General features: G+C 47.2%; 5 protein-coding genes and 1 pseudogene across 8 annotated transcripts; 3 read left to right on the forward strand and 3 right to left on the reverse strand.

Annotated features, from left to right (window-relative positions):
• Positions 1–8,928: 8,928 nt before the first annotated feature.
• Positions 8,929–44,210, reverse strand: LOC144115561 (coiled-coil domain-containing protein 6-like). Its single transcript, XM_077649986.1, has 7 exons — positions 43,901–44,210; positions 43,467–43,616; positions 37,578–37,721; positions 33,337–33,737; positions 23,933–24,033; positions 11,364–11,563; positions 8,929–11,270 (listed from the first exon to the last, which is right to left on the reverse strand). Exons 1-7 carry the CDS (start codon positions 44,132–44,134, stop codon positions 11,091–11,093), a joined length of 1,410 nt encoding a protein of 469 aa, XP_077506112.1. The 5' UTR covers positions 44,135–44,210; the 3' UTR covers positions 8,929–11,090.
• Positions 44,211–44,413: 203 nt separating this feature from the next.
• Positions 44,414–46,168, forward strand: LOC144115562 (mitochondrial import receptor subunit TOM40 homolog 1-like). The gene has a single exon (XM_077649987.1). The coding sequence runs from the start codon at positions 44,593–44,595 to the stop codon at positions 45,577–45,579; it is 987 nt and encodes a 328-aa protein (XP_077506113.1). The 5' UTR covers positions 44,414–44,592; the 3' UTR covers positions 45,580–46,168.
• Positions 45,984–49,918, reverse strand: LOC144115565 (uncharacterized). 4 transcript variants are annotated; one of them, XM_077649993.1, is made up of 8 exons: positions 49,679–49,918; positions 49,521–49,598; positions 48,976–49,059; positions 48,859–48,892; positions 48,523–48,736; positions 48,065–48,130; positions 47,604–47,673; positions 45,984–46,063 (listed from the first exon to the last, which is right to left on the reverse strand). In XM_077649993.1, exons 1-5 carry the CDS (start codon positions 49,770–49,772, stop codon positions 48,646–48,648), a joined length of 381 nt encoding a protein of 126 aa, XP_077506119.1. In that variant the 5' UTR covers positions 49,773–49,918; the 3' UTR covers positions 45,984–46,063; positions 47,604–47,673; positions 48,065–48,130; positions 48,523–48,645. The 4 variants fall into 4 exon arrangements, with proteins under 4 accessions (XP_077506119.1, XP_077506117.1, XP_077506118.1 ...); XM_077649991.1 differs by having other exon boundaries at positions 45,984–46,868; XM_077649992.1 differs by having other exon boundaries at positions 46,752–47,673.
• Positions 49,919–50,376: 458 nt separating this feature from the next.
• Positions 50,377–92,937, reverse strand: mts (protein phosphatase 2 catalytic subunit mts). Its single transcript, XM_077649989.1, has 6 exons — positions 92,683–92,937; positions 86,707–86,916; positions 86,262–86,525; positions 80,787–80,948; positions 53,058–53,176; positions 50,377–52,042 (listed from the first exon to the last, which is right to left on the reverse strand). The coding sequence occupies exons 1-6, from the start codon at positions 92,788–92,790 to the stop codon at positions 51,970–51,972; spliced, it is 936 nt and encodes a 311-aa protein (XP_077506115.1). The 5' UTR covers positions 92,791–92,937; the 3' UTR covers positions 50,377–51,969.
• On the forward strand, positions 76,964–80,776 carry LOC144115560 (zinc finger BED domain-containing protein 4-like; annotated as a pseudogene).
• Positions 92,938–93,069: 132 nt separating the features above from the next.
• Positions 93,070–116,351, forward strand: Rack1 (Receptor of activated protein kinase C 1). The gene is made up of 6 exons (XM_077649988.1): positions 93,070–93,294; positions 93,512–93,683; positions 95,610–95,754; positions 100,182–100,391; positions 101,204–101,344; positions 116,133–116,351. Exons 1-6 carry the CDS (start codon positions 93,186–93,188, stop codon positions 116,310–116,312), a joined length of 957 nt encoding a protein of 318 aa, XP_077506114.1. The 5' UTR covers positions 93,070–93,185; the 3' UTR covers positions 116,313–116,351.
• Positions 116,352–143,620: the final 27,269 nt, after the last annotated feature.

Below are 143,620 nucleotides of genomic sequence, written 5' to 3' on the forward strand. Positions count from 1 at the left end.
GAAATAAACCAGAAATTAAAAAATAAAAATAAAATCATGAAAGTGAAAATAAATAAAAATAAACCAAAACAAAAAGTTAAAAATGAAAACAAAAAAAAAAGGAAACGCTTAAGCTTAGGGTGGGACGCGACAGCGTGTTGCAGCGTTGCCAAGGGGTCCACGGAACACCATTGCCCGTTCAGCGCGACCCGTTGCCCGTTGGACAATTTAAGGAAACAAACGCCTGTCTGAGGCTGTCTCACGCATCTCGATGGAAACACGGACCGCGCCGTTAGGGAAGGAAAATGAAAATTGGTTTTAAGGAAAGGAAGTGATGCCTGCCTCATATCTCGGTGGACACCAGAACCGCGCCGTAAGGCAAGGAATATTTCCGACGCGCGGTGCCGCCAACTACTACTACGACGCCGAAGGCTTTTCGACCGAAAGAGCTGTGTACGCTGTCGCGTAATAAAAAAATACAGAAAATAACAGAAAATTAAAAATGAATATAGAATGAGGACAGGGAAAGGCTCTCGCATTTGCGCTCTTAAGCAGACCTATAAAGTGCAATCCTGTATTTTTTTTTTGCTTGCCGGTTACAGATGAACTTGCCTGCTGCCATTTCTTATATATCGAATTATTTCACGATTCCCTTCTAGTTCAATATATCCAGGTTTGTCTGTACTGCGCATCAGACATGGCATACAGTAATTAAACTACTTTCCTTGGCAATTTGTAATGTAGTTCATTACTTTCTTGGTCTGGTAATTTAGGAATGTAATGAACTACTTCGGAGCAGTAATTTCACGGCAAAAGTAATTAATTACTAGCGAAATTACTTTAGCTGAGTAATGAGTCTGTGTTTCTTGTATTTGCCATGCATTGACCTTGCATTTGTGGGGTTGAGCGTTTATACAAAGCAAGAATAAATTACAGACAGCTATTAAGACCACTTCCATGCTTTGAAGACAAAAACATTAATTTTGAACTTAAATTTTTTCATAATTTCAAATGACACACCCACTCATTAGCATACAGTCCTAAGGCAACGCATACATTAAATTAACCATCGCATGCTCATACAACAATCTTTGTTCAATTCTCTGCCCCTTCGAAAGAAACCTTTCTCTTTGCTGATGACGTCGTCGTTGGTTGTGGACCACAAAGCCGGGTATCATTGCTAATGGGCCATATAAGGCTTTCGCCTTAAAAACTCGCAACCAGCAATAGCCAGCACTCCAGGGAAGCGGCGCACGCAGACGAGAGGCGATGTGCGTGCGGGCGTCAGCACTGCCTTGATGTAGAGTCTGCATAGCAGTCAGAGAGCTGCTACGCATCTTCCTGCACTGCATTGAGTCTCGCACACAAACGCGGCACACGGCCACCAGGAGAGCTCTATGAACATGGCATGCTGCATTGCACCTATGCATAGACGCACTGTGAGCGCTTGAGCAAGTACTTCCCTCTGGACTGCTCTGTAATATACTGCCACGTCAGCGCACTGACAAGAAGTCTCAGCTGACGTCGTCTAAGGAAGTTAGTTGAGAGTTTTCGGGAAAACTAGCTGTTGTGGCCGGATTTGAAGCCCTATTTTTAACTCGGGGACAACATAGGATACAGTGTCACCGCGACATGAAATTTATTTCCATCAACTTGCCCCCAGAGCGAATCAACTGAACAGCAGAACTGGCAGCTTCTCTGCGCCCCGGTGCACTTCCGGGACGATGAGCGTGAACAAGCAGCCGATGCACTCCCGCTGTTTACGTGTACAACAAGTGCTTCAAAATTAAGATGGTTGGACCATATTACGCATGGAACGATGCACTTCTGATTGAAGAGTGATGCGAGAAACATCTCGTATACGTCACCAAAGCGGCTGTTCAATGGAATACGGCTACACCTTTCTTCAAAGAGGGTCAAAATTTCTGAAGCCCACTTTCAAGCTCACTGGCGTTGCTAACAAAACCATCTGACATATTTGTAGGAACTATTATCAATACGCAACTTTTTTGGCGTCAAATGAAATGAAATCAAAGTTTATTTTCCTTTGTACAAAGCAGCCACAAAAAGCTGTTTCTGCCAGCAGCTTGACGAGGCGACTGTCCCAATCATAACAGCAGCATTGGCCCATCGCACATTGTCTCATTCACAGAATTAACATGAAGGGCACAAAAAATCAACGGCTACACATGAGTAAACTAAAAGAAAAAGAGAAAAGATCACACAGATCGCAAAGAACTGGCATGCTGCAGACAGAGTCAAAAGCTTTTTAAGTAAATTACATCACAAAAACAATTGTTTCAGTAATTTTCTGGGCAGCTTCGTAACATCAATAGACTGACAAGCAGATTTATGAGGAGAACTGGAAGCGTGTAGGTTACTGACTGAAGGGAATAGGTTTTGCTCGGAGTTGATAAGTGCCACACATCTGGATGACGTGTGTAATACATGATAACATTTTCCTTTAGCATGGGAATATTCACTAAAAAGCAGTTATTATTCCTTACTGCGTTGCAATACGATACGGTCAGTCGGTGGTTGTAACATTCCCAAACAGTAATGATTGCCAGATATTTAGTTCTTTTGTGTGATAATCATACAATATGTTCGCTATTATTCTTTTTTTTGTAAAAGCAACAATATGTTTGTTTTTTGTACCCCATACCAACTGGGCATATGTGAGGTGAGGAAGAATTAGGGAGTTGTATAAGAGTAGCTTCATCTGTCGGGTAGGATATGCCTACATTTGTTCATTACACCGATTGCTTGGCACATTTTCTTGCAGGTTTCATTAATGTAGTGATACCAGCTAAAGTGACTAGAAAAATGAACCACGTACAAGACCTCGATCAGGCACTTATCGAGTACAACTCCAAGTGAAGAAACATACTTGTTTTTAAGTCTAAAGTTACACTAAACTAAAAAGTAACCTAAAAGTAATTTTCATTACTTAAGGCAAGTAATTGCAATGTAATGTCATTACTTTTAAAAGTAGTAATTTGTAATGAAATTTAATTAGTTCTGAGATTTCTATGAAAGTAATTAGTAATGTAATTTAATTACTTTTAACAAGTAATTTCGCCATGCATGCTATGCATATGCCCCGGTCTGTTGACGCCGAACAAAATGTGTTGAAAACTTTTCTCGCCTTCAACGTGGCCTGCATGGTGCGTTTCGCCGGACAATGTGTCGTCTTTGGCACAACAATTATTTGACCCATAGTCACGTACGCGGCCCGCTGAATGATGTTGTGCATAGCGATACGGGCGGTACGCTGCGCTATCCTCCCTTCACATATGCCCCACTGCCACTTCGGAGGAGGCTGAAGAGGCCGCCATTGCCCTTGCCGTCACGTGCACGGAGGCCCGGTATATACTATCTGACTCTAAAACTGCCATACTAAATTTTGCTCGCGGAAGAGTTCACATCCCTGCATTTTGCATACTGAACTCCCTCACCGCACACCCACCTTGCCCCATGGAGCTCATACAGGTGCCTGCCCACTCCGGGAATCCTGGAAACGAGGCTGCCATCGCTTTAGCCCGAGGTTCTCTCAACCGGGCACGGGCGGCCTCCGATCTAAGGTTCTCACGAGAGCGCATGCATTCATTCAGTGAACTGACGCAGGCCTGCAAAGCCGAGCGTCGGCTCTACCCCCCACCCCATCCCTCCCTCGACAATTATCACCAGACACTTTGGAGGCGGCTCCAAGCATGCACCTTACCCTCCCCTTATATACGCTCGAGTTATCACCAAGTCCACACAAACCCCTGCTGTACCCTCTGCCACCACCCCAAAGCAACTCTCGATCATATCCTTTTCCTCCGCCCGGCGGATCCTCCCCCGCGGGGCCTGGAGCACCTTACCACTTGGGAGGCTTGGGAGACCCTACTGCGCTCCGAGGACCAGGAAGCTATCGCCACAGGCCGGGCTGCCAGCATCATAAGCCTCCGGGACATGAACGTTTGAGTGCAGTGGGGCCGTGCGGGGGCCCAAGGACCTGCGTGTCCTAAACTCCCCGGTGTCTATTAAATAAAGTTTTCACCACCACCACTGCGCCTCGATAGTTGCCAAGGCTTTTAAGCTCCCCAGTTTGCATGCGCAGGGCCCGCAGTGAGCCTGCTCTGCCTCTCAGGTGACATGTGCAGCATAAATAGTTTCCGTTTTGTCAGTTTGGTTTGGTTTATGGGGGTTTAATGTCCCAAAGCGCCTCGGCTATGAGAGACTCCCGTTTTGTCGGTGCATTTGGTGCCCTTGACAGTACCAACGTCCCGATGCATTCATGAGAGAATGATTAGCGATAGCAGTGAAAGGCAAAAGCGCAAGACAATAAGATAATATCCAGTGACAGAAAGCGGCCAGTCAAAGCTGTTGCATCGGATGCGAAGAAATGTTTTTTTTTTTACGAACCGAGTCAAATCTAGAAACCTAAACTAAGTCAAATCTTGCTGCACTAGAAAGCTCATCCATAAACCTCACTTTTTCAAAAGCTGTGAAAACAGAAGGTGCCTAGTAACGTTTAGAAAATCTGCGCACAAATCCTATGTCGAATCAAAAATGATCCAAATTTACTCTTGAGAGCCTTTTTTGTCAGCTTGAGCCTCATAGGTCGCACTGTTTGGAGCGTGGTTTCATTTACTCCTTCCCCAGCGCTACTTTCTCATCGACTGCGAAGGATATGAAGGGATCTGTGAAGATCTGAGCCCAGAGGATGATGATAACTATCAGATTTGCCCCATCGCCGATGAAGCAAGGATGCACCTTTGTTGCAGTGAATGCTAAGCGAAGCGCAATATATTTCTGGATCATGCATTCTAGCTAGCTTACTTTTCACCTGTCGAAGTGCGAAACAGAACAGAAGGCTGTCACATCAGTGCTTGCAACAGAAGCCAGCATTCAGCACTTGCTTGTGTTGAAGCACAGCAGTGCCCGATTGCGCACAATGAATTTTCTAATTGTTTTTCTACTGTATACACAGCATAATCATTTTCAAGCATTACTTTCATAAACAGAACTTGAAAACAATTCTAGAAACAAAGCGTTGCGGGCAAAACTGGGCCAAATATAGAAAAAAAGCAAATCCAAAGTTTCGGTTTGGTTTTTGAGGGTTTAACATCCCAAAGCGACTCACGCTATGAGGGACGCCGTAGTGGAAGGCTCCAGATAATTTCGACCACCCGGGGTTCTTTAACGTGCACTGACATCGCACAGCACACGGGGTTTTAGGATTTCGCCTCCATCGTAATTCGACCGCCGCGGCCGAGACCCAACCTGCGTCTTTCGGGTCAGCAGCCGAGCGCCATGACCACTGAGTTACTGCGGCGGTGCCAAAAATCCAGTTTCATTACATCGTGGTGCTCAACACATAAAGCATATAATGTAACAGATGGATATATAGCGCTAAGGTTCGTGCGGGTAACAAACTTTCGCATTTTTCTTGGTCTGCGTTTTGATGAGAAATTTGGCACATTTCGAAAAAAAAAGTGTCAGACAGCGAAGGGCTATGACGTAGCTCCGAGCAAAGGTCTACAGTGTTCTGCAACAAGGAAGCAATCACTAATGCAGCCACCCTCGACGCGAAAGGAACTTAAGCCGAGATCCCTCATCTTCAAAGATAAGCATGTGTTTGAAGGGCTTCAAAAGTTAAAATTTAGAATTTGTGTGAACAACAAGCCTGGCTCCACTGCAACTTTCCAAATTCCGTGCATCACTCATAGGCTATGTAGCAAAAAAAAAAAAAACGACCTCTTCTGCCATGCCCAGGCTGCGTTGCCCCCCGTGCTCTCGCATGTACTTTACTCTCCCTGCACCAAGGACCTCACCGAGCGATTACTGCGGGTGCGGGATTTGCGAATTGTGCCAGAAATGGTACAAGTTACTGAGCCACTGAACAGTCCGAAATAGAGTTTCTTGAATTCTAAAAACTGGTATGGCTATTAGTATTATTAGCACCCCTCTACAAGTCTGATTACAACGAGGTGACTAAGGCCCGTTTCACATGCATGCGATTCTAACCGACGCCACTGCGAATTCGGTCGGTCTGCGATTGGGTTGGACCATCGGTCTTAAGGCGGGTTCACACTGGTGAGTCGCCGAGGTGGCGACAGGTTCAAATCGATCTGTTACGCTCCCTCCCTGCTTTCCTATGGCTTCAGAAACCGCAGCTAAATTACAGATTTCGGTCACAATTTGCCAAAACAGTTCTTGCAATCCCATTGTATTGAGTAGCACCAAACATATACTACTTATACCTTTAGTCTCAGACAAGCCGGTGGTAGCATCATACGATACGCATGCATAAGTGGGTAATGGGTGCATAAATAAAGTAACCAGCGGATAGCAAACTAAACCAAACCTTTCAAAGTCCAATCTCGCCTTAAGACCACATCGAAATTTACGATGTTGCAGTTATAAATTGTGTATAGACGAGAAGGCACTCTTTTAACCGTGTTGCAGGCGTTACAGAAAAAAGTAACTAAATACGTTACTTGTTACGCTAAGAAAAAAGGAACGCGTTATCGCCCTACGTTACCTACAAAAAAAAAGTAACGCGTTACTGTTACCGAAAAAAGTACTACATGTTACTTCATGGCCATAAATTTTAACTAGTGCGTTCTCGCCTTAAGAACTCAAGATATCAATTTCATAAAGCTCATATTTCATGTGAAACTTCTAGCCCACACAACCATTTTACGCAAAATCCTGATTTAACGAGAATACTTTGTACAAACGTGCAGAAGCTTAGCAATTTTATAGTGGCCCAACGTTGCCTGTAGAGTTACATGTGATGGATTCTAACTCTGTGGCACATGGTGAAACCATTTTATGAATGTGAAATTAAACACGAAATGACACTTCATCATCAGTTCTAACTTCACAAAGAAAACATCGCTGAACTCTCAACAAATTTACAGTAATTCTGAAAAATGCGATGTTCCAAAATGCTCGGCATGCTTCCACTCTCTAGAGAGTTGTGTGTGTGAGTGGTTCGGGAAGAGGTGGTAGGTAGGTGAAGGCAAGTGTGTGAATGCATGTTCGTGCACGTGTTCTATGGCTATTTTTTTTTTTTAGTTGGGTACGTCGTCAAGAGCAGGTGTTTTCTGGCATGCATGCGAGCCGCAACAAAGGTCGCCGAGAGCACCTATTGGTTTATTTGCAACACGACTAGGTGCTCTGCGCTTTTTTTCCAAAAGAAAGGGGCGGAGTGGGGGACAACTGGAACAAAAAGTAGCTACAGTAGCCGACGGGTAATTCAGACTTGTAGGATATTTCGGACCTCGATGAGGCGCCGTCAGTCACCCCATAGAAGCACATACATATTTGCGACGGATATTTCGGACATCAAAAGTCCGAAAGTTCGATTTTTCGGCCTAATTTCGGTCGCCTGCGAGCCAAAATCGGCCATCTTATCGGCTTTTCGCCGGCGCAAAACGTACCATCTTGGATTGAGGTGGATTTATGCTGCAGTTGGATTGGCTTGACATACTTTCGGTACCTCATTGTTGCCAGTAGAGGTCCCTGCGATCTCCGACACTTGGAGGTGGCAATCTGATTGTCATCGCCGTCAACTTGTTTTTGTCGCTAACGTTGTTGCGGCCAGTTGTTGCTTGCCCCATACGTTGAAAATTGGTTGTTGGGGGAAAGAAATTGTGCAGGAGCTATCTCGCATCTCGGCCGGAAGGAATAAAGGATGGACCGAGAGAAGGAAGAAAGCGATGCCGTAATCGAGGGCTCCGGAATATTTTTGACCGCCTGGGGATCTTTAACATTGCACAGCACACAGACGCCTTAGCGTTTCACCTCCATCAAAACACGGCCACCGCGGTCGGGATCCAACCCGGGTACTCCGGATCAGTAGCCGAGCGCCCTAACCACTGAGCCACCGCGGTGGGTTTCATATGTTTGCCATTCGTCGTTTTGTCACTTGGGTTCCTCTACCGCGTCGACCAAGTGGCGCTCAGTCTTCACTAAGTTACATCCGTTCGCCATTTTGTGATTGCGTCCGGTGGTTCCGCAGCTTTGAATGAAAAGTGCCTTATCTTTGCGTGTTTAAGGAGCGGTGTGGTGCACACTCAGGTTGTGGACATGGCCCCGCCGGGTCCGTCAAAGAAGCATGGGAAGTATTCCAACTAAATGCGGTGACCTTGCTGTCTAGCGTGTACAGTGAAAGCACAGCTTTGGCACAAATACAGGGGCAAATCATCGCAAGAGAAATTTGTCGCGAGGTAAAATCAGTGACATTTTCAAGCCGATGTCATCTCAATAAAGTGTTTTTTGTACTTCACGGATTTTTCAGACTGTTCGATTTTTTGGACCATTTTCCGGGTCCCTTCGAGTCCGAAAAATCGGTCGGTGACTCTAGTAACACGACACCTCACGTTACCGAAAATTGTTACCGTATGTTACCCGGTACAGTTCCAAAATGGTAGCGAGTACGTTACTAAGTTACTGAAAAAAGTGACGCGTTACCGGCAACGCCAGTACTTGTAACGCATTACCGCCAACACTGTTCTTTAATGATCACTGAAATTGTGGTGGGAAGGTACTTTCTTTCACAGAGGAGGGAACGACTTCTCTCCTTTTACTCTGCTGAGAAGGAAAATGAGCTCCCAACTCTAAGCCAATGGCATGACTTCTGCACCTAGTTGATAAACATGAAACAAAGGATAGTCTTTCTCTGTGATGGCGTTTATTGGATATCCCTGCAACCTTCCAAGGGGTGCTGTCTAGGAACGGTCAGAGCCGAACCTTCACAATTTTCTTTTGGGTTGTGGTGAACACGAATGCCTGAGCTAATGATATCAGCTGACAAGTTGAGATCTTAACTATACCTGTACCTTTCACAAAAAGCTAGGACTGTTATTACCCAATAGAATCCACCTAAACGCAGTTATACGTAACAGAAAAAAACTGACTGCAGCTCACAACCATAGAAGAAATGACCACATGTGAAAGGCACAACATTGTTTTTATTATAATGAAATGCTTCCAAAACCAAACCAATAAACAAACCTAAAGTCCTGTGTGCAAAGATGGTTAGAAAACTGACAACGGACACCAGTTACAACCTATAAACGCACGCACTTGCGCGCACACACACACACACTCACGTACACAATGCACACTTGAATATGCAATATCAGTGCTATTAGTTGATCAGTTTGGCTATTTTTTATTTTATTTTAGAGCACCCAAATACCTCTTTGAGCCCATGGAAAATGGGTGCATTCAACTGATATCACAGTCAGAAGCTACAGCAACATCTTCCCGAGATGAAAACCAGAACACAAAGGGGAAACACTCATGAACTGCAAATTTGCTTGGGACCTTCGGCACACTGTCACTCCTTAGTGACTTTGAACACTGAAGCTCCTGTGCACAACAGCAACATTAAAAACAAAGCAAAAAAGAAAAACAGCAGCTTTCAGCAGTTATATAATGGAAGCCTCAATGTATAGAACCCACAGGGTACGAGTCAACAGCGCCAAAATACACTTAAAGAACAGGTGGTGCAAGAACAGCGAGGCAGACAGACTGGAAACAGAGGTCTGTTAACACTAAACATCAGCCGGACCACACCATGAAACAAGTTTGGCAGCCTGTAGAAGCAGCTCTCATACCAGCTGCTCAACAAGTAGCCTGTTTGCCTCTTTGCTGTGGGCTAGGTCATCAGTTTATAGACAGCACTGGATGCACTAGCTTACGTCGCATTTCCAGCCTCTCACAGAGCCTTCAGGGTCAACAAGAGAACAAAATTGACCATTAGTCAAACTGCAGTAGATAACCACACACACACACATAACCCGTGCATGCGTCCTCTTCAATACATGGTCATACAATGTGCATTGCTCACAAAACTAAACAAACCTGGAAGGAATGACGAAGTTAGGAAGTCCATAAACTATTTACAAAATGTTGCCAAAACAACATTTCTAGTGGGCCAGACAGATTGTCGCATGAAAAGCACAGCATAGCTCACATGCACGCACATGCATGTAATCTGGCAAAAAGCATATACCCCATTAAAAATACAGCCACGTTTCCAATGCAAACCTACTATACTTGCGTTAGTGCGGCAATACCTCCTCAGTGGGCACTTTTAATGCTTGCTAGCCAAATTACACCACTGAATTTTTGAGCAGTCAGCAGCTTAACAAGTTATACGCTTATAACCAAATCAGTGACGCAAATGAACCTTTCGGAAGTGACTAGAACTGTTGGGGAGTCATTGCTTGCCTCTCCCTCCATATAAACCCTTAGATATTCCACACCCTTCCAGTACACTTAAGCTCGCTTGATGGCACAGATATGCAGACAGTGTTAATTCTGGCCATGCATAACAAGTCCACTCAATAGAATGCCTGGCCACCTGCACTGCACTGCAATTGTTGCACAGTACAGGATAACGCCAAGGCAAGCTGCCTCAACAAGTGCATGCATGCACATGAAAAGAAAGGCAACAAAAAGGTAAACGCAGCACAGTGCTGCACTTGTTAATAAGGGCGAGCTCTCACATTGAATAAATAAAGACCACTCCCACCCCCTCTGTCAGCTAGTTTGGCCACGTGCTTTGGGCCATGTCACAAGGCTGTTCCAGCAAGGAATACCAAAGATGAGCGAAAAGGAAGATAAAATTGTGAAAAAAAAAAGGAGAGGGAGTGGGGGGGCGGAAGTGTGCACCGCTTTTCCTTTAAAACAGAGCTCATTATAACTCTTGAAACAATAGTACATTTAAAACTTGTTTAAAAAGAGGATGACAGTGAAGACAAGGCAGCACTTCAATTTTACCATGCAAATGCTTGAAAATCGGAGGGCACATGCTGTGTGGCACTGCCCTTGAGTGTGGCAAAGTAATGATAGTGAATGAGCCCACTGCGGCCATACCGCGAGCCTAAAAGCATGCAGACTATTTGTAGCTACATGCACCACAACTGGAGAGCACATTGCCTTCCCTGGCTTCAGTCAAATGCCCCGGAAAGAGCCTTACGAAACACAGCTCATTTGGGACACTGCTTCACAAGCTGTAGTTATGACAGAAAAGTGACTGTTACGTCCATAAGAGTAGGAAAACACCCAAGTTCTGTCATGGCGATCTGCTGAGAAGGCATCAGTCAATCCATCATGGGGGACGCTGGAGCTGGCATAGTTGCAGGGGCTGGGTTCACCGGGTTCAGGTGGCTGGGTGCTACTGGTGACGCTGCAGGTGCTGCTGCTGAAGAGGGTACTCCACTCTTAGAAAACCGCTCTTGAGATGATGTGCGGACACGGGCCTGATTTGATGAAGGGAAGCTCTGCATAATGCGAACAAAACTTAATTTCAGCATCGATGTCAGTTTTCCAACAATTTAAGAAATGCATTTAAACCATGAGGGAACTTTACTCACAGCAGGGTGTGGGGGCAGCATGTTGACAGTGGGCGGAGACGGGGAGGGCAGCAGGAATGCTGGTGGAGGCACTGTAGCTCCACTCGGGTGAAAAAGAGGCTGTCCACATGTCTGGCAGCGATTTAGAGAACCAGATGGGCTTAAAGCCTCCCGTGGAAGGCTGCCTGGGATGCCACCAGGGCCTCCACTAACAGGAACACCTGCATAAGGTTTCACCATCTTTAAGCATTGAAATCGGCTAAGCTGGCATGGCTTCATGCCAAAGCATTTTTTTTTTAACCCCCAAAAGGCACCCCTATCTACCCTACGCTAGCAGCAGTCCTCACAACTGGGAGCTCATTTGGAGCTTGGATCATGTGTAATAGCCCACTAAATGTAAAGATACTACAAAATGGCTACAGCGACTGAGCATGTCCCCTTTTTGTGGACACAATGCTTTTGTTGTCTTTCAGAACACAATTCCATAACTGAAGTTTCTTGAAGTTTACCAGAACTAAACACTGATCAGGCAACATCTTTAGTACTCTTGGGCCCTTTGTCCTTCAAAAGTGCCGCCTTGGAGTGTGCTCCAACAAAATGTCTCTGTAGGACCATAGGCACTAAGGATGGCGACATTAAGGGGGGAGACGGCTTCTGGAGGCAAAAAAATCATTTTTCAGGAATAGAATTTTTGAAATCCAAAGCTGTTTTTCTACTAGTCTGTGAATTTCCATAACTCCAGAGTCAATATCTCGACTGTAATACGATTAAAAAACGTAAATCCGCGCACACTCTGGGCAGATTTTGATGCGAAAACAGCGCTGTTTCAGTGACACGCAACCATCATTCTCCGGCAGTGATCGCCGCCATCTTGGTCTCAATCGAAAGAGCAGCTTTTCGTGTTCAATATCGTGCCATTGCTGCGCTTTTACACTTATTGGTTGCAGAAAAAAAAAAGCGCCAAAAAAGAATCGCAATGTGTACTGCTATTCGCCAGTTGGTGCACGCAAACTGAAGCGTGTCATCCGATTGGCTGACACGCTTCCCGTCGTCTGCTTGATGCGTCTGCGGCCGGCCGCAAGCGGAGCCATCGTGTCTGAGTACTGTCGTCGGTGCGCCTTCGGAAAGAATTTCGGAACGAAGAGGAAAAAGTCACTCATTGACAACTTTAAGAAGAGCCCTGCGGAAACCGCAAGCATCACGCCTGAATCACATTGCAAAGCGGGGACCGGGTTAGGCCTAGGCGCAACGGCGGCCGCGGAAACTTGGGACAGCGGTCGCGTTCGGCGAGACACCCCGATGCTGCAACCTTCAGAGGTGGAAGCAATTACAAGGAAAGCGCACGGAAAACTGCAGCAGATGGTATAGGCTCCTGCAACGGAGCGCAAGGCAGCTTTCTTGGGTGGAACCAAAGACGCCGTGGCTACCACTGCCGAACCGCTCAAGGACGCGACCTTCACGATTGTTAGTTTGAAATCTGCACAAGGCAGCACAAAACGTGCAGCGCACGCTGGAAAAGTGCCATTTCAATGCTAGTGAGCAAACCTACTACACTCCGGGAGGCTATTAGCGATTTCCCAAGGCCACTGGATGGATAACTGAATTTTACTTCAATAAACAGCGCTCTGTTTTTATAATTTTCCTCAGAAGGCAAATTTTGGACTCTGGAATTGGACTTCGAAATTTCGAATACCCCTGCCACATGGCAAATTCAATGTCTTTCTCATCGAATGACATTAGCGCCTAATGCCATTAATCGGCTGCTACACGGGATATTTAATGTCATTAGGTTGGAATGACATTCACCACCGAATGAGTTTGGGGAACTCATTCGCATTCGATCTCAAACCAAATGTGCACTCTGGACACCAGATACGCAGCAGAAACAAGCAACGTGAAAAAATAGTGTACGCACTGCCAAAGTTAGAAATTGTATTTATTTAGTTCTTCTAAAAAATGTTAATTTTGGTGTGAACCTTTTGACACTAGAAGCTATCGTGGATAGCTGTTACTCTCAGTCCCAGCAGCAGCCAACGGCAGCGCTGACAACGAAGCAGGGCCTTTCCCGCGACCGTCCATCATTTTGTGTTGCGTGTTTCTTGTTGGTTGGCGGTCCACGTTCGTTTAGCTCGGAAGTACTCAAAGGTGTAACTGAGCACTTCAACACTTGGAAGTCATTTCCACGCTCGAGGCGTCTCTGCGCGCCACCGTGTCAGCCATTTTGTTTGTTTACATTTATCAGATTTGTGGTTGACTTTGTACTTGGCTTGGCTTTTGATGGCTAAAGTGCTGCAGAATGGCCTGAAATATAATGTTACGCTTATAATACGTTCTGCTTATAATATGCAGAATTGTTCTCACCCGCCTTTGAAAGACTACATATTTTCAAACATCTTTTATTTGCTGATGTCTTTCAATTGTACTATTTTTTTCACTGATCATTACTGCCATCATTTTCGAATGACATTTTTTACCCTGTAGCACCGAAAGAGATGGAATAACATTAAAATTGTCGTGTGGCAGGGGTATTAGCATCTTTAGCCGAGAGAACTCCAATTCTTTTTTTTTTTTGGCATGCAGCTAGGTGACTTGAGCATGCAATGTTGGGAGCAGATTTTTCAATTAAGGCCCAGAAATGTTTTCAATGATCTAGTTCTTAATTGCAAGTTAATCACAGTTTGTTGCATGAATTTCATTGTGCTATGAAATCACTAATGATGGTAAAATTAGAAAACTGTCTCCAACATTGCATTTCATTTTCTTTCTGGAGTCTAACAATGCACCATTTTTCAGCTTTTGATGTTTTACTTTTCTCTCTATTGTTCTGGTGAACAATGGGGGCTAATTAATTGTATCTTAAGAACCAATTAACCTATAAAAAAAGTAATCACATTTTTTAAATAAGCACGAGGAGCTCATGAAGAGTACGCCATTTCATTCAGTTTGGTAGAGAAATAAAACATTTTTTTCTCCAGAAGCAGTCTTGCCCCTTAAAGGGCCTATGCAACGAATAAAAAGTCATTTGTAAATGTTTTCAATGCTTAGAAATGATGCTAAGAAGCATTCACACCAAGTATGAGTCTTCAGAACTGAGCCGGCAATTTATTATGAACTTTTAAAAACCGTGTTTTTCAAAATTCGCGGGCCGATTGGTGTGCTCGTAGTGACCGATTTTGGAACTAAAATCGTGGAATAAAGACGTCACTGTACCATGACGTCGCCAGGCCACCACACGCTCTCATTCGCTGGAGCCACGGCAGCCACGACGTCACGGGCACACTTCCGGTAGCCGTGAAAATCGTCTGCTCGTGCCGCCGCGCGACCCTCTCGGGCAAGCGGGAGCCAGGGCATTGCCTTCGCGCATATGGTTTCAATTTTCCTCTGCCACCTCCTTCTGTCGGGAGTTCCGGAGCCACTCGCACGGCTCTTCGCGTGCATGCATAGGGCTCGATGCCCATCGCGGCCGTAAAAGCGAGTAGTCGCACCTCGAGGTCCGGGTTTATTACTGGTAATTACCACAGATGACAAGCAAAGAAACCCGACGCGCGCCGCAATCGAGGAAGGAGAGGAGACCGGAGAGATGCCGCCACGCCACCGACGCTGCTGCTGGGGGGCTAGGAGCGACAACCGTAAGTTGCAAAATAAACGTCAGCGGATAACGTATTCATAGGCGGGGCCCAGTCGCAGAGCTGTTTTCTTTATTTTTTTTTCTGGTGCTCCTCGTGTACGAGTTGAGGGGGGATAGGAGGAGCGTAATTTTTAATCGTCTATATCTTCAGTGTTATTGATGCTAGCTCAAAAATTCTTGCACTGGGGTGACGAGTGATCGAATGCCTATCTCTCGTCTGCTTAACGTAATCTCAATTTATTGCATAGTCCCTTTAAAAGGGCTCTGAAACACCTCCCGAGGAGAGAACATCAACTCGCTCAATCACTGCACTGTGCTGTTATGAGCGCCCGAGACAAATAATACACTCCTATATGCAGCAGAGAACCCACAATCATGCGTGAAAGTTCGCGAGCCCTTTCAGGCGACTTTTTCATGCGCGTACCCTCCTCCGTCACACTGCTCTTGCATATACCGGTTCAGAGATGGCTATTGGTTAGATTCTTTCAGACGTCGGCAGCTATCATGGCCGTGACCAATAAGCGGCGTAGCTCTGGCAGGCCAGGAAGCTCCGCTCCCGGTGGTGGGGCTAGCGGAGTGCCGACCTTTCAGCGTGCAAAAAGTGACGAGAGGAAAGGGAAAGGTGCAGATGCTGAAATTCAAATTTTGACTCCGCTTCTACAAAGCACATCAAAAGATTTCTTGCTGGAGAATATTCGTGAAGTAGCGTCTTTTAACGTCCCAGGCATTCCACAACTTTATAACAGCCCCTTTCAGAGCCCCCTTTAAATGCTTTCCTGCCATTCAAAGAGAGCAACATAGCAAGAGCCAAGGTTCTAGAGGCCTGTGGGTCAACTCTAGGCTATAAAACTGTCCGCTGGTTGGCAGAACTAGACTACTTTGCTCACTAAGCTACAGGGCAGGTTACAGAACATGCCTGCGAAAATAAACGACTGGCAGAGAAATGCAAAGCTCAGTTGCACAACGACTACACGGCTGGTGCCTGCTGAACAAACGGCTCGGCAAATGTTGGTGCAAAGAAAAACTTTGATACCATTATCTTTCAAAGGCGGTAAGATAAAAAGTCAATTGCACTTTGCACAGTCAGGTGGAAATATAAACCAAAATTAGGCATGTGCACTGCACGGTTTTCAATTTTACAAATACAGTAGCCGACTGATTTTTTGGACTCAAATAATTTGGACTTGCACAGTATTTCAGACCATGCTGAGGAACCGTTACACACCTCATAAGAACGTGTATGTTTTCATTACCAATATTTTGGACTCTGCGGAGTCCATAACTTCCGATTTTTCGGACTAAAATAGTCGCCAGCAATACTACGGAGATCGTTTTTTAACTAGAAAATCTTTTTTCAGTTTAATTAGATGCGAGCAGGCATCACTGTCACAACCAACTGGTGCTCCGTCGCTGTGAAAGGCACCATCTGTGATGTAAATGAAGCCAATCGAACGGACAGGCCCGTATAGGCTTGGCTATTTGTTCATGGCTGCCAATGGCTTCCACTTGAGATAATAGCATGCGCATCGTTGCCACCGAGATGGCCTACAAAGCGCGCGCTCGCATTGAAAATGGGGCGCCTGCTGTGGCTTGGACGGCGAAGTGGGGGGGGGGAGGGGGGTGTGTGCATTTGGAGGCGCTCTCTTCCGCTTGCGACTTCCCTTGGATTACCTCTCTTGGTCTTTGTGAGCATTGTTCCCCATGGAAACGCTGTTCTTGCTTTGCACGGTGCGTGCATTCGTTTGCGGCATGACCTATGGCAGCGTCGCACTGTCTGGTATCGTGATGTAGAGTGACTAGCGCGACGCAAAGTGGTGCGGACATGACGAAACCATGACTGCAGCTCAGGTAAAGTCTAACATTACCCTCTGCAAGCGGGGAGCGACGAGGGCCACGTTTTATCACCAGTCACCTCCTCTGCCACCCACTGCTGGCTTCGAGATTACAGTAGAACCCCGCTGTTACGTTCCTCACTGCTGCGTTTTCCCGGCTGTTACGTCGTTTTCGTCCGGTCCCGGCATAGCTCCCATAGGATCCAATGTATTGGATACGCCGCTGTTACGTTGTAGCTGTAAAAACGTTCCCGCATGATACGTCGCAACCTGGCACCCCGAACCCGACCGGGCAATGCGCGCCAACCGCCATTTTGACGAGTCTTGGCCAGGCTTGGCTACGGAATTGGCTACAAGACCATGGCCTCCGAGATCACCCCCTTGCACACGCGTGGGTAATCTCGGAGGCCATAAAAAGCCGCACGCGAGTTGGAGAGATTGCCACTAGATGGCCACTGCCTCGTCAGCCGAAGCGAGTAAAACCCGCGGGCCCGCAGCAATCCAGTCTTTCTTGTTTGTGCGGTTCAACCCGTCCGAGTCATCCGTGTTCTTCCGTCAACAGCTACGCTGCCTACACCTCGTCAGGCCTCGCTAATCCAGTCTTTCTTGTTTGTGCGGTTCAACCCATCCGAGTCGTCTGTGTCCTCCCGTCAACACCCACGCTGCCTACGCCTCGTCGGGCCTCGCTAACACTGCGAGTGATTTGTCGTCCTTTGATGGCGTCGCGCAAGCGCAAGGCGCTTTCCCTCGAGGAAAAGCTGGATGTTCTCAACGCAGTCGACAGGCAGCCAGCGCGGAAAAGAGTCGACATCGCCAAGGATCTTGGTCTGCCACCCTCGACGCCTAACTGCATCGTCTCGAAGCGTGCCGATACAAGGGAATGCCGCGCTCTTCGGCCCGAAAGCTAAGCAGGCTCGTGGCGCCAAGTATGAAAACCTCGACGAGTCTCTTCTTACTTGGTTTAAACAAGCTCGCGCTGCCGGTGTTAACTTCGACGGCAGCATTTTGCGCGAGAAGGCGATGGAAATAGCCGACCGACTGGGCATCAGTGACTTTGCCGCGTCAAATGGCTGGATCAACCGTTTCCGGAAGAGGCACGGCATCGCGTATAAGACGGTATCCGGGGAAGCAGCAAGTGTAAACTTGGAAACAGTTGATGATTGTAAGGCCACACTATCTGCCATAATTGAGGGGTATGAGCCTCGTGACATTTACAATGCCGACGAAACGGGTCTTTTCTTTCGAGTGCAGCCATCCAAGTCGTTAAGCCTGAAGGGCGAAGCATGCCACGGAGGCAAATGCAGCAAAGAACGATTGACGGTGCTCCTTTGCTGCAACATGGATGGCTCGGACAAGCTGAAGCCATGGGTAATCGGAAAATACCGAAACCCACGGTGCTTAAAGAACATTCGCCTGCTGCCATGTCACTATAGAATCAACAGTCGTGCATGGATGACGGGTTCTTTGTTCGAAGAATTTCTTCGTTACTTCGACAACAAGATGGGCTCCCAGTGCAGGAGTGTTGTCCTTTTTCTGGACAATTGTGCTGCCCACCCGAGAGACCTGTCGTTTCTTCGGAACGTTAAGCATGTTTTTTTTCCTGCAAACACTACAAGCCACTTGCAGCCGTTGGATGCCGGCGTCATAAAGAACTTAAAGCACTCGTACAGGAAGTCCACCGTAAAGCGCTGTCTGGCGCGTATTGATCGCGGACCGCAGCCTACGATCGTTTCAATACTGGACGCTATGCACTACGTCGCTTCAGCGTGGACTGCAGTGAGCGCGTCAACTGCACAGCACTGCTTCGCGCGGTGTGGCTTTCGCATGGACGGCGGAGAGGAAACTGCCACGGAAGCTGAAGAGACGGAAGCAGCCTCTCATGATCAAGAGCTGAGTGAAGCTTTGAATGCGCTGGGTGCCACGGGAGTCACGTATGACGACTATGTCGCCGTGGATGCTGCTGTCGTGACGTCCGAGTGTCAGAGTATCGCCGAGATCGTTGCAGACTCGGTCGCGAGTGAAGCCTCAGACTGTGATGACGACGAGGAGCACGAGCCGCATGATTCCGGGGAGTTGGCGGACCCGAGCTTTGGAGAAGCCGTCGCGGCTCTGGACCTCCTCCGCAGGTACGTCGCACCTCAAAGTGACGCTGAGAGCAATGCGGCTTTGCAGGCCATCGAGAAACGCGTGGTGTTTTCCAGCGAGCGGAAAAAACGGCAATCGACCATTCTTGATTTTTTAAAGACCTAAGCTCACTTGATGTCGAAATAAATTGTTTCAAGGCAAAGCTGCACTGTTTTCATTAATTTTCGGACCTTTCCTCACTGTTGCGTTTTCCCGGCTGTTACGTTTTTTTTCCGCGGTCCGGTGAAAAACATATGAACGGGGTTCCACTGTATATCGTTCGAGCATTTATTGCTTTGAGCTGCGCACGCGCCATCATGCCATGCCATAAACAACTACATAGCGTAGGGTGGGGCGGGAGTGGGTATGCATCTTTTATTTGAAGTAAACTTTTTCGAAGCGAAAAGCTTCACTACGCTAGTCAACACCGCGCTTCGCGCGAGCCGGCGTATGTCGGAGCACGAGTGACGTCACGCACGGCGCAGGTGGCCGCTGCCGACTACGTTGCCTGACTTTTCGCCGCTGCCGCGCGCTATGCGTCATCGTTTGATGTTGCCGCAAGCGCGTTTATCGCGGAGGCCGCCTATATAACTGCTTGCCAGAGAATAGGCGTGCGCATTCAACGTGGAACGAGAAGAGAGTGATACTACCGATACAGAAGTGCGACCACGGGAGTTGGCTGAAAAGGAGCGAAGAAATGAAAGGCTGAAAGCTCAATGAGTGTCCGAGACACCCGAACAACGAGAAGAACGTCTCACTAAACGACACAGCAAAGCATAACCATAAGCATCACCGAACCTTTTCGCTTCGAGATATGCAGGCTTAACCTTAGCTAAGCCCCAGCCAATTTTTTGTTGGCCAGTGGGCGGTGCAAGATGCGGGGTCTGCGTATAGGCAGCAATATACCATATATAGGACATGTTCAAAAAATGTTTGCGTAATTTGCGCACCCTCTTTTTGGAGCCTTACTTTAAAGAAAAAAAGTGTGCAATTATGCGAGCAAATTCAGTAACCACAACGTCATGAGAACCAGCTGACACCATTGCCTGGAGGACCTCTTTAAGGAAGGACACGGCTTTGAGACAGCTCACATCCCTGTGAGCTGAATTCTACGCAAAAACGACACTTTTTGTCGCGGCACGACGCTCTTTTTCCACGCGTGCGATTGCAGCCATCTTGGTCTCGCTGGAAACAGCGGCTTTTCTTCAATTTCCAGCCACAAATGGCTCCGACCGTTCACTGGTGATGTCGAAATCCGCGCACAAAGAAAAGTCCCAAAGCGCGACCCAATTTGTAGAGCTAGTGTGCGTGACCAAAAAGCACGCTGTGATTGGCTGCGCGAGGCTCCCGTCGTCTGGTCCACTCCGCAGGCAACGCGACAACACGTATCTTCGTTCTTTGTGACAAATGTGCAATGATGTCCGATCCAATGGGAAAGTTCATCACGAGGCACAAGTTCGGCAGAAGAAAGACGCGATCTCTTTATAACTTCCAGAAGCGTGCCATTCCTTCGGAGGACATCGAGACCAGTCCGCCGCCACCGGCAAGCGATGCCAAAGCCACAGACAGTGCTGAAGTAGGTCTAGCCAGCTCGTCGACGAGTCCAACTGTTGCGGACAGCGGCCGCATTCGGCATGACACTGCAATGTTGGAGCGTGTGGATTTGGTGCAGAGAGAGGTAGAAACGCACGGAAAACTTTCAACGCCGGCAACGACGCGAAAGCTGGATTTTCTCATTCGCGCCGACGACAATGCGGACGCACCAGTCGACATTGAGCCGGGCTTCATTATTGTCAACTTGAACTCCGTGAACCCGATGATGTCGTGCGTGAGGTGCAAAGTGTGCGGCGGTAGCATCACTGTAGGCAGAGGTGAACGAGAATATGGCCTCGCCATAAAGACTGTTATCAGGTGTGCTTGCTGCGGTGATGTTGCGTCGGCGTGGAGTTCACCCCGCGTGAACGGCAACCAGAAGGCCAACCCTTTCGTTGTGAACATTCTTGCTGCGTGCGCGAATCAAGTCACTGGGAATCGGCAAACGGCGCCAAACGACATTTTTGCCGCGATGAACATTTCCCACCGCGGCCTTCACACCAAAACATGGCACAGGTACGTGAAGACGAAGTTGGCGCCCGTGGTGGCTCTTGCTGCCGAGAAGCAGACGACTCAGTGTGCGCAATTAGTTCGGAAGCTGTAAGGCGACTTGAAGCTTGGGAATCCCGGAAACATTGCCGTGACATACGATGGTTCCTGGATGACGCGCAGCTGCTTGTCGCAAATTGGCATAGGCACGGTCATCGAGCTCTTCACGGGGCTAGTTCTAGATTTTGTTGTGCTCAGCAACTTCTGTGCTGGTTTGTGAGAGTGGGCCAAAGGATGATGATCCGACGTACAAGGCTTGGAAGGAGAGACCCGCCTGCCAGAAAAACACCACTAAGAAGGCCGGTGAAATGGAAGTTAAAGCCGCCCTCATCCTTTTCCAGAGGTCACTACAACGACATAACCTGAGGTACACCACCCTACTCTCAGATGGTGACAGCCGTGCTTTCCTTGAGCTGCAGGAAGCCAAAGTGTATTGGTACATTTCGGTAGAAAAAGACTGTCCCAACCACGTACAGAAACGGATGGACACAAGCTTGCGAAACCTCATCACAAAACATAAAGGACCTGGAGCCTTGGCGGTAAAGGCAAACTGACCGCTGACCTAGTTGCAAAGCTAACGCGGTACAATGGCTGCGCCCTGAAGACTCACAAGGGTGGTGTGCAGGGAAAGAAGAAAGCAGTGATGGCCACTTATCATCACACAACGTCAAATGACCTGGTGTCAGACCACAGCCGTTGCCCACCAGGACCGAGATCATGGTGCCGCCAAAATGCAGCAAGCGCTAAGGGCAAGACAGCGCCTAAGCACCGCTACAATCTGCCTCCATACGTCTTTGAGGCCCTGTTGCCCATTTATGAGCGCCTTTCCGATGAGAAACTTCTTGAGCGGTGCCAAAGGGGCAGTACTCTGAACAGCAATGAGTCCCTTCATTCCTTGATATGGGCATTGGCTATGAAGGAAAAGCATGCCTCACTGCTCACTGTGCAAGCTGCAGTGGCTGAGGCTGTGATGAGATTCAATGCTGGCTTTGAGAGGACATCCGCAGCAATACTGAAAGAGCTGCACCTCAACCCTGGAGCACTGAGCACGAAGCGCATGGCGGAGAAAGACCACTGCCAAGCAGTGGCATCTGCAAAGAAGCGCAAGAGCACCTTGGACATGCAGCATGCTTTCAAAAAGCACCATTTGGGTGGCCGTAGTCAGACTAACTACATTCCTGGTGGCTTTTAGTTACATAGAATGTAAAATATGGCACTATTTTTCCTGCATTTTTGATTAAAAGTGAATTTATTACTTTTTATCATTTTCTCAAAATGCCCATTTTTGACTTTCTACTTTGTGGACACGATATCTCGCCTTGAAAGCAGGTAGGAACCATATTTTTGTTGTGGAATGTAGCTAAGAGTGCAGAGCACACAATGTTAGGAGCAGATTTTGGAATTTGGGTTTTAAAATTTAGTAGTTCTGCTCTATATCAGACAAAAGGGTACCCACGTTTTGAACAGTGAACTTTGGATTGCTCTAGCATTGCTAATATTTGTTACATCAAAAAAGCATCCCTAACATTGTATTCCCTATGCTTTCTAGTACCTAGCCATATGTTAATATCAATTTCTGCAAATTATGAACCATTAATTTCATCAATCTTTCGTAAGTAATTGACCGATTGAAAAACAAATTAGATATCTGAAATGAGAGAAACTGATTAAGACCGGCAAATTTAATCAAATTTGGCCAGAAAATAAAAAAAAGTTTTAAGAGCCATGTCCCTCTTAAAGGGCATTTGCCACTGCATTCTTGTGTTGTATCCAACTACAATCTTAGCCTTCTTGCAAGAGGCTCACCAGACGGTGGACATAAGACAGTTCACGCTGCAAAGCACTCCCTTCTCTCTTTCTTATCTATACTTGGTACCAACTTGTGCACTTGTTTGCGGCATGATGGCACTGAATGCCAAGCTAATCAAAAGCTGACGATAGGCACCCAGACCCAAAATGGTGGGTTTGTGCAGATGGCTATCAAGCACTTCTTCCAGACGCTTGGCAATTTAGGATCTTAAATACTGTATGTGCTCGCGTTACTTGTGCACCGCTAATTATCACATTTTTTAAAACTTTTACTTGCATATTTTACACTCCCTGCTGCACCAGACCACCAGCTTGCACACAGGTGCGCGCAAGGCAGGCTTGGGAAGATCGGCGCGGCAGCTTTGCCTTGTGTGGCTATGCAAGGTGCGAGTGGCTGTGGAAAGAACTGCATGCAGTTTACACAGCTTGCTCATGCAGGTGGTTGCTTTCCCAGAAGGACATTTGCGAGAGCAAACTTCCGGTAACCGCTGGCACGTGGCAGAATCTGAAACTACCGAACAGTTTGCTATTCGGCTTACCGCTAATTGGCCAGGCCGCATGTGAGGGTGCCGGTTTATTGCCTATTATCAACACTTGCATTCGACTGCTGGATTTGCGATTGTATCGTTGCATATTGATTGCTTTGAGATGTGCATGCACTGCCATGCCATCCCGCGGGGTACTACATAATGTGGGGCAAGGTGGACGGAGGTATGCTACCTATATTTGGAGTCAACTTTTTTTTTTTTCTGGCCAGCGAGGGGTGAGAGTTGGGGGTACATTTACACAGGGTATATATTGCGAAGTACAACCGTGTAGCGCATTTTTAGTACCTGCTCACGAAACTTTTGCGTAATTTGTGCACCCCCTTTTTGAAACACTAATTTACAGAAGTGTGCAAACTATGCGAGTAAATACAATAGTGTTTTTGCGCCCGAATCTGATTCATCAGACTGCCCAATTTTATTTCACATTTGAAGAGCCACATCAAGTTCGAAAAGTACAAATTATGAAGAAATGCTTTTACTGCAAAAAGAAAAAACTAAGAACAGTACCTGGACTAAGAGGTCTGGAAGAATTTGGTGATGGGTTGTATGGTATTGGACTTGACACCGTCCTCGGTCGCACGCCATGCGCAGACATTTCATTGAAGTGCCTACAATAAGAACATACACACTTGTAAGAAAAACTGTAGGCTGACAAATATCTAGATATGTACACATATGCACAAACAACAAACAAAACAGCCTTATAATATAGCAAAAAAAAAAAAAGAAAGTGGTTCACAAGCATAAAACACTTCAGCATGTATGAGCAGCTCTCAACATGCATTAAAGTGCGTGGCATGTGCGTGCACGCACACACACACAAACAAGCAAAACTGCCCACAGCGGTCACAGAAAGCACTAAAGGCCGACAGGTGGATTTTAGCACAGAGTTTCAGTTGTTTCTAAGCCACTCGATTCCAGCACGCTCACAACCTTGACATCATGCTGTAATCATTCATTATACCAGGTATCCCAGCTAACTTTAGCGAAAGATTTAAGAAACAACCAGGCACAACAGGTAGATACAACTTGAATCATGTTTTTAATGCGCTAGCACTTAGAGTAGCCATTCCCCACATTTAGCTGTTCTGTGTTTGTCTGAAGCCAGTTTTGTGGCAGGCTGCTCACGTGCCCAGGTATGATATACCGTATTTATTCAAATCTAGGCCGATAGTTTTTTTCAAATAATCATATTCCAAACTCTAGGGTCGGCTTAGATTCGAGGATTTTAAAAAACCCGCCAGTTTTTCATTGAAGCTGCTAAATATGGTGCATAGCTAGCGCCATCTAGAAAAGTCAGTATCGCAGCCGCTACTCGCTGTGCCAGTAGCCAACCGTACATAAGCGAAGTCGCCATTTTGACCTGTGTCGTGTCGGCCGTATCGGTGTGCGGCGTGGTGTTATCGCGATGGCACCAAGCAGGAGATGCCACTACAGTGCCGCTTTCAAGCGAAAAGTTGATAGCCGCGCAGAGGCATCGTCGAACCTTCAAGCCGGGCGGGACTTGGGCGTCGGCGAGAAAAACGTCCGTCACTGGAGGGGACAATGACAGCAGCTTTTTGTGTGCGCCGCAACGAGGATGGCATTTAGCGGACCAAAGAAAGGCCATCACCACGAAATGAAGACAGTTTTTGCCGACTTTGTTCGGACGCAGAGAGCAGCTGCCCTTCCAGTGACAACAGAAGTGCTCCAAGCGAAGGCTAGGGAACTTTAGAGGGAGTGAGGCCTAACGTCAAAGGATTTCAAAGCCAGCCAGGGCTGGCTTCAGAAACCCACGAAGTGCTTCGGCTTCAGCCTCCGATGTCGCACTTCAATCCCAGAAGCTGCCAAGCGATTTCGAAGAAAAGCCGATAGCTTTTCAGCGCTATGTGCTGCGAAAGAGAGAAGCGGCAGGCTACAACCTTGGGCAAATCAGCAACGCCGACCAGACGGCTGTGTATTTTGATATGCCAGTGGCGTACACCATGAATGAAAAGGGTGCCAAGGAGGTGAAGGTGCGCTCTGCGGGCTACGAGAAGCAGTGCGCAACTGTGTTGCTGTGCTGCACAGCTGATAGACAAACTCCCTCCTTATACGATATTTAAAAGGAAGACGCTGCCTGCTCGAGAAACTTTCCCAAGAAATGTCATTGTGCAGGCAAATGAGAACGGGTGGATGACGGGTGCGATGGTAGAAGAGTGGGTTAAGATAATGTGGCGACGGCATCCAAAAGCCCTTTTGACGAAGAACTCGCTCCTTGTCGTCTACTCCTACCGTCGGCACCGACAACGTGAAGGCTGCGCTCGCCCAAGTGAACACGGACCTCTCTGTCATACCGGGCGGCATGACGGGCCAGTTGCATCCACTTGATGTCTGTATCAACAAACCTTTCAAGGATCGTCTGCGGAAATATTACACAGACTGGTTGACTGACGAAGACCACATGCTAACAGCAACGGGCCGCATCAAACGTGCATCGCTATTGCAGCTGGCGGGCTGGGTAGCTGCAGCATGGGACGACATCACAGGTACTTTGATCGTGCGCGCCTTTAAAAAGTGCAGCATATCTAATGGGCTTGACGGTACCGAAGATAGTGCACTGCTTGAAGGCGAAAGTGACAAAGAACACAGCAACGAGTCTAGCAGTGACGACGCTGAATGAGCTCTGCACGTTCAGATTCAATAAATGCTGTTTGCATTCTGTGAGCGCTGTCCTCGCTTTTTTTGTTCAGCCTACATTCGAGGTACTACAGTAGCCGACGGGTAATTCGAACTCCAATAATTCGGTCTTGTAGGATATTTCTGACCTCGATGAGGCGCAGTCAGTCGCCCCATAGAAGCAAATACATATTCGCGACGGATATTTCGGACATCAAAAGTCCAAAAGCTCGATTTTTCGGACTAATTTCAGTCGCCTGCGGGCCAAAATCGGCCATCTTATCGGCTTTTCGCCGGCGCAAAAGGTGCTATCTTGGATTGAGGTGGATTTACGCTGCAGTTGGATTGGCTTGACATACTTTCGGTACCTCATTGTTGCCAGTAGAGGACCCTGCGATCTCTGGCACTTCGAGGTGGCAGCCAGACTGTCATCGCTGTCAACTTGTTTCTGTCACCGACGTTGTCGCGGGCAGTTATTGCTTGTCCCATACGTTGAAAATTGGTTGTTGGAGGAAGGAAATCGTGCAGGAGCTATCTCGCATCTCGGCCGGAAGGAATAAAGGAGGGACTGAGAGAAGGTAGCCGTAATGGAGGGCTCCAGAATAATTTCGACTACCTGGGGATCTTTAACATCGCACAGCACACGGGCGCCTTAGCGTTCCGCCTCCATCGAAACGCGGCCACCGCGGTCAGGATCCAACCCGGGTACTCCGGATCAGTAGCTGAGCGCCCTAACCACTGAGCCACTGCGGCGGGTCTCATACGTTTGCCATTCGTCGTTTTGTCACTTGGGTTTCTCTGACCGCGTCGACCGAGTGGCGCTCAGTCTTCACGAAGTTACATCCGTTCGCCGCATTGTGATTGCGTGTGGCGGTTCTGCCTCTTTGAACGAAAAGTGCCTTATCTTTGCGTGTAGTGTTTGACAAGCAGTGTGGTGCACACACTGGTTGTGGACAACATGGCCCTGCCGGGTCCATCAAAGAAGTGTGAGAAGTATTCCAACTAAGTGCAGTGACCTTGCTGTCTAGCGTGTACAGTGAAAGCACAACTTTGGCGCAAATCGTCGCCAGCACGAGAAATTTGTCGCAAGGTAAAATCAGTGACGTTTTTAAGGGGGGACACGGGTCTTTCGGGCCGAAAAATCTCGAAAAAATCAGTTTTTAGAAAATGTTATTTTCGAAATCAGCAGCCATTTATCTACCTCTCTGTTAAATTTCTCGCCTCTAAGGTCAGTATTTTACTCACAATACCAATTTATATAATCCATGTCGCCCGAATTTGAGCTGAAATCGGCGCCGAAACAACAGTATTTCGCAAAGCGTAGCTCCCGTTTCATGCGCGGCACCGCAGCCATCTTGGTCTCATTTGAAAAAGCCGCCTTTCGCCTTCAATTTCCCGCCACTACGACTTCCGTTCGCCCATTGGTTGCCGAGAAAATAGCAAAAAAGAAAAGGTAGTATTCAAAATCCTATTGGCTGCCGCGGATCACGTGACAGCAGGTCGTCATCCGATTGGTGGAGCGGGCTGGCAGCGTCTGCTTGACGCGCCCGAGGCGCGGGGAGACGCGACTCTTTGTGCCGGACCGTGCTGTGCAAGAAACGCGCAGCGATGCCTGGTTCAGCGCGCAAGGTGCACTCAAGGCATAAATTCGGCAAGGAAGAAGTCGCTGGTCGATAACCTCAAGAGACGCCCTGCTGTGCGCCCCGACAATGATGAAACTCCTGCGCTGAACGATCGTGTCGGCGAGGCCGCGCAGTTAGGCCTAACGCGCTCCGCAGCACGGGAAGCTGTAAGCGGCAGCGCCCGCATCCGCCGTGATACAGTGATGCTGGAGCCCTCAGATGTGCTCCAAAATAAGACGAAGACTGAACAAAAACTGCGAGAACTCGCCTCAACTCCAGCAACGGAGCGGAAGTCTCGTTGTTTACGTGACGGCAGCGCGTCGGACTGTCTGCTCGACGAGGCAAGCTTCACGATCGTTTGTTTGGAATCGCTCAACAGTTTGTTGAAACTTGTGAAGTGTAAAACGTGTGGCGGCAATGACTTGAGCTTCGTAAAACATGAGCGAGAATACGGCCTTGCCGTTAAACTTTCTCTTCAATGTGCGAGCTGTGGAGACGCATCGTCTACATGGAGTTCGCCGCGGGTACGTGGCGATCAGACGATCAACCCTTTTGTGGTGAATGTGCTCGCTGCTCGTGCAATGCAGAGCACTGGCAACCAGCAGACAGCTCTAAATGACATTTTTTCATCGCTGAACGTTTCGCACCGCGGTCTCCACAATAAAACGTGGCAAGACTATGTGAAAAAAAAAGTTGACACCTGCAGCAGCTCGTGCAGCCGAAGAAGTTGCACAAGAGTGTGCGCGGTCGGTTCGAGAACTTTATAATGAATTGGACCTTGGGAACCCCGGCAATATTGCAGTATCATACGACGGCACTTTGATGACACGCGGCCACACATCCCACATTGGTGTGGGAACCGTCATCGAACTGTTTACCGGGCTTGTGCTGGACTATGTTGTATTGTGCAACTTCTGTGCCGGCTGCGAGCGAGGCCCAAAAGGTGACCCATCATACCAGTCCTGGAGGGCTGGGCACCTATGCCAAAAAAACTCAGAAAAAAAGGCTGGAGAGATGGAAGTTGAGGCAGCCCTTATTCTTTTTGAAAGGTCGTTGAAGAAGTGTGGCCTTCGCTATACCACAATGCTTTCGGACGGTGATAGTAGGGCTTTTCTAGCTGTGCAAGAGGCAGATGTGTATGGATACATCAAAGTAAAAAAAGAAGACTGCATAAACCACGTGCAGAAACGTATGGGAACAGCATTGCGGACTTTGTTGTCCAAACACAAAGGTGCCGAAAACCTTGGAGGAAAAGGCAAACTGACAGGCAGCCTCATAACAAAGTTAAGCTCCTATTATGCCTGGGCTTTAAAATCCCATAATGGGGATGTAGAGGCTACGCAGAAGGCTGTGATGGCCACCTACCACCACATTACCTCTACTGATGAGGCATCAAACCATAGCTTCTGCCCATCGGGACTGGACTCTTGGTGCCAGCAAAATGCGGCAGCAGCCCGAGGCGAATCTGCTCCAAAGCATCGGTACAACATTCCACCCCATGTTGCTAAAGCATTGCTCCCTGTCTATGAGCGACTGTTGGATAGGAAGCTCTTAGAGCGGTGCCATAGGGGTAAAACCCAAAACAGTAATGAAAGCCTACACTCTTTGATATGGGCCTTGGCACCCAAAGAGCGCCACGCATCATTGTTTACTGTTGAGGCTGCCATGGCTGAGGCAGTAATGCGGTTCAGCGCAGGCAGCAAAAGAACTTCTGCAGCAATATTACAGGAACTGGGCCTCAATACGAAAGTTATGAGCGCAAAAAGAATGCGAGAGAAGGATGAGCGCCGAGAGCAAAAGTGCGCTCGAAAGCATTCCATTGCGGAAAATATTCAAGAAGTGCTCAAGAAGCGGCACCTGGATACTACTGGCAATCAAAAGGACTACATTCCTGGTGGCTACTAGCCATTTCCTATTGTAAATATATTACTGCACTTGTAAATATTTATTAAACTGTCCCCTGCTTGTTTTTGGGGCTTTTCTCAAAATGCATATGGTTGACTGCTAGCAGTCTTGAGACCTTGATATCTCAGCAACCAAGTCACATAGAGCTGAAATTTCGGTTGCAATGGAAAGCCTAATGTATGCTGTGTGAAATGTTGGGAGCAGATTTTTTCATTTTACCTTAAAAAAATAATTATTTTCGTTAATTTACCATTACTTGGTACACACATTTTTTATACTGAAATTCAGAAGGTTGTAAAATGAGTAATAATTGACATATCAAAAATCTGCTCTCAACATTTCATAATTCACTATTCTGGCTATCTAACCATGCCTTAAAATTAATTTTAGATGAAATCATTATTTTGCTATTTGGGCCTCAAACAATGGGCATTAATTGTTAATTATCTTGAAAACTAATTGGCCTACACTTAAAATAAATGCATATTTGAAATCAGCATAAAAATTTGAATAAGTCTATGCATTTTTATTAAGATTGGTCAAAAAACAACAAAAATAGCTTTAAGACCAGTGTCCCCCCTTAAGCCGATTTCATCTCAATAAAGTGGTTTTTTTGTACTTCACGGATTTTTCGGCCTGTTCGATTATTCGGACCATTTTCCGGTCCCTTCAAGTCCGAAAAATCGGTCGGTGACTGTATATATATATATATATTTGGCTTCGGACTTTAGGGGGTCGGCTTAGAATCGGGGTCGGCCTAGATTCGAGTAAATACGGTATATAGCAACCTGCCCACCATATCAGGTGGCAGCCCATTTATTCGTGAGAGGCTGCTCGGGAAGAGCAATCTGGGTTGCAACCCAACCCCAGAAACCCAAGTCCCACCGATGGCAGCACCTGCCATAGAAGGGCAGTGGTGCATCGCTTGACTGCTGCACCACTGCGCCAGGAGTGGTAGGAAGACTCTCAGGTGTCTATGAATGGAGAGAATGACCAATTCCACATGTATGAACATTAGCCCATTATCGCTATCCGATCAACTGCCATCCGTGAACACTGGATCTGAACACCGGAACCAAAGGGAGAACCGAACTGCTAGTGCACCTAATTCGCTTTTGGCCTAACTACGCAAATTGACCATTTTTTTTATTCAGGTGTCTGGTCTTTTGGGCCCGAGAAAAACTACTAATTTCAGAAACAAAGCAATGCAATCTATTGGAACACAAAGACACAGATGCAAAGAGCTGTCTGGAGAGTAGGAATGCTGCTGTTACGGCCTGTGTACCGTTACTGGGAACCAGTGCGTGTGCTGTTTTCTATACTGAACAAGGCCAAGTCACAGTTGTTTCAATTATGCTGCCAGTGGCCACTTCATTGTCTCTGCCTTGTCACTACCACAACACCATCAAAAGCGGCTACATTCACAAATTCAATGCTTGAGAGCACTGCTGTTGCTGCGCAAGCGCGCAACATGTGGAATTCTTTCATATTTTGCGGGCTTTATGTAGGAAAAACTAATCTACAGCACATATCAAAATAAAAACCGATAAATTACTTTTTTTTTGGGACACACGACAAATTGCCACTGAAATTTTCACCGGAATCGCAAGAGCTGGAAAGTTAATCTATAAAACTTATGTAATCATTCAATCGAACAAAATATAAAAATACTCCGACTTATTACTCACTGTGGTCAACAACATGGTTGAAGTTGCAAAACTGTAAATTTTCTTCCACCTACTTTGCTTCAGCATATTTTTAAACCTTGGCTGAAGCGATGGCAAAACATTGCACACTTTTTTAGCTGCTCTGCATTGAAGTACGAGCTCCCTTTCCGCCCATTTGTGAAATCTAGAGGAGTGCACATTATTCAGAGCAAACTTCCAGTAACCCCCAGCACAGACCGGAATCTCAAATCATTCACTGCTTGCCTGGTTTGAAACTTGCCGCTAGTCAGCTGGGCCGCACGTGAGGGCACTGTTTTTCGCCTTTTATTTTCATTTGCCTCTGATTGCTGGCTTCGCGACTGTACCACTGCACGTATATTGCTTTGAACTGTGCACAGGCAGTGATGCCAACCGAGTGAAACAACATATGTGGGGCGAGGCTGGGCGGGAGGGGAGTATGAGTCGTATCTGGAGTCAACTTTTCCTTTTTAACAGCAAGGGGCACGAGTTGCGGGAGGGGGGTCAACGTACAGGCGGCAGTATACAGTATATATTGCACGTTATAACATTCGCAGAATTCCTAGGACATGTTTGCAAAGTCTTCACATAATTTGCGCATCCCTTTTTTGTAGCCTTAATTTATTGAAAAAAAAAAGCGCAAATTATAAGTAAACGCGGTACTTTTACAATAACAGTCCTGTCTTTCAGCTGACGGAAACAGACATACAGGAAGGACACTCCACCCAAAAGTGGCCCCTTCCTTTTCCTCCACTTAAGTGCTATACAACTGCTTCCCCAGACTAGCAAGCCGAGTGACCTCACAGTCCGTGCAAGCCACAGCTATTACTGCTTTTCATGACCTAGAGGGGGCGCCTCAGGTAATCCAGTACGGTGGCATTACGGAGGACTCCTATTGGCAGCCTAGGTAATCATTTCACAATAAACCAGTTTGTCGAAGTTGGCAACCTCATGTGGGCTAGTCTTCAGTTTTTTTTTTTTGAGGTTGCAAAAGAGTAAATGAAAGACAAGAAAGAAATTGCTGCCTGGTGTTTGCAAACGGCCGGTGTTAAAGCAGAGCGCGGATGGTAGCTGGAAGCTTCAGAGAGAATTTAAAATCATTGACATTGATGACTTTTGTACAACAGGTGAATGACAAATAAAAGTCCAGTTCTCTGCATTTAGCACTACAGGTAAGCAAGACTCTGTGATTATCATGCTACTTGTACAGAAAAAAAAAAAGCTAGAAAAGTTTGCTAGTAATTTCGCTGCGTTTTCTGTGCTAAAATTTTATAATCCCGTTCTGCTTTAGATATGAATAAAGCTTTGCAATCAGAATGAAAAGAATACCTATGATAAAGCACCATATCACCACACATGATATGGTGCCTGTCATTACACAGAGAGCCATGCACACAACAGGTCGTACCTGAAAGGTGCCCATTATTCATGTGCTCAGCGATGTTTGCTAACAAATAGTGCTTTGTATTTACATAGGCCCTTCCAGTTCAGGCAAATCATCTTTTTAGAAATATAGGCTTGGTGCCTGATAAGAAATGCACTGCGATGGTATTGCAAAAGTTCCCCTACAGCAGGAAAACCTCCTGTTCCCACACTGTCTCTCTCTATTGCTGGGACAAGAAAACTGCCATGACATTTCGCAGCTCTTCTATCTCGTTAGCTTGCAAACATCCATGTAACAGAACTACTAAGGTACCGTTTTACAGGAAAAATCCGATATCTGAATGTGCCTGCAAAGCACTTGCAATGGATCAAATGATGTGGTTCCACACATACCTATCCTTCTTGGATGTGAAGCACAGCACCGTCCCGTCAATTTCGCAATAATATCATCACCCCACTCACCTAACCTTATGGCGCTCCTTGCTACACCTGCCTTCTCTTGGAAAACAATAAGACCATTTTGTGGACTGCAGCCAGACCTCAAATTAGCCACTCCAAGCGCAACCCATTCGTTTCGCTAGAAGCAGCAAACAGAAGAATGTTGCCCAGGAATGCAACCTATGCATTCTAACATTTGTTTAGGCCAGAAAGAACCTCAGAACAGCAGTCTGGCCTGTACCTCTCTTCGTCCATTTCAAGGCTCGACTCTGACTCTGAGAGGTGCCGGCAGAGGGCTTCACGACGCTCCGTCTCCAGCTGCAGCTTGCGCTGCAGACGTACATTCTCCTCGCGTATCTGCCGTTCCTCCTGTGCAAACTGGGCAACCTTCTCATTGTGTTCCTGCTGGGTGTCATGCAGCTGAGCCCGCAGACGAGCCAGTTCCCCACGCAGTCGTGCCACGTGTGCTCCTAGGCCAGCAGGTGTATCAAGGCCAGGATCTCGAGGAGAGGGTGGCGCTGACGGTGGCTGCTCCAGCCGCTCCTGCAGCAGCCGCTTTTCTGCCTCCAGCTTGTCCATGCGCTTCCACAGCCGATTCACCAGTGCCTCTTGCTCCTGCTCCAGTGTGCACTCAAGTTCCACCTGGGCACAAGTGAAAATCAAGGACATTCAACTAAGGTGCCAATGCATCAAGGTAAGCAACAGAAACCAATCCAGAACAAAAGTCCTTCCTGGAAGTTGATGGACCACACACACTCGCTCTTGCGTAAAGCTCAATGGATTCTGCAGTTAACTTTTTCATTACCACGCCACTATGCATTGATCACCGGTAATTGACAGATTCACTCAAAGCGCGATATCAGCGCTGCCAGGGCCGTTGAGATTTTTTGTGCTACCTAGTTTGTTGTTTAGACACTGTACTTTAGTTTCTTGAGTAGTTTGTGTTTTTCGTGCAAGGCGGTGATTTCTGAAACAACACTGAAGTTGAGGTTCTGGCGCGTGTCAGCCGCAGAGACTGCACACGCTCGGAAAAATCCCGCTTCGCACGATTTTGTTGCATCTGCAGTAGATTTTTTTGGCTCTTCAAGCAGCAGTGACTCTGATCATGATATTACGTTGTTGGAATTTGAATCTGAGGAAGAAATTCCGCAACTTCAGCATGAAATGTGGGCACCTGTCCACCCGCAGGCGTCGTTTTCTGCTTCTTTTGTTTTGTTTTTTTCAGGTTGGTCCCAAATCACCTGAAACGTCTGCCGAAATGATTTCTTTTAAAATCAAAGCATTGTAGAGCACTATTAAGCAACTTATAGTCAAACCTCTTAATAACATACGTGGATATTATAAATTATTGGCTACAGACAAGCATCATGTTTGTAAACAAAGGTGCCACTGCATTCGCCAGCGAAGCAGGCTGGCGAGCTGTAGGTAAAAATGCAGTGTGCAAGTAGTAGTACGACGGGATGCATGACGCGAAGCAGATTTTTCACATGAACTCCCTTGTGATGCGCTGCCTGTTTTCGCCGAGCCACTTCACTCTGGAGTACGCGGAATATTACTGGACATCTTAGAACTACTTTGAATAAGGCGTGCAAATGCTATCTCTCTTTTCTTTGGAACTTTGTTGAGTGCGCAGCAAACTTATACGTTTTATTCTGCTTGATGAACTAGACCCTTCTGGTAGGAGTCGAGGTTTCCCTTCACCGGTATTGTCCGCAAGAATGCTCTTTTTGTTCTCTTGGCTTTGGTACAGTTGCACAAGCGCATAAACGTGGTGCTGCACAAGCGGCAGAACGCCGACACACTGCCGCCGTGCAGCACCACAAGCGGTGGAAAACAGGCGGCTGCCACCAGGATTTAGAAATGGCGTGATTCCATATGCTTAGTAAAATGCTGAAAAGAACACCTGCACATTTACAATTAAGCTATTATTTATTCAATGACGACAAAGAGGATGAACTATTCTTTGTGACCCCTTTCTGAACCAAAATAGTTAACCTGTTTGAACCTCCCGCACTTCCCGACGTCAACCGACGTGCAGTGGCTATGCCTAGCAGCTTTGAAAATCTAGAAGCATTCTGAAAATCTGGTGCGTTTCACCGCTAAAAGTTTGCGCTGCGGGCATCTCCAGACAAAGTGAAAGCTTTGTGTGATTTTTGTTTGCCGTGAACATGAGGCACAGTGTAGCGGCAACGACTAGTTCGTGGTGAAGCGAGAGGCCGCTTTGGCAGGCACGGCCATGTTGTAAATGTGGGCGGAAGTCAGACGCGGTCGCGCCTTGATTGGTCCGCGCTGACAGCCCACGTTCGCCGCTTTTACGGTAGTTATCCGTTTGCCATTGAGCGGATGCATGTTTCTGAGAAGTCTATGCAGCCATCATTCAAGGAGACTGAGGCAGTGCTTGCCAGAACTGCTGCCCGGTCTGGCCTCCAGGGTACCTGAAAACTGCCCATCAAGCAGTGACTAAATGTGTTTTGTGCCTAATCTTGTGTATACACGAAATCTCATCTCCTCATCTCCCAGCAAGGCTGTTTGTTGTACTAAATTTGTTTCTTGTACAGAATCACTATTCAGGCCTCAGTGTATTAATACATAAGAATTGTACAGTTTACTGCCCCGAAGTTATAAGAGCTATATGAGGGAAGCCACGCTTAGGGCTCCGGATCAATTCAGACCACCTGGGATACTTTAATGTGCGCTGACAACACACAGCACATGGCCACCTTTTGCGTTTCGGCGCCGCATCCGGGACTGAACCCATGTCCTACGGCACAGCAGCAAAGCGCTCTGATCACCGAGTAACCAGAGTTCAAAAGTATGGAGGTCACGATGTCAGCAAACAAAACAACTGATGCTACTAACGCTGGTCCGCACTCTCCGTGCATTCTCTGAACCTTCTACGTAGGCACACTAGATACGAGAAGGCACAGGAGCATAGCAAATTTTAGTTTGCGATCTCATGGCCTCACTCAAGCAGTTTGCACCCTCCGTACATTTTGGTGCTACAACACACTGTGGTATGAAAGACAGGAAATATGCCGGCGATGTTTATAACAAGTATGCAGGTGCATAATTTTCACACGACTTCCAAAAGATCGGTGGATGATTTTTTGGCAGAATATTATTAAGGGCAACATAGCCACTTTGGCAGGCGCACTGCAATTCTTCGGTACTCACATCCATCAAGTCCAATTTAGAGCCTCAAGTATTTTATCTTTTCGCGTGCATGCCGGTCTAGCTTTCCTTGAGATAGTCAGTTGCTAGTATCGTCGGTGTCAGCAAGATGAGCTCGGCGGGAGGAACACCAGGAGCATTTCGCAAATCATTTTCGCGTCGCTTAGCTAAATGTGCAGTGCACTAGCCACTAGAATGTCGCAAACGTCGCAACTGAAGAGCCGGAGTTCTGCTACAGAGCTCAACAGTGGGGTGGTGGGGCTGATTCTCGGCTTCAAAGGCAGTATTCGTGATGCAGGCGAAATGTGCAAATGCCCTCGATATTTCTGTGCATATCAAAAACCCACTGCCGCACCTATATGAGCCCACACAGCGGCACTGAACGATCCCACATTACCTACATTACGGCTGCTGCAGCATGGTGTCTAGACAAGCCTCCGTTGCATGGAGCCACCTGTCCGCGCTCAATAGAAACACAAGGAGCGGTGAACAAAATTTTGTAGCGCCGCTGGGCGCAGTGTCAGAACTTAAATATATTCTTACACCGTGGTCCACCTACTATGCTGTGATAAAGCTAGGCTAACTGTCCAGAAGGAAGCCCCAGCCTTAACTCATTTCACATTCTAGCATACAATAAGGTGTTCCCAAGAACGAGCACCCCACACTAATACAGGTGTCAGCTGGACAGGAAAATTTAGTGCCACTTCTAGCTAGTGCCACTTCGCCTCGTGAAATGCCACTTTGGCGGCACGGTGTTACATGAAAAGTGCTATTCAGAAATTATTTTGATGGGAGTCTGCAAACCTTAACATACAAACTGAAAATTTTTAACACTGCAATAATTTTAAATTCAGAACCTTTTTTTCATTACTAAAGGGCATAGATTTTTTTGTACGTAAAAGTATATATTACCCCAACAGTATGTTTAAACCCAAGTGAAGCAAGTTTGCTGAGCTCCGTTCGAGGAAAGAGCATTCTGCAATACGTGCCAAAGAAGTTCACTTGACACTGCACAAACGACACCAAAGGTGAGTGGTTTAGGGGAATCCCCCCCAAGGTGGAGTAGATTTGTAATAAGGGAGTAATTACTCATTGGCATCCACCCAAGCGCAGCCATGCGGCTACAAATGAAAACTTGTTGAAAGTGACCTAAATTTGCCCAAGTACCAGGAATACAACTTGCTGCAGGTACCCATGCCTGCAACATTCTCAAAAAGCAAAATATGTCCACAGCAAAGCCTTTCTGCAACTGCATGCTTCGTCTGCAGTTTCACAGTTGTAATAAATAAAGAAAAACGAAAAGGAAATCACCTTTTCTCGACGCAGCTGTTCTAGGTTGGCTTGCTTGGCCAAAGTCTGTGCCTCAAGGCGTTCAATTTTGCGCATCAGCTTGTTCACAAGTGCCTCTTGCTCCTGCTCCAAGCTCTGCTCCAACTGAACCTTCTCCTGGCGTAGCTGAAATGGTTCAACAAAATGCCGACATTACTACAAACTTACTTCCATGAAAACTAGTGAGGAAAAATGTATGTACAAGTGTACAAACATACAGTGCAAAAGAGTACAGCCAAACAGAGGACAGGAGATAGCATTTTTCTGCCACACAAGACCAAATTATGCCATCAAGCAAATGTCTCCACCTGTTGCAGTGAAGCAAGGCAGCACAACAAAATGGCTCGTGATGGGCCCTTCACTTTTTAAATACCCCGGAAATTGAGTTTCAGCATCATCACCAGTGCAGAAACTCATGTTCAATTCAACTATACCCAAGGAAAGTCAATATGGAGCTAAACGATTCACCAACACATCCCCGCAATACCAGTGTAACGATCTCAGCGATACCAGTGTAACAATGTGAATGAAAAATTTTGATTGATTGGTTTGTGGATTTGTAAAGAATAAATGAAAGGATCACACTTTCAAGCCAGGCTACAGAGTGCTCATTACTTTTCGAACAAACACCAAGTGACTAAAAAAGCGAGCAAAGAATGACATCCCACTTCACCACCAAAACTCCAAAAGTTTCCTAGCCAACCATCAACGGGAAAGCTGATTGTCCTTCAGGATAACGAAGAGGTAATATCGGAGCACCAGATACACAACAACTTAATCCTGCTATTAGTAGCAAATGCAAAATTCCGAGCTTGGGTGTTTTGCTGCTTCATAATAATCCACGACCTGCTGGCATCCAGGATTTGATATTTGTGTGCCCGACACATCTGCTGTACTCCACCAGGTCTTGCTCACGCCAGAACACATGCGCAATAGGAGAATTCTACCAAATGAAGTTGTGTTGGAATAAGACTGCTTCTTAGTTTCCAATATAAACATGCCCGCTTACTAAAGTCACTAAAAAGTTCATTAATTTTAGGTGCCTGACGGTGGCAATTATCTCACTTTGAGTCCTGGCTGCATAACTTATGTGCAGAAGTGGATTTGACATACCTCTCAATGCCTATTTTTATAGAAATCTGTAAAGCTTAATTTTGGTTACCCTGCATGTGTGTGTGTGTCTATATATAAAGTCTTCTTCCCGGATACAGAAATACGTACAGAAGAAAAGGGATGTGGAAACGAAAACGGTGATTTATTTCCGACGTTTTGGCCGGGCCCCCGGCTGTTTTCCTTCGTGTACCCCTCTTCTTCGATTCTATAAAATATATAACTAGGCTTTGCACTGGCATTCATTTGCAACATACAAAATGCAAAACTTAAGCAGATATTCTAGACTGAATACAATTTGAAGAAACAATTGTGCTAGGCGTTTAGAAATAAGAACCGGAATATATAAGCATGGGCTCCGATATCAGGCATGAAGACAGGGTTTCACCGAACCTGCCTGAACCCACCTGTGCTCCATCTTAGAAGCCATATGTATTGGTATTATAAACACTGCTACACGAATGGATCACGTCGTAGGACTGAATGCATCTGCCCGCATAGACTGAATGGGGCAGCATGTTGTGCAGCAATGGAGAAGGCAGTTTTCAAGCACTGAAGAAAACTACCGCACAGCATATCTAACTTCGTGCCAATTATATGAAAACTATAGAAAAACATATTCCATTCGTTTCGAATAATTTTGAACATGCATGAGTTGATTCATCCAGCAAATCAAATAGGAGGATATTCGATTCGCAACTCAAAAATTTCGAACGTTTGCATGCCCCTGAAATTATCTGATACACTGGAAACGACAAAGGTTGGGAAACAAGCACAAATGAATAAAAGAGTCATCCAAAAACATTAATCGGACACAAAACAAAATACATCCCCTCAAGACTCGCATGCTAAGGGCAATATTTCCCATATCATAATGCACAAAAATTGTTAATGCAAGAGAACAAACGAAAATTGCATCCAACAAACCCACATCATGTGCACAGCAATCCCCCTACTCACATACTGTCTTATATACTGTTACCATGGCCTATACTTCTCACGTGCACCAATACTCATGTGACCGACTATGGGAACCAGCACTGCTCCTAAAACAGCAGCAGCAAATTCGTCTCCAGTTCCTAGCTTTTTTTTTTGGTAGCAACAGCTGTTAAAACATTTTTACCTCCACATTATGACATTATGCTATATTTAGTCGGACTTTTCGGTTTCAACCGAAAAAGGCCTGCATTCTTGGCATGCAAGGCATAGCTAGCTGGCTGTTGAGTCGAGTTAACACTTATTCAAAGTTTAACTATGCAGGGAAGCCAGGGGCGTGATGAGATGGTCGCACTGTTATATACAACGCGAAGATGTGCGATTTAAGACATTTTTTTGATTGTTTACACTACAGTGAAGGCCAGAAAGCACCACCTTCTCTCCGCATGCAAGCTGAGCCCTGTTTGTTCACTATCATCTCCCCCTTAGAACAGTTCGTCGGTTCGGTAGGTTTATCAACTACATGTAGGACACTGACACAAAACCATGCATGGTCATCATGAAAAGTATCATGTTCAGGCTATCGTGACGATTCAGCCGCAGTTTGATCGCTACTATCAATACGCAGACCACGTGATGCCCCGCCCTCTCACTAACCAAGCGCGACAACCCAAAGACCTCGTTCTTAGAAATAAATCCCAGTTGTGCTCTTGACTGCCCGCTATCCCATTAAACTTTTGTTTTTTTTTTTAATTACGAAAGCAATTTCTTCTACAACACACCTCCAAGGGTAAAATAACTGGCACATTATGTTAAATACTGGTAAACGAACTGTTCATGCTGACAAAAATGCCGAGAGAGACTAAGTGACTTTTTACCACGCATAATCGCCACATTAAATCACCGAAAAAAGTCAGTAATTCATTAGTCAATAGTAATATTTGCCGAAAGAAAAAAAAAAACCCGAAACTTTGATTCTTAAATAAACACCGAAAAAAGTACGCAGAATTTTTGAAAAATAAAAACCAAGAAGTCCACCCCCTAGCTACATTTTTAATGTGCTACAATAGGAGGTATTTACGTGACGTCATCCGCAAGGGGCGCTAGTGGCCGGCGCGGCATACGCCATGTTGGTGGTCGCGTGCGCGGCAGCCGCAGCATTTACCTCGCTAGTGATGTGTGAAATGTGTGTATTTAGCGTCTTGCCGCAAATCATTTCTGTCCGACCGGTAACACCGTGTGACTGAGTGGATATGCCGTGAACTACGCGAAGCATAAAAGAGCGGGCACGCTGAAAATGTTACACTTTGTGAAAACGTCGACGCGTAGGAATGTGCAGGTGCCGGCGTGGTGTGCGACGTACTACAAGACGGCTGCCGTGCGTTGAATTCACCCATATTAAGGTCCGCCTTGTGCACGGCGTAATTCTGCCGACAGGTCTAGGAATTAAAGCATGCAAATCTATGAGAGTGTGCAATTGCTTGACAAGCGGTCGACCCGGGCCCCACATCCGTGCTGAGGGTGCCGACGGCCGAAGTTCCGTTTTTGGACAGGTGAGTAGTTAAACGTGTCTGTTCGTCTAGCTAGCTTAACTTGTCATCTCTGTCTGCTGAAAGTGACGTGTTACTACTGAATGTAGCGGAATCGCTGCACATCGCGTTGCTGCGAAACGGCCTACAGATTCCAGGTCTTATGCACTGGAAGCAACGCTACGTTTCTACAATAAAACCTGCAAAACATTCTTGTTATGTCTGCCATTCGTGCCGCGAATGCATGACAGTATTTGCTCGACCATTTTATCGCGTAAATAATGCAGCTATGACGCAATATGCGTTTTTGCTGAAACAATGAGGCTTCGGCAGTTCGCGGACTACAGCCGCTGGAAATATGAGTTTCTGCAGCGTCCGTTTAGGAATATGGGTAATCAATCATGTGCTGTGTTATCCACCATGCGTCCTGCATGAGTAGCTGACAGTTATGAACTGATATTAAAAGCGGCAAGTCGTGTACATTCTTGCGTGCAATGCAGCCGGCCAGTTTTGCTGCCGAGTTGCGGCACGCAGCTCGGTTAAATTACGGCAAAGAATTCTGCAGCAAACTTGATGCACAATAAGCGTTCCACAAAGAAAAGTGGACAATGGCGCATTTAACAACGTGTAAAGATGTTACGGATCACTAACAACACAGGCCGGATACCTCACGGCGTACCGTGACACTGCGCGAGCTTTCGTGAAACGACCGCAAACATGGCGCATTTGCCGCGGCGACGCTCGCGCCGTCTGGTAGCGCGGCCTCAGTGAATACCTCCTATAGGTCACGTTCCCCGCTAGCTTTTATTTGGCAATTAAAGGCATTCTGATATGCAACCATACATTACAAATTTTCTGCATGTATAAAGGGCCAAATAATAGATGAGCCAGTTGTTTACAACTGCTCTATTACAGTGGCACCACAAAAGGCACCGGGATGAAAAAAGAAGAGCGACAGAGCTGGATAGTGTCCATTTGCCTGTACCAATGCCTTTCATGATTAGGTTACAAAGAAAACCTGACTAGTGAATGAATTTTAAAGAGTACAGAAACCTTCCTGCCCATTAGGATACAAAACACAGAATTTTCATGGCATCCTCTTTCCACACAACCCTCATGATGCTAAAATGAAAATTCTCAGAAACACTAAAAGATAAGGCCACTAATAAAACCATTGGCTTGGTTGGCATGAATAAAAGTCCAATCCATTTACATGACGGAAGCTAACAGTCACTGAAACCAAGGGGCATAGGAGATGTTTTTTCTGTAGTTTTTATCAAGGGAGATTAATAAAAGCAAAAGAAACAACCACATGCTAACGGTGGGATTCGAACCAACAACCTCCAAATTTTGCACCCGGTGCTCTACCAACTTAGTTGGTTTAAACACCAATGCAACCACTGCTGATTCAGAAGGTATTTTGTGTTTCAGAATATGCTGAAACAAAATATGCTAATGGCGCATGCTTCAGCAGAGTAGAAGCAATGCTGTACAGCTTGTAAAGCCCAAATGGTCAACCCTCAAGAGAATAAGGTTTGGTTTGTGGGGGTTTAACATCCCAAAGCGACTGAGGCTATGAGGGACGCCATAGTGGAGAGTTCCGGAAATTTCGACCACCTGGGGCTCTTTAACGTGCACTGACATCGCACAGCACAAGGGTGTTTATGGGTTTCGCCTCCACCGAAATTCGACCGCCGCGAATAAGTGCACAACTTAACACAAAAGGAGGGGCACATAGGTATATTTTTATGCAGTCAACAAACAAACACCCCCTTTTACATGTAGCACACTGCTGGATAAAGATAACACATTTGTGGAGATACAGTGCCCGCAAGCACAGACAGCAGGTGTAGATGAAAGAGTACCTATTTTCATAGCTGGCATCAATGACCGAAGTGTGCCTTTCATTTTTCACTGTTCGCCCAGATGCTGATGACAACATAATCCTGGGTCAGAGCTACTAAGGTCGGACTGCTTTCAAATACCGCTCTTCCACAAGTTTAGATCTTAACGGTGGCAACGTGTCGCACTCACAAAAGCGCCAACTGCAAGGCGTCATACCTGCAGAAAGCCCCAATGTAAGCTGGATAACGCAAAAGCCCCGTTTTCCAGTATGGGCAACGCTACCGTCAGGTTAAAGTAAACGACCACTCAAGGCATCATGCAACCGATACTCCACGGAACGGTCGGCACACATGCAGCCCCGGCCGCATTTGCCCCGCCGAAGACCGCGCAGCATGGTGTACACCTTGGCCGAGGTTCACAACGGTCATCTGAAATAACGGAGAATTCAAACCTGGTTGAGCTTGCGCGACAAATCGTTAGTAAGGCACTCTTCCTCTTGTTCGTAGTTGAGGGCAAGCGTCTCCTTTTCTTTCTTTAACGCTTGTATCTTCTTCAACAGTGTGTTGCTGATGAATTCTTCCTCCTGCTCGGCTTTCGCTTGCTGGAAAATCACCAAAATTGCGGCAAGAATTAAACACTTTTCGAGTCCACGCCCTTTCAGCGTGAGACAGCACGTATTAAACAACACGCTCTTGCCGGCAGTGCCACCTTAACGTTTCGAAAGCATGGTACGTTGTGGCCTGTTAGTTTAGTTTTACTTGCATAGCAGTACCGGCCTTAGCAGGATATCACATGTGGTATTTATCAGTACATAGATTTAACGCAGTAACAAAACAGAGAATTGGCAGACAACCGCATTCGTAAAATGTCAATGTTAGGCCTCACTATGTTCACGCTGACTTGCCGCAACGCACGGTTCTCCTCCTGCAACGTCTTCACACGAAGTCTGTAAGTTTCTAACTCCATTTTGAGCACCCGATTCTCTTGCTGGAGAGATTCAACCCGTTTCTGAATTTGCTCACGAGATAGAGGAGACGGGGCAATCATTGCCCCGTCTACTGAGCTGCTATCACTTTCACTAGCACTATCCGCCATATTCCTGCTGCCGCCAAGAAACATGTGAGCAGGCGGCAAACACGGAGACTGTGGAGAGGCGTGGACGGACGGTTCGGGGAGGGCGAGCGCGGCGAGACTGGGCGACTGGGACAAGTGGTGCACCAAGGGAAGGGGTCGCCTCTGGCCGTCTGCGTTGTATTTATTACATGTAGTAATACTCAGGACATTTAGTTGATTAAAAATTATAAATATTAAGTTCTTAAACAAGTTTGCTGGTGTGTTTACGCTTCTCTTGGCTTCAACTTTTCCCAGTCAGGTTGTTGCACGCCGTTGCACGACTCCCCCACTAAAAATCCAGTGGATTGGCCGGAGCCGTTGCCTGCCGATCTGTAGTGGCAGCATTTCGCTATTGCGGAAACACGTGTTTCCATAGACTGCCAGCCGAGAGGTATCCGCCGTTTGGTCGCGACCAGAAGAATATTCAGCGGCCAGCGCAGGCACACAAATACCCAACAGAAAAAATGGGTAACGTATTTGCTTCAAGTCCGTTATCGCCACCGCCGGTCCTGGCCCCGGCACCTCCGCCGTCTGTACCAGAGCCACCGGACCAGCGCGGATTGCCAGCTCAAGATGACACCGAGACACAAAACCCCGGCACGCTAGAAGACCTTCATAAAAAGTGCAAAGACATATTCCCGGCCAACTTCGAGGGAGGCCGGCTGATGGTGAACAAGGGCCTGAGCAACCACTTCCAAATCAGCCATACCCTGAACATGAGCTCGCTAACGCCTTCAGGATACCGATTTGGAGCAACTTACGTGGGTACGCAGCAGTTCGGCCCGGCCGAGTCGTACCCTGTTTTGCTCGGCGACATCGATCCTAGTGGCAACTTGAACGCCAACATTATTCATCAGTTTAATCCGCGCATTCGCACCAAGATCGCAGCGCAAGTCCAGGACAACCGGTACGTGGCGACGCAGCTGACGGCCGACTACAGAGGCCCCTCATACACCGCTTCGGCTACATTAGGCAATATTGATATCCTCAACAATTCCGGAGTCGTCGTCGCGCACTACCTGCAAAACGTGGTTCCAAACGTAGCCCTTGGCGCAGAGTTGGCCTTCCAGTATGGACCTCAAGTGCCAGGCGGCGAGATTGCCGTTCTGTCAATGGCCGGACGCTACACCGGCCCCAGCTACGTAGTCAGCGGCACATTGGGCATGGCCGGAGCGCACTGCTGCTACTACCACCGCGGTAGCGAGACGACGCAAGTCGGTGTCGAGGTGGAGACGAACTTCAGAGTGGGCGAAAGCGTCGCCTCCATCGGCTACCAGGTGGACTTGCCCAAGGCGAACCTTGTTTTTCGTGGCATGGTCGACAGCAACTGGACCGTCGGCGCCGTTCTCGAGAAAAAACTGCAGCCCCTGCCGTTCACCTTTGCTCTCAGCGGCATGCTTAACCATGCAAAGAACCAGAGTCGTTTCGGCTGTGGACTTATTATCGGTTAGCACACTTCCGACGCCACGAGTGGTGCAGTCAGTATCATGGTCAGCATGAAAAACGCCCCGAGGGTTTGTCCATTTAGGCTGGTAGGTCCACGATGAATGCCCCTTTTGCAGTTCACAGTGGCCCAGGCTCAGCATCCTAGGTTTGCTGAATGCCGCAATAGCAGTAGTCTTTTTCCTGCACATTATTCTCGTCATACCTGCTGAATTCCGTGCAGCCTGCCGAAGTGTACATAGGCAAATGCTTGTTTTATATAACGGACGTTTTTTGATGTGCTGTTTATGTTGCTCTTGACTAACTCAATTTCATTTAGGTGCGTATGGTTGGATGATAACGGATGCTAGCAGCTTATAGCAGTCGAATAAATCACTATTTTGTTGGAAAAAAGAAGCTACTGATGCAGATTGCTGGTTTTGAACATGAAAATTTTGTTTATTTGTAGCATAGATTTTCTTGAGGTTTAGTGCTTGGTGTAGTTGCTACCATCTGAAAAAGAATTCATCATGTGATCAGCCATACAGTTAGATTAATTGCAGATATTCATTCTCATCTAAACTGTCAAGTCTAGCAAAAATAAAGGTGCCAACCTCAGCCGCAGCTTTTGCAGTTTCCAGTTGGCTGGTGTTTACATGCAACTAAGTTAAGCTAATGCAATTTTTGCTTTATGCCTTATCACAAGTGAAAGTTGTATACCACTCAGGTGCAAATTATATGCACTGCATGCTGTGCATCTTAAAAGGTTCAAAATACCTGTCCAAAAAAAAAAACTTGAGCTGCGTGCTCCAGAGTGCACATGGAACATTTGAGAATAAAGCCTAGTTCCGAGACTGGTTGCATGTGAGCAATCCCACCAACGCATCAGCGTCTGCTTACGTGCAGCTTGTCTCAAACCTAGTGACATCACCAGATGTCGTGTGCACTCCAGAGCATGCAGCTTCAATGTTCTAAGCAACTGTTTTGCCTCGTACATAAATACATACACCTTTTGGGCACCGTTACATCTTGCCATTACAATAACTCTGGTAATATTGTTTTTATAAATACATTGTTTATAGATGAAAGAAGCATGAATGAGTTCCTGCAGATTTCATTAGAAAGGAAGGCAGTGGAGGTGTTCAGCAGAAGACAGTGGAAAAGGGACGAGGAAAATCTGAAGTCTGGCACCGATTCTCACATTCCATATCTTGGTTGCTTCCCTGCTCAGCAGATCCCTCCTGGCATCCCACATCGGTGCACACATTACTGATGTAGTGGCAAAAAGCTTGGTGCAGCATAAGAAGCACATGCTAGGCTGTTGTCATGAGGGCAAAAGTGGTGGAGATGCACATGTGTGAGACAAAAATGTGCATCATTTTTGCTTGCCAGGCTACAACCCTTGACATCTTTGCAAGCGAGAAAGAGGTCTGTGAATGCCACTGTGGGCAAACCAACTTTTGCAGTGATTTCACAAGCATACCAGATGGTGGCCATGTCCTTTATAACGGGTTGCCACCGGGTGGATCACACTACTGTAGCTCCAACATCATAGCAGACCCAAGATTTTATGGAAGACCCAAAGTATCGTTTTGACTAAAGTCTCTGGATCCTGGAGTCGCACACGACATCGTGATTCATTTTGCACATTTCTTAAACCTGGCGGAAAGTACTTCTAAATGCCAACTTTCAAATCGCGAGTGCCAGGAACAGTGTTAAAAATTCACACTGCAGAACAAATAGTAGTAGGCTTTTACTAGCCTTTATATATTTTTTTTTCTCGAGCAGCTCATTCTGTTCATAAATTGACATGCCATTTGATGCAACATTCACATTATTTGTTAGAGCACCTGGAGCTCAAGGCAGTTTTCACAATGTATTGAACTTCCATAACGAAATGCTGTTTGCGCTGTGAAACAGTTGCATGGCTAAATAGGACAATGGCTATGCTATAGTAATGCGCAGTTGCCATTGAAGTCAGCTTGTGTAGTAGAAACTATGCACAGTTATCTGCTAGATATCCAGTCAGTATCTCACCATTTATCCAACTTACCGAAGTTGTGTTGCTGGCAGCTGACTGACTTCATGCACTCCCATCTCTTCAAGCTCTTTGCTGAACTCCACTAACATCAGATTAAAGAAAAAAAAAGTCTTAGTAATATTACAAGCTATGTGTACAATTATCCTGCAGCAAGGCTAGCTGCACACAGTGGAATGTTTCAGGTCAAGCTTTTTCTTGTCATTTGTAACCTCACTACAATATTTCATTATAGTTGGCAGAGGAGATCAAAGCCAGGGCTTTTCTCAGTTTGTGTTCGTGCACATGTCTGGGGTATGCTGTGATGCACATGCATAAAGTCTCATGCTAGTTGGGCTCCTTTCTCTGAACACCACACTACTAAAAACCTGCCAAAGTCAGAAATAAAGACAATGCTTGTACATCAAGTTCAAGAAACTTTTCTTGGGGCAAAGAATGTGGCTAAGAACCAACTATGAGAGAAAAAAAGCACCTACCACAAATTGTAAGCAGGATCAAGTAGACTGATACCCTGTTTGTAAAGCTGCACAACATTTTAAAGGCTGAAAAGGAAGTTACATTGCATTAGTTCAGCCAGAGCTGCTTATTAAATAACTACGGCTGAGGAAGTAATGGAAAAAAGATAACCAGTAGTCTTCACCCACGCCCTCTAATTCCTCCCAAGACGAGTCTGTTAAGCTACCAGTGAGTAAATTTCATTTGCCTAGCTCAAATTTTGATGCTAGATGGGAACTTGCAACAGGCAAACCACATTGCCGGAATCAACCGAGTGAAGTTAACATATTTTGCCATAGTGTTGCAGCAGGATAACGCCATAATTGAGGTATGGACAAGGTTTCAAGTTGGCCATGGCAGCCACCAAGCTAACCAAGAGCTTTCGTTCTAGCTGCCCATTTCGTAAAACAAGTTTCAGGTTAAATAAAACATTACTTACTATGTGACCAGCAAAGCAGGGTTGTGAATATGAACAGCACAAGGTTCGCTACAAGGGACCACTTCAAACATCTGTAGATGATGTTTTCATCAATGAACATTGGTGCTGCTGTAACTACAGCAGCTAATGGTTTGCAGTTGGGCTGGTTGGGGGTGCTACACTTGATTTAGCAGGGCGGACAGAGGTCATTCGGGGTACTGCGCACTGCAGAATGCTGCATCAAAATGAAAAAGTCAGCATAAGAAAGAATCTCAAGTGGCCAGAAACATTATTTTCATGTGCAATTTGCATTCCAGAGTACCATACATAATCAAAATATTAGATAAATGGTATTACCTCATGGATTCGGTCTGCCTGGCTGTTATAAAGTCTGCAACAGGATCGGGCAACATTAATGACAGATCAGGTGAGTTGAATGCCTGCTTCAGAAAATAATTGGGCACCAATGCTCACCAAGTAGGTACACTAATCCAAAAAACTCGCACAGCGTGCCAGCAAGTGTGTGGAGATGGATATATCGCTTACGTTCTTCTTCATCTGCGGCAAAGTATAAAGAGAGGTTTGCTATGGTTTTTGTAGCGCACATGTTTGGAGTCCCTAGTACATATGAGTATTAGAGGCTATGCTTGCCCCTGATAATGCCACTAACCTAAATTGCCATAAGTTAAGCAGAGATTGGATTGTATCCTGAGCATGATAGCTGCAATTGCAAACACTCCTATTGTGCTGTCTTCTATGTACATCTTCTCAGCTGCAGTAGAAATGCAATAAAACATTATTATCGATCACTGCCACAAAGGCCAAGTGCTAGATAATAGTAGAAACAAAACCGCGCGGAGCGGGAGGTACTACCTTGCCGATACGAGTTTTCGTCCGGCGATGGGCCCTTCAGATAGCAGCCTCAGATGGTTTACCAGACCTCGGAACAGTCAGTATGGTGATTATTAACAAGACGAAAACGGCACCAGCTGTAGACAGCGACAAAACAAACTGCTTACTGTGGCACATGAGCAGGATCAACGCTCGGACAAGCCCGCCGAGGATTTCCTCCGTCTCAGCAGCTGTGTACGGCCTACCTGATGCCGAGCGCGTTGGGAGAAGACAAAAACAGCGTAACGCGTCTTGTCGCGCCGCCATCTGCTCTACGAGCTCTCACCTCGATTTGCGAACAACTGCAAGAGTAGTAAACCGACCTTGAGAAGAAGCGTGAACAGGGCCAATGATGACACCACGTCCGGGCCAAAAACCATCTCTCAGGGCACAAGGCCCGACCAACGGCTCACCACCACCGAACCGAGCACAGCCGTGGTCGGCCCCAGCGCGACACGCGCAGCTGCGCGTGAGCTCACGCAGAAAGCCTACACGCCGAGACAAGCGCGTCTGCACACGTGGCTCAGGGACCCAGCTGGGACCCTAGAGACGTGGGAGTCTCTCCTGTGTACTTCCAAGCCAGCAGACCAACGCTGGCTTATCCAGCGCGCGGTGGAGGCCGCGGCATCCCAAAGGATCCCCGCCGACCTCCTCTAAGTCAGCGCAACCGGTCCTTTGACTGGTCCCCTGTTTTTGGGCGCAATAAAAGAGTTTACCTCACTTGCTGAATAAAGTTTTTCTGTCTGTCTTGGGCGGCACCGCCAGAATCTCGGAGATTGGCGATCTGAAGATTCGCGTACCCGGAATGTGTTGACTCAGGATATCAATTGCTCTCAGGCACCTATAAAAAAGGATAACTTAAGAAAACCCTTTTGCCCACCTCAGGCTGCCTATGACAGAGGCAGCCACAGATCCTCCGCGACCTGCGACCAGAGCTTTTTTCCAAACGTTGTTTTACATGCTTGAAATAATCAGGGCAACGAATATGGGGACAGATGAGGGGTCAATTTTATTTCCTTTATTACAATGCTTCATAGTGTACTCTTCTTGAAGCATTAGAAAAAAAAAAAGACAAGCCCATCTCTAACAAGTACCTGCACAGCCAGGACATCTACTACCTGCACAGCCAAAATATTACACCACCTTCATTTTCACGATTATTAAGGTGTCAGTGTGCTTCAGTGCAAAGATCACTTTAGTTCATTTTTTTTTTCATTGACATGTCACAGCTGTACTTTTTTCCAGCCTACTTTTTCAATCATACACACACACACACACACACAAAATAAGTGCACCATCCTACACAACTGTAAACAATGTATACAATTCTGCTGTGCCATAACACAAACAGAAGACATTTCACAATTCCATCTTTCTTTTCTAAAGTCAGCAGCATGTAGGTGCATGACAAACAAAGCACAATTACACTCTTATTGCCTTCTGAATCCCGCATTGTTGCTGGCTTTTGAAGGGTAGAGTTCAAACTAAGCAAAGGATAAATAGTAATACAGCTCAGATTCACAAAAATGAGAAAATGCTCTGCAAAACATTACGCCTATTTTCATGAATAACTTGAAAACAATCTAAATTTTCCCAGGCACTTTCTCAGAAAAAAAAGGCCACCAAGGCAGTGCCAATTCCATTATGGCGGGCTTATCCCGCAGTAAACAATCCATGCATTAATGGCACTCCTACAATGTATACAACAAGAAGCTATGCCACCAGCAGTCATTTTGCCGATTACAGCAAGCTTGTAGTGTTTAAACATTGGTTATGTCAGTTCCACTGCATGCGAGAAAAACGTTCAGTAGCAAACAAAAGTTCGTCTCACAAAGTTTCACAAAGAAGCTAACCTTCTCGGTTGGGCCCCTAGAGGAATCTTGTGCACAATCATGCAGAGTCAAAAATGCTTCCCACAAAAGGACAGACCCCACCCGCTGTCCCTTTTACATGAATAGCAGTTCTCTAACTGCACCGTCTTGTTTCAGCACACTATCACCTCCACTCTTCACATCTTCAATTTTCCAGGATGTGCTCCCACACTTTGATGAGAGATTGGCAGAACAAATAAAAATGATGAGGCAGGGTGGTGGTGGCGGTGAAAGGGCTCATGGGGAACTGCATGCAGAAGTCTCCAAAAGTTCATTCTTATACAGTACTAAGGAAAACACAACAGAACAGTACCATAGTCAAAAATGCTGCCGAGTGTTATGCAAAACAAAAGACAGGAAAACAATGCGACAACAAAACGTATGGACCTGGAAGAGGGATGAATGGAACTACTCCCCGACTCCTTTACAATGGTTCTTCAAGGGAGACATCGTATTTCATTAGCTTGCTTCATACCTCAAGTGACCACAAAAAACAGCAGCCACTAGGGGAGCAAGAGAAATTGGCTTGCTTAAGATTGGGCGTATTTGCAGCGGGTAATTAAATCACTGACATAAAGTGACAGTGTTGTCTGATTGAAATCAAAAGGAGAGTGCTTATGAAGGGAGGTAGCAAATAGCAGAAGGGTGGGAAAGGTTGGCGCACAAGCAAAACAGTTGTTAAAGATCTAGAGGCGCAGTACAGGGCTTAAAGGAAGTAGTCAGGTGTGCGGCGGGTCACGTGTGGCTCTCCTCTTCTGGGCGCTGGGTCGAACTGGAGGCTGGAGGGGAAAAAAGAAGGGAATGTTCAGGCTTAGCAACAAAACCCTCAAAACAAAGGGCAAGCCCTTCTGTGCTCTGCAACAATAAATGTCATTGAGCAGCAACTTGTGCACTTTTCGTGTTGTGTTGGGTTTAATGGCGCATGAGCATCTAAGGCTATAGTGCTCCAAGCTCAAGGTATAGGAAAATTGTTTTCTGATGAATTTTACAAACATACGAAAAACCACCAGGAGTGTAGAGGGCTTAAAACTTCAGTTTGTTAGTAATGAGAAAAGAAAGGAACTTCAAAAAGGGCTATTAGTGAAAACTTTAAAGAGGGTCAGGTAACCTCAGCGACCATCCTTGCCTGGGCAAGGACCTCGAGGCTTCCAACCCTTAAAATATCTGTGCACCTTTTAACAAGAATTTTCTGAGAATCTACAAGAATTTGGAGTGTAAAGATAAGTTACGATATGAAAACACAATTTTCACCCTGCATAAAACTTCACTGCAGCACTGAGTTGAGACTGACCAGAAATGTTCGTACACCAATGTGAAGGATGTGTTAGACATGTCCTGACTCCTCCATGATGCATAAAATTCATAGACCTACATGCTCAAAAGGCTATCAAAAAAAAAAAAAAGAGCAGCAAGCAAATTGAGTTTCTGTGCTTCCAGTAGTTAGATTTTGAAAAGAAAAAAGAAAAATTGCCTTATTTCAAATAAATAAAGGAACACAGCCTAGTAAAACAACTAAGTTGCACATTTTTTTGTACCCCCCCCCCCCCCCAATATCTAGATTCTACTTTCAAATTTTCATAAATGCAAATATGAAAAATTATGCATAGAAGCCGCCATGCTCCAGTTTTATTTATTGCTCATTGCCTCAAAGGTTTATCTGAAGAATCAGTTGCATACAACAGGCAAAAAAAGGACAAAAAAGTTGATAACCAGCCCTTTTTCTAATTGTGATTATGCTAATTACGAGCATCAAGCAATGTTTCGGAGAGGAAAAAACATGCAGCTCGCCCTTACAACGAGTACTTGAGTTGGTCATCCAGCTCCATAATGGCTGCCTGGTTGCCACAGCGGTAGCAGTAGTTAGGGGCACTAAAGATGGTCACCACATTCCGATCATGACACCAGTTGTAACCCTGCACAAAAATTTTACACAAGAAATGAACAACAGAGCTACAGAAGCAGCCACACAATGACCAACATGCGTCCACCTAGCAAGTCCACAAGACGGTGTACCTTCTCAAGACGAGTTAGCAAATACAACTGATTTGTGCTGTTTCATAGTTACCAGCTGCCTATAGATAGACTGGCAACTCCAGACTTGCATGAGCAACACACACCCAAAAGATAAGGTGACTTCAATCACTCAATGCATCACCATGCAATGAGACACCACAAAAACAGCATGAAACTGTTGTGCCACCAATGGTAACCTTTACCTAGACTATACAATAATAACCAATGCTTTAGCAATGTTGCTGAGGAAGACTAATACTATGATGAAGCTAATAACAGACGGAAATAATGTCCCAGCCCATGCCACCAAGTATAACAGGTTGTGTTTAGCAAGACAATTGGATCCACACACATCTTAAACTGCACTATATGCGCCTGCACTTTTCCCAGCACCCTCCAAAGCTGCAAAGTGCCACCAAGAGCCAGAGCTGACAAGTGACACCGCCATTCATTAGCAACCGGAAGCTAACTGCAATAGATGACTAGATTGTGAACTGCAGTTTTAAAGCACGAATGCATTATCGTTTAAATTTTCATTTCCGTGTCTCCGCAAAATTATTACCCACGCATGAACAGAGGCTTCACCTGGATAGCAATAAAGTGTTATCCAGCTGAGCTTGGAAAATGAGGAAGTAGGTTTGTGCGAATAGTGGGTTTTTTGATTCAAAGCAAACGGTAATTTTCTTCGATTAATTTTTGAATACTTCTACTGCTTATGTGTGAGAAGGCTCACTTTCTTAATGTAGTCGCCGCCGCATACTGTGGCGTGATGCAACCCGATGCCACACAGCTGGCAATTCTACCTCTACATTACTCTACGTAGCCACTGCCGCACACCTTCTGACCTGCGCACTAACGTCGTGAAGGCAGCCGCCGCCACACCGTGGGCAGCACCTCCGCCTCAACGGTACGACACAATAGCTAATGGGTCAATGCCCATATGTGCAGAATTCGTCTTTCTCTACTTAAAATTCATAAATCCCTGGGAGTCCTCATACCATTCTTGGTGCAGTGGTACAATCGTTAATTGCTGCACCGACCTGGGATGGCAGTTGATGCCACTGGTCGGACTTGTGCGATGCAGGTTGTCCCGAGCAAACTTGCAAGACTAATCATTAATTTAACCAGGTTGCGTGAGAATGCCATCTTTAATGGGTACCATCGAGTAATCAGAGAGAGACAGAGACTGGTTTTTGCTCAATGGGGCATGTAAGGCTAAATGCCTTAAAAAAAAAAAAAAGTGAATTGAAGCTATGTCCATCTTTAGCAAAAATGGCCATCAGAAATTGGGGGAGCTGACCATCATGCAAAGCTGACCTGTTTGTGGGGTGTGGGACCTGCGATTCCATGGACATCTATGAGGCGTACGATGGACTAACGGAAGACAGGAACATCCCCTTTGAAATGGGGTGGTGGCTGTTGCCACCGTGCTATGCTTTTCTTTATACTTCGTTAGTGGTATAATTAATTGGTCTATAATTTGCCATTTTCTTAAAATAAAATTTTTCATCCTGCACTTTTAACCTCATGTCATCTCTCTGCTTTTGAGCAATTAATCTTCCAATCGCTTTTTGCTAACTTCTACCACAGATTCATTCATTCATATGACCACTGTTACCTCTCAGATAGATGGATAAATATTGGCATCCCCTTTGTATCAGGGTTGTGGAGAGTCTCACATTGCCCAATAAACAAAGCGGTTAATTGTTTTATTTCTTTTGTAGCTGTCCACCTCCTCTTTTAAGTTTTGAATCCTATTCTGTTCATTTTCCATTCACTGCCATTCAAGGCTATTTTCATGTTGTAAGCTCTGATTTGTGACATTTAGTGTAATTTCTCCATTCTGATTTTGCGCCGCCAATAGTCCAGTCTTCTCTTGCTCGTCTCTACAGCTGATGTATTAATTTTGCTTTCATTAGCACTAATACCCAGAAATACTGGAAGGCTGAACATGTCTTTCCAACTGATGAGGGGTGGTGATTTGGGCCTGTTGGTTCATCAGAAGAGGAAATATGCAGTGCAAAAAAAAAAAAAAGCATGAAAAGACATAAAGACTTTCTTCTGTCGTTCGTCAGTGCTTGTGTTTGTCTTTCTTCTGTTGTCCGTGCATCCTTTTGGCGCTGCATATTTCTTCTTCTATCTTTCGAACAGCTGGCTGTATAGCTCTACAGTTTAATGTTTGCCACACTGCTCCTGCATGCTACGTAAATATCATCTCCCTGTTCATATTAGGACCTAGCCTCAAATCGAGAGGGTACTGCCTCTTGAATTACCATACAGAGTTTCCTTCTGAATTCTTTCCTTAAATGGGCTGCGAAACACTGCTTGAACGGATGCTGGCTATACTCCAGATGGATTCTTTATGTCGCACAGATGCTGACTCAAAAAGAATTACGAGAATCGATGCATAGGAACGGGAGTTATTCGATGAAGTAATTTCAAAATACAAGCAAACAAAATGCTGCCCTCAACTATTTTTGCCGGGCTTCCCATTCCTATTTCACTCTCCTAATGACGACACCGGGAGGGACCAATCAAAACAGCCAATCTGAGCACGTTGCAGAAGTTTGCACAGCATGGTTGCCTAATCGCTGCAACCCGTTCTTGCCAAGGCTAGTAGCAACGTTTTCATGGTTACAACAACCACTTGAATGCCCAGTTGACCCAGCGATGCTTCATCGTCATGTCAACAGTGTAGACGAGAGCACTGGTCAGTGACATTCCGTGACTTATGGATCCGAACTTGAGTGCGAGATACTGCGACGAAGTGACGCCCTGCGCAAGATGCTAGATACTTTTAGGATAGCGCATACCGCTACTGCTTACTACGTACCATGGCCGCTACTAGGAACACGCTGATTGGTCCCGGCGAGCAAGGCTCGCGCGCTGTTGACGGAACGGGGCGCCATCTGGCGCCGCCGCCCGGTAATCCTCCACAAGCCGACAATGTGCACTGCTAAATGTGAAACAAATGGCTTTTTTCTTTGCACTCTTCCTTGGGGTCAAAACGATAGCTTTTAGAGTGCAATGGCTCGATCGGATTGATTCCGCAAAGCCGTTCTCAGATACAGAGAGAGTAGCCGTAAGTGCTGTGCGCTAGATGGTAGGATGTGTGTACAGAGAGGCACAAAGTCCTTCGAAGCAAAAAAATAAGAGCCTCTGGTGGTGTATTTTTGTCTTACTTGCTTTACAGCGCTTTTAGCTAAGGCAAACAAGCTGGTCTTGTTGATGTAATATAAAACGCAAAAACTTGACAAAATGTATCTCTATTTATTAACACAATTTGCAGTATATTTACTGTTTGTCCAATCATCCAGCTCCAGCCTAGTGATGCCATATCCACTGCTAAAAACCGCCACTGTATGGTGAAACTGCCAGCGCCATGAGTTTGTTTTTGCAAGCTAATTAAAATATTAAAAACTGGAGTATACGTGATTCGACTGATGCTAACAGCATTGCTACAACTCATTCTATACAACCAACAGGCAAAACAATGCATTGATTGTGTGTTTCGGGGCCACTTTAACACCTCTGTATTCACGCAATGATTCTTTTGTTTCCATTTTTTTGTCTCCACTTTGCAGTCTGTTTTGCGATCCTTCTTTTTAATATTCGTTATTATTGCCCTGTTGCCTGTGTAGCCTATCGCAAGCTTCCTGCAATGAGTGTCTGTTTTTACTGCACAAATACCTGAACACTTTGCCTGCCAACCTCATTTCCTCCATTTTTCTAGTCTTTCCTCAAACTATATTATGCTATGTGCATCCCTCGCCTCAAAGGACAACCAACCCACATCGCTCTGTACAGCTTCGCTTGTCTTTCCATGGGCCCTTAAAGCTAATCTGCCCACTGTTCTTTGGTTAATCTCTAGTCTTTGTACTACCATCTGATTTTAAGCACAGTACCGCATTCGCAAAAGTCAGTCCTGAAACCATTACACCCTTCCACAGTCCTCGTATTACTTCATATCAGTTGTATCCCTATAGTGCTGTAGGCTTCATAAGGCCACGTTCCTCTTTCGTTTCGCTTTGAGATGTTCATGGGTTTAACATCCCAAAGCGGCTATGGCTATGAGGGATGCCGCTGTGAAGGGCTCCGCATATTTCGACCACCTGGGGTTCTTTAACGTGCACTGACATTACACAGTACGCGGGCCTCTAGAATTTTGCCTCCAGAAATTCGACCACCGCAGCTGGGATCAAACCCGCATCTTTCGGATCAGCATCCGAGTGCCGTAACCACTGAGCCACCGGGGCAGCTAACGCCAGATTACTGTACACTGAATTTGAACCCAATGATTGCTGCTTCCTTTCCAAGGATATCCAAGAGGAGTTGTAGCTCGCTTTGGCTATCTGCAAAAAGTACCACATCGTCTGCGTACACTAAACTCTGAAGACATTGGGCTATTGTTTGTACTCGGGCCTCAGCGCCACGTTATGTCAGGCGTCTGAAAAAAGCACCCACCTCCATGTTCCTCGTGCTGGCTACCTCTCATGCTCACGCTGTCACGCTATGAACGCAGAGCAAGACTTCGGCAGCTGCAGTCAGCTCAGATTCGTCCTGCGGAATCCAAGTGAGCCGCACTTCCTCCGCCATTCTGCTTCTGTCACGTGAGCGCCGCGGCTAGCACGGGCGCAGGCGCCTGGCAGATACAGATCTAGGCGTCGCGTTTGAGCCTGCTGCTGCGCACATGCACAGACTCTGGCGTATGTGTGGGTGCATGGCACATACGCCTAGGAAGTGTCCATGGTGTTGGGGCTTTAGCTGCTTAGGTCTTGGGAAGCCAAACCACAGAAGGTACAGGTAGAAACAATATGACAGGGGTGTGGCTGCTGCACTTCGAGAGGTGGCGAGAACTGTCTGTGAAGGCACACGCCCTGTAAGCATGGCCGGCTGCTGTTTCCGTGCATGCCCCGGTGCCACCCATTCTCGCCGTCTGTCGGCGGCAGCGCTTTGCGAAGCACAGAGGCGACGCATTCTCGTGTTCCCGATCATATTGCTTCTACCTGTACAGTGGAACCCCGATTATGAGTCACTTGTTCATGCAGCAACTCGCATTTTACTATGAATTGGCGTGGGCCCGGTGAACCTTCCAGAGAGGTAATACACAGAAGCCTCGATTATACGACAAAAATATACGCGCCCCGCTTCATGAAACGGCCATTAGGAACCGCCCTGAATGAAAGAGGCCAGTGGAGCACTTTACTTGACGGCATCCACAGCAATCTGAATTGGAATTGACGTAGAGACGTGATCACATAATGACGCAAAGCGGCGTGCTGACCGTCTGCAATGACTGTTTTGCTGGTGGCCCGGATTATGCACCTGCGGCATGCAGCCGTCGGTGCGAGGTGGCTCTCGCCCGCCCACTTCTTCGCTCGCTTCGCATTAATGTGGTGTCGGTAACTGGTAACAAGATTAAACATTCTGTGAACGCTTTCTACTGTGGCTTCAGCATGGAGCACATTAGGCCTGGAGACACCAAGCAAGCGGCGTGCTGTCACACGGTGGGCCACATGTTGCTGCAAGAAACGAACCTCTGGCGTCAGTGCACTCTAGACTCGTACTAATGTTGCGACTATGTGCTTAAGAGGGCTCACCAGCTCCATAGCAACTGAACCTTTTGTGTTCACAGATGGCAGCAGTTACCCATCATCAAAAGAACGCAAATTCTATTCCACTCCAGGTGTGTAAATTCCACTGTGACATGACAGTATTAGTTCTTCCGCATGCACAAAGTGCAAAGTAGAGCGAAACAATATCCTATCTTTGCAGCCAAGGCTAGGCAAGAAAGGGAAGGAGATAGACATTTGCAATGCCTGCGCTACAGGAGCACGTTCGAATGACATCTGATTGAATGGCATTAGAGACTTGTAATGGCATTTGGGCTCGACTGACTCCCGCGGTGCTACACGGCACTTTCCAAACACATTCGAAAACTTCAGCTTGTTTCAAGCTTTAGCGTTTTCAGTGTGCAACGGCGACGGCGGCGGTCATTGTGGTCACACTAGTGCAACAATAACACTATTACAGTTAACAGCCGTATATGATTGTAGTGGGGAAGTTGTTTTTAGGCCAACGACAACGATGAATCCGATCACCGGACAGTCAGCCTTCATGTCCTCGGTAAGTCGGCAGCTGAGCAGCGACGGTGTGAATATATTCGTGCTTCTACCTTATCACTCTTGGAAATAAGCAAAACAAACGGCCATATTTCACACGTGCACACACTTGAACACTCACCAGCGATAAGTGCTTGCAAAATTAACTTTAATCGACGATGACTCCTTTCCCTTCCGCGACGACTAGGCCTAGTGAGTCCCGCAGGGTTCGGTCTGTGATTTCGGCAGTTGTGAAGACCGAATTCACAAGTTTTAGTGAAACAAAACGGCCAACGAGTGCAGTTTTGACAACAATCAACTATTGCTTACTTCGTAGGGCGCGCATATGATGAATGGGAAGCACCGGTGTGAACCAGGCTGCTGAGCACTGCTTTATGGCCAGCAGCAGCTGTTGCCGTAGCTAGTGTGTGGACAACAAGTTAGGCTGTTTCAAATAATGCGAACGGTCACCAAACACAATTCTGGATAAAGTAGTTTGAAATAAAGTACTGGTCCCGTCGGAGGAAGTCGGGACAATTAGCGAGAAGCGCCGGTCCTACGAGATGTCAGCAACCCGGCTGTCAGGTGTTCCTCAGGAGAGTGATCGTACTGCCGCTTCCCACAGATTGTCGCACTGCATAAACAAGCACGAGTACAACCGGTACAAAAGGGAGATTATTTAATAGAACTGAAGTGCAGATCGCATTTTATGTCATGCAAATGAGCACTAGTTCTTCATACACAGCGACGTAAACACTATGAGTGCTGTCGTCCTCATCTGAGCACTCCTGGGGAAATTTCATGCTCACGCGGTAAATGTTCGTTGGTGTGCTATTCTCTTCAAGCACTCACTCAGACAGAACATGAGCCATTTGCTAAACAAACAGCAGAAAAAAAGTGAGCAGCGGGTATCGAAATGAGCAGCCACAGAGCCGAAAGCAGCCGCGCAGCTGTGGGCGAGGCAAAGCGGCGGCTATTCGGGCTTTGTTTGCGTTTCGAAGGCATTCCAAAATCTGGAATGTCTCACGGAGCTACCCGCGGTGGCTCAGTGGTTAGGGCGCTCGTCTACTGAGCTGGAGCACCCGGGTTCGAACCCGACCACGGTGGCTGCGTTTCGATGGAGGTGAAACGCTAAGGCGCCCACGTGCTATGTGATGTCAGTGCACGTTAAAAAATCCCCAGGTGGTCGAAATTATTCTGGAGCCCTTCACTACGCCACCTCTTTCTTCCTTCATTCCCTCCTTTATCCTTTCCCTTATTTCACGTGTTCGCTGAGATGAGACAGGTACTGTGTCAGTTCCTTTCCCCAAAAACAAATTTCATTCAATATTATTTCTCATCAAGCTACGTCGACTCGAATGTCATCTAAACCGAATGCCGTTGAAATACTTCGTGTAGCAGCATAAGTTCGGCAGTCGGATCCAATGACATTCGCTTGGAAGGCATTAGAAACGCCCATGTAGCAGGGGTATAAGTAGCTCTGCCGTTGTCCCCATGCCATGTGGAGTGGCCGACCTCAACGCTCCCCCTAGCCTGAAAAATGACCACCTCACCCCCTTTCCCCGTAAAGGGCATGCTCTGAAGAATGGTGGACGACTTTGCTGTGCACGTGTTCTCAGCATTGAAGCGATATCCTGGGATGAACCACTCATCTCAGGATATTCTCTGCTGAATCAAACTGCAGGGCGCCACTGCAAACAGCAATCCTAGCAGCACAAATTTTCATGCGCAGATCGCATTCTATGATGCTAAAATTACCGACGACCAATGAAGACTCAACTGCATGTGTGGGATTTCCCAATGCGACAGACCAAGGGACAAGCTGGTCAGTTGTGCAAATTAAATGGTTACTACCTCTTGTCAACCAAAGGTTACGACAAGCCAATCAAGTGTAGGCTAACAGAGTATTGCTTCCAGCATGCACTTCACTTTACTATAGCAAGTGTAAATCTTTTGATGCTATTCCTTCTGCTGTGAATGTGAAGCAATTTTAAAAATTATATATATAAAAAAGAGCTATTAGGCCAAACACAAGCGGCCAACATATTTGTACAAAGTACATCCACTCGATCCCTGATATTGCTGCAAGTTGCCAGAGAATGCAAAATTATCCCCTTGCTTATCTCCACGAGATGAAGGCTCGCCCTACTGATCTCCAATCAGCTGTGGCCACCTCATACTTGCTAATTTCCAAATCTCACCTTCCCAGCTGACTCTCTGCCACCGTCAGCAATGTTTTCCTTCTCTTGGAATCTATTCAACCACCCGAACGGGCCATCAGTTATCTGTTCTCCACATTACATATCCCACCAAAGTCTACCTCTCTGATCTCTTACTGTGTTGCTCTTTTTCTGTTAGCTCCTTATCGTGCCTATTAAAATCTATAAATTTTATTGATGGCATTAAACAGGCCATTCAACATGCCTGCAATGCTTCTCGCAGCATCACTTCAGAGCTCATGCAAGCTAGCATTCTATCAGCGAGCAAAAGTAACATGGCCCATTTTATCAAGACTGGCGTCATAAAAACTAAAGTGCCGTTGTAGCTTTCTTGTTCTCTCTTTTCACTGCAACCCTGGTGTTTCCAGCTGTCATTCTACTCTCAAACTCAGCGGCCATGATTTGCTAACAGTCGAATCACAGCGCAAGTAGTGGTGCCTAACAAAATGACCACCGCAACAAAGTATACTTTCCGTCCCCCATCAAAAGCCCTGAAGAACTTAATGTATGTGAACAATTTTACAAGCGCATGTTTGCCTCAACAAAGTTTTTATGAACTGGAGTTAAAAACAGGTGCTTAAAGGGACCGACCAACTGGCAAAAGTATGTTATAAGATTATAGTGGAAATGTAAAGATCTTGCCCTATACTGCAAGGATTAAACACTCCAGTATGCAAAAACGAGAATTTATAATTTTAATCTAGGCATTAAAAATTGCACAAAACAAACTGACACACCATCTTGAGGTGGAATCCTGCCATTATCAGTGTATCCTACCAAGTTAACACATCTCAGTAAAATATAACAGATTTGTTTGCATAGGTTTTAGGAATCAGCGAACTTAAAAAGGGGCTGATTGTGCGAAACTTTCAGGTAAAGCATGCGAAGTCCTTTCGGGCTAGCATTTGAAATGATGACGAAATTGCCGACTGAAATCAAGACTGCCATCAAGCTCCTCCGCAGCGCACAGGTCCAAGTGGAGGCGCATCATGACGTCATAGACGGTACCAGTACATTTCCAACACATACAAACGCTTGCTTTCAAGGAAAAAAAACTAAGGGTGTGCGAATACTCGAATAGCAAATTTTTGAATTATTTGATTCGCGGATCGAATACCTATTATTCGGGTAACCAAATATTCGGTATTCAAGTGAGCGCGTCGATGCGAGATCTGCCATTCCTCCTCCTCACAATCCTCCAGTGCAGTCGTCGGTTTTCTGATCGTGAGACGCACATTTTTATTATACAGCCGCCGCACAGCAGGCGGAAATAAATTCTTAATAGCACAAACCTAATAGCACTCGTGATGCAACCGAATCATGAGCAGCCGCAAAAAAATCCACCACTTCACGCAGTCGGAACATCGCTAGCGGCACAGGTCACGAGCGACAGCAACCACAGCACAACACAAGCCACGGTAGGTGCGCGCCTTTAAAGACTTTATCTATCCCGCTGTTGACACTCGTGGAACTAATTTTCCTGTGAAATTTTGTGGTGAACGCTGGTACGCCGGCTGCTAGGTCACTATTAGTGACCACGAAAAGAGCAGCATCTACTCCTATTCACCATTTAGGTCACGGGCCACCCTACTCCAATAAAGATTCATTCATGCATTCATAAGGCAGGCAATTATGTTGAAATGTTTAGTCTTCAGAAGAGACAGAAGCATGCCGCATCTATAGTAGAATACAAATTAAAAAAAAAAAAGCAGTTAACACTGGGCCACAATCCATGACGTACTATATTACTCCGATGTTTGACTTTGTTAAACAAGTCAGGTATCAAAATTCTTGACCTTATAAACTTTTTCTCGTGATTAGCTTCTTGTTTAGGTGACGAGAAATTTTAACGGACTACTGTTTTGTCGTGGAGGAATTCTGTGTGCTGGTCCTAAATGTAGGCGGAGCTTCAGTGTAGACTTCAGTTGTATCCGACTAGAGAAAACAGCAGCACTGAACTGAATAAAACGGATGATGGTGATGGATGGATGGATAAGGCTGAACCCTTTAAATCGGCTTAAAGGAATCATATTCTTAGCGGTAAGAAACAGACACAACACCAAGCTACACACACACACAGGACACCCGCTAGACTTCAACTGTCTTTACTGGACACTTGTACGACATAAATATGTATCACTGAGCACACGCAGGTGCCTCGTCATCCGCATCAGGTCTAACTACGCCCTCCCCTCTCCTGCAAGGCATACGGTTGCGCAGATAAACAATCTCTTTTTCTGCCAACGCAACGTGGGAGCCGACAAAAAAGAAAGGGAAATTATCGAAGCCTTTCATATTCAAGAAGCGGGTAACGTGTGTAAACACACCCTCCCTGGAGCCGTCGGTCGACCTAGGGAACAAACATTACGCTTTGCACAGTGCTTTTCTGGTGGAAAGCGGGAAGCAAACAAGTTTCGGCAGCGCATCGCAGCCTTCTGTCAAATTTAAGTTTGACACGGGCAAGGAGTTGTCGCAACGCCGAAGGCAAGAAATCACTACGCGGATTGCACGGATGCTAGCACTCGACCTGCAGCCATTCGACTTTGCTGAAAGCCGAGGGTTCAAGGAGTTAATGCATGACATGGAGCCGTTGTACGAGGTCTCCTCTCGGACAACTTTTGCAAGAACAATCGTCCCCTATCTGTACAGAGACACTGTAAGTGCTGTCAAGCGCTGAATTCACGCCGACCTGCAGGAAGGCGTACAGTCTTTGTCGTTCACCAGTGACATGTGGACGTCGAGGTCAAACCAGAGCTACATTAGTCTCACAAACCGTTACTTGACCTCGAACTTCGAAATCCGGGCATTCACGTTGGGCAACCAGCACGTGATTGACAGTCACACTGCATGCAACATCTTAGCACACCTGGAAGCAATGACGAGTGAATGGGATCTGCCACTGCAAGAGGTACCTATTTTTGTTGTGACTGACAGTGCTCGAAATTTCCGTGCAGCTCTCCGAGACCTTCAGTGTACTCCCATGCAGTGTTTGGGCCATATATTGCAATTGGCCATCAAGGATGCCAAGGAAGAAACTGCAGGAATGCCCGCCATTCTTAAGAAATGCCACGCAATAGTGGGCCATTACAAGCACAGTGCCCAAGATGCAGCAAGACTAAAGGACTGCCAGCGGCGGATGGAGCTACCCCTCCTGGAGCTCGTCCAGAATGTAAAAACCAGGTGGAATAGCGAGCATGACATGTCACGTCTCCTTCAGCTTTGGCAGTTTGCCTTGAACTCGCTATGTCTGAGACAGTGGTACCCAACCTGACACCACAGGAATAGAAAACGGTGGCTGGACTGGTCAAGGCCCTTGAGCCAATTGCATCAGCAAGAAAAGACCCGAGTGGGCAGAAGTACGCAACCATTCCTTTACGGAACGCACATGGTGCTGAAGGACTGTGCTGCAGCGGATGACGACACGTCACTGTTCTAAAAAAATTTACAAAAAAGTGTGAAGGCAAGGTTTCCTAACTACAACGAGCAAAAAGAGTACATCATGGCAATGGCATGTGACCCACGATTCAAAAACATCTTCTGTACTGAAGCTCTACAAGAAACAAGGCTTCTGGAACTGGCATGGAGTGAGCTGCTGAGCTCGTCAACCCCACCACCCAGTGACTGTGCAGGGCCCTCAACATCTACAGCACAAAAGCAGCGTAGTGCCAGCATATGGGACAATATCGACAAACTTGCAATGTCATCAGGGAAGAGAAAAAACCGTGAACCAGGTAACATTGGTGAATTTCACAACGGTACCTTCGAGAGCCAGTTTGCAGCAGGGATGAAGACCCTTTTGCGTACTGGAGGAAAACAGGCAAGCAGAACTTTCGCGGTCTGTACAGAATGGCCACGAAATACCTCGCTATACCAGCAATGCAAGTTCCAAGTGAAAAACTATTTTATACAGCTGGCAACACTGTCACGTCCAGGCGAGAAAAGCTGTTGCCGGATCACATGCAGCAGCTGCTTTTTTTGCATGAGAACTTATAAATTATAAGCACCACAGCTTATGTTTGAATAAATTTGTTACTATTCGATTCGATATTCGTTTTTTTTCTTGATTCGATTTGATGTTCGATTCGAGAGGTACTATTCGGTATTCGCACACCCCTAAAAAAAACCAATGCCACCGAACACAAAGGCCTCCAAGCGTAGTTTGGTAGTATCCAACTAGGCACGACAGAGTGCGGTTGGCAACAGCGGAAATTTGAAATCTAAACTTTTGTGACGTCACAGAGCTTCGCTGCACCCCTCCAGTGCTGTGAGGAGAAGCTTCAAAACTTAACCATCAATTATGTTACCATATTAAATGCTAGTGCAAAAACACTTGGCATGCTTTACCTGCAGCCTATATAGATTTGAATCCTTGAATAGTGCACAATTCTCAAAAAGTGGTGCACTTGCCCTCTAAGTGCATAGTGTTATTTTTAGGAGTGTTCCATTTTTATTATATAGTTTACGCTCTCTCCAGTGCACTCTTTGATGAAAAGCAACCCTCCCTTCGCATTGCCGACGATGTGCTTATAGCTTTTGTTACTAGATGGTGCCACAGTGATGCATTTCTTAGATGAAGCTGTACCCACACAGCCAACTAAAACTTTCGTCAGCGAGGCATATGTCACATTGTGGCAACAACTTTGATGTGGAAACGAAATGGACACTGCTCTATACTAAAAATGTCTTATTACTATTTAGCAGGTAAGATTTACATTAGTTTTCGGTACATCACTTTTGCCGACGTGCAATCACCATCATGCTCACTGATGATGGTTTCCAGCATCAGCATCAGTGGTGGTCCAGCCATTTCAAGTTCTGGAGCAATTTTTGGAGCAGAAAAATATTCATTTTGGAGCACCTTTGTATCAGAACAATAATTCTGGAGCAGCACGAACAGAATAAAGGAGTCACCCAGAAGAGTTTGTTACCAACAAGGTCAGGTTCAGTAATGTGTAGCTAGGACGAAAAAAAAAAAACAGAAGACAGGTGCTCACAAAAAACAGTGACAATACATTTTATTAATGCTGGCACCGTCTTGCATGCAAGTTCAGCCAAGCATGCTTGACTAAAAGTCCAAAGGACACTTGAACCATTCTTTTTTTCATGTTTGCGCTATCTCAACGCTTTTTTGAATTTTTACAAATTCATCAAGCTCACAAAGTGAATCAGCAAGGCTGAAATTTCCTTGTTCCAACAAAGCTTGACCTCGTTGGACCTGCTCCAAGCGTTTTTCTTCAACCCAGAAGATAGGACTTCGTCAGCCCGCTTCAGGGCTGACTGACATGATGCAACCCACATGGTCCGCGAACACGGAGGAAGGAAAACTGGGGAGAGGCCCTCGCTATCCGAGCTGCATGCCAGAAAGTGTGCCGGAAGTGACGCACTTTCGCAGACTACTGGAAGTCTTTGGCTGAAGGCGCAGCCAATAGTGAAACTAGTGACACATCATTCGCTGCAATGCCTGCTGCGCATGCACAAGCGCACCGAGACGGCGGCTAAGTGGGGGGTGGAGCAGGGGGAGCCGGCTTCAAAAAATATAACTTAACCACCTCTCCTGAGTTCTTTCCTTCTTCCATGTGCGCGAATGAACTGGATGCTAAATTCTACCACAAGACAGCCCACCAGCACCCTGGGTTGCCAACTGCAGAAACGTTTTATTAGGTCGCCAACTGAAAGCCTGAATGGTTCCAAAAATTGCTGTTTTCCCATGACCCGAGTCTTTGTTTTTGCGCAGCCAAGGTGGAATATTGATCATTCTGCCGCTTTTGTAGCAGACTGGTGCAAATGGAGCAGCTGGAGCACCACTGCAGGATACATAATAACGGGCAAATGCACAAATCGAAAAATTCTCAAATTTTCATGAAACAACTTTTTTACCATTTTCTTCAGAAAGAAATGAGTCACCCGGTGACATTCTTACTTTTTCTGTACAGACCATTATAAATAATCATTTCCAATTAGTTTAATGAGTTGCAGTCTCAAATACTGCCATCTTTTGTACTTCACAAAATTTTTCAGGATGGCATGTCTTTAGAGAAAAACTTAATGTCATTGGGTATAACTCTCTGCCTATCAATTCATTAATTAAAAGCAGCAAAATGCAAAGCAATAATTCATTAAAGCTGCATACACAATTACCTAATTACGCTCTGGACTTTGTAAGATAATTTTTGCCCAAGACCAGCAGCTCAAATATGATTGTACATTTTAAAATTACAGAGAAAAACACATTTGTGTGCAAAGTTATCAGATTCTAGCCATAAATAAAAAGGTTAGTTTTAAAACCCTCGTCACACTTCAGTGTTTGCTCTGTCTGCATAGAACTGATTTCAAAGGCAGCAAAAGATGGCTGGACAGACGAGGCAGAGCACCGTTGGCAATTTGACACATGGTGAGCCTGCATCAGCAGACACAGACTGCACATTTTTTTCTGGCCATTTTGCAACAATGAAAATTTTCACATGCCCCCTGAATTTCACTGTAGCCGGATTCAATTATATCACGAATCCCAACTACATCAATATAACGTAGTTGGACTTGCACTGCGTTGAGGAATAGACTAAGTAGGTAACCGAGGACTACACACACAGTTTTCTCAGCTACAGCATTATTTCCTAGTGTGCAGGTCATAAAGGCACACCCAAATGCATGCAAATGCAGATGTGTGTTGAGCCTGCTCTGTCCTTTTATTTGCCCAGGTTCAGAAGCTCTTGATGGGTGCCCACGCCTTTATACGGAGAAAATAAACTAGTTATTCTGAACCTGATATGTCCTTGCATGATCCAACTAGATGTTTTCCAAGTACAGTCGAACCTCGTTATAACGAAGTAGCATCGGGACCGTAAATCAGTTCGTTATATCCGATATTCGTTGTAACAGTAGACATAAATATCGGCTGTGACAAATTCGTAATTTGGCTCGCGCAAATATTCTAGACACTAAAATGCATTATATACTTGGCTTTGAACCCACTACAAACATGGTAATCCTTACCTGTCTCCTTGTGGCATTCAATCAAAATAGGCCGGAATATGGGAAGGTTGACACGACTGTTCTTACGTCGCCGCGCACGTGAAAGTGCGTGGCGCGAAACGACTGCACCATGTGTCTGCGCATAGGCGACTTGGTGTAGAGAGAGGGACTCGAGTGAGACACAGCGGGAACCATCGCGCCTGCGTGCTCTGCCGAAGCGCGATTGGTGGCCCCGAGAGGGACCGTTGAAAAAAAAAAGCTGCCAAAGCAGCTTTGAGAGAAGAGGAGGAGGAGGAGAGGGGGCGTTGGGCGAGAAGAGAAGGAGGAGAGGCGGCGTTGGGCGAGGAGACATATGCAATGCCAGCCCGGGATCAGCCAAACAGGTTTGCATTCGTTCATTTGAAGAAAGATGTTATCTTCGTCTGGTGGCTTTTCACAGCGCTGCGCAGAATGAAGTTTTCTACATTGTCCATGCTCAAGAGGGCCTTTTCTACGTCAGCAGTTTTCGTCGTCGGGAGTTTTTCCAAATATCCTTTCAGCCTCCTGGCCATGTCCGCGGTATCCGCACTGCTCATCGTTGGTTCATCCCGTTCACTCTCACCGCTGTCGCTGCTGCTGTCATCCTCGGGCAACAAAACGCGATCCACAATTTCTTGATCCGTCAGCTCGGGCGCCACGGCCAAGTTCTCATCGGCCGAAACGAAATCGTCGAATTCGACGCCTGGGACTGCCAGCCGATCCCAAGTTCTGTCCAGCTCTGCCTGGTCTTCGGGCTGCACTTCTTCTTCGTCGGCAGGCAGAACAAAACCGGCATCCGCGAAACAGTTCCTTATTGTCGACTGCCTCACCTCATTCCACGACCCGTACAACATTTCGAGTGTCGTCTTGATGTTTATTGTTGTCGATCTATGTCGATCGATGTCAAACACCAGTTGCGTCACCAAACGCTTCCTATAATTGCACTTAAGCGAACGAATAATGCCTTTGTCTAAAGGCTGCAAAGCAGAAGTTGCGTTCGGTGGCAAAAACTGCAAGCGAACTGCCTTCAGCACGATCGAAACTTTATGCGCCGAACAGTTGTCCAAAAGCAACAGGACCTTCCTGTGCTGCCTCTCCATGTCCTGGTCGAACGCTCTCAGCCAGTCCTCGAAAAGCTTGGTCGTCATCCACGCTTTTTTGTTCGACGTGTATTGAACCTGCAAATTCCGGACGCCTTTCAGGCACCTCGGATGTGCCGACTTGCCGATGACGGTGAGCCGTCTTTTGTCGGAGCCGTCCATGTTCACGGCAACGACGACAGTCACCCGGTCTTTGTTTTTCTTGCCCCCATGGCAGGTCTCGTTCTTCATCGCCAGTGACCGCTCTGGCAACAACTTGAAAAACACGCCGGTTTCGTCGACGTTGTATACGTCGCACTCGTCGTACTCCTGGAGCAGAGGACGAAAATTCTCCAGCCACGTTTGACATGTCTCCATGTCGACAGCGGACCCTTCGCCAGACAAAGTGTGGCACGCGATCTCGTGCCTATCTTTGAAACGTTGCAGCCAACCGCTGCTTGCACAGAAATCGTCATGCCCCAGTACGCAGGCCAGGCTGTGGGCCTTCCGTTGAAGAAGTGCTCCCGACACCGGCAAATTTCGCGCCCTCACATCTTTAAACCAAGAAAGCAAAGCCGCTTCCACGTCCGGGTGATGGCAAGGCCTAACTCGTTTACGGTCGGCTTTTATGGCGTCCTCGGTGTTGCCCTCAATCTTCTTTCTAGTGGCCAAAATGGTGGATAACGTACTTGGAGGAACGCCGAATTCCGAAGCAATATCCTTTTTCTTGCGGCCACTGTCCACAGCTCTCAGTATCTGCAGCTTTGTCTGGAGCGAGATCGCTTTCCTCTTCGATGCCATTTCGAGCGCTGCAACAACAAGACTGGCCGCTGTGCTGATGTCAGAACGCCGGCCTCAAAGTTGCCAATGTTGCTGCGCTTGCCTTTCTTTACCGCTGGACAAGTGGCGCCGCCTTTCGGCCCTCTGTCATGTCATGAGCTTTCAGAGTTTTCGCGCTCTGTTCACAGGTGGCGCGACCATCCAAACGCGATTTTTGTGCCAGACGGCAAAACTTTTTCAAACGATAAAAAAAAAATTCAGCTGTGTATCGGCCTTCGATTTTCATTTTGGTTTTTTTTTTATGCTACTTTCAAGTTCTGAGCCTCGTGTAAACCAAATATTTCTTCGTTACAGCCGATATCGCGGCGGATCTCGCGTTTTCGGTTTCGTTATAAAAGAATAAATGTCACTGAAATGAAGCATGACCAACCAAAATTCGTAATTAGTTCGCTATAACCGATAATTCGCTATATCAGTGTTCGTTATAACGAGGTTCGACTGTAGGTGATACCAGCAGTACTAACAGCGATTTGCCGACGCTGACAATTTAAATGAAGAGGCTACACACTCCAAGCACGCTAGATCCTGTACTCGCCGACACACACACACACACACACACACCACACACACACAAAAAAAACAACCTTGAAATACCACACTGTACACGGATATATCAAATTAGTTGCCAACTGAAAATTCGGACCACATATTTTGCTCGTACTTTTTCGCAACACCGGAACATGCCACACAGAACTGAGGCAATGCGTAAGACAGCCTGAAACTTTTTATGCATTACAACCGACTACTCTATCTTTCAGACTTCATTTGCACTCCCAACACCACCGCCACTACTAGAAAAGCTGCCATATAATGCGTATAGAGTGTGCGAATATATTCGAACATGAATCGAATAAGTGTGTGATTCGGTTAATATTCATTTTCGAGACTCTCCGAATATTCACCAGCGATCATAACCGCGCCGACCGTCATAGATTCGACCATGGCAAAACCACAATATCTGGACAAATTATCCAACAATTGAGTTTACAGTACCAGGAAAACAATACAAATGAGTCCTCTTCACTTTATTCTGCCATATTTATTGCGTGGACCGATCGCTTTCAGCCATTGCTAGGCTTGATCTCAGGTGAAATTCCACATGTGTGCTTTTTCACACGACACATGATGTGAACAAGATGGCCGACCACCAGCTTCAAACAATGACAGCAAGAAAGCGCACTTTTTTTCTTTGATTCCTCCATAATGTGTTGCAAACTTCGAAAATACCCACGGCATTCGTCATGTCGGCTTCATAACTCTCCCAGTGCAAGCTCTGCCATCTCTTTTTGGTCAACTAAGATATGCGTTAAAGCCCACTTGCAAAACTTTGCATGAGGCTCCCGAAGGGGCTGTCCAGATCAGTTTCTGAGCTTCACTGCTAGCCTGCGGTGATGACGGTAGCCCGCATATTTGCCGGTCGTTCGAACCCGACTCCACGCTGGTTTCAGACAGCAAGTTTCGCGTCGCTGGTTATTTATATTTTTTTTAGAAGCAGTTTCACCCTTACGATGCCAATGTGTGTTCCCCTCGCTTATGCTTGCGTTGTTCTTCCAGCACAGCGAAACCGTGAGCCTGCCACAGGCTTTTCGGTATTTGTGCAGTGGAGCCTCCTCCATAAGGCTTCTCCGCATTTTTAACACGCCAGCGTTAAGGGCCCCGTGTCGCAGAAAAGCTGGTGTCATCGTCGGCGTTGGCTGTGAGCGAAAAATCCCTCCTCCTCCTCGTAATGTACGCCACTGCCCCGACAGATAGCGTGCGACGGCAGTGCCTCCCGCTCATCTCGTTTGAGCACAGTGGGGCCGTGTGGGCACGCAGGAATCACGCGGTGAGCAGCGAACAATGCAGCCCATATCCAAAGTGCGTTTAACACGAAGCTTGCGGCTTGCTGCCTGTTCGTTCGGCGCGGAAGCTATGCTAGCGTTCGTGGCATCGGGTTTGTCGAGAACGATGCGCCGACGAACTATGATTGCAACTTGAGTCCCACGCATTTCGGCAAGGCGCTTGGCAGCGCTTCTATGAGTTTTGCCGCTCCGCGCGTACGTTTCATCGCACGTAGCAGAGTGATTTGTCTAACGAGCAAGGCATCGCGCCAAACGGGCGATGGCGTTCTGTGGACTCCCTGGCAACGTTGCAACACACTGTCGCATTCCACTCTTAAAGGCGAAGCTTAAGCGTCCTCCAATTTTTAGCTCTCTCTCTCTTTTTTTCGGCATTTCTTCTGGTCCCTTGAAATCAAAATAATAAGGTTTTACTAGCCATCATATTATTTTTAGTTGCCAGTCATGTGTCATTTCATGTACTGTTTCATTATGCGTGACCTATTACAGGCTGCATGCAGTTATGCTGTCTAATCAAGTAGTACGAATTTCTGTTCACATCATTTTTTTATATGGTGATGAGTCAGTCTAGCTTTTATTTCAGTTGCAACATTTGCCAGGTTATCTTTATTCAGAAATATTTTTTCCTTACTAAATAGATATTTGATATTCGAAGCCATTTTGCCCTCATATTTGCATTCGAATCATATTAGAAAACTTCGATATTCGCACACCCCTAGTATATAGTACAGTAGAACCCCGCTGTTACGTTCCTCACTGCTGCGTTTTCCCGGCTGCTACGTCGTTTTCATCTGGTCCCGGCATAGCTTCCATAGGATCCAATGTATAAGGAACCCCGTTGTTAAGTAGTAGCTGTGAAAACGTTCCCGCATGATACGTCGCAACTTAGCACCCCGAACACGCCTGGGCTGAAGTAGGCAACGCGCTGCAACCGCCATTTTGACTTGTGGCGAGTTTTGGCCGGGCTTGGCTATGGAACTGGCTGCAAGAAGCCGCACGCCAGTTCGAGAGGCCGCCACTAGGTGGCCATTCGTGAAAAATGCTCTCACTTTTACGGTCGCCGCATGGTTGTTGAACGGGTCGACTCCTCTTCTATCATGCTATTGTCATTGTGCATTAAGCCTCGTGAATGTCGAACTTGTGCTTAGATGGCGCCGCGCGAGCGGAAGGCGCTTTCCCTTGAGGAAAAGCTGGACGCATTATATGCAGTCGACAGGCAGCCAGCGCGGAAGAGAGTCGACATTGCCAAGGACCTTGGTCTCCCACCCTCGACGCTTAACAGCATCATCTCGAAGCATGCCGAGATAAGAGGGGAATGCCGCGCTCTTCGGCCCGAAAGCAAAGCAGGCTCGTGGCGAAAACGGCAAGCCACCATTCTGGACTTTTTAAAGTCAGCTCATGTTGTTCTCAGATGCCGTCCACTGCACATACTTTTCGCAACTCATCTGTGTTGAGTCTTTTTTGCCCCGAATATGCAAAGAGGCACCAGTGAAGCACAAGGGAGGCATACGGCTTCACAAAGATGAGTGGAAGAAAATGTTGATGCCTTTCAAAGCAAGGCGCTCGTACCCGCAACGAAGTGTACTGCAATCCAGACTTCTGTTGGAACAGCGTAAAAAAATTGGCGTTTCGATGACAGGCAAAACACCTCTATTATGCAAGCCACCACACAGCATACAAACATACAGTTGAGCCCACATATAACGGCCCCACTTAAGACGAACTTACGCTTATAACGAACGAGACCTGCGCAACCGTCAAAATATACAATGTTTCAATGGCACAAAATTGCACGTATAACGAACGTCATTAAGCCCTGCTGATCGGTTACAGCGAATGGGCAACGTAAATCCGGCGCCGCGATGCGAGATAACCTGCCTCCGACCCCTTTGTGCCCCTGGAGCATGGTATGTTTTCTCGAGCCTTATCGCAGGCGAACTGCCCGCCCCGCTTCGTGCCGCTCTCAAGCGAGCTACCCTTTCCTCGCCGACGCGCCTTCCAAGATCATCCTCCTGCCCCTCCTCGCAACTACGCTCCCCTCTCCTCCCTCTCTTGCGATTGCGAATCCGTGCTTAGTCTCCGCGATTAACCGCGCCGGCGCTAGCCGATCTCGGAGGCCACGCTCCGTGAAGTAAGCCTTCCGTGGGAGCCAAGAGGTGGCTGCACTGACGTTCACGGACGCCCCTCATTGGTCTCTCTGCTGGCGCTGTGCGTGTGTATCTTTAGCTTGACTGCCGCTTGTGCATGTTGCAAGTCTGCCTCATCGCGCGCTTTTGCCACTCTTGTTGCGGTGCGGACATTTCGTTGGCTTCGTTCAAATCTCGGGCCCTGGTTGTAATTCGAGATGGTGGGCGGGAACACAGTGCCCATTTCCATTGGATTCAGCAGTAGAGATGACGAAAGCGGCCTGGGCGGAGGTGACGGCCACTTGCGTGCGGAACTGCATCCGCAAGGCCGGCTTCGTCGACACAGTGTCTGATGCCGAGCCTGATGCTTCGGAAGATGACCAGCCCGGCGGCAATTTGTGGCAGCGCGTCATCGACTTCGACATGGGGGGTCATGACATTGGTTGGAATGATTTTATTTCTGTCGATGACGACGCCGACACCGCGGAACCGCGCACAGACGAGGGCATCGTTTCTGAAGTGCGGGACGAGAGTGACGCGGATTAATCAGATGAGGATGAAACTTCGGAGCCAGCACCCATAAGCGCGCCTGTAGCAGTGGGCTACATTGAGAGCCTCAGACAACTTGTCGATGCCAAGGGCCTCGGTGAAGAGCACGCTTCTGCTATAAATAAACTGGAATCCTCCCTCATCGGATCTGTGCTGTAAGAACAGACGTCCATCACGGACTTTTTCACGAAAAAATTTTGTGTTTTGACAAGCAAGTGTCTTTAAAGCTGTGGTCCACTTACTACGGACGCCACGTGACTCTCATGTTCGTTATAAGCGGGCTCCACTGTATCACCAGTTCCAAGATTTGTTTTTGCCTCTAGTCACTAAGCCTAATTACAAAGGCCGACATTGACAGAGCCCTTGTCTCGGCTGTTTGTTTTCTTTTATCTTTATCGCAATCTTCCCAACATTTTGTTTCCCGCCCTCCATACAGCAGCCACAGCGCAGTTCTCGCAGTGCCATGTTTACTTTCACATCTGGACTTCATCCCAACCTGTGCATTCATCGATGACATGCCGACAGTAGCAGTCATCGGGTGCAGAGCTCATAAATCAGTTAGTGCCAGTCTTCTAAGTACATGACGCGCAGTGAGATTTAGTCATATGAAGCTTCAGAACGTGCACAAAACTACTGGCCCCTTTCTCCAGCTGACGTAAAGTGATTTTTGTGGCGAAATTCAATTTTTCGAACTGCCAGATGTTTTGGATGCTTTCACGGTCCTTAGCAGGTCCGAAACATCGGTCGGCAACTTGACTGGCTACGCTGAACTCTTGCAAAATCCAAACAAATGCAACTTTTACTTTAGATAACAAAAGTAGTTGGACACAAAAAGGCAATTTCAAACTAGTACCAAGCGGGCCCCTCTCTAATGGTAGGAGGTAGGCTTGTGCGAATATTCAATATTTTTGAATAGTTGAATGAATAATGCACCATTTGATATTCGCTTCGATTCAAATTTTGTTATTTGGAAATTTTGAAGTATTTGGCTCGAACTAATAGCCACATGCGGCAGAGAGAAGGCGCTTTCGGATGTTCCGGTTTTTGATTCAGTAATGCTTTTCCCAATCCAAACCAAGCCAGGAAAGCTCAGATCAAAGGTGTACGAAAGTCGAGAACGTGCAGATCTGAGTGATCAACAAACGCCTCCTCGGCAGTAAGTGGCTCATCGACATGCTGCCCATTCCTCTGAACTGGTCCCGGGCTTCTGCCTCCAAAGACAAACAACCAGTCCCCTACAATGCAGCAGCACTGGCGCCTCCTGGCGCAAGGGCCTTCCTTCCGAATCTTCACCTGGCTTCAGCACAAGGTCATGGGATCACATTTATGGACATCTCCAAAATGGCGCACGAGAAGCTCGTTGTAACCTCCAAAGATGTACAGTTGTCCCTTATACTCGAAGGCTGAATGACTTCGGCGACCCACAGGGGGCATGCCCTCAGCTGACAGATGCTCCCAGCAAGACGTGGCTGGGCATCTCGTCGGCGCGGTCGATTGTGTTTAGTGGGCGACTCTGTCTCTCTCGCGGCGGCATCTGATCAGTCCCAGCTGCCTTGGACCACTTCAGAGCACCATGGGGGACGTGTATGCGGCCAGCAATCCGATGCAGAACTTTTTATAGAAATTCCATCGGGAACCGAAGCTCGATGTTTTAAATGCAAAGCAGTCCTGAAGGCCCCGACAGGTATGACAACAACCCTAGCAACGCACTTAAAGAGACATCCGGACTTGCACACGGACTACCAAGAGAAGTGGGATGCACGCAAAAGGTCATCCAAGCTCAAGGGAGCAAGGCAAGTGGTTAACAGCCATCCACAGCTGACAGTTTCAAGCCAAAAATGATAGCTCGCTTCGTAGCTCGTGGTATGCACCCCTACAACATTGTCGAATAACCGGGTTTCCTTGACACGATGAAGTTCGCTATGCCGGATTATGCCGCGCTGTCTCGGACAATGTTCTTGAGAGCCATTATTCCAGACCTCTACGCATGACAAAGAAGCTCGGGGACATTTTTGCAAGCGGAGTGGAGTCGCTCTCAATCATAACTGATGGTTGGACATCACAGGCAAATGACAGCTACGTTTGTGTAACTTGTCACGTCATGGACAGGGACTTCGTGCAACACGTGCGTGCATTGGCTTGCACAGAGATGACAAAACTCTCAAACTGCAAAAAACCTGGAGCTATTTATCGCAGCTGTCATCGAGGAGTTGGAACTTCCAGCCCATGGTACTGTGCCGATCTTCGTTGTTAAAGATAATAAAAGGAACTTTAGCAGTTGCGCAATCGTCCTGGAGTGGTGTGCAGTGTTTCGGACACACCCTTCAGTTGTGTATCAATGATGCCAAAGGAGAAATGTCAGGGTTTTTGCAGCTCTGTGCTAAGGCCAGAGCAACTATGGCTAGATACAAACTAAGTGCCAAGGCCCGAGGGCGGCTTCAGGAAATTCAGAGAGACATGCAGCTGGATCCTCTCGAGGTTATAGAAGATGTCCCGACACGATGAAACAGTAAGCATGCCATGATGGCCAGGCTCGTGAAGCTCCGTACGGTCATCACTGTAGAACTTTCAGAATCTGACACAGTTCCAAACTTGAACGCAAGTGAGCGGAAGCTTATGAATGCAGCAGTGAAAGACTTGGAAGGCACTTGACCATGCCACAACTGAACTGCTTGGGGACAGCTATCCCACGCTGTCACAAGTCATTCCCCTGTTGCAGTGTACCGTGGTGATCCTAGCTGAACAAGTTTACAAAGATGATGAGGCAGCATTGCTTGCCTCAAGCCTTTTGCGTAGCATTAAGACGAGGTTCCGTGATACCAAGATGTCACGCCTTCCTACATTGGCAATGTTGGTCGATCCTAGATACAAAGTTGTCTGTTATGCTGAACGATCCGCAAACCAATGGGCGTTGACTCTACTCACAACGGCAGCAGGAGAGACTGTGTCAGTTGATCAACATGGTACCCATCAGGGGACTCTGTGTGGAGCACTTTTACACACTTCAGCTCGCATGCACATCAGTCAAGCCGTACAATCTCGGATGAGATTGCTGGGTACTTGAAGGCCCCCCTTCTTTCCCGGTCCGAAGACCCCCTTGTGTGGTGCAAAAACAAAGGCAGCCACCTTAACCCAACCCTGTTTGCAGCTGCCCTTAGCTACCGCATTTACTCGCATATATAACGCACCCCTGCACGTAACCCGCGCCCCTAACTTTGAACTCCACGGGAATAAAAACCCTTGCGTATAACCCGCATGTTTACCTGAAAAAAAAAAAAAAAAAGTGCTAGAAAGATACAGCTGCACGCTGGGTGATCATTTCGTTTTCAGAACATTTGTTCAAACGACCACCACCATGTCACTGCTTATTCGATTCACAATTGTCGCCGCTCTCACTGCTGCCATCCGAGGCTTCATGAATCATCGCCACTCTCAAAGACGTAGTCGTCCTCGGAACCATCCAAGCTGCTACTGATGGCACATTTCTGAAAGCTTTTATGCACCAAGTCGGCCGGTATCGCTTTCCACGCATCCACGATCCACTTCTCTGCTCCTCAATGAACTTGGCAAGCTGCATCTCGAGGTGGGGGTACGCGCCAGTCTTCGGACCACGAAACATTCGCCTGTCCCGGTTTGTTGTTTCAAGACAATTTTTTTTTTACTCCAGTCGCGAATGTACGACTCTTCGACGTCATGCTGTCCCGCAGCAGCTCTGCTGCCGATTTCTTCGGGAGTGGCTATAATCTTTATATTGAAGCAGAATTGACATCTGAGCTAGTTGGTTTGGTGTGTTGTTTGGTCTCCCTTGTCTGTTGTCCTAAGTGCGCGTTATATAATTTTTGAAAATCTTTATATTCTTTTTCGCTGAGAAACATTGCCGCCGAGTCTCACTCATGACGCCAAAACAAAGCAGACAAACAGTGCCTGACACTAGGCTTAACAACTCTGGCTGAAGAAAACGTGGCCAATGGCGTGGGGAAGAATAAATAGACTATGAATATGGATTTGGCTATGCCTTTCGTTGACCCCTCATCAGCTTGACAAGCGTCGATGACGATGGAGATGGCGGACTACACGGGGGAGGCCACTGCGCATTGCCGTGAAGCCCCCTCCCCCCCTCAAAGAAAAAAAATTTGCAGATAACCCGCACCGCCACTTTTAAACGAGTCTTTTCAAATTTTGGTGCAGGTTATACGTGAGTAAATATGCTATCTTTCGATACCAGCCACCCAGACAAGAAGTGAAAGGCTTTTTTCGACTGCAGGAGCAATTGTAAGCTGCAGAAGGGAGGATCTCAAACCCCAGCATGTGGAACAGCTAGTGTTTTTGCCCGAAAATTTGTAGATTTTCGTAAATAATCAAATTGCTTACTTTCCTTGAATAAATCCCAGACTGTAGCCCTCTGCCATTTTTTTTTATTTACTTGCTATTATTCGAAGTGTTCGCTTCGAACCAAAAACGCACTATTCGCACAAGCCTAGTAGGAGGCAGACTTCACTGCACCACTTAAGAGGCTGGTGGTGGCGTGACAAGTATTCATGTGATTGTTAGCATCTCTATCTCACATTGGTCAGCAGCGCCACAAAAGACACTGCAACATGGAGGATTGGTAGAAAGGTGCTCAGCAAGCGTTCGTGCTGCTCCTCCTGTCAACAGTGCCCTGGAAGCAGCAGCGTGGATGTTTGTAGCCCTGTAACTGCGCAACTAAAGTTGGCTGCCATGGAGGCCCTGAAAATAGCGATAGCTTTCATTATGATGTACAGTCTTCATGAGAAACAGCAATGATGCAGGGAAACCATCCTAGCTGGCATTTGGCCTGTGACTGCTCTGTGCCATGTTGGAAATCTAACCTGCCTGGAATCTGGCACTCTTTTTTGCACCTTCCAGAATCGCTGTGAGGTTCTTTAAAACTGTGCTAAAACTTCCAAAAAGGTCTTTCTCTGCTCTCTAGAAAAGGTCACCTGAGTTGCCATCCCTTATGCCTGTATGCCTTTCTGATGATATTTTATAGAATGAATTTTTTTCTATATCGAACTATTATATTTTTTGCCTGTCCACTATAATGAGCTTCCACTGTAGTAGTGGTTCACTATGGATAAAAAAAAGGAAGGTGCTGGCACTGTAACTGCTGAGCTCTGGGCTGGCTCCTGAATAATGGCCAGCAGGGGGAGGGATATGAAAGGAATAAGGAACAAGGCATAAAGAGGAGAGAGGTGCGTGAAAGAAAAGGAGTTCTTTACAGGGCTACATACAACGTGTTCAAGTATGGTGCAGCAGCTGGGACATCATGCCTGACTGCTCAACGAAAGTGCTAAGGCTGGTCAACATCTTATTGTGGGCATGGACACTGCTAAAAGGCCACAACAGTGCTCTGATGCTGTCTAGCAGACGTGCAATGGCTCTGTAGGTTGCAAGGAATTTGCAATGGGATGACACGAATGCATTGTAGCGACACAAGAGAGGGTAGACTATCACTTCACCCTTCATATTCTGTCATATAACCATTCCACGCGCATTTTCCCTCCTCTACCTCTGTGATGCTTTCAATGTTATATGATCGGCTCAACTTGTCATATTATCTTGGGAGGAATCAGTGCTCTTGCTTTATGACCAGGCACAGCTTAAAAAAAAAAATGAGGCAACAATGGAAATTGTTGATGCATAAGTGTGCAATGCTCACAAACCCTGCTGAAGCCTATCCCCGTCAAAGAACCAGACAGTGTAATGTGAACGTATTTTGAGCAGCACAGCACGTGAAGAGCTTTCACCTCCATGACAAGTTGATGTGCTCGGGCCACCAGAGTGAGACCATTACTGTGGTTGAAGGTCTCAGAGATATCCTGCCCGAAGGTGTAGCCAGCACCTCGGGGGGAGATCCCCCAGCCACCACGGTCATCCGGATCCGACCACAGCAGGTCACACATGGGTCCCTGAAAATTGTATAACGCAATCATTAGCACCACGAGACCCTTCACACACAAGGTAAAGTCATTTTCCAATAAGTAAAAGATACCACTCCTACGCTGGTTCACCTTTCAGTGGTTTCAATTTCATGCAAAGTTTTCCTCGCAGCTACAGCTGAGGTTTCCTGTAGAGATTTAATTTTAAGAGAAGTCGAGCCCATTTAAAGAATACTAAGCGAGAATAAAAGCAACATAATGATCTCAATATGCATTCAGGTACTGGAGCAAAGTTTCAGAAGAATGAATGACTGCAGATGTGAAAATCAGTTACATTAGACGCAGAGGTGTTTCAAACATGAGTGTAGAAGCTCGTTATTTGGCCACTGTCTTGACTGCAGATGCAACATCTAAAAAAATCCAACAGCCCTCGTCCTCCATGTAATACACTTGAAGAGGTAGACTGAATAAACTCTTTCCTTACTGCTAAAAAATGACCGATTTTGAGTGTTTTAAATTATTTCTTCAAGAAGTGCTAAATGCACTGCGCATTGCAAGAATGCTTGGAACATGTAGATCGAGTTGACGCGGTAAAAAGACAAGTTCAGATTCCTCTTTAGTGCACCTTTAAAGGGACACTGAGGAGCAATTGAACTTGGCTTGTATCAATAGAATACCAGCTCCTGATCACAAAAACGCCACTCTTACTGAAAACAAAGCTCTTGTAACGCCACTCTTACTGAAAACAAAGCTCTTGTAAGGTAGAAAATAGCAAGAAACAAAATACAGGTATCGCCGCCACAGGCCAATCTCGCAAGTACAGGCGTGGTGACGTCATAGGACAAGAGACGCCACCTTGGAAGAATTTTCCTTACCCCATGAACGCCACGAATCTCTGAGGCTGACAAAGGAAGATTGCATGGTTCAATATTGAAGTAAGTTTTGCTTTAAAACTGATAGTGCACTTTTATCACACAAAGAAGACAGACAAAAGACAACCTGAATGTTGGAAGCAAAGAAAACCGATGCTTGGCGGCGCCACAGGCGGCCAGGAGAGTTTCGATTTGTTATGGCGCTTTGCGTCTATGAGCTTTGCGTGCCCCGTGGTTTTGTTTTTGACGCGCCTCGATTTACAAGCGCCGAACAGCAGAGGAACTCCAAGTGCCGCTTCAAGTGCTAGTTAACCTTTGAAGGAGCCTGTTAAAGCTTGTCAAATGATCGCCACGGTCGATGAAAAACTATGATGGCACGATGGCCGATGATCGTACAAGGCAGTTGGCAGTATAAAGAGCACTTGTGTCTTCGCATGCTTGCCCGGCGAAACCTTCCCGGCTGTGCCAGTCAACTTCAAACTACTTAACGGAAATCACCTATTAGGGGCGGGAGACAGGGTACAAGGCAGTTAAGAAAAATTGCTGATGGCCTAGCTCTGTTAGGCCAGGATATACGTAGCGAAAGCGCGGATACTTCTGCATCGGAGGACTGCATTCACTAGATGCGCCTTTATTCGTGGTTAAAGCTTGAGCCGTCGTGGTGGAGTGGTAGCGTCTCCGAGCCTCGGCACAGGTTTCTTTTTTTTCTTATTAAGTGAGTGTGCGGGGAGTTTCAGTGGCTCCCATAGATGCCACCACCAAATACGTTGGTTAGCAGTTAAGCGCAGGCTCTGTTAAGGCGCGTTTATACTCCAGTGTAACGCGCACGCACGCTGCACGGCGACGTTACGGCAGCCAAAGCGAGACCCTCTATACTCCAACTACGCTTGATCGCAGACGCGCTCGGCGGCTTCGGCACACTCTAACCGCACTGGCGGAGTCTTGGAGCATGTCTCTATTTCGCGCCGAGTGCGCTAGCCCAGCCAGACCGGCTTGGCGGCGAGATGCGCGTTGTGACATCATTCAAAAGCTTCGGCAGTTGGGCGGAGCTTTTCTCTTCGAGCTCTCGGCTAATTTAATCCATTCACAGTACATGCAAGTGGGCGAGAGAGTTCGATCCAGTGGACCCCGTACCTCCGGAAACACGCCGAACCCGTTGAAGCGTCGTGCGTCGGCTTTACCTTCAAGCCGCCAACTTTAACCCTTTGCGGTCCGTTGCCGGGCAGGGCCCGACAACGCTACACGGCCGTAGCGGTCCGCTGTCGGGCAACGCCCGACAAGGGTGTTCGCCGGTTAAATTTCGCGGTTTTTCTCACCACGAATCGTGCGCATTTTTGTGTACATAATGCGCCATCTCTCGAGGGAGAAGTAAATTTTGTTTCTTGAAGTTTACTTTTTTTTGCACTCGGGCGCAGCACAATGTTCTGGATACTAGAGCCGCCAGAGCGTTCTCACTTGAGCACGGAACGCACGTTGGCGCGGTTCGTTGACAAGCATGGCAACGTTTTCACCGCGTGCGTTTTACGGTGGTGCATTTAGCGAAAGCGAAGACGACTTCAGTGAGGAAGAGAATTACGTGCCTCCATCGGACAGTGATGACAGTTCTTCCACTGAAGCGAGTGACGATGACGACGGCGGCGGTGGAGACAGCACCTCTGTTGACACACAAGGCAACAGTGCGCGACCACGTGCTGCGGACTGGAAGGTGTACGCGGATAATATGCCCGATTTCACACAATTTCCCTTCACTGTCCCGAACCCAGGATCACAAGTAAGCACTTGTAATCTCAACTCTGAGCTGGAATATTTTCAGCTGTTTTTTACAGACGAGCTGATGGACAATATTGTGCGCGAAACAAACCGCTATGCGCGTGAAAAGATTTCGAGTGCCGGTGAGCTTCCAAAGGACTCAATTTGGAAGGACCGGGAAGACGTGACCTTGACAGAATTCAAGGCTTTTCTTGGTGTAATCATAAACATGGCCTTGAATCCAAAACCAGAACTGAAGGAGTATTTTAGCCAAGATATTGTCAACAAGATGCCTTTCTTCCCGCACGTTTTCTGCCGGAAAAGATTTCTGCAAATGTTTTGGATGTTGCACGTTGCCCCGTGCCATGATGCCTCTTCAGGTCGGCCGGCAACATGTGGAAGCAAGATCAGGGACGTCGTGCATTACATCGACGCGAAATGCAGAGAGCATTTTCCGAGCCGGCCCCAAAATTTGCATCGATGAGAGCACTGTTGGCTTCAAGGGCCATGTCTCGTTCAAATGCTACAATCCACAGAAGCTAACCAAATGGGGCATGCGTGTTTACGCACTTGCCGACTGCCAAACAGGGTACATTTCGGCAATCGAGCCCTACTACGGCAGCACAACAACTGACAGTCTCGGCCGTCCCGAGCTGCCCTTCACCTGCAGGATTGTTCTTCACTTGCTCCAGAAAGTGCAGCAAGCTACGCCGGGGAGTGGCTACCACCTCTACACAGACAGATTTTACACTTCTCCATTGCTTGCCGAGGAGTTCCTTCTACAGAGAGTACAATTGACTGGTACCGTGATGCCAAATCGCAAGCAAATGCCACAGCAGGTCAAGAAAAAACTGAAAAAGGTCGAAGTGGCAGCTTTCAGAAAAGGACGCTCCTACATGGTGCTTTCGTGGCGAGACAAGCGTCAAGTGACGATGCTCAGTTCTGCCCACAATGTATCTCTCAAAGAAATGACAAGGACACAAGCAGGTGGAAAGAAAGTGACGTTGAAGAAACCAGCGGTCATATGTGACTACACAGAACACATGGGTGCAGTTGACCGTGCGGACCATTACTGCGCCAGCTATGCATTTTGTCGAAAGACAATGAAATGGTGGCGAAAGCTTTTTTTTTGGCTTTTGGATGTTTCCATCGTAAATAGCTTTATTTTGAGGCGCACACAGCTGCAGAATCGTGGTGAGAAAGAACAGCGACACCTGCAGTACCGCCGCAACCTCATCCAAAAGCTGGTGGGTGACGTGAGGGCTAGAGCCAAAAAGCGCGGCCCGTCTGCGCGGAAGGAGTGCGAGGAAAGGCTAGATGGGAAGAGCCATTTCATATACAAGCTGCCAGGCCGAAGCAGCAAGGACTGTGCAGTTTGTAGCGATAGAAAAACAAGCAGAGGCCGGAGGGAAACTGTGTTTTTCTGTAAAACCTGCAGTAACAACCCTGGCCTGCACCCAGGAGAATGTTTCGAGCGCTATCACACGCTTCCGAAATATCGGTAGAGAAGTTGCCAGCAAAATGCAATAGAAAAAATAAATATCCTTTGAGTTTTTCTTTCACAGTTTGTGTTTTTCTTTGCGGCGCCACAAACTGGCAAAATAGTTTCGGACCGCAAAGGGTTAAAACATGAGTGCCCTTGAGCACCCATCCGTTTTTTTTGTGGCAAAAAAAATAAATAACCTGGCTCTTACAACCGTGGGAGACCTTGACGCCACCTGCTGCACCGCGCAACAGCGCCGTTCAAGGAATCACAATCCATTGGCCCCAAAGCCCCGGCCAGTCTACGACGGGCGTGCCGCGCCAACCTTGTCCTCGCCCCTCGCGACTCCCCGCACTTGGGTTATGATATTTAATTTGCAACGGCTGCTCACGGCGGAAGGGGGAAACGCCCCTCCAACGCCTAACCTAACCGTGCTCCCTCAAAAGCATTGCACGCTCTGTGGGGCTGAGGTCGCTGAAATGCAGGCCGGAGTTTTTGCGAGAACTTCGTTGTCGGGTTCGGGAACGGGATCCATCGTAACGCTGGCAAGATGCCGGTACAAACATAAACGAAGCGACGGTAGTGATCCCCGATAGGTGCCTGCAACGTGCGGTGGCGGTAGCCTTCATTTCGGCTGCTGCTAGACCACACCGCAAGCCGCCAGAAATCACGGAGTCTGCGTTAACGTCACGTTTCACGTCACTCCATCCTATGATGTCATAAGAGTGCCCCGAGTTTGAATCGGAGCGGCGGGAAAAACTTTTTAAACTTCGAATCCCAATTTCCTTGAAATAAATGCATCTTTCGCTCCCGGACAAGCGGCAACAAAGCTATGAAATGCCGAACTATCAGATTTTGCTAACAAAAAAATTTGATAGCGTTCTCCTCACTGTCCCTTTAATGAAGTCATAGCTATGAAATCTTCAGAGAACATGTATTTTTGCATGCTGATCCCAAATCCAAGTCCTGTGTACTAATGTGTTAAGTAACTTTTTGCCGATAACTTTCAAGAAGTTTTGCTGCAAGCAACTTGCTAAAATGCATGCCATTGGTTTCTTTTGACATCAAGGAATGCAATAAGGGTGAATGAGACTTCGATTGGGGCAGTACTTTGCACTTATTCTGATGTCTAAAGTCATAGCCGAATATCTAAACTTTCTAGCTATCAGAGGATAAAAGCCCGCATTCCCCACTACAGTAACGCTCTGAAATGCCAAGAGGTGATTGGTGGGACCTCACCTCATGGGGGACCTCTTGCAGCCTGTCCAATGCCCGGATGTGGTCCAAGGTGTCAATGGAAGGGGAGAGGCCTCCATGGAGGCAAAAGATCTGGCCGTCAACCAGCGCTGTCAGCGGCAGGTAGTCAAAGAGGTCCGTGAAGTACTTCCACACGTTGGCATTGCCATACTTGCGCAAGCACTCATCATAGAAGCCGTACACTTGCGTGATCTGCCGACTTTCGTGGTTGCCCCGCAAGATGGTGATCCGTTCCCGATACCGCACCTAGTTAGAGCCACAATGGGCAATGCGTAAGCAACCATCAACATCAGGTCAACGGAGCACTAAGCCCCTCGTGCACGCATGAAAAATGTATAGAGTACAATGCTGCTGCATTTAAGCAGATGCAGCAGCATTGTAACCTCTGATAAAAGTTCTCTGGTCAAAATACTAACATGATGCTCACCTTGAGTGCAACGAGTAGGGAAACTGTCTCAACTGAATAGTAGCCCCGGTCCACATAGTCCCCCATGAAAAGGTAGTTGGTATCCGGGGACTTGCCCCCAATGCGGAACAACTCCATAAGGTCGTGGAACTGGCCGTGCACATCTCCACACACTGTTACAGGGCATTTTACCTCCTGGACATTGGACTCCTTGGCAAGAATCTCCTTTGCCTGCATCAGGAGAGGCACCAGACAAAAAATGCAGTTCAAGCTATCGCATACATTATGGGCATTTATGTTGGTATTTTTAGCACAGCGAGGCATTGGAATCACCACTAATATGCTACAGCAGGCGCTTTACACACAGCCCTCCTGGCCACTGCCATGACCAACTGATGACAATGTTGCAAAAATACTATGTGACAATAAGAGCTAAACATCCTCAGCCGGCAAAATGTACAGCTAGTTTGAGTGGTCCCTTACGCCTGGCGGCATTCTTTACAAGTAACCACAATGTACCAATGAAAAGGCAACCTGCCAAACAATCACCTGCGGTACATATGTCAGTATGGAACTGCTCAAAAAACCACAAAGCATCTCACAGGGCAACTAGTTTGGCAGTATAAATATTCCAGGCAAAGCATATTTTGATCACTCATTAACTGCCATCCACATTTCATACCCCTGGATTTGATGCCCAGAATGAACGAGACTCCCTTATCTGCAGTGGACGGTCAAACATAAAAAGTACTATTCATACTATGCTCTCAAGCCACACGAGTAATTTGACACAGCTGTGTCTGCTTCAGTGTGTGCTCGTATGGTGTGAGCAAACATGACTGCAAGTAAGAGGCTCTTCTTATGTGTGAACCACGAGCAGGTGTGCAGTGCTGCCACAATGGTGGGGTTCACCCTATGCTTGCTTCTGCCATAAATGTTTGCTGCTGACAGCCCTGTCCTGCGACGGGTTCCAAGAATTATGCTCATCTGAGCAAGCAATTAACTAAGTGTTGCCACTTCCTCTTCTCGCCATACAGCAGGAAGCATTAGTGAAATGAGAGATTTTAAAGCAAATAATTGCAAATAATAATATCAATATGAGCTTAGCTAAAAAAGAGCCGATTCTGCGGCAGCGATCGAATATCGAGCGTTAACATAGGTCGAGCATTAACACCTAACATAGGTCGCCGGTTTGAATTTCTGCTGCGAGCTAGACTAACTTAACTAGTAAGTTTATGCTGTATGAAACGTGAAATCGTATGCCCCCACCCCGAACACTCTGCGACAAACGGTTGAGCTGCAATGTTCACTTGAAGATTCGTAAAGATGTGGAACTGAGGGTACATAGATTGCCGGTTCGAATCCCTGCAGAGAGCTCGGCTGTAACTTAACTAGTAATTTTATGCTGTATGAAACACTTAATCGTATGACACCATCTGGAACACAAATTTTACATGAATGTCGGGACTAAATGGCCCTACTGACGCCTGCCAGACAGGGATATATATACCAGATCGACATAGTTTAGCTTCGAGTTGTGCTTAGGCATCATGCTGCCGCCTGTTATTTTATTCCATTATGTAACCACCTCGGTTGCCATCACAAAAATTGGGCTACGATTTATAACGCATAACACTGAGACCCGAAACGCGAGAAGTAGAACTTAATGCTCTAAAACCAATACTACGACACCTGTGCAACCTTGCGCTACGCTCACTACTCCATAATTAGGCTTCAAGTACGTGCAAGATGGTCCCAAACGCTCAAAACTTTCCGGCAAGAAGCTGCAGCAAAGGCATGCAGCTACTTTCAACAAATTTGAAATGTCTGAAAATGGCTTTTAAACACAATTTGGGCAGAGCATGAAAGCAGGAAAGAGGATGTGACAAATTGGAGAAATCGCAAGTGTAGAAAGCTGACTGTTACTGCCATGGCTGCAGGTGCTATAAGATGCTAATTGCCCATGAAAAACAACAGCATTAAAATGTAAAGATGACAACCTATCGGGAGACAATGTAAGCAGCTGTGCATGCTCTAGGCTTTTTCCAAGGACCTTAGTGCAATGACTGCATTTTACTAGCAAAATATCCTGATATTTTTATTCACAAGACACCACATAGCTTTTTATTCAGCTTCACCAACACATGCAATAAATAATGCATGGATGATAAATGATATGGCGTTTGTATGAACTTGCAGGGTAGTACCATGAGGCATGAAGGAGAATCAGTTCTGGTTGCAGCACATTTTTTTTAAGGGAGGTGGGGGGTGTTCTTCCTGTGGCAGCCACCTTCAGCCCTCCCTAACCAGAGAGGGAGATTTCCCTCTCTCGACCTTGCCACCTGCCAACCATGGCAGCAGGTGGTTCCTTCGTGTACAGTACTCACGGATTGAAATAGGACATTCGGAGCGCGTGGCCGTCGCTTCATGGAGTGCCGCCCGTAGACGCTCATGAAACCAAGGTGGTGCATTGTGGTATGGCGCGAGAGGGAGAACATCTACAAAGCAGAATTGTTCCTTCCAGTAGCCAATGAGCCGGCCTGTGGTTTACCACATGCTGCGTGGCACTGCAAGGTTAGCGCTCCGAATGTCCTATTTCAATCCGTGAGTACTGTACACAACCTTACATAACAATAGGGCTTCTAATGCTACCACAAAAAATATGAGCAAGCCACTGTTGAACCACTGCTTGATCACCATCTCTGTATGTTTTAATGAGCGATATATACTCTTGAAACTCTGTCAACAAAATCGTTATGGCTGCACTCAAGACCGGCAAACTTATGACAGTTGCATGTTTCACCAGCTACTAACCAAAATTCAAGCAATCCCTGCTTCCTTTTTGTGGGGACGTGCTTCCAAGAGTGTGGCTACCTTGAATAGTGTTTTCTCAATCGTGCATGAAACACACAATTTGCACAGTGCACACCACAGGTGCCAAACGACAATAGTCCAGTGTCAGCAGAATCAGCCCACAACCCCCCAGCAAGGAGACACACCCAAAAACTAAATTTTGCCACTCATAAGCTATTATTTCTATTGTATCACACTAATTTCAAGAAAAAAAAAACATGAAAGATAACCATTATGGCAAAAACAACCATTACAATGTAAATGGTCTCCAAAATGTGTTGAGCTGTATGTGTTCATGTGCAATGTGTTTTAAAGCTACGACAGCTTAAAACATTTTAAGAACCATTGAAATTTAGCGTAGAAGACCTAAAAGCATTACTGTACAGGTGACTTTGATGCCCAACAAATTACACTTTCTTCTAGATAAAGCCAAATTCAATTCATCTTACAGAATAGTCAGCACTAATATTTGAGATTACTGATAATGAACAAATAATACTAAAAACAGGGCAGAAAAAAAGGGGGGAGGGGCGGGGGCAAGTTGAAACTTGGTCCAGTAAAGTAGTAGTTACCGGCTTTTTAACAGCCATATTCAAGGCACTGAACCAAGGCCCAATAATTTACAATTCTTTCATGAAAATTTCACTGCTCAGCTGGTTAAGGAAACTGCCCTACACGCACTTTCAGTTGCTGCTAGCCATGAGGCATCATGGGCTTGCCCAACTGACATGAATATACTTTGTTGTTTTTTTTGTGAACACGGCTGAGTATTAAATATGTCTTTTCTTCCTTGATATTTTTCCTCATTAAAAATACATTCAGACAAAGACTGATAACAAGCATTTTAATTCCAATCCCTTCAGCCACAGAACCAAACCAGCCCGCTCCACAGCACTCCCCTAAAGACCTGCATTGAACCACCCTTGCTGTGATGTCGGCTGCAAGGTAGATTCGCCTGCATAGACAGCTGGACCATTGTTTTCTTGGTAGGCGCAGAGCACAGTTGCGCTAAGTCATGTGTCACTGAACAGTGAGAGCCCAAACAGTGAAAGCTCTCCAATACGGTGCAGTCAAGCTTTAGTTTTGGGTTCATGGTTAGCTACTACTTATGACAGTGCTGTCAGCATCGAGCAGGTCTTCGGTCAATGTGCTTGTACAGAGCAAAGTTTGGCAAGAGCCAACCTGTCGATCACATGGTTCAGCACTTGTCTTCACTAAGCTGGAAGTTGGCAACACTTGCATCACGTGATAATGTGGTGCTTGCTAGGCGAAGCACAGTCCCAGCCGTGGAAATGTACAAGTTGAGAAGAAAAGCCGAGAGATGACAGCAAGGTAATTTTTAACCAGTAATTAGACATAAGCAAGGTCTGCAGTGAAGCTCCGTCCACAAACATGACTACATATACTTTCTTCACGCCAAGGAAAGTCTGTTGTTGAAGCTTTTCTTACTAAAACAAAAAGCTAGTCAGAAGACCAAATTGTCAATACAAGAATTTTAATTTTGTTTACTGTGGTGATTGGTTAGCAGGACAATACAGCACCATTCAGGCCAAGAGGTGCTGCCAACTGCCTCCCTTTTTAAAAGTTGTATCGTACTATGGTACAGCTTTTCAAATTGTGGCCTCCATGCCCAAATCATCCAGCCTGGCATGACAGAAACCTCAGGAGGGGCACTGTAGGCTATTATGCGTTAACACAAGAAATACACATTTGCCATTCATTCTAAACTACTTACTAATATGACCATGGGTGAGAGAAAATGACTGCATTAAGGCGTACAACTTATTTTACACTGACTGCTATGACAGCCTTCCTCCAAGGGCCCAGATAAACGACATGGGCCCTGACCATATACAAACACTGCAATGAAATGCAGGAGCAGGGCACCCCTTTTGCGCTAAAACAGGTCAGCGGACTTGCATGATCAAGACTAGGGGCAAACTTGTTGACGGAGGCCGTATATAGAAAAAAGCAAAAGCAACTAAGTCGACAGCTACTCATTGCGAGCTACCATGGCTTAACCACTGTTTCACACGTCGCCGCACAAGGTACAAAAGAAAAACTCGTCCGAAAGGTTTAAAATACAAGAAACATTAGGAATGCTCGAAACATACACCAAACGGCCCCATGGCCCTGGTTACTCTCAGCACCTTTATCATGTGTCAGCTACTTTTGGACAGAAATTTAACTACTTGATTTGGCAACACTGAAGTGTCAACTTAGCCCATTCATGAATGGTCAAATTCATTCATGGCATCCTCGAACGTGACACCACATTGCAGTAGTACATACACAATCACCTCGACCTTAATACACAATCACCTCGACTTTATTCGCACACGCGCCTCACAAAATACTCAATTTTCAAAGTAAAACGCGCTCCAACAAGCGCGATCACAGGGGCGCGAGAGCATTCCGCATCCGATGCGTGCAAGGGCAACACTTTCAGCGGCCATGGAACGTCGGCTTCCAGTCCCGGCACAGAGGACGTACGGAGATGTTAAACTTTATTACAACGCCCGGTTATCGACGATTCTCCCAGAGCCGAGAAGAACGTCAGTTTATGAAGCCAGCATGAGCTTTCGTCCCCAACGCAAGCCGCACACGTAGGAACGACAAACATCCGTAATTCCCGTCTCCGCGTACCATCAATGCCGCCCACAACTAACTCGGTGGCAAGACACCGTATGAAAGCTCATTGAACACGTACACATGGCACGTCAAGTGCTGATAGTAAAATTCCGACTCGAACGGCAGCCAAAGGAGGTGTAAACTACACCTACGGCAAACAAGCCACACGCAGCCCGTCCCTTCCGCCTCGCTTAGGCCCTATCATTTTGGCACAGCTCGTTTTTTTAGATCGGCCGTGATCCCAAACAGCACGACCTAAGACGACGACATTTCACTCTACCTTGCCATCTTTAAAGGTCACACAAGAACTCACTTCCACCAAGACACAAAGAAAGCCGGACTTGGCGTCGCTTCGCCCAGCGTAGGGCAATCATGAGATGCACGAGATCGGGCAAGATCGCTAAGATGAGCGCAACAGAAACGCAGATCCCATACCGGCCATGAAGTATAAACCTCCCTTTAACGTTCTAGAGCCGTAAACGAAACTGAACTGAATATACGGCGTGTACTTACCTTATCACACAGCGTCTTCACTTGGTTTTCTGTCAACTGTTTGCACTCATTGAGCTGTTCAATCCAAGCGTCCAGCTCCTTTAACGCTGCCTTATCTTCTATAGACATTTTAAAAAAATATACCTGAAATTGAACCACTATATCTATGCGTTTTCGTCGTTTTCCCGTAAACGATCAGAAAGTAACACACAATTATTACTTATCCTGCACCACCGGCCAGGACCGCTTCAAAATGGCTGTCGAAACAAGAAAAACAAGAGCGCTGCAGCTTCTTAAAAAATAATTATATATTTATGCTCAAAAAGTTTCACTTCAAATATAATCTAAAAAAATTATAAAGTATTTTTTTGCGTAGTAAAATGATAAATTTATTTTGCCATATTTCAGTCGTGATTCCGGGAGTGCGGTCCTTTCTCGCTCTGTGGTGGAAGCCGAGGAGTAGGAACTTCTTACTGGGGTTCTGAAATCCGTCGTCATCACCTTACGGGAGCAACTTTTTAAAAATGTCTGAGCAGTTGGAGTTGAAGGGAGCCCTTAGGGGTCACAATGGCTGGGTAACTCGAATTGCAACAAACCCGAAATTTCCTGAGACGGTGCTGTCCGCGTCGCGGGGTACGTATGACGCCATGCCATTTCTGTTCAGGTGCCGGTGCTGCATGATATGGTTGCAACCTAAAAGACAATAGACCGCACGTTTGTGATAATTTTAAAGCAAAGCAATAAGAACATGTTTGCTTCAGGTTGCTCGCGGTAATATATTTGTGGTCTACTTGCTTGTTGGCTGCAGACCAAAGACTGATAGTGCGTAATGATTGCAACGTGTTCGCAGACAAGACGCTTATTCTGTGGGAGCTCACCAAAGATGAGACGAGCTACGGTATTCCGAAGAGGCGCCTCAAGGGACACGGTCACTTTGTGACCGATGTCGTGATGTCGTCGGACGGCCAGTATGCTTTGTCGTGTTCGTGGGACAAGACGCTGCGGCTGTGGGATTTGATCGTGTAAGTGGATCGGTTTGACCCTCGGAATGTGGACTCCGATGCCTTGGCGTTTCATGTTTCGTGTCGCGGTTTCCGTGCTGGTCTGTAGCAACGTCTGTCATTGGAGGGCTTCATGCTTTTCCCGAACGTTCAGCTGTGATTGAGATCTTGAATCGTTTTGCATCGAGGAATTGAATTCGATTTCGCGGAATAGTCGTAGGCACTTATGCCTTGTGGGCACGCGCAAAAGCAAGTGAGCAAAGCGACGGCGACGAGCAGGGCCGTCGCTGTCGCTTGCCATGGCGCCCAGCACTGCTGGACACGAGTTGCATACTTCGGTACAATACTAGAGGGCCATCTGGCGCTTTAGTGCGGGAGCCTGAGATGACTTGTTACGTCCTTATTGCTTCAGATTTGTTCCTGGGCAATTTCGTTGCCTTCTCACACCAGTGTTTGCATGTTTTACTTGGGCTTAATAACGAGTTACTGGGATGGAAAGCTGGCTAGTTTGATGGTATTTAATAACGAGTTACTGGGATGGAAAGCTGGCTAGTTTGATGGCATTCAAATTAAATAAGCGCAAAAGCACAATTGCACTAAAATCGGCGTGTTTTCCAGTTGTGTTTTGTACAGAGATGTTGCTGCGCTTTTGCAGCTTTACTGGTGTAGTAATCCTGGGCGACGTTTTTTTTTAAGCAGGGAGATGTCCTAAAAGTCTCGTAAGCTGTCCTGTGCTTAAGAAAGGCTTAGTTCCTTGGTTGATATGTGCATATGCTGGCAAATTGTCCCACGCTAAAAAGCGTAAACTTACAGGGGGTTTGAATTTTACTCATTAATACGCACATATTTCCCGTGATTCCCGTTTTCGTTGAATCTGCATTGGCTGCTCATGTTGAATGGTATTGTCAAACAGTGTAAATGTTGGCGGTGACCTAGCAATGGCTGTCTTTGGATAGCATGTGATTGTATTTATCCTTCCAGCCAATGGCGTCTGCTGGCCGTCATGGTTAATCCCTGCTACTGTAGGTTCTGAATCCCTTTGCACCTGCTGTTGAGACTTTGAAGGCGCTGGCACATGTGATTGGATTAACCGTGACGTCGTGACAATTAGTACACACTATTTGCTGGAGGGGGCAGTTGCTGCTGCGTTTGAGTTGTATCAGACTATTCCTGCACGGCAGAGTGCAGCACGATTGTAATAGTGGAGCGTTTGCCACGTTCAAAACTCTGTGCACACATCAATGATTGCTACGAAATGCTGCAGGCAGAGAGTCTGTCGACTTTGTGTGTGCAGTTGCGAACACTATAATTGGACCACGCTTCAATGGTCACTCTTCTGGCATGTTACCTAGCAAGAATGAATGGTTGTTTGATATTTGCACTAGTAAATGCTGCTTGTGCAGTTGCGGATAAAGGCAGCAAACCCCTCTATTCCTGTTGTGAAACACGAGGTAAGATTTTGAACACGGAAGCGTGGTCATTGTTCTCTCCTCAACTTTACGTGAAGCATTCTCTGAGAGCACTCAAGGACAACAGAGACAAATGCCATTTGTTCCGTGGTGTCTCATGCACAGGAGCATGTAGCAGGGGTGCATTTTATATGGTACAATGACTGCATGACTACTGCAACTTCCTGTGCATGACTGCATAAAATAGCCACTAGAATAGCTGATGGGTCGAGACAGCAGTGACCCTTTTTTATGACGTTACTGCCTGGAAATTAGTGTGGGGACAAAGTGCTTTCAGGCACCCTTTTACGGCCTTCTTGTGGGCTTTCCCTCATTTGCTGGGTATACATGGCATGTCTCCCCACTGCTCTGTGATTATGCATGTATTAGCTGATGACTGGCAGTGATATCAGCATTTCAATGAGAGCAGTACGAAAGTCTCATTTGCTGTTTTACGCCTGCTGCGAGGCGCCTCTGAAAGGCATGAAATTCTTTGCAGTGGACGTACAACTCGTCGCTTTGAAGACCACCACAAGGATGTCCTGAGTGTGGCGTTCTCTGCTGACAACCGCCAGATTGTTTCTGGCTCTCGGGACAAGTCCATCAAGCTGTGGAACACGCTGGCACAGTGCAAGTACACTATTGTACGTGATGCATTGTGGTATACTAGATTTATGTAGCTGTGAAGAATAGTGTACATATTTTGCACTATTCTTTTCAGTAACGGTTTTGTATGTTTGATAACTATTACATAAGAAGTGCTTTCGGCACATAGAGTACACTGTAAGAAACCTGCCACACTTCATCCTGTTGCTAGTGGACCTTGTTATAACGTTAACAGCGTTTTGGGCTGGTAGAGCCCATGATAGAGCAATGGCACTACATTCTCTAATAATGTCTGACCCATTTGTGTTTGATGGTCTGAATTTTGTCTGTGCTCTTTTTGCATAGACTCCAGTCTTCTGCTGTCATACTGCGTAAACAAAATTTGAGCTTAGGCATTCTTTTTATTGTGAGCTGACATACAGCAGTGCTTTTCTTTAACCATTTTTTGTGGCTACACAGTTTTGAAATGGCTGCCGTGTTGGAGCGCGAACCATTAGGCTGGTGGTATGTGGTTGCAGAGAGTGGTCTGCAGTTTAATATTATTTCGTGTGTTCATGATCAACTTAATTTGTGAAGGCACTGTCACAGGAAGCATGGTAGGTAGTATTTTTTGTCACTGCTAGAAGAAAATGTCATGGCTGCAGGAGAGATTCTGTTATGGTAGTTGTACTGTTGCAAAAAAAAATACTTCCACTCAGGTTGGGGCTAGGGGCGATAAGTGAAGTGTAGGTTTTTGCCGTGCCCTTGGTCTGCAACGTGGTAGCCACAATGATGTCGATGCAAGCCCTTACGAGTCTTGCTTGGGGTCAGTACAGTGCTTTAGTTACTGCTCTTACTGTTACTGCTGGTTGCACGCATCATGCTTACGCTTCGTCATAATTGGCCTTTCACAATAGTTTTTAATTGCAGATAATTTCCTACACTGCAAGAATCTGGTCAGAGAGGTAATAGTTTGAGGCATTGGAACATGCTGGCTTATATTCTTTTCGTTGACTGTGCCTGCTGCTGGTGGTTGTTTCCATCAGTTGCTGTACTGTAATATCATGGGGCACCAAATTTAGGGATGAATAAGGGATGCTTAAGCCACACTTACTGTTGACTTGCAGTTGATTTTTCATGCAAACAGATTCATGTATGCAGCTAATATTGAAGCACAATTCGGCTGCATTATTCTTGCATCTGCGTTCGAAGCTTTTTGGCTTGCAGAGGATTCTATTAGTTTCTGCAGTGTGTGAAAAGTTTGGTGCCTTTTCTTCCTTTCAGGCCTTTACATGATACAAATCTTTAGTACTAGTGAAGTGTCCTTGGAGCCCAGAACCTGTGATTTACCTAGTTCAGTAGTTTCTTTTCTTTGCATTTATCTAAATCTAAATTCAGAGGTTTTCTCTGAAGGAAAATGTAGCATGGCGCGGTGCAATGAAACTGCCTTATCGGTGTGGATACGAAGCTAAATTTGTTCAAGGATTGTAATGCATTGATTGAAGGTTATAATTTTCATAGTGATTCCTATTAGTGTGTGCTGCAAAACTGTTTTGCGGTCCTGGAGTTTGTTTCTCTTGGTCTGGCTGCCATGCTTGTGTACGTGGCAGGCAAGCTCTGGCATTGTATGCGTGCTTTCTTTGCGAGTTGCATTTATATTGCAGGTCGAGATTTGGCTGGTAACAGCCATGCACAACAGTTTTATTGTAAACACTGTTGGATTGTTTATGGCCACTCCAGCCAGTTGTGAAATTTGCTGAAGATATGCGGTTAATTGAGTTCATCCCAGTTCCGAAAAATGTAACTGCAGGACAGTGCTCGAAAGAGAAGTGGCATTGGTTAATGCGCACTGCATGACTCGTGGAACCTTTATCTCTATGGAACCTTTATTCTTGAGCTGTGCTGTGTACATGAGCTTGTACGTTGTAGTTCAGATTTTAGTTTTGGGGCAGTCTGCATACTTTTTGGATGAGTTGCATCTTGACTGCATGTAGGGTGACCACTTCGCACATCCGTTTTACTTCCTGCTGGAGTGGTGGCCATCTAGGCAGAAGCTGCCTGGATGACCTGCCCTTCTGTTTTCCTTTGCTGCATCCTGGACGATGCAGTCTAGGTCTGTGACAGTGCAGTGCTCCAAATTCACAAGCTGGATTGGCAACCAGGCGTTGTGCTTTATCTGATCTGGTAGCAAGGCGTCTGATTCAGCATGTGCAGTGTGCCCCCACCAGATTTTTGTTAATTCACCTGTTATGCAGTGTGGACTGCAGATGCAGCGGGGAGTTGAAAAGTTTTGCCCTTGCTAACGTGTTGCAGCCAAGCTGCTGTCTGCTTCAGCAAAAGCACTGCTCTCTTATACTACTCTTCAAGCCTTGGTTTTGGAATGAGAATATCCCAAACCGTGGCAGGTTCTAGGCTGTGCATCTTCTTTAGCAGCAATAAAATAGCTTCCTGACCAGTGTTTACAGTGCAGCTTCGTGCAGTGACGACATGCACACAATCAAGGTGGGAATCGAAATGCAACTTGCAAAGAAAGCAGGCTGATAGTGTCAGAGTTCGCCATCTACACACACTACAAGCATGGCTACCTGCATTGGAGCGCTGCACAAGCTGCAATGCAGCTGTTAGTGGTGCATACCATATACACTGTATTGACATAGTGCCTGTTGTGGGCCTGCGTTTTTCTGGTGTACGTTGCAAGCTTTTTGTAGCGAGAGCTACTCTGGGCTACCAGTCTAGCATTTTGCGGTGCATTGGAGAGGCCAGTTTTGCACGTGCCGTTACCATGGCAACCGGAGAAGAGCAAGGTGTGGCGTGCTCTTCACCGTCGCCGCAGCTGCGCACCCGCTCCACCGTCGGAGCCGAGCGTGACTTCACGCAGATGAGCAGTTGTGCGCATGCGCCGAAACCATGGTAACCAGAGAGACCCCACAGCTGCGCCGCGTTCTTTGTCGCCGCATGCCGCTCTATCACCCAGACCGCGCGTCGCATGCGCAGCATTGCGTATAAAAGGCGGAGGTTTAGTGGGCGTCTGTATCGCAAGTTTGACATGCGTGTAGAGAAGGAGAGTCCAGCCACTGCTAAACGGCGATATAGACAAGAGAAGGTTAACTCTTCCGATCCTGAGGTTGCCGCCTGGCAGTTGGCTTGAACCAAATAACGCTGGAGCCTTGTGTGTACGTGAAACAAGTATCACCGCCATCAGACATCTCCCTGCGATCGCGGTGAATAATGACGAAGCCTGCTCTGTTTGGTTTCTGGAGAGCGGCATTATCATCCTAGGAGTCTTTATGTGGCACCGGGAACATCTGTCAAGCAGACGATTGATATGGTTGCCATGTGTATACTAGCCTACGGCACGGTTTCACAGTTGTGACTTTGGGGGATTTGAACAGGACTCTCTTAGTCAGTGTATGAAAGAAAAGGTTGACTTTAGCTTCGGACCCTTACGTCCAGACTACACAGTGGGGGAACTACTATAGACCTTGTATACCAGAGAGAGACTACCAAATCAAAATACTGTATAGACAAAATTGAGACTGTGGTATGCTACTTCACAGATCATCGGGCAGTCTTTGTCTCTGTCAAGCAGAATGAATAAAAGATGTGTATACCCAATGTCTCTCATTGCTAAACATACAGTGACCACAACAAGCTTAGCCAGGGAAATGTACCTCTTGCTATGTATATCCTGGCATAGCCGAGCTAAGCCACTGCCAATTTTTTAACTCTGGTGGAATAGTGTTTGAATACACTAAGCTGAAGTATTTAAAATTTGCATAACCTTTGCACTTGTGGATGGTGTGGCATTTAATGTCTGGTTGTTTTAGGGGTGGGTGGCTGCATTGGTTACTTGGCTGGTGTGAATGTTTTTCTGGGCTAAAAATGCTTTCTTGACACTTCCACAGGTGTGGCCGTTTGCTGGGTTAGTTGGCCTCCTGCTTGGAACTGTGTGATCTGTGCAAAACAGCAACTGCAGGAACAAAGAGGACGGCACATGAAGGCTTGCCAAAGTGCTCATGTGCCGTCCTGTTTCTTTTGTTGCTGTGGTTGTCATCTTGCACTCGCCGTGCACTTCCGGAATGTTTCTAGAGCTTAACACCAAGCTTTTGTGTATGAGCTGATTTGACTCGTTCGCTCTGGAATTCTGTCCTATCCATGCATACAGCTGGCTGTGAAGAGCAGGCAGAATCTGCCAGTTTGGAAGTACGTGGGGGGAAGCGTTGGTGTGGGCTGTCTTAGAGTGCTGCAAGAAGCCATACTTTGCATCGTAAGAGGTCAATTATTGCATGTTGTTCACCCATGCCTTGGCTGACGTTAAAAGTGTGCACGCAGTGGAGAGGCTACCTAGTAATTGAATAATTTTTGTCTAAACACAGTGTTTGACAAGAGCAGTGGACTGCATGTGAAAGGTTTATGAGAAAGCTAAGTAGAGAGTGACTTGTTCATTGTGCTGAACATTTCATGCATTTGTTTGCATTTTTTGCAGGAGAATGCTCACAACGATTGGGTGTCCTGTGTGCGCTTCTCGCCCAACAACAGCAACCCAATCATTGTCTCTTGTGGCTGGGACTCTGAGGTGAAGGTGTGGAACCTGACCAACTGCAAGCTGAAGAAAGCACATGATGAAGACCACAAGGGCTACTTGAACACCGTGACTGTGTCACCTGATGGCTCACTGTGTGCCTCTGGTGGGAAGGTATGATTCTTAGCTTTGCCTGTGACTGGAAGGCTGAAATTTGGTTCTTTTTAGGTATTGCAGACGAGGTGATCTTGTACTCTGAGTGGCAGAACTAGAATGCTGAAACCTTATTTAGGGCATTGGGGGATCACCATTTTTGATGTCCCTTGTGACATGCAAAAGTTTGTGGGAATATGTTTCTGTCCTTGCCCTTTCCCTTTTTGTTTCAGTATTTGCATGGTTCAGTCCTGGAACAAAGCATGCAAATTGACCTTGGTACAACTGCTTGTACTGATAGTGTGTGTGCTTGCGTATGCTTTGAAAAAAAAAAAGGCAGCTGAAGCAGCATACAGATTGCCTGATCATGTAATGTTACATATTGGCTACCACCCATTGCTGGCAAGGCTGTTGAATGTGTGGTATTGATCTGTGGCACTAAGGAAGAGCATTCAGGTGTGACATTTGTATTCTTTGCCCTGTGGGGTACCGTATTTACTTCAAATTTTGGTGCAGGTTATATGCGAGTAAATACGGTGTGTTGAAGCACTGGCTAACAGTCTCAAAGAAGCTGCTGGCTCTTTTAGCTAGTGATATATCAAGGTTCCATCATGGAAGCCAAGGTACGACAATTGCTGAATGGCCACTGTTTCATTCTGAGCACTATCTGCTGCGCATATTCAAGCCCTATGATTATTACACTGACTGAATGCCTTTTTGGAGGCTATTGATGACCATAGTGTCCTGCAAATATGAGGGCTGTGCTGTCAACAGAACCTTTGCTTTGGAGTGGTACACAGTGTTCCCTCCAAAGATGTTTTTGATGTATGTAGGATTGCCAGGCAATGCTCTGGGACCTGAATGAGAGCAAGCGCCTCTACACGCTGGATCACCAGGACATCATTAATGACCTCTGCTTCAGCCCCAACCGCTACTGGCTGTGTGTGGCCACTGGTGCTGCCATCCGTATCTGGGTGAGTTTGTCAGCTGGTCGACGTTGGTTTGCCGTCTGTAACTTCATAACTGGTGGCTCGAACCTGGGGCTGCTGTCCTAGTTATGCAGCCAAGTTAGTCTTGTAGTCTGTTGTTAATCAACCAGCTGGACTTTTGTTGCATGCTAAAGGTGATGTTTAGAGAGTTACGGTGTGCCCTGTGATTATGATACTGACTGACAGCCTCCTGGAGGCCTCTGTTGACCATTGTGTCCTGCAAATATGAGGGTTGCACCGTTGACCTTGCACGCAAAAGCATTCAATTTAACCTTTTAAGTGCCGCACTGTGAAGCAGTACCCAAAAACTGAAATTGATATTGATAATTTGCATTGGTCTTCTGAATTAACTATGATAAAAAATACAGCCGCATTCGCATAGACTTAGTAGGTTTTTTTGCACGTTTTTTCCCACATGAAAAACAAATTTTGTCTGGAACAACCTTTATTGACTGTTACATGGGGATTGCTTACTCATGTTAACAGAAGAATAATTATTAGTGTCATCAGAGGCCTTTCAAAAGTATAAATGTTTGTAACAATGCTTGCAAAAATTTTTTTTCATCCTACTTGCTGTAGGTCAGTGAACACTTCACAAGCCATGGTATGCTGCAAAGCATTTTGTATGCAGGCACTTTTTGCACTGCTGACACTGGTTCGTCGTGTTTTTCTTGCACTCTGCACACCTCCCCTGAGTTGCTGAGATGATGTAGTGGCCATCAGTTTTCCTATCCTCCCGTCTGGGATGAATCCGAGGTCCAGGCCACACAGTGATTCTCTGCTTGAGGTGCAGCAAGGACATGATGTTCCGCCGAAATGCTATGTGAGTCGTGGCGGCAACAGCTCCTTTGTGAAGCTCTCAGTGAGGGAGCCATCCTGCGACGACAGCCATGTTCAGACCATTGCTGAAAGGGTTCCACCACCATTCTTTGCTTCGAAGTCTTTGGCGATAACTTCCGAGGAGGCGGTCGAGAACATCTATTCCCCCATGCCTTCATTGTATCTTTTGATCAAATATGGTTGAGGAATGTCTACCTTTTTGTTTGCGTGTCATGAGAAGCGTTTTTCAGTTCCAAGAGGCTCGTGGCCGAGGTGGTTTGAAGAAACTGACTACTGCATTGTCATTCCACCTGCATGTGTAGACCACCCCCGTCACACTTGTAGTGGAAAGAACCTCTTTCCTCACTTCCGATGTCTTTCTAGCTCTTCAGTGGACAACCACGAGTTCTTGTATCTCGTACAGTCCCCGTCGCTCGAATCCCCTGGTCAGCCAGTTTTGTCAGGAGACCATGCGAAGTGAAAAAGTTGTCGAAGTAGACTTCGTGCTTTTCAGGGGTTCAGGGGCGGCCAAGACAGATGCCATATTGCTAACAATCCTCAGCCCGAGAGGTGCCTTCTCGTTAGTGGTGCAAAACTATCGGAAAATTTACTATCGATAGAGAAACTGTCGATAGTAAGGCAGAAGAAACCTGGAGAAGACAGACTGAGGCTGATAAGTGCATCGCCCTGCAAAATTCCCATTCGAGGTCGGCAAATGGTAGACAGAGCACCACTGGTCAAGATGCTGATGGGTACATGCGATCAGGCTTAGACCCGGTCACTCAGTGCGCTAAAATTCTGAAGGGTCTCAACCTGCCCGATGATGTGGACATACCGTTATGGTTCCGCTGAGGTAGAAAGAATGTTCGTTTCGTACAATGTGCCAGACGACAGTCGCGTGTGCCTCATCATGCCAGCGCTGACCTAACGGGTGAGATACCTCCTGCAGGGACTAGGAGCCGAGGAATGCAATAGCTATGACGCGGGGAAGGCCGCAGTACTGAACGAGCTGAAGCTGACCCTGGCACAGTAGCTGGAGCGCTTTGAGAAGGCGCTCAAAAGGAAAGGCGAGGCGTGGATGCAGTCTGCCTCCTGTACGCGCACATACTTTGACTATTACTTCCAGTCCAGAAAGGTGGAAACAAAAGAAATTGTTTCTTTAGTAGTAGCAGACCGCATGAAAGCTGGCCTTAGCGTCGAAGGACTAGACTACATCCGGCTTCGTGAGGGTAAGAAGTGGTTCAAACCTAATGAGCTAACCAGCGAGCTAGACACATTTGAAGATGCGAAAGGTACAGGTGCAGCTGTGTGATGTCCGGTGACAGCGCTCGAGCACACGAAGGAGCGTGATGTGAACAACCAGGGAAAATGGAGCGGCTGCTTTGAATGCCACGGAGCAGGTCACATCGCTAGAGTGTGTCTGCTCTCCGGGCATACCGGCAAAAGCAAGGACAACTGCACCGGAAGGAGTGCGAGGATGGCGATAGCAACCAAGGAAAGGAGCGAACCCTCAGACAGTCCGAAGTGATTATGCACTGGTGGCTGAGATAAAAGCGCCGAGAACGAGAGTTAATTTGTGTCAGCTTCGGTAGCTGAGTGTGCAGCCCCTGTTGTTTCTGTAGTTTTTCAAGTGTTGTTTCTTCGTTTGTCATCGCTCGTCCATAGTCTGGCTGTCGGCTACATGTCCAATGCCAGATAAGCGAGCACCTCGAAGGAAGAACCTTTTTAAGGGGGGACACCCCTCTTAGAACTTTTTTCCTTATTTACGGGTGGATCTGGTTGAAACTTGCACCATTTGTATATTTTTGCATGCTGATTTCAAATATCTGGTTAGTTTTCTTGTAGATGAAATAGTTTTCAAAATTTCACCTAATTCATGTTACTCGTTTGGAGCTGAGCTAATTACTAAACACACTATGGCATGATGAGAATAGACCTGCCAGAGTGATCTATAGTAAAAGCTCCTTAATTCGAACTTCACGGGACCGGGAAAAAAGTTCGAATTATCCGATGTTCGAATTATCGAATGGCCTCGAAAAAACTGACAAGGACCATTTGCATTACGGTATATGTACCTTATTTACTCCATAACGAACCCAGGCGAACCCAGCCGCATAAGGAACCCGTGCACCCACCCCCGATTTTTGCCCAAGAATTTGAAAGAAAAAAAAAAGCGTCAGTCTTCCCTCCGTTTCGCACCCTTAGGTTCACAACGCATCTCTTGGTAGTGCGCCAAGCTACGCAGGGACCTTTTGATGTTAGCTCTTAGATAGCGGGGAGGGGGAGGGGGGAGCGAACTTGGCAGTGTGCTAGCGCTTGTCCATTTGTGCAAGCCTCGTTTTCACTATGTTCGCCTTATTGTGCCATGGGCGATTGGGGCGGACGCCGTCTAATGCCACTCAATCATTGGAATGCGCGATAGCAGCAAGCGCCTTTTGCAGCGAACATGCTAAAAGCTGGCGCGTCATGATCGCGGCTGACCACGCGGTTCCGTTGGCGACGATGGGTGGAAGGGTGGACGACACTTGCAAAGGAAAAAAAAAGTCTTTCGCACGTAATTTGTAGCGCCCATCTGAAGTCATAGCCGTTCATGGGCATTGGCTGGGGCCACGCCGACAGTACTTATCCGTATTTATGAATTAACAGGGCTTGAATCTAACGAATATTTACCGTATTTACTCGCGTAATGGACCGACTTTTCCCAGAAATGTTGACATCAGTTTGGGGGAGGGTTCATTACGCGGGAAAAAGTTTCCAACAGATTTTTTTGGAAGGGTCGAGATTTCATATATCTGTCCCTCATTCCGTATCAACAAGCGCACGTGGTCAGACGTGTTCATGCCGCTAGTGTTTAGCATCGTTCAGTTTGACGAGATCTGACAATTTTGTGCTAGCCCGCGGCGAGATAACGATAACGTGCTGAACACTGCCCGGACAGCATCTTGGCGCGCTGCCAAGGTCTGCGCTGCGGACGGAAGCGAAAATTGAGGAACTCGCTAGGCTGGATAACAAAGAAGTAAATTCTGGCCGACAAAAGTGGGGGGCGGGTCCATTACGCGAGTAAATACGGTAGTTCCAAGTTTCGGAGGCTGTGCTGAAAAAGGGTTAGGCAGCCGACACCGCGTTCGCCAACCCCTACCCTCCCACGCCGCCGGCCGCAGCGCTGGTGATTGCGCCATTTAGGCTTTACCCACTCTTCTACGGTTTTATCTGGTTTGGTCTTCTGTCCCCGTTTAGCACGTGCGCAGCCTTGAAGTACGCGGAGGCGCTTTTTTTTGGCCACGTGCTGTGTGCCAACCCGCCCAGACGGGGCGGCGCGTAGTTCGAATTATCTGTAGCAGAACCAACTCTCTTTCTAATTAATGGACTTTTTTATACACAGATCTGTATGGAGCTTGACCGGACCAGGTATAGTAGTTCGAATTATCGAGGTTCGAATTAACGAGCTTTCACTGTAGAAGGATCATACAGTGCAACAAGACAATAATTAATGTGCTAGAAAAATTTCAACCAAAGTTAAACCTTGTCAAACTTTTGTGACAAAAAGCCCAAGATAATTTTGTAAATGTTGCCGTGTAATAACTGAACATATTTTAGTCTTAATGCACTGTCCAAGAGGTTTTCTTTCTAACAGAACAAGAATGAAAGCTATAGCACAAATAGTTTAAGAGATATCGCTCCTCCAAAATTGCAGTTTTGAGAAAACGAGAAAAAAACATCTCACAGTATGTACATGTAAATTATGTCAATGATATGTCAACATGATCAGAAACTAGTGGAAAGTGAACTAAAGCAAAAATTAATGGCTTATGCCAATTTCAGCCTTAGTTAAGCAGTAGGAAACTTTTGAAAGGAAAGGTCCATTTGGGTACCCAAGACAGATAACCTTCTCAGTAAATTTTTTCTTGCGGTCATTGCATTTACCTTGGTGTCATGTGACTCACAAGGTTCCCTTTCTAGCAAAAAAAAAAATTATAGCAATAGCAAGAACAGGACCGGAGATATTAATCTTTCAAAAATGCAACACCACCAAAATTGGGGGATTGAGAAGCACTGAAGCCTCACAGCATATTTAATCAGGAAAGAAAACCCAAAGACCTTCGCATGCTTTCAAAATGCACCAGGAGCATAGTCGGGGTGCATGCTGTCGCGGTGCTTCTTTTTTTCCGCTTTAGCCAAGCGAAGCCGCCCGCTTCTTCCCAGAACGCGTGTGTTGGTGCAAGTCCTTTTCTTCAGCTCTCCTGGAGACAGTTGCTGGCACGTTTGCGTTGCATTCTTGCAGAATTGCTGTTGCTGTATGCTTGCAGCCGGCATTGAAGCGCAGCACAGCTTCTGCTGTGGCTGCTTCCACAGCAAACAGTGACGAATGCTGCTCTTTGTGGATCAAAGTCCAGATGATCGAGTGGAAGCTCTCATTTGAATTGTGGGTCTTCCCTTGAATGCACCTCTGCAGCAGGCTCTTCTCTGATAAGCGACTGTACACGGGCAAAAGAGCTTCAGCCACATCGCTTGGCAGACTGTACTTATGCTTCGGCTCGGGCTCCTCTTTTGCTTTTGCAGTGTTGTGGCGGCACCAAGACTGCTCACCAGTGGGACACAGTGTGATTGGGGCAGTCATCAGTAGACGTGATGTCGTAATATTTTGCCATCACGGCTCTCTTCCACATTACCTACATTTGACCTTAGCGCTCGGCCATAATATATAGCTAGCTTGTCAACTAGATCAGCTGTGAGCCTTTCTCTGCCACCAAGACTGTTTTTCTGCACCCTTGTGCCTCTGCAAGAGGTTGCGCAAAGCTGCTCCCATACACTTGTGCACATGGTTTATGCAATCCTCCTTGACTACTTCAATGTAGCCATAGATTTTAGCATCTTGAAGGGCATTAAACGTGAGACTGTCCCCATCGCATAACATCGTTGTGTAGCACATGTTGTGGCGCTGTAGAGACCTCTCAAATAGAATTTTGCCTGCCTCTACCTCTATTTGGCCAGCCTTGCAGTTGGTGTTCTTTTGGCACTCTTGTCAGGATCTCCAGAGTTCATAGCCGTCAGTGTTCGGCTTTGGGCCAGTTTCGCAGCCCAGACAAAAGTTTGACAGCACCACGTAATCGAGCACATAACCAGTGAAGAGTTCCACTATGGCACCGACGCCTATATGTGACGAGTGCCCGCAAGTCATCCATGTGCCGTCGTAACACGGCAATGTTCCCCCTGTGTCCAAAACACGTCATCATATGCTTTCGCCACTGCCTGCGCGGCCTGTGCCATAGCTGCCGCGGCTGCTCGAGTAGCAGCAGGTTGCAGTGTGTTTTTCAAGTGCCGTTGAAACGTCTTGTTGTGCATGCCACGCCGCGACAATCCCATTGCCGAAAAGATATCGTTCATTGCTGCCTGGGCGTTACCGGTCGACAGCATTGCTTGACTAGCAAGAATATTGAGCTCGAAAGGATTGCACTTTTTCTCACCGTCAACCCTCCGCGAGTTCCACTCGGCCGCAATCTCGCCACAGTGTTCACATAGCACGATCAGTTTCACGGCGAGGCCATAGCTCTGGTCGCTGGTAATCAACCTCGCGCATCCGCGACACGTTTTGCACCGCACAGCATCCAGGAGGACGTTCGCAACGCTGAGGTCAATTATTGCATAGGAGGCTGTTCCGTCTGCGTCTGATCCTGTGGACGCACCACTTGCATCGTCGAACAGCGCGGTCTTTCGTGCCATCGCCGGCGTCGATTCCAGTCTATCAAGGGCTGCTCACGGGCACTCGCTTGAGTTATGTCACTGTTAGTGACAGGCGCGGTGTCAATTCGTAGGCGACTACAATCGGCACGAAGAACACCGCCATTATCCAGTGGAGACAGAGAAGCATCGCCACCCGCAATGTGACCGTCACGCAATCCCGTACTACTGGCGCTTGCTTGTTGCATAGTATGCAACAATGTCGCATCATTAACATGTTTTTTTCCTTTTGCACGCTTTCGCCCGAACTTGTGCACAGAGCGGTACTTCTTCGCGCCTCCTGGCATGGTTCTCGCGTTGCACTAGCGTGGTCGGCAGAAAGACAAAATGGCGTCGCCGGGCGTCCGCTTTCCATGGCTAGCTTGCCGGAACCAACCGGATCACGTGCCTAAACCGGCCAATAGCAGCGCGCGCCGCTATTTGTTTTTTTTTTTCCTCGTTTATTTGGCCAAAGTGGCATGTACAGGGTTGCTGCTCGAAAGAAAAAAATAAGCTGAAAGCCCGCGCTTTCGAACGAGACAAAATGGCCGCGGTAGAGCGCGTAGTTTCGATGCGCCGGGTGATCGAAATTGGGTGTCGTTTGTCCACAATTTAAAGGGCAGTGGGTGTGGTACTGCATTTTTAAATCGCTATAACTTCTTAATTACGTGGGGTATAATGATGAAAATTTACATACAGATGCGGAATGGTGCGACTAACACGAAAATTAAGATTGAACGGTGCCAAAGAGCCGTGTCCCCCCTTAACATCTTTACTACGAATTTAGTTCAACAGGATGTCATTCAGATTGGTTTTTGGGAAAAGATTTATCAAAAACGTGTAGAAAACACGTAAAAGAAAATTGGGTTTACCCATAGTCGTGGCATTAAAGGCTAAGGGCATCGGGGTAAATTTTTGGCTCGCTACGTGCAGAGTTGGAGGCTGCGGCACGTGAATGGCACGGAAACTGTTCTTTACAAGTATATATGCATGGCTTGATGCATAACGGGAAAATACTGCTGCACAATTTTGAGCTGTGCAATCTTTGTTTATTGAACTGTCGCACCCTCACTGCAGCATATTTGTCTAGAAGATGCGCGGTCTTATCTACCTTGTGCTAATGTATGGTGATGCTTATCAAATATTTCGTCGGCGGTGAGGTTGTAAGCGTAGCAGTGGTTTATTGCTCAAACCTCGGAAGTATTTCCAATGGAACAACAAATAAGAAGGTCATCTTGATATACCAGCTAGGTAAAATGTAAAATATAAGCAAAAAATCACAGGAAGCAGTCCTAAATAAATTTATTTAAAATACCTTACAGGCCCCATGGGGGCATTGTGTAAAGGGGGTTACAGAGTAAGCAGCCTTCTAAAGTGGTATACAAAAGATACACCTCAATACAGGGCTCATCAACATTACTACCAAGATAAAAACATGAAACAGGAACAACTGTTGTAATGAAAGGCCACAAAGGTACACTTAAGGAAATAACATGAGTAAAACTTAACGTAAGGCATTAATACTAGAAAGTAAAATACACAAAGAATGAACATATCAGGGAGTACAATTCTTAAAGTGACATTCAGGGAAAAAGACGCAAAAAAGCAATAATATATACAGGTCATACAAGTGAACACACGACACAGCATAAAATAGCAATATACCATATCGTAACGAAGGCACTCAATGGCATGACTAAGAATGCAACAAGACGACGCAAGAACGAACGTTAATTGCTGTGGCTCATGATAGCATGGCACATGCACTGTGCAAGCCTAGTGCATTTTTATTCTACACGCCGAGCTGTGTACAAGTTAACCAATTTTAAAGATAACTGTCGGGGTTGTGAGAGCTTGCCAGAGTTAAGGGGGGAAGAGGGTCTTAGAGAAAAAAAATTTTAATATTGGACTTAGCAAAATGAAAACTTCAGCTATTATTTATCTTAGTGTGCTGATTTCAAATATGGTGTCCATTTTTGTGTGTATTATGTCGTTTGTTATTCAAGAATTTTGCTAAAATTATTCTGACAACTTTTTGAAAAAATTGGCTGCTAATAATTTTTATCCCAGTGGATTCTAGTATTAATGCTTGCAATAAGGGTACTTCCGTTGTTCTAGCCCTTCTGCAACCAAAGTTACAATTTTTTTGAAGTTCACATAAAAGCGGCGAGGAAAAAGGTGATTTTTCTTTATGCTGTTTAATATTGTCACATTTTATTAAGAGTTCTGTTAATGGTTTTATTGCAAGCTTGAATCATTCAGCTTTAAAATAAAACAAGAATGGTGAAAATCGCGCGAACCAAAGCCGGGAAAAGCTTGTCAGCAGTGTGTAGGGTGGTGCAGAAAATGAGACTGAGAAAAACGAAATCAACAGCTTAAAAGGCGCATAGTGAATAGTCTGAATCACATTTTTGCCGTTGCCGCCGCTTAGCAAGCTGCAAAATTGATTTCGAGGTGCACACTGTATTGTGAAGCAGTCTGTCGATCGCCACCAAATCTACGACCACATCGGGAGCTCCGCAGTCAATGGCGGGTTGGCGCCTACATGCTCGTTCGCTAGCGTCCACATCTTGCGCTAGGTTGCAGAAGTTGCTGCCAAACTGGTGATGTTATCATCGGCGTGCTTCACAATCCTCGTGATCAGCGCTGTGCAGAAATGTGTCTACTCTGAACCGTTGCTGCCAATCTCCCCCGAGCCTGCGATTTGCTCTGTGTCGAAGGCGGACGCCGAAGCTGGTAGAGAAGCGCTTATCACGACCGCTGAATTGCACTCCTGTGCCTCGTTATTCCCTCTTCTGATCACTGCTTGTGAAGTAAAACCATCCTCCGGGTCTCCGTCATCCGCTGCAGCTGCGATATGCACCGCACTCGGAACGAGCGCCGGAACGGCTGCCATGGTCGCGTCATCCGCTGGTCCACGCTCAGGCACTCCGCTGCTGCTGGTTGACATCACTGCAGACGAACTTGTGTCTTCCGCTTGCTTTCTGCGGCCTTTTTTACGTTTTTTCCCAAACTTATGCACGCTGCGAACTTGTGATACGGTTTCACGCCACCGTGGTCTTTTTCAAAATGACGTCGCAGTACGAGCGCGGAGCGTTCAAAAAAAGGCTCCGGCCAATGAGGCGCTTGAATTTCGCCACGTGAGGTCCAATAGCATTTCCGCATTTTATTATTTTTTTTCTGTCTTTTTCGGTGACCAATCGCAGTAGACCTTTCGTTGTGGCGGGAAAGAAAGCTGAGGCTTTTCTCTTTCAAACGAGACCAAAGTTGCCTAGCTGCGCCGGCTACTTTTGACGCGGTACGCGACGCAAAACGGGCATTTTCTAACGGATTTACGTGAGCTCTCATGTTAAAATTGCATCTTTGCGTGTCGATTTCTCGTAAACTACACGGTATTCAGCCATAAAACTTGAAATTAAGGGGAGATGCTACTCGAAAAAATTTTCTTTAATAATTGACCCAGAACAACAAAACTTCGTGTGCTTATGCTATTTTTTCTGCTCTCTTCAGAAATATGTCTTTTTGTAGCATGTATACTTTTTGCTCAGTGTTGCTAACAAGCATAAAACAAAGGCCTTTTTGCACACATGGTTTTGCATAGAAATTTTTCACTGAGAACGAGGAGCAGTAGCTCATTTTGCAGCTTGCTAACTGTAGAATGCAGATAACTAACCAAAATTTGGTCATGGAATTTCGTAGTATTAGAACGAAGAGCAATAGCTCATTTTGCAGCTTGCTAACTGTAGAATGCAGATAATTAACCAAAATTTGGTCATGGAATTTCGTAGTATAAAGGAAAAAATTATCATTTGTACCGCTATTTTTCTGGGGCTGATTACTGTTGTATCAAATCTTTGTAAACTTGCATCAAAGATAATGAAATTGTGAATAGATACCTGCAAGCTACACATTCTAAAGAATATACGTGCCAAGTTTCATTGCGCTATGAAAAGGGGAAGTACAAAAAGCCCTGTGCACAAACTTGAAAATTTGCTCAAAATTGCAAAAGGAGAAAAACGCATTTCAAAGTTTGAAAACTCTGTATTAGACCAAAAGATGCTGAAACTGCATGAAATTTGGAAGGAAGAGGCATGAGCTATGCAGCAATCATATCCCATTAATAGAACTCCCCAGCACCATAGGTCACTCCCTCATGGGCCTTGCAGTAGAGTCCTCAACCCGAGCCTTCTTCGCCATGCTGCAGCGATGAGCTCGTGCTTCAGCAGTCTGCCGTTCAGACATCTTTTGGATGCGCACCTTGTCTTTACACTCACTGAGCACAAGAAGTTTCTTAGGTGGAACAACTCCAAGCTCTTCCAATACTTGTTCGAAGCTTGTGTGACCACTATTGAACCACAAGACCACAATGGCTGTGGCTGTCTCGACAGCAGTCCGAGATGCAAACTTCAGGCACAGAAACCAATTTTTGTTTCAGACTCTCTGCTGCATTTTGAGTTTTCCCTCGAATGCAACGAGCCAGCAGCTTGTCCTCTGTAAGCCGCTTGTATGTAGGCAGCAGCGCCTTGCCTTGAGCTTTCGTCAAGAGGGGTGTGTGGGCAGGTGGAGGCTGTCCAAGAGCTTCCGCTTGCTTGTGTTTACACCATGATGATTCACCCTCCGGACACAACTTATGGCTACTAGCCCCAGCACTAGAGCAATAATGGAAATACGAAGCCCAAATACTGCAGTACATTGCACGAAGATCACCCCTGTTGTGAGTTATTGCTATCTGATAGTAGGTCTGCAGCTTTTGTATTGTTGGGTCGTTCAGCTTTTCTCCGCATGGAAGTGGTCTTCAGTTGCCGGAGGGCTGTTCCTAGGCGCTTCGCAACATGATTTGTGCAGTCCTCTTTCTCTATGGTTGTAGCACCATACACTTGAGCCTCGGAGACAGCTGTATATATGCCTTACTATCTCCATCACTCAAAAACTTTGTGAAACGTAGTGGCGTCTCATATGACAGCGTTCTCTGCCAAATACGAAGTGCTGCCTCCTTCTCCATTCGATGCGATGAGCATTCTACATTTTTCTTGCACACGGGGAGATGGAACGCTTGCCAAATCTCTTCTTCACTGCTCAGTACTTTGTGCCGACTGCATGCAAGGCAAAAATTATACTTCAAAATCGAGGCACAGGCCTCTGTCAAGGGCCACAACGGTGCCCCCACCATTGAGACTTCTATGGCCCCTCTTCTGCCAAGTGCCGTCGTACATAACAGCAGCCTCTGCACCGCCAATTTGAGTCGATTTCTCGGGCCTTGTCAAGATTTTTTGTGGCAGCGTTCACGGCGCCGGAATGCACCTTCTTTGCTATTGCATGGAAGGACTTCTGGTGCAACGGTTTTGGAAGGCTGATGATCGTGCACAACCGCATGAGTTGATCGTAGCCAGCACCGATTCCGCAAGCGGCTACGACAGCCTTCACATTTACAGCAAAGCTGTCGCGCGAGCTACCGCTCGCGTAACTTCGCTGCGCTTGTGTCTCCGCTTGCCACCACGTCCGCGCTGACGTTTCCGCTTGCCGCTGCATGCTTCAGGGTGTATGACGATAGAACTGATCCGGGGCACTCACTGTTTCCGCAGCAGAGTTTTAGGTACGATGAAAGTCCCTTGCGCTTTCGGGGCGACTCCCGGACGCACATTTGGCACTCTCGACAAACGGAGCACTCCGCCGCTTTTATGAGCACCGTTAGTGCATCAATGTCACAAATGACCGCGCTGGCCGAGCTGTCACATCTTCTTACTTCGTTTTTGAAGAGACCAATCTTCTTAGATGCACTAACAAAGTGCACGGCGGAGTCTATCTCGTCGGAGCCGCTGCCGTTGTTGGGCCTAGGAGGCTTCAGGACGCTCTTCTCGCAAACCGTTTTCGGCGTCGACTTGCGCCTCCTCCCTTTGAATTTATATTTGGTACGGAACTTTTGCACGTGAACATTGCGCTTTTTCAGACTGACCGTGATTACACCAAAAGACGCAGAAGTGATCATGGCAGTCTCGCGAAGCACGCAACAGGGAAAGAAGCAGCAGAACCTGTGCATAGTCTTCGCTGCACAAACCGGTCGCCCGGAGCCAATGGCGGCAGCGGAATCGCACCACGTGATCGAAGAGAGTCTTGAAGGCGACGGCAAAATGAGCTTTTCTTATTATTTGTTGCCGAAAATACGAAACTGGCAGCCGTTTCATGGGCGAGAATAAGGCTCTGCCTATCTCCGCCAAGCGATCGCCATGGCGTGCGGCGTAGGTGCTTTGCATGGCAGGCGCGCAAATATGGGCAACTTTCGGGGATATTTTTGGTTTCTCCGCGGACCATCACTCATTCAGAGACATTATTTACTAATTTTTGGTGCGAATATCGCTTTCATTTCTCGAGACAAGGTAGCTGAATGCCTAAAAATTTTAAAACAGAAAAATGAAAATTTTCAAAAAAATCGCGTTTTTTTTCACTTGCATCTCTCTTTAAGTTGAAAAATGAGACATATCCAACTATGACCAAATTGAAAAGTCGATTTTTTGGTCCCAAAGACCGACGTCCCCCCTTAAATAAAATGACTATCACTTTAAATTGAGGCGCAAAAGTGGGGAAATTCAGTTTAAAAGGTACCTGGGACAGTTCAAAAAGTATTATTGACAGTGCTATCGGTATTAGTGTTGGTGCTATCGACGTTTCTATCGATAGTACTATGGGTAGGATTAATATCGATACCACTATTGATAGTCCTTTTTGCCATCATCAATTTTTTGTAGCGTGAGCTACACTGGCCGAGGTTGAGCAGTTTCACATGGTTGCTGGAGAGCTGTGCTGCGCATGCACGGGGAGCAGTGGCGTCACACGGCGCGCCAGAGCCGCCGCCTCGCGCGCCTCGCTGCTCGGCGCATTCCAGAGAAGTGACTTATAGCCACGGCAGGCGCACTGGCGCCGGCGTGTGCCCAGCTGTGCGCCTCCATTGCGCAGTAGCCAAGTCTGACGCTGGGCCGGAGCCGCTTGATAGCGCCTCTCATTTTGCGCGCATGCGCAGAGGTATCTGGGGGTATACATATAGTGGGGCGTTTGCCAGTGCGGTATAGCCATGTAGAAGGAGAGCTCAGCTGCAATTGATGCTCAGCAGCTCGGCGTAGCTCACGCTATATATATCCTGGCATAGCAGAGCTAAGCCACGGCTGATTTTTCCAGCCTTGTTTGAAGACTTGTGCCCTTTTACAGCAGTTGACTGCCTCCACGCTGGTTTCTTTCATCGTGGCTCAGGACTCGAACATGCAGTAGACGAATCAACGCCTTCATCGCAGAACTGCATAACTTAAAGTGCCCACAAACATCGGGAACATCTTCAGAAAAGTCATTTTCGTTCACGTCCTCCTCGTCAGTAATATTGCCATCTTCATCAGGCAGCAGTTGGCATATAGATGCACCTTCACATTCGTCATCGAGAAGGCTGTAGAGAAGGTCAATTGCAGATTCCAGTGTGAGGAAGCGTTGTGCCATGACCTACATCGAGAGTTAATGCGTTGAGAAGTATGGTACTACAATATAAAACTAGCCGCGAAGTCGTTTTCTACTTACATTCACAAGGATTGATGCGGCTATGCACTGCAGTTGAATGCTGCTCCTTCCACATGCCACACAAAAACGCAAAATCAAAATAATGCCAAGGAAAGATAGTGTTCAAGTCTGTGCCAAACGACACCTTGAGGGCGCCATCAACATGCCGAGAAAGAAAAACACGGCGAAATGCATGCGCGAGTCTACGCTGCAGTGTTCCAAAAATGGAACATTTGCATAACTCTTAAAAACTGAAAACTAGAGTGTCTTTATTGTTTTTAATTTTTTGCCCAGTAATACCTAACCATATGCCGATATTTTAGTTCTGCTTTGCTCATTGCAACATTACATTTCTCCTGCGAAATAATTCAACAAACATATGGTGCTGAAGGAATGCAAAATATGCCTGTTTGTGTGCATTTATCCAAAGCTTCTAAATAGGTTGAGAACAAAAATATAAAATTGCTATTATGTTTTCTACAAGTATCAGTGAGTATGCGAAAAAAATAAAATCGCGTTTCGTATATTCCACTTTTGGAACATTGGCAAGTAAAAGGCTAATATGGCTTCCTTAGTTATAAGCTCTCTGAGCCAAGTGTGTTGCCTGTGTGGAACCTCTTGTCACAATATCAAACCTTGCACTGTGCTGTTTTAGTAACTGACTGCTGTCTGTTATTTGCTGCTTTTGTTAATCACACAGGATCTGGAAGGCAAGAGCCTGGTGGATGAGCTGCGACCAGAAGTGATGACAACCAATGCCAAGGCAGAGCTGCCCCAGTGCATCTCCATGGCGTGGTCGGCTGATGGCCAGACTCTGTTTGCTGGCTACACGGACAACCTGATCAGGGTCTGGCAGGTGTCTGTTGGCACCACTCGCTGAGCTACCACAAATTCCAAATAAAGAACTGATATGTGGCTATGTGCTTGTGCATCCTGGAAGTAGTGCTTTTAATTATTTCTCGTCGTGAGTACAAATGCAGTGGCCATTGAGGCATGTGCTTGACCAAGCCCTTGGAGTTGTGCATACTTGCAAGAGGTATGGAGAAACCAACCATGCCTGTAGTGGGAGTGTGGCAGACATTGAGCAACGCCAGTAGTACGTGAAATATTAACAGCTTGTATGCGTAGCCATGCAGTACGTAAGCTGTATGGTGCGTAGTCTGCTGGGGGTGGAGCGTACAAGATTCGGTCGTTCCAGCGACGGTTGCGGCGCCATGCGGACTCTTCCTGAAGCTGCGAGCCGGTGATCGCTCTGTGCGGCGCGTGCAATCACAGTGGTTAGGAGCGTAAGATGCGCGTCAGAAATGAGCACATTCTCTTATTCTTGGATTTGCGAACATTCCAAACAGCACACACGTAAAGAGTTCAAAGAGCAGTGGTTAAGTGCATTCTGCAGGTTGATAACGTGTTTGAGCCCAGTGACCCGTCTGTTCCACAGCGACGTACTCGGTTGATGCCAGGACACCGTGTCATCAATGCATTCCTGTTCGGAGTTTTGTTCATTCGACCAGCGTAGTGTATTACAGCTGCATAAAAAAAAAGTGCAGTGCTTTGAACTGATACGAATCATATTGGTTATATTTTAAGGCGTACGTTTGCAGTAAACGGACGCTTCAGTCCATTCTAGTCTGGATTAAACTGCTTTCTGGCCACAACGTGACTGCTAAATGGCGATATGAATGGCAAGAACTCCACAATTGTACCTTCAGTTCTCGGACATTATGCGCAAAGTGGATGAATAACCGCAAAATTCTCCTTGGCAACTGTCTGCTCACCCGATAAAAGCGTTTTCCCCCGCTAGTCAAAAATAAATTTTGAGCGCTAATTCGGACTGCATTATAAAGCTCAAACGACCCCCTGGCTGCCGCTTCAAACAGCTACACTGCCTCTTTTTACCGCATATGTGACCAACGTACGCTGCAGGTGGACTAACGTACTATGGATACAATGAAATCTGCAGTAAAGCTCCACCCACATTCAGCACCACCGAACAGAATTCCTCCGTGAGAAAATGGAGAACGCTGGTAAAACTTTTCTGTTTACCTAAAGCAGCCAATCGCGGGTCAAAATCGTAGGCTCAAGGGTTTTTATCTTTCTGGCTTCATTGATACAGCCTCATTAAAAAGTTGATTTTGATAACTGTTATTAGGGCGCTCGGGTACTGATCCGGAGTTCCCGGGTTCGAACCCGACCGCGGCGGCTGCGTTTTTATGGAGGCAAAACGCTAAGGCGCCCGTGTGCTGTGCGATGTCAGTGCACGTTAAAGATCCCCAGGTGGTCGAAATTATTCCGGAGCCCTCCACTACGGCACCACTCTTCCTTTCTTTCACTCCCTCTATCCCTTCCCTTACGGCGCGGTTCAGGTGTCCAACGATATATGAGAGATACTGCGCCATTTCCTTTCCCAAAATTTCTTTCCCAAACTATGATCACTTTTGTAATTGGTAATTGCAGTTACATTACGCCATGGACCGTGGCCAGCGTTACCAACAGCTGATTTTTTGTTTTCAGTTGTGTCTTAAGATCAGCGCGTAATAAATACACATACCGTATTTATGAGGGTAAGGGCCACGCTCGTGTAGGCACGGAATATAGCGTCACTGTTTGGGTCGCTAAAGTAGTTTCTTTCCGCTTTCGGGTGAGTGCCGAAAGAACAAGAATGTGAACGCGCAAAAAATTACAGATCAAAGTGTTTGTCGCACTTTACTATGCTGAGTTGGCAAGTTTCGGAGTTTTTGCGGCAGAATTGCGAACTAGCGATTCCATACTCATATCGATGAAAATTTAATTCGCGCCTGTAATGCAGCCAAACTTAATCATATGAACTTATTAATAATCGACAATCATGTACTGCTGCTCAGCTAGACTCTAAAAATCGCACAAAAAGTGCTACAATAGTATTGTGCGTTTTTATCGTGAAGACTCAAAAATTTCCCCGCCTCAACCGCTGGCTCATTTGCGGTGAAACTGCACACAGAGCTTGCGTATTATGGTAACTTTTGTATCGTAGCAAGTTTGACAACGGTACTTACTGAGTTAAGCCGTGCATGATGCGAAAACGTAATGGTCTACGTAGAGATCGGCGAACCAAAATAATAATAATAATAATAATAATAATAATAATAATAATTGGTTTTTTGGGGAAAGGAAATGGCGCAGTATCTGTCTCATATATCTTTGGACACCTGAACCGCGCCGTAAGGGAAGGGATAAAGGAGGGAGTGAAAGAAGGAGGAGGTGCCGGAGTGGAGGGCTCCGGAATAATTTCGACCCGCCGCGGTGGCTCAGTGGTTAGGGCGCTCGGCTACTGATCCGGAGTTCCCGGGTTCGAACCCGACCGCGGCGGCTGCGTTTTTATGGAGGAAAAACGCTAAGGCGCCCGTGTGCTGTGCGATGTCAGTGCACGTTAAAGATCCCCAGGTGGTCGAAATTATTGCGAACCAAAACCCGCAGACGACGTTTTTTTGCTGAAGTGCGGCAGTGGCGCCATCTATTTTCGGCAGTGGAAAGCGTCACGACAGCCGAGACGGGCGTTGCAAACAATATTCTTTGAAAAGTAAAGCCTCGTTAAATCAGTTCTGATAATTTTTTCCACTCAATTAGCCGAAAATGTTGTAAGCTCTTCAGTTGAAGCAGACGAAACGGCCGGAACAGGATATTCAAAGGGCCCGCGCTTCTTGCAACGCTCGCCTCGGCGGCCTTGTCGCGACGCTTTCGACTGCCGAAAACAGATGGCGCCACTGCCGCCATTCAGCGAAAAAACGTCGTCTGCGGGTTTTGGTTCGCCGATCTCTACGTAGACGATTACGTTTTCGCATCGTGCACGGCTCTGCTGTCAAAGTTGCTACGATACAAAAGTTACCATAATACGCAAGCTCTGTGTGCAGTTTCAGAGCAAATGAGACAGCGGTTGAGGCGGGAAATTTTTGAAAGTCTTCACGATAAAAATGCACAATACTGTATATGTGAGTTACTGTGCCACTAACATCACCTCCAAATGAAAACAGACGAAGGAGCAAAACCACATTACGAAATGTCAGTACAAACAGCAGACAGAAACTGCATACGGGATCGACCACAAAATATTTCTGCTGCAGGGGTCATGGCGATGAGCCTCCTAAGATGCTCCAAATATTTCGGCTAAAGAGTTCAAATTACCATCTAGAATTTTGTTTCTCAACCTTCCTCTCCAAACGGTTAGCTATTTCTTGCCATCCCACATAATACTATTTTTCAAAAAAGGCAATCAATACGGACAAGGCTGGATTGGAGAACCGACTGAGCCGAAATCAGCAAGCTGCCAGCCTGCCAGTCATAGCAGGAGAATTTCATAACCTGGAGGCGAAACGCTAAGGCGCCCGTGTGCTGTGCGATGTCTAAAGATCCCCAGGTGGTCGAAATTATTCCAGAGCCCTCCACTACGACACCTCTATTATTATATTATCTCTCAGCCCCTCCTTTATCCCTTGCCTTTGGACGCGGTTCAGGTGTCAGCCAATATGTGAGACAGGTACTGCGCCATTTCCTTTCCCCCAAAACCAATTTTCAATTTTAAACCGAAAGGCGAGGTTACCCTCTCTCATTCTCAGCAAACTTCAGCGGGCGCTGCGAAGTCTGGCAACCAACATGGTATGAGTAGGGCGTGCAGTACGAACGTAGCGCTGGGGCGTTGGCTGCGTTGGCCTGCGTATCATCGCTGCCTACCACGCTCAGATTGAGGACGCAGAGGGACGCAGTCGCAGCGGATGAGGTCACGGACGAAGAAGCGGCTTGAGTATTGACGGCAGCACGGAGCAATGCACAGAGCAATGCGCAGTGGACGTTGTGGGATTGTCGATTCACAGCTCGAAAGTTTTGCAGCAAGCCGCAAGCTTCGTGGTGAACGCGCTTTCGATGTGCGCTGCGTTGTACATATTACTTCTCCCCCTGTCCTCTATTCCTGTCCCCTCACCTCTTTCATTTCATTTCTCCATTCTGCCTGCTGTCCTTTATTTCCGCTGCCCCAGCTCAGGTGCCTCAGTATCGATGGCAGATGCCGGGGCTAGCAAAAAATCTTTTCCTTCCTTTTTACTATTATTTTTAATAAAACCACTACCACTACCATGTGCGCTGCGTTGTTCGCCGCTCACCACGTGATTCCTGCGTGCCCGCACGGCCCCACTGCGCCCGAACGGGACGAGCGGGAGGCGCTGCCGTCGCGCGCTATCTGTTGGGGCCATGGAGGAAGGAAAACTCTTCCTCCATGGTTGGGGCAGTGGCGTACATTGCGAGGAGGAGGAGAGATTCTTCGCTCACGGCCACCGCTGCCGACGCCGACACCGGCGTTTCTGCGACACGGGGCCCTTAACGCTGCCGCGTTAAAAGCGTATATGATTACACCACACAGAGTCAGCGAGTAAAAAAACGGCAAGCTCCCGGTCACAAACCTCCATTGGACAGTGCTGGACTGGCGCTTCGTCCCATCGCCCGACTGCTTTCTATGCAACGCTATCGCGTGGGTTATTGACGCTAACAGGAATAGTTTTATGCTTGATTTCCTACTAAGCCTGACACTTACAGGCAACGCAGTACGCTGCTTACCATATATGGCGAAATTTCTTTCCCAGTGATAGCTGCCATAACTTTATGCATGACATTTGGTACAAGCCATCTGGGGGCACAACGGCAGCCGTGTAATGCGTTACGCGTTATTTAGATGGACACCACCACCCGACAGCACGCTTTAGGTGCCCACATACCCAGCGAGCCAATTATGCGCCTTTCGTTTCTTAAACAGAACAGAAGGTTTAGACTGAAAATGAGAAAATTGGTTTTTGAGGAAAGGAAAAGCGAAGTCACTCTCTCAATTCTCGGTGAACGCCCCAACCCCACCGTGAGGGAAGGAATAAGGAAGGGATCGAGTGATAGAGGAAAGAAAGAAAGAGATGCCGTAGTGGAGGGCTCCGAAATAATTTCGACCACCTCGGGATCTTTTAACATGCGCTGACATCGCATAGCACACGCCGGGCGCCTTTGCGTTTCGCTGTCATCGAAACGCGGTTCAACCCTGGGAGCTAGACCAATTTGCTTTGTACAAGCTCGGACCCCGGAATTTGCGCAGTGTGCCGGGAACGCGATCGAACCGAAGACAGCACACGGAGGAGGTCGAGAGTGCACGTGAGGCCTTTGGCGTCTCAACTTTGAATCGTCAGAATGGGCCGGCGACTCCGCCATCGTAATTGCCATCACCCGCACGGAAGCCCAGTACATTTTAACAGACTCTAAAACTGCAATTCTAAATTTTGCGCGAGGCCGAGTCCACGTCCCTGCTTTTGGCATACTGGGCTCGCCCGATGCACCCCCACCCCGCCATGTAGAGCTTATATGGGTGCCTGCGCACTCCGGGAATCCCGGAAGTGAGGCCGCCAACCTTTTAGCCCGAGGTTCTTTAAACCGGGTTCAGGTGGCCTCGGATCGGGGATTCGCGAGGGAGCGAATGCACTCGTTCAGCGAGATGACGCAGGCCTACAGAGCCTCGCGCCAGCTCTACCCCCCGCCCCACCCCTCCCTAGATAACAAACACGCAACACTCTGGCGCAAACTACACACACACACACACACACACACACACACACACACACACACACACACACACACACACACACACACACACACACACACACACACACACACACACACACACACACACACACACACACACACACACACACACACACACACACACACACACACACACACTCCCCTCACCCCTGACCCTAGCCCACTATCACCCCTCCTTCCCCACTCCTGCCTGCACCTTGTGCCCAGAGCCATTCGCCTCTTCCCTCACATCCGCTCCCTCTGCCCGGCGGACCCTCCCCCGCGCGGCCTAGAGGACATCAAGACCTGGGAGGACTGGGAGACCCTGCTGCGCTCGGAGGACCCGGCCGTGCAGACAATCGCCACCGGCCGGGTTGCCAGTGTTATGGACCTTAGGGACATAAACACTTGAGTGCAGTGGGGTCGTGCGGAGACCCAGGGGCGTGCCCTGACTTCCTCTCCAATAATAAAGTTTCTCTCTCTCTCTCTCCAGACCTTCCGGTAGTCAGCATTCGCTGATTAATGCATAGGTGTGATAATTTTTTCTTGCAATATATTTTGCCAATTGCTGAAACAAGCATGTCAGTACCCCTGCAGGCTCCTTTTTGTGGCCTAAAAATTCCTCCGAAAGAATTTGGAATGTCCCACATGTTTTAGCTTCATATCTTAGAACACAACGTGTTTAACATGAAACTACAAAGAAAAATTTCCGTCACAAAGATAAACATGCACTCGCACAAAAGAAGCCAACAGTCCTTGAAAACACAGCAAGCGAAGGCGAAATTTTTCTGATTTTGAGAAACAAGGCATTAGACGAATCATTCATATACTAAATTATTCTGCAGAAAGTATCAGAAAGCACAACACGCGGTCGGAAGGAAACCAACATACGAACTAGCCGTGTGCTATGCCAACCGATGAACGACAGCAACTGACACTCTGAGTACAATCGAAGGTACCGTCTTTAATCAGTATCACGTATCGTGCATACAGCGCAATTACTAATAGTCATTTCCATCGGTCGCAAACAAATACAAAATTATCTCAGTGTTAAGAAACTGTATTTCTCAACATATTTCTTAATACAAACTCTGAGCTGCTAGAAATGCAGAAAACATGCTATAAAATCCCTCACTCCAAACGCTAACCATCCCAAAGCAACCTTAAATTTCAACCGACGAGCTGCTGCATAAATTGGTAACGTAATCATTTTGATTTCCGCTATTCATTCCTTTTGTGTGCTGAAGAATGTGTGCGCTGTTTTTCCATTACGGGACGCTCAGGATATTAGTTCGTTTCTATAGTAACAATGTTTTCCTTAATAAGCCTACCAATTTTTTCTTACACATCTGCAGTGTAGGGACTATAAAGAGAGCAATGTTGAAGTTGATACATTTTAACCGACTGTTTCACTGCCGGGATATTAGTCGCCCCTAGGGCGCGTGTTCACTAGCGCCATCTGTCTCTGTGACTGCTTGTGTCTGTGTGCGCGCGTACATGCAGGTGTGCTTGCGTGTGCGCAGCCGCCTAAATGCGAGTTCCTGAACCTATTTTTTTGAATGTCGAACATCTTTCAGCATTTCTGCACCTGATGATTATGATGACAGTAAAGATGTTTGACCCGCTTCTGTTTATCTTCCACCACGGGCGCCCACCGCCAGGGACATTGGACTGACTGAAGGCTTCTTCGCACCAGGTGTGCTCCGTCAGAGAGGGTCTTGCGACGAATTAGGATGCAGGCATTAAAGAAGCCCGACTTGAAGTTTGTCACAAAGTTCATGCCTGCCCTGTCCAGCTTTGACCTTTGTTTCCAGAAACATGTCGCGGAGCGGCGTCGACGACTTTTTCCCCCTCCCCGCGGGGGAACGGCATTCTCACCAGAGCGCTGGAGGGGCCACTCAAAACTACTCCCCCCCCCCCTCCTAGCATTGTTGCCATACAGGTGGCAAGCGCTTGCACGTGTTGGGAACAGCAGAAGCGGATTGAATGCCCCCGCACTGTCGCGGCCCCCAAGGACTCCTCGTGGGATTAAGGCATTGTGCCGAATTCTTTCGACATTCCTTCATGTGTCCTTTTTTTTTCTTTTTGGGAGCTGCATTCCTCTGTGCGTGGCTCCTGAAGAGTATTTTTTTCCATGTGTTTTTTTTCCATTCTTTGCCATGCGAAGCGGGCGACGGGAACGCCGCGCGCTGGCAGTTAGTCTGGAGTAGGGTGCCTCGATGCCAGGCATCGAGGCACCCTAGTCTGGAGATTTCGGTGCGTGCGGTCGTGAGTGAGGTCAGCCAGGGAAGGGGTCGGCAAGGAGCCTAGGCGGAGATCTGACGCGTAGAGCGCGGCGACGGTGGTCCCGAAGACGCGAGGCCCAAGTTCGCCCGTATCCGCAAGCCCCCATCGGCCCCGCGACGAGCAACCGCAGCCCGACGCTCCCTGCGACCGGACCTTGCCACTCCGCAGCTAAGCCATCGTTTCTCACCACTCACTTCAACTCTTTTCTTTGTATGTTTGCTTTCTGTGTTTCTCCTTGTAATCCTTTGTACTGTATTTCCGTCTCGTAACATTTTTATATAGCAATCGCCCTCATGTTTCTTTCTTTCTGTTAATTGTTGTGTTAACGTGTTCAATTGGTGCTTGTGTCATTTGCGTCACGTCAGTGTGCGGCGCTACATATTGTAATACTTGGTTGTTGTTTGCCTAATTAAATTAATTCTCTACGGAACTTGCCTACGCCTCATGCCTCCGGTCAACGACTAATCAGGCGTGGCCCCTATCGCCGGTCAGCAGTCGAATCAAAATCTTTCGCACGCGGGGTGGAGAAGTTTGTCGCTCCTCCCCCTCCGAACTTACGGAGAGTGCAGTGATGGGCAGGTTGGCCCGATTAATTGTAACTTCGGCGCCAACCAACACCACAGACGCCCACGATATCTTGACAAAGTTTTATATATAAAAATTTACATTACATCCAAGTTTATTCACAAGAGGCAATTTAAAGCGGGAAAAAGGTTAAACAAAAAGGTGGAACTGGCTAACACTAGCGGAGACCCCTACTCGGCATAGCCGAAGATGCAATACATCTGACCGTAGCACAGAACCGTTTTCCAGGCTCCGGAGGCCGGTTTTAAACACCTCAGAGCCTAGCCCACATTTTTCACCACCCAATCAAAACATACTAACACCGGGTTGGTTTACTAACTGCATGACACGCCTTCCAGTTTCTGCAACGTTCAAAACCCTCTCCATAAAATACACAACACGGAAAGAACATCAGAGTTGCTTTAAGAAAATGGCATTGCGGGAATGGGGCCTCAAAATGATTGGCCCACTAGGTTTACGTGCCACGCCCCATACTTCCACAGTACCACTCAAGCTCTCTCCCTTACAAAGTAAAAAAGAGAAACACACGAAAATACATAAAAAACACCCTCACGTATCGCAGGCTTCCTGGGAACCCGTGACACTGGCGGCTACCAGTGTTAGAGCAATTATCGATTTCACCCGAGCCGCAACCACCGCGGGTAACAAACTACTCGTCTTAGCGACGACTGTTGACAGGCGTCACCCAAAAATCTTGGAAAGTGGCGCCACCATGTCGTGGCTGCCTTTTAACGTGCGGCAGCACCCCTTTTGTCCTGCCTTGGCGCATGCGTTGAGATTACTCCGCCGTTCGTACTCAATAAAGAATTCAGATGTTAGTCTAGCCGTTGTCCTGTTGTTCTCTTCTCGTGTGTTCGTCATTTTTGGCTGGTATATTTCTTCTTCAACGTTTGGTTAAGCCGGCCCGTTCCCCCAAAACTGTTGGCATACAGCGTCCTTGCGCGTCGGAGTCGCCGCGGCACCTGCTAGTCGCGCCCGCACCTGACCGTACGCTACGCTTAACTGCTCCCGGACAAGCGCGAGCGTCCGGACCAGTCTCGCCCGGCGGTGATGACCATTCAAACCTGGACAGCCTTTGTTAGGACGAGGGGGGGGGGGGGGGGGGCAGGCCTATGTTGTCTTCGACAGGGTCACTGCTCGTGTCTCTGCTTCTTGCCGACACGCCGACGGGGAATAGCGAGGACAAACCGCCACTACCCCGCGCCGAGCCAGCAACAAAAGACGGATGGTTCCCACAAAGCAGCGGGATCCGCAGATCCCTTACCATTATTATTTATTTTTATGGCGCAAAAGCATCTGTGGCCAAAGAGCGCTATGGCACAAGGTATTTTTGACATACCGAATATACGTGATGACTTCCACAGGCACTATACAAGGACCCCACTAGACGGATTAGGGGCAAAACCCCTTGGTTCTTTACTTTTGACAAAGAAATGTAAAACCTTTGTGACTAACATGCAGACCGCGGACTTTGCTACTAAGTCGTGAGGTGTGGTTTTTGTACGCTTTTGCACCACGAGTGGCAGTCTTAACTTCCAGGAGGGCGAGGGCGCTCGAGTCGCGCTCAAATTCATGGTGTGGAACGATGGCTACACAAAAACGAACCACACTGCATGGCTCATAAAAGATAGGATAGGCTGTAAACTTTCGAGAAAGGCTGTACCTACTCTTTTCTCTCTCTTCACTCTCACTCCCTTCTTTCTTCAACGCTTCGAGTGTAATCTAGCCGCACTGCCTGCGGACAACTTGCAAGAAATAGCCATGTATATAGGGTAGCACAGCTTGACCCGACATCACAGGATCCACCATTTTGGGAACCGGGAGCACTGCAAGAAGTGCTTGTTCTGGCCTGCAAGGCCAAGCTACGCGTGGATTACCATTATGGCGCACGTGATGTCAGATGCATGTATGCTATAGGTGCTTTTTGGCCTCTACTGCTGTAGATGAGAAAATACCTTAATTGTTATCCAGGTGAGCTGCGTGGCACGTACGCAAAAAAAATGTCGAAAAATCTGTCGTCAATGACGTAAAATACCTTTCTGCACCAAAATAGGCGACTCCTCAGAGCAGAGAGGGAAAGGTCTAAAGGACGTAATGCAGTTACCAGTTCAACACGTTACAGAAGAGGTCACAGGGGGTCCTTTAGAGTGACACCCCAGCTGAGACCGCCTGGCGTGAACGCACACTACGTCGCTAACAAATCTAAACAGCCATTTCTTTGCTTCGAAAAATTTTATTCACAAAACGAGCTTCGTCAGCGTTGCTTAGCAGATGCACATACGACCCAATCATACGATACACAAAACTGCACACAAGAAATAACTGTACACTAACAAACGCAGAAAATGAAAAAAAATGAGATCATGTTTGGTGCATTATGGATAACAAGCCTAGCACTCAACGGCAAAATAATCAACCAAACCAGAGAATTCTGTGCTCTAAAAGCAGCCAAAGGCAGTCAGTAATTCATCTTAAAAACGGCCACGAACAAAGTTGCCATCCGACATGAAAACCGAAAAAAAAAAACCAGTTGAGGTCATAGCAACTACAATCCAACATAGGAACAAACTATAAAGTGAGCCTTGAATCCAAAAAATTCAGATTTCAGCACCTGACTGCGCACGATGAGCACCTTTCAACTCGCACCTAGCTAGCGGCCGGGCTGGATTACTGCCAGTTCTAATTTTAGAAAAGTGCCGTATATCGACGGGGAGCAGTCTGCGGAGTGAATTAAGGGACACGAATTAAGGGTTAGATAGAGATAGAGAAATTAATTCGCCTGATGTTCGGCAAGAGAAACGTAAACCCGCTGGAATTTCATCGAAAATATTAGGAACAATTAAGACATGCAAAAGCTTTCATTCTGTAGCAGCAGTGGGGCGCAGCCTTCGAAATTAAGCTTCGTTCCGAGACGCTATAAACTGACCTAAACGACTAGTTTCCTGAGCGGTGCATCAAATCGCCGGGTGATCAGTCTCAAACATTATGGTTCGCTTCAATTTCGCTGACACTGAAAAACTGGCCACAAGGTTTGAACAATAGCTGTGAGACGCAGTGTTAAGGAAAGTTTTAAAAACCTGTAACCTGAAAAATCACGCTTTTAACCGCCGCACCGCCGCTCTATACTTCTACTATGAGGACAAGGTACTGCTCTCGGTAAACGGAGTGTCCACCCGTGCTCCGAAAAAAAAGAAGAAAAAACCACCTGCACTCTTTCTGGCGTGGTGAAGAGAGCTAATAGAGAGCTTTAGCATAGCGGAGACACATTAGTGCAGGTGTATACCAGTTTAAGCCGGTATACGTCCACGCTAATACGTCTCCGCTATGCTAAATCTCTCTAATAACAAGTGCCGACTTTTAACATGACTGCTCCTGGTCGCAGATATCGCATGGAAGTCATCCTGTAAAAACCATCCATTGGAGGAAGAGCCCGAGTAGGGAAGGCATCGGCACGCCGCCCACATTATGACTGCTGGCCGCAGGTGCAGCAGGCTGGTCATCGTGCAAAGACGCCATCAGGTATTCATTCATCCCAGTGCCATACGGCCCGGGCAAGACATTCGTGGTTCTGGGGAACCGTCGGATACGCCAGGATGTAGCAGACCCCGTCGTCCATCATAACGGCCCTCCTCGGGTTCGCGATCGCCGAAAACACACTGCAGGCTCGCGCGCGCATGGCGACCCCGGCCATTTTAGCGGCCCAGATCGCGGCCATAATCCCGGTCCCGGTCCCCATTGCCCAGCCTCCTCTTGTCGAGCGGGCGAAGTGGGTCCTCGTGGCAGTGGGGGCCTTGCGGTGGCCACAGGGACTGCCGAGGCAGAGGCGGCTTCCTCTCGAGAATGTGATGGTCCCGGTCGTGGAAGGAACTGCTGCTGAGGCATCACTGCCTCCTGCTCTTGCTGAAGTTGCTGACGTGCAAAAGAAAGTTTTGGTGGCGAATGCAGTTCCTGTCCAGGAGCCAGCTGCGGCTCCTGGTGTGGATGTGCATGGCCCCCGCTTCTCAATAAAACTTGTTGCTGGGCGAGTTTGTGGGACATACTTAAAAAAAAGATGTAGCGCAAAAGAGACGAGCGTTCGTCCTTGTCGTGTCTCCCTCCCGTGCTCGTCTCTTTTGCGCTACATCTTTTTTCAAGTATGCCCCCGCTTCTCGGTGGCACCAGCGTGTCGTGCGGTGGCAGCGGTTTCCCACGTTTCGTAGGGAGGACTTGCGTCCCATTCCTTCTTGGTGTACAGGTGCTCGTTGCACAGCTGTGTGTCCCAGCTCCTGCTGAGCTCGTCGGAGTTGCCCTGGCTCTGGCGGTTGTTGAGGTCGTGAGCGCCACTGGACCCTGCGATGCGCCGCAGCAATGGAAAGGTGGAAGATTAAGCGGTGTAAATCAAACACAATTAACAGAAATGCTTTGTAAGATTTTGAACCAGAACGCAACGACGACAGCGAAACCTCAGGCTGTGATGCGTCGCAAGCAGCGGTTGGGGCGGTTGCGGTAAAAGAAAAAAAAAAGCCTGACAACAAATCGGCTGACGAGCTGCGCGTCCACAACCTGTTCTTCCCAAAATTACCTTTAGAAGAGAATGAATAGAAATATCAATGCGAGAGCATTATACGTCTCATCGGCAACAAAACACGGCGGTGCTGTCCATCTTACCAGTCGAAAATCTCCAATGACGGCATCAGCACAGCTGCATAGCAAGCATAAGAGATTCAACAGAGGATCCACTGTATACGTAGACACCCAATGGCAAGTAGGGTTAAGCGTTTAGGGTAAATGCTTTTAATACGAAGGCATTCACTCTAAAAGCCTTCACCCTAAAGGAATTTACCGTAATGGTCTTCAACGTAAAGACCTTTGATACACTTGTACTGATTGCTAAATAGTAAACAAACATGGTCAACTAGTAACCAAGATGAGAGACAAATGCGTTGGCATCCACGGCACATAAGTAGTCCTAAGTACCCTCCGTAATGTTCACATTGGTCCAAAGCTCGCGCTTTACACAGGTAATCTTTACATAGGCGACTGGCTGGAATTAGACATTTCTACCCGGTCGTTTTAATAGCGACATCAGTTTTTAGAACTTAAAAATGCTGTTGCCCTTGCCGCTATGTGCGCTTCGGCAAAATTTGGCTGCATCGCGTGAAAATACATGCGCTTTCGAAAGCATGCAGGCAAAGCAACCTCTGTATGCGCGTGACTAGCCCGAAAAGCCAAAGTTTTCCGAGCCACAGCACCAAGGGTAATCGCGTTTTCTGAATTCCAGAAATCGATATGGCTATTACCAACTACCATCTACAAATCTAAAATGGCAATTAGGCGCCTAACTCTAATAGTTAAAAACTTCATTACTAAAAATGATTCACTGATTTTCTGCTGTCCGCCAGCACTGCTAATACTATAGGAGCCAAATTTTTTCCCCAAAAAGCCGATTTTTGGAAAGTCTATAAATTCTTTCCTGGAACACCTGGTGTAAAGCAGGCCGGCTTAATTTTGGCGCCGATTTGGTACCGTTAGGTAGAGCTTCAGGCGCCGCGTCGACACACGGGCTATGAGGGACGCCGTAGTGGATGGCTGCGGATTCTTTAAGGCGCATATAAGTTACACAACACATCGGCTGCTTTCGTTTGTTGATGCATCTCACCTCTGTCGGCATGCGGACGCGTCGTGGTAGGGATTCTTTCCCGTGATCTTGGGATCAGCAGCCGAACGCGAAAGCCACTGACCAACCTGCTGGGTTTCTTCGGCTACACTTTAAATACGAAATGATTACAAAGACAGCAAGCTGTCTTCAAGCAGAGTCCCTTTTGTAAAGGGAGAGACTTAGAGGACAGCTTTTGTGCTCTCGTGTTCCCGCTAATCCTGACGAAGACGGTACTTTCGCGAGTCAAAAAAATTAGCACTTGTGACGTGCCACAGTTGAGGCAGATAGCAACACTTGGCGCTGCTGTTAAGAACACACCGATAACAAAATTTCCAGGTGTGTTCGCAAAGCACAGCACTGCGCCAGCCACGCTGTGCTATGTTACGCCGAGATGGCGTAACAAAAGAGACGGGTCAGGGCCGTGGTCACACAGCAGCCAGATGCGTATTTCGGGCTCCAACCAATCGGCGCGGGTGTGCGTGGTCATATCTGCTACTTTTTCCGAGTGCTCCGCCCGTGGGAGAGCCGTGGCCGCTAGGAAACCGCTTGAGCCAGGAGCGGGATTCGAACCCTGTACATCCCGCACACGAGGGGCTGTACAGTGACGGCTAATTCCACTCTTTGTTAGCAGTGCGATAGCGTTAGCAGCTGTTGATGTCATTACCGGAAGTGACGTCACTACCGGTCCGGTGACGTTTTTTCTTTGCAGCAGGCGGGAATGCTTCCGTCTGGTGACGTCACTTCATTCCAGCCAATGGGAACGTTGCGATCTGGTGACGTCTCTTCCCTTCAGCCAATCACAGTAACATTGCATTACCGATGAGGCTTCAAATGCTATCACCTTCAGACGAGGCGTAGGCCGTCGAAGCTCACCGCTCAATCCCGGCAGCCTCCGCAGCTCACCACTGCCTAGGCGCACTTGAGGCGATGCTTACCTGCTGCTGTAGTTCACCCTCCAAAAGTGTGAACGGGCGGCGTTATTGTTCACAGGGGCTGCGTACACCTTCACAAACCATTTTTGGAAGAGCGCGTGCCGTATGGAGCGCTGCGACAGAGGACACAGGAAGGGACGCCGGTCCCGCACTTAAAACAAGTGGCCGCCGCTTTCATAGGTACAGCCGTGTCCAGACACTTCTCTATGGAGCGCTAGAAGGGTTCGGTGTGTTGCGTGCTCGTGGCATTCGCCGCTGCCTGCCGGGCTTGATGCAGCTTTTGAGAGACATGACAACTAAGCCGTGCGTCATGAGAATGTTTATGCCCGATATGCCGATGTTTCCAGCCCTATGCCTCTCTCAAATACCGCCGGTGCGTTCAGGTCCGCCGTTCAAGCGTTCCTTGCCGAGTGCGTGTGGAGGTCTCTACTACCTTCTTCGTGGTTAGCAGGAACACGGTAACACGCAGCCTCGCTTCCTCGCAGTGCATTAATCTAGAGGCGCCGTGAGGAACCAGCGTATATATGTGCAGTGCATGTGAGGTTCGTATTGCTCGAATACGCTGGTTGCTGGGGGTCTAATCAGAATGCGCCGCTGTTACGCGGCGCCATGTGCTCTCGTGTTCCCGCTGATCCTGACGAAGACGGTGCAGTCGCGAGTCAAAAAGGTTAGCACTTGTGACGTGCCACAGTTGCGGCAGATAGCAACACTCGGCGCTGCTGTTAAGAACACACCGGTAACAAAATTTCCAGGTGTGTTCGCAAAGCACAACACTGCGCCTGCCACGCTGTGCTATTTTCATAGCTATGGGGACGTCATTGTGCCAGTCTTTTTTTACTGGCGACTGTAGAAGCAGTATGAAGCACAGCGGTTCTTCCGGCGTTTAATCAAAGGACGAACTGAAGTTGATCCGTATCTATAGATTACTGTGTTCGATCGAAAAATAGGCTGCTTTCACTGGAAACAGAGCCTTTGTTTGCTAGGAAAGATAAAAAATGAAATACAGATGTCCCTGACGTCGACCATTTTTCAACGGACACTGTGACGACGCTAGCGCTTTTTTTTTCTCGTGGTCTCTAGAGTCTATCCTGCACACACATTCGCATCTAGAAGGCAATCGTGAAGTTTTGTTCATCACTGACAGCAGTTCTAATCAAACGGCGAAAAAAAAGTTTTACTTTTTAAATCCACTTTTCTCAACGAGAAAAGCGCCTTTTGCTGAATTTGCTACAAGAACCTTCAGTATACCGTCGAAGAGGCAAATAGTCTATTGTTAACAAGAACTCAAAATGCACTGAGTGGCCCTCAGTGCTCGTTTAAGATTCTTTTCAAGTTGAATGCCGTGAGGTACCACATGTTTTGGTCATCGCGTGCGTATTTGGTTCCAATTTCTAACAGCTCCTACATATAGACAAACAAAGCGTTAAACTTTTTGCTTACCCATCTTCTTGGCACTGCTCTTCGCGTCATAGCTAAATCTAATAGTATATCAATCACCCTAAATTGGTTCACTCAAATTTCACAATGAAATTTTTATTTCCAAGTTTGGGCACATTTCTTTTTCTTATCCCGAAGTTTTTTTTTTCGCCAAGAACTATCTCCCAAGGACAGTGAGAGCTCTCCGCTCTCTGAACTGAAACATTTTGGTAAACCGAGTGGCCAATGAAACTCTACAGAATGCCCGCAGGACGCTTCAAATGTCCTCGGGACGTGCAAGGGAGATTCAGTGCCCAATGAAAAAGCTACACATCAATGAAGATCTTCCGCGCAGTCTCGGAGCTTCGCTCACCTTCCACGATATCTGTTCCTTGTTGTCCATGAATGTGAAATGTGGGAACTTGTTCCTGCAAAGTGGGGGAACAAACAGCGAAGGGCGAGAACGACGTGAACGGACACACGGGAACAGTCGACCAGAAAGTGCAGTTTCTCAACGCCAATACACACACTGGGCCAAGCCTCTGCACACCCAAGCTGGGATATATACACTGAGCGTGGCGCATGAGTGTGGCGTACACTGGCCATGTCTTTTTTTTTTCTCATAAAAGCGACAGACGCTGTCTCCGCCGCCTCGCATCGCGCAAGTTGCGTAGATGCTCCTATACCCTCTCAGTAAAACACATCCATTGGTTCCTCGTTTTAGAAATCCCTCAGTATTTAACCCTACAGAACAAGTTATGTGATATTCACGCTTGGATTACGGTTATTTACTCCCTCGAAAACGGGGTGTGGTGTTTGAAGTGTGTAGTCTAGTGCTGGCAACTATAACCAGTGTGTGGTGCTTCCAACCGGGCCACATCGTCATAAGCCAAGTAACCGTGAAGCTAGCAGTCGCGGTAGCGGTCGCAGTCATGTAACCGGAAGAGGTTCATTAAAATAGCGCTTTCAGCACCAGCTAATAATGGTCTCATCATGTGTGCGCGGCACTTGGTTTCAGCCTAGATGGCGTAATAAGAGAGACGGGTCAGAGCCGTGGTCACACAGCAGCCAGATGCGTGTTTCGGGATCCAACCAATCGGCGCGGGCATGCTGTGGTCATATCTGCTACTTTTTCCGAGTGCTCCGCCCGTGGGAGAGCCGTGGCCGCTAGGAAACCGCTTGAGCCAGGAGCGGGATTCGAACCCTGTACATCCCGCACACGAGGGGATGTCCTGTGGCCAGGTAGTCAGGACTCGCTGCAAATGCGTCTCGCATACAACGAGCAAAGACTGAAGCGTTAATCGCAGCGAAATGGGCTTTGACTTTTTCTTGAAATGCCCGGGTTGCCCGGTGTGCAGTCTCCTGGAGAAGTACATGGGGAGTGGGCGTGAGGGTGGGAAGGAGAAGTTGCAGAGGAGCGCGCTTGGAAACCGCGGCAGCTCCAAGTTAAAATAGGGAGAGAATTAGTGTTCCGCCCCGCCATATTGGAGAGTCGGGGGGTTGAGGAGGGGAGTGAGACGGGTGTCAATTGGTATGTGTTCAGCAAAGGGGGTTTGTGCTTGCGGAGGTAGGAGGGGAAGAGTGGAGGGTGTCCGAATTTGGGTGAAGCGATGGGTAAGGTTATGTTCCATGAGCTCCATCATCTTGGTAAGCATAGCGTCCATGCGCTGCTCAAGTTTTTCGGTGAGGGTGGCGGCAAGGTGATTGAATCTGGCCTCAAGGCGGGCGTCTAGCTCTTTTAGTTTGTGGTCAAATTTCGCATCCAGTGCAGCGAATTTAGCGTCTATTTCTAGGGGTATGGGAGGCGGCGTGGCGTCTGAGGTGCGCTGCTTCTTTGCAGGAGGGGTGCTCGAAGTGTCTGTGGATGGGGATGTTGGGTTAACGAGAGGGGGTGCGGGTTGAGTAGGCAGAGAAGGGGTGGGGCTGCTTAAAATGGAGGAGAGACGGCTTACCTCGTCGCGCAAGGCACGGAGTTCCTGGTCTCTCGAATCTTCTTGGGAGGACTGGGGTGGCGGGGGATGACGGGTGGCGTTGCCGGAAACGCGGTCTGCCCAAGTGAGACGTGAGGAGTTTTTGCTGCTGTTCTGTCGGTTTCTGGAACTTGACCGGGAAGCCGTCGAGCTGCGTCCGTTGGTTGTACTTTGTTGATCACGGCGAGACAGCCACGATTTAGACGGAGGAGAGAGAGCGTTCCTCGGGGAGGCTAGTTTACGGCCCCGTGCTTTGCAGTTCCCAGTTCCGGTCATATGTGGGCCCCCACAGAGAATGCAGCTGGGGGTACATGATGGCACATCTTCCTTGGGATGAGATTTCCCGCAGCGGGGACATTTATGAGATCTTGGGAGGACACACACATCCTCCCGGTGGCCTGGGACGTGGAAGTTCGTGCAGGCGTCTATATGCCCTCGGTACGGTGCACACCTGTGGAGGGCTCCTCCATAAAGAATGGCGCGTGGCACAGGTCCAGCGCGAAAGGTGACTAGAATGGAACGCGTGGCCCCCATTCGGCGAGCGTCCACGATGGGGGCTTCCGGGTTGCCGGTGATGAGGTCCTGGAGAAGAGCTGTCGGGTTCTCATTCCAGTATGCATTGGAAATTACTCCGCGTACCGCTCCGTCCGGTGGCGCTATATAAGCTGCGACTGCGAAGTCCTTTGCTTGGTGTTGGATCTGGGTTATGCGAACCAGCGCGAGTGCGTCAGCTTGTAGGGGCGTGCTTACTGTGCACGTGTTGTTGACTGGGTGAATCCTGATTTGGGTACGCGTTGGTTCTTGAAGCTGGGACGCCGCTCGGAGGATGGTTTCCCGTAGTAGTCGGGGGGGAAGCAAGTTCAGCTGCAGCCCGCCTCGAGACCTGAAGATGATCTTGTAGTCAGCAGCCGGGAGCGGCGGCTGCTGCCGCGAACGCTGCGCAGCTGCGCGCGTTGCTTGCAGGTGCGACTTGTCAGGGCCTGCAGTAGGTGAGATGGCGGCACCGCTTGCAGACGCTGCGGTTTCCTGGCTTGTTGACGTACAGCGGTCCCTGGAGCGGGCAGGCACTCTAAGGATGTGAGTCCAGTCCCTTGGGTCGTAGTCGCGGGGGTGAAGAATCTCTCCCTGCACCTGCACCTCCATGGTGGTGTGTTCACGGGGGCGCGACCGCGAGCGAGCGCGGACACAGGAAGAGGAGTCGTTGGCGCAGCGCGCTTGTAATCCAGGAAACGGCGCGCGCGCGCGCGAACGCTCAGGCCGGATGCTGGGATGCGATTGCCGCCGAGATTGGGAGACGTTTCAGCGGGAGCACGGAGAAACGCGACCGCTCCCCTCGGAGGTTCCAGGCGGTCTCCATAAGGGAAGGAAAAGCCCTTCCCTTACGGCGCGGTTCAGGTGTCGACCGAGATGCGCCATTTTTCGCTCACGGCCAAAGACGCCAACGACACCGGCTTTTCTTAAAAAGAACGTAACGACTCCTGTGTTCCTCTTTCTGTCTTTATTCCAGGGAGCGCTTGATGATGCAGATCGTACCGGAGAGTTTTGAAGGGGACAGGAGGCAAGAGACTGCAGAAGAGGAGAGCGAGCATTCCCGTCCACGGGTAACACTTTGTGCACGTGTGCAAATCATCGATCGCTGTTTGCCTTCGGCACTGCGTTTTCACTGCTTGCCCCGAGATATTGCAGCGTACCTTCCTTCCTTCCTCCCAGTCTTCCTTCTCAATAACTTCCTGCCGCCGCCGCTGCGTGGCAATATTTAAACCATGGCGTCTTTTTCTCCAATTCGAAATTGTGCGTCTAGTGTGCTTCCAGAATTCTTTGTTTCGGCTATGAGCAAAAACCTATAGGTAACAAAAATAGAATCTTCACTCGTTTATATTGCGAGCCTTGAGAGCAGGCCCAGTTGTAGGCAGCAGTTCGCAGCGCCAACTGCGGGTACAAAATTCTACCGCTTGGAGCCCTTTGAGAGATATGCCGGCGCCCTACGCAAAGGCTGTGTGTTGCTCACGGTGGTTACTTGGGTCTATAAGATTGTTTTCGAAATTTGGTGGCGATGAGCTTTGTGGTAGCGCGAATTATACGGCGGTCGCGTTTAGCAGCTTTTTTTGACGCTTCGTTGAGAACGTGCACCCGGCAGCGCTAGCCAATGCCGTATACGGGTGACAGAACTCCGTGCGATGCTGCTGTGCTCCTGTGCAGATCTGAATGCACCTCGCCAAGCCTTGGCTTCTGACGGGAGAATTAATGCATGCTTGTCGTTGCAATAGCGAGTGTCGGATTTGTATAAAATATTCGTGTCTTTTCGATTATCAGGAATGGATAGGAGATAGGCCTCGAATCTAACTATTCGTCTCGCTCGTGTTCAACACGAAGCAGAAGGCATTAGTACTTTAGGCAAGACTACGGAAAATTGTGACTGCAAAAATCGTAACGCACTAGCGATGGGATTAGGAAGTTGCTGAAAATTGGAAATCGGCGACGCGTATTTGTTATCTTCGTAGCCTTCTGAAAGGAGAGCGAGAGAGAGCGAAAAAAATTTTAATGCATAGAATGGTTAGGTGGGCCCTCATTCCAGGAGCCCATTGGCTTTTTTCGCAGCTCTTGTCCGGTTCACCAGCGAAAGCTGCGCTTCCGAGTGTGAGCTTGACAGCGCCTCCTCCCTGTTCTCGGTTGTTGGGTTATTGATTCATGGAATAGCTAGGTATTTTTGGCATGCCCATACCATATGGTATAAGTCAGCCACTTCACCGCGGAAGGCAGAAACGGACGGTACGACTTTGGGGGCATGTAGCTCAATTTGACGCGATTTATATAAGTATTCGATTTCAATTTCCTTAAAATGACCCCCTGCTTCCTGTTTAAATTTTAGTGCCGTTCGGCGTATACTGTCCTTGTTAATCTTAAATGTTGGAGGAAATCCCTGTAGCTTAATAGCGGTTCAGAATTATAAAACGTGACACTGAAGACGCCAACCACAACAAAGAAAAGAACACACAAACGACGTTTTGGCTCCCATACGGGAGCCTTGTTCACAGTAAAAAACGAGAAGCGGGTGCTCGAGCTTATGTATGCTTGAAAAGGGGGCGCAGGGAGCGTCCGTAGGCAATTGTCAGATTTCCGCAGTTTCGGTTCAAGGTGTGACAGGTCGTTTGTATAATCAAAAATTCCAGGTGAAGGCGAGGGAATTTCCTCTTTTCTGCCGCAAAAACTTCCGCCTTGCCCCAGTCGATAATGTGCTGTTTCGATATGCAGTGTTTGGTGATAGCACTGGAATCCACTTTCCTGTTTTTAAAGTCGTTTTTGTGATCTCGTTTAACGTTGTTTGTGTGCGCATTGCCTTTTCTAGACGTCTTGGTAAAACGCGATAGTGGCAAACTATCATCCAGCGTTTTTAGGAAACCTACTCACACGGGACGTTATCTCAACTTTAGATCCGTCCACCCAGCGTCACATAAGAGATCGGTTGCTGCCACCTTATTAAAAAGGAGCCAACGCATTTGCAGTTCTCCCAAAGACAGGGAAAACGACTTTCATATGGCGGGGCAAGAACTTTAACTCAGTGAATACCCAACATCTTTCGAGGCATCGGTCGAGAAACAGCTGTGTCGACCAGAACGTGAAACTGCTGTGTCTTCCCTCTGAAAAGCGCCGCTGTTCCCTACACCCCTGGAATCAGCGAGCCATTGCAACGCATTCTGTGCTCCTTCAATGTTGACATTGCCCACGTTCCGACCAGAAAACTGCGACATGCTTTTGTCAACGTAAAGGACGTTCTTCCAAAACAAAAATATCCCCGCGTGGTTCACACCATTCCCTGCTCCGACTGCGACTGCGTCTACATTTGCGAAACTGGCAACTTCGAAAGGCGCCTGAAAGAGCACAAAAACGACGTTAGAAACAGGAAAGTGGATTTCAGTGTATCGCCGAACACTGCATATCGAAACAGCACATTATCGACTTGGGCAAGGCACAAGTTCTTGCGGCAGAAAAGAGGAAATTCCCCCGCCTTCACATCGAATCTTTCATTATACAAACTACTTGTCACACCTTGAACCGAAACTGCGGAAATCTGACAACTGCTTACGCACGCTCCCTGCGCCCCCTTTTCAAGCATACATAAGCTCGCGCACCCGCTTCTCGTTTTTTACTGTGAACAAGGCTCCCGTATGGGAGCCGAAACGTCTTTCGTGTGTTCTTTTCTTTTTTGTGGTCGACGTCTTCAGTGTCACGTTTTATGATTCAACCCAACCAGACGAGTTTTCGTCCAACTCTTGATTTCATTAGGCTTCAGAATAATTATGTTCCGGTGAATGTTGGGAGACCCGGTGTAATAGCGCGCGGGCAGGGGCATGACCGCCTACGTTTCCAACATATGCAGAGTGTCCTACAGCCCACATGACTTAATTTAAAGGCTGCGTCTTCTTTACTTCTGAGTATCCTGTTCGCGTGTTTAGAAATCCTTTGTGTGGTATAGGTACTACACGCAGTCGGGGAGTCTGTAATTACACATGAGACCTTCCTGGAAACCATCGCTAAATCAACCACCGCTTCCTGAGCCTGGGCGATTCTCGAGCATCGAACTGATGCCCCATTAACTAATTTTCCTCGCGCATCCTTGCATGCTGCCGTGGATATCCCGCTGACCGGACCTGTCGCGTCCACGCAAATTGCCTCTTCCATTACGCCCCATGTTCTCCTGATGTCGTTCGGCCTAGCCTTCCTTCTTTTCTTATAAAATTCGGGGTGCACATTTCTCGGAATAGTCTGCATATATACCTTGCTTCTAAGTTGGCGTTCAAAGTTCTCTCTGTCCTCCGTAGACTTAATGCATGGGAGCCTTAGTCTACCGAGAACGTCGAATTCTATCCTGCTTCCTGATAGCCGTACCTCTGCGACCTCCAACCACCTTCAACAATTTCGTCTGCAATATTCTAAACGCCCATGTGTAGTAATCTTTCTGTTCCTGCGTTGACCGGGATACCAAGTGCTCCTTTACATACTTTGCGTATTATTACTTCTAACTTGCTCTTCTAACTTTTCTTCCATTTCAGATATGGTGCTCTATAAGCTATCCTGCTCACAATAAAAGCCTTTATTAACTTTGTGGTTTCTTTCCTTAGGTCCATCCTTGTGATGTGATAACCTATTAATCATTCTCGCCACTTGCTCTGTTGTTGCCTGCTATCGGCTAATCACTTCCGCGTTGCTGCCCTTGGAGTCTATTACCAGAGCGAATATTTTCGCAGCTGGCCCCTCTTGAATTTGCGCTCCTCTCAAAAATTCTACAACAGGGTCAGAGTCTCCTTTCTTCCTAAATATTAGTAACTTTGATTTGATGGGCGCGCATTGGTGTCCACAACTATTATATTATTGTTGCACAATATCCGCCGCACATTGTAGTCTTTTCTTGCATGCTCCCAATTGACCCACCGGAAGTCCAAATTGTAATGCCGTCAGCTTAGAGCGCGTTCTTCACACCCTGTATGCTGTCCGGTCTCCTGGGTAGTCCTAATAGCGCAATGTTGAAGAGCAAAGGGGACAACACTGCCCCCTAAGGTGTGCCCGTACTTCCCAGTCGCGTGCACCCTTAACTTCTCCGACATTGAACCTAATTCTTCGGTTCGAGATAAATTATTTAAAATAATTATACGTTCTTGCACTACAACACAGTTGCAGTCCTGTAAATTAAAGGTAGGGGTTCGCGTTTTCAGTTGAAACCAGGAAAAATGATAAAAGTACCGCAAATTCAATGTAAGAAATTTGGATTTATCCAAAATATAAGTTTGCTTAACATGGCGCCACAATTACCTGGTTTTTGAGTAAGATTTGCAGTCATTCATAAAAGAAAATCGACAGTGCTGAAGCCAAGGCCCGTCGTGGTTAGGTGCACCTTCCGTTTAGGTTGCGCATTTGTGCGTTTCGAGGCACCACACTGATATCTTGCACGCCTCTGCAGACTGGGATACTGCGCATCGTTGCTCTCTCTGTAATGACCCGCTTAGGACAGCTCCTTATTTACCTAGGTTTGTCCTCTGCACGCAGACGGAGGCACGAAGCCGTGCAAAACTGTCAGCATACTCTGGCTGCCGAGGCGATGCAGTGGCAGTCTCATCGCTACCGTCAGCACTCAGACCACATGATGCCCTGCCCTCTCACTCCACCCGGAGCAGTAACCTGACTACACCTTGCTAATCTGGGGTTCAGAAGAAAACTTCCTCTTAGACTCTTTTAAAGACGGCTCATTATTTAGCATCAGACACATTTTTTTGAAGAGTTATGATGTCCTTGCGTTCGCTAAATCGAGGGCTTGTGGGCTCTATGCCAGGTCCTTCACCATAACGTCGCTGTGCCTAGGCTCTCGCGTTAGAAACCTGAATCCATCTTATATGCACTTGCCGCTTAGTTCACTTCGCCTCTGCTTCCCGCACTTAAGCCTGTATGGCCCGTTCGCGGGCCGCCCACTAAAATCCCAGGCCTCTTGCCGCGAGTACCCTCGACCTCCCTTCCTCTCCCGAGTGGGGCATGAGGAACCGGGCTACGTGGTGGGGGAGGCCCGACCATCGAAGTGGTCTCTTAATCCCTACCACGGAGACCACTGACCTCCTGCCACGACAACTCCTTGTCCCCCGCCACGACAACCCCTCCAGTCATGTGAGAATAAACCTCTTTGTCCTTACTACCTGGCACGAGTCTCCCTGTGTGTGCGCCCTCGCGCAGAGAAATCGCCCACAAGGCGCATATTGGGGCCTACTTCTTCCAGGTCGCCATGAAGTCTTCAGCGGATTAGGGTCTGAATAACCTGGTTCCTCCATCGCATTTTAGCCCCATTTTTGTAAGGGGTGTTTTCGCATGCAGTTTTGCATTGTCCACGTCCAAAATCATTCGATCGTCAAGGTAAGTGCAATTCTCTCACTGGAAGCATGAGAAAATTTCGCAAATCGCCATGCCATGGTTTTGTGGCACCCATTGTGGGCGTGAACTAGCTCTTTTGAGCATACCTTAACTGTACCTTAACTGAGCATACCTTAACTGTATAACGCAGTCGTTTATGAAGCTGCCTGTCACAGCAGCTTCATTAACTATGAGAGCAGTGCGCGACCTTCAAGGCAGCGGAACCGTCAGTGTGAGAGGCCTTCAACTATTAGACTTAAAACTAGCGCTTGCATCGTTCGGAGCTCACAATCTGAAAAGAATCGGTCGTTGCTTCGCAATTAACACGTACCTCGCTTCTTTTAAGCATATTGTCTAGAGGATGGAGACGATGCTTATTATTTGGCTAAGCACGCGCAGCAGCTTTTCTTCGGGGCATTCCATGCAGCCCGAGGGCATCATCCTCTTCGGGTGCGTTCTCAAGCGCGGTGAAGCATCATCGCAGCCATGAAATGTGCGAAGGAACAGAGGAGGAGGAGAATAGCGAAACGAAGCCTCCGACTGGGCCAGCGAAGGCCAGTAGGCGCCAGATCCGCTGGTGCCGGAGGACGCACCGAGGCCAGTGGCAGCTACTCGCCTCCCTGTACCCGTTCGCAGGCGGCGCGCTTCGAGCGACGACAGATGGAAGTCCACCTGCTTTCGATAGATAGATAGATAAACAGGAGGAGGGAAAGACAGGGATGTTAACCAGAAAGGGGTTCCGGTTGGCTACCCTGCACTGGGGAAGAGGGATTTAGGGGGCTAAAAGGAGGAAGAGAGAAGGAGGAAAAGGCATAACACACACGCACAACGCTGTCACAATTTGGCACTCAATCCAGTTGCTCTCAAGCAGGCAAAGAGTGCCTTGTATGCCTTGAGGGCAGTCGACTGCTGTGGCCACGGACCGATGATCTTTTGCTCTGTTAATGGGCGAGGATCGAGGCGGTCCAGGGCACAACACAGTGTATGTCTTGCACTCGCAAATGCAGGGCACTCACAGAAAAGATGAGCGATGGTCTCCTCACAACCGCAGCTTTCACAGGCAGGACTGTCGGCCATTCCCATCCGGAAAGCATAGTGGTTGGTAAAAGCAACGCCGATCCATAAACGGCATAACAATGTTGCGTCACCACGTGCTAAGTTACGTGGAAGACGAAGGCGCAGTCCAGGGTCCAGTGCCTTGAGGCGGAGGTTGCAAAACTCTCCCGTGTTCCACGCTAAAAGTGTGAGCTCCAGCGCCAAAGGGCGAAGCCCACACGCTGCGTCAGGTCTCGATATTGGGATCCTCACTGGAAGTCCGTCGTTGTGAGCCGAACGCGCAGCCGCATCGGCCTGGTGATTACCGTTAATACCACAGTGTCCTGGCAGCCATTGAAAAATGATGTCATGACCTTTGGAAACGGTGCCGTGGTACAGTAGACGGATCTCAGAAACAAGTTGTTCCTGCGACCCGCGGCGTAGCGCAGCTTGCAGGGCTTGAAGGGCTGCTTTAGAGTCGGTGAAAACCGTCCAGTCATGTGGAGGTTCTTGACTGATGAACTCTACCGCAGCCCGTAAGGCTGCGAGTTCCGCACCAGTTGAAGATGTTGGATAGGTCGTCTTCACTTTCATGAAGATGGATCTGGCCGGCATACCACCGACCCCGCAGAACTGGTCGAGTGAACTGATCCATCTGTGTAAACATGTATGCGGTGACTGTGGTAAGAATGCAGGTGATTCAATGTCAGTTGTTTGAGAGCGGGTAGTGATACACCAGCTTTCTTTGTAATTCCAGGAATATAGAGGTGAACCCGAGGTTCATGAAGACTCCGTAAGGGTGAGCACGGTCTTGACGCAGGGGTGAACTGCGATGGAAGATATGCGCGATGTGCTT

This window comes from Amblyomma americanum, chromosome 1, assembly GCF_052857255.1.
Source record: "Amblyomma americanum isolate KBUSLIRL-KWMA chromosome 1, ASM5285725v1, whole genome shotgun sequence".
In the NCBI taxonomy this organism is placed as follows: Eukaryota; Metazoa; Arthropoda; class Arachnida; order Ixodida; family Ixodidae; genus Amblyomma; species Amblyomma americanum.

Bases quoted from the DNA above. Each gene is read 5' to 3' on its own strand.
- mts (XM_077649989.1), bottom strand. From the start codon at position 92,790: ATGTCTATAGAAGATAAGGCAGCGTTAAAGGAGCTGGACGCTTGGATT. The intron at 80,949-86,261 runs GTGAGGTCCCAC...TACAATTTTCAG, and splicing joins TGCAAGAGGTCCCCCATGAG to GGACCCATGTGTGACCTGCT. The intron at 53,177-80,786 runs GTGAAAGCTCTT...ATTTTTGTGCAG, and splicing joins CACATCAACTTGTCATGGAG to GGTTACAACTGGTGTCATGA.
- LOC144115565 (XM_077649993.1), bottom strand. From the start codon at position 49,772: ATGGTTTTTGGCCCGGACGTGGTGTCATCATTGGCCCTGTTCACGCTT. The intron at 49,599-49,678 runs GTGAGAGCTCGT...GCTCGGCATCAG, and splicing joins GCAGTTGTTCGCAAATCGAG to GTAGGCCGTACACAGCTGCT. The intron at 48,737-48,858 runs GTAATACCATTT...ATTTTGATGCAG, and splicing joins AGGCAGACCGAATCCATGAG to CATTCTGCAGTGCGCAGTAC.
- LOC144115561 (XM_077649986.1), bottom strand. From the start codon at position 44,134: ATGTTTCTTGGCGGCAGCAGGAATATGGCGGATAGTGCTAGTGAAAGT. The intron at 37,722-43,466 runs GTTTGAATTCTC...GAACCATTTCAG, and splicing joins TGTCGCGCAAGCTCAACCAG to CTACGCCAGGAGAAGGTTCA. The intron at 33,738-37,577 runs GTGATTTCCTTT...ACTTGTGCCCAG, and splicing joins AACAGCTGCGTCGAGAAAAG to GTGGAACTTGAGTGCACACT.
- LOC144115562 (XM_077649987.1), top strand. From the start codon at position 44,593: ATGGGTAACGTATTTGCTTCAAGTCCGTTATCGCCACCGCCGGTCCTG.
- Rack1 (XM_077649988.1), top strand. From the start codon at position 93,186: ATGTCTGAGCAGTTGGAGTTGAAGGGAGCCCTTAGGGGTCACAATGGC. The intron at 93,684-95,609 runs GTAAGTGGATCG...AATTCTTTGCAG, and splicing joins CGGCTGTGGGATTTGATCGT to TGGACGTACAACTCGTCGCT. The intron at 100,392-101,203 runs GTATGATTCTTA...TGATGTATGTAG, and splicing joins TGTGTGCCTCTGGTGGGAAG to GATTGCCAGGCAATGCTCTG.